This window comes from Bufo bufo, chromosome 10 (genome assembly GCF_905171765.1).
Source record: "Bufo bufo chromosome 10, aBufBuf1.1, whole genome shotgun sequence".
Lineage (NCBI taxonomy): Eukaryota > Metazoa > Chordata > Amphibia > Anura > Bufonidae > Bufo > Bufo bufo.
The window spans coordinates 100,083,639-100,227,817 of record NC_053398.1 but is presented as its reverse complement, the minus strand read 5'-3'; the positions used below and the strand labels follow the sequence as shown (position 1 = coordinate 100,227,817).

Sequence of the window (144,179 nt, the reverse complement as noted above, 5' to 3'; positions counted from 1 at the left end):
CTGTAAAGTTGATACCTTTCCCGTAATGTCATCTAGTACTCTTCTCTGAAAGGGGGGAGATGTATACGTCCACCACTATGTAGTCCCTTCCCCGTATAGCAGCGCCCAGACAGGTCCGTCTGCACGGCATAAGGTTGAAAGGGGATTGATTTAGATACCAGGACAGAGACTCCCCTAGCATAGTTACTATATACAGCATGAAATGATGATCCTACCCGTGGACGCTTCAATGCCAGCAGCTTTTGGCCTCTCAGGTGGGTCTCCTGCAACAAGACCATATCTGGGGAGAATTTCTTCAAGTAATTGAATACAAGAGATCTTTTAACTTTATCATTAAGCCCCCTGACGTTCCAGTAGATAAAAGCCCCATGACATCCAGGCCATTCACTCCCACATTCATACCACAAGACAGGATACCAACACATAGAACAAATAGCAAACAGGTGAAATAAGTCCCGTAAAGAACTCCCCCCCTCCCTGCCCAGACCACCCAACCTATCTGAGCCCAGTACCCAAACTAAGACTAATAGCTTTCCAGCAAGATAAGGGCTCAGGAACAGTTAACGGTTCCCAACTTTAATGCGTTGGTCATAACGAAGCAGGGATAATGAAGAAGTTCAGTGCAACTTCAGCCCCCACAAATATAGCGGACATCCGTGGAACATGAAGAGGTCCAGTGACCTGGGGATGCCTCCTAGACTCAGCCTCTCCTGCCAAGCCAGTCCGAAGCTTCCTCCGGAGTGAAAAAGAATCTAGAAGTCTCGCCGTCTTGAACCCAAAGGCATGCAGGGTACAACATTGTGTAACAGATGCCCATCTCACGCATGCGGGCCCTCACCGCCGTAAACTGCCGTCGTTGCTACTGGACCTCCGAGGAGAAATCTGGGTAGAATGAGATCCTGGAATTCTCAAACTTGATCTCCTGAATCTGCCGCGCTGCCATCAGGATAGCATCGCGATCTCGGTAGTTCAGGACTTTCAATATGAATGAACGTGGCGGCGACCCCGGTGGCAGGGGTTTAGTAGGTATCCTGTGAGCTCGCTCCACCACAAAAGAGGAGGAAAGACTGATGGGATCCAAACACTTTTTGATGAATTGTTCCGCAAAAATCTCAGGCACTGGGCCCTCAGCCCTCTCTGGGAGGCCCATAATACGGACATTATTCCTCCTGTTACGGTTCTCAGCGTCATCGACTTTTGCCTGCAGGGATTTAACCTGCTGTTGTAAAGCCCTGACCAGATTCCCTCCAGAGTGGGCCACATCCTCCACCTCTCCCAATCTTCTCTCCACCTCTGCAGTCCTATCACAAATTTTATCAATGTCATGCCTAAGACAGGTGAGGTCAAACTGCAGGTGGTCTATTTTGACTGTAAGCGTGGACTGACACTGCGTAATTGCTGACATTATCTTGCTCAAATCCACCCTCTCCGCCTCCGAGGGTTCGCCAGCCCACTTGTCATCCGTCTGACTCATAGCGTCAGCTAGCACTTTGGACTGAGTCGGGCCACTGGAACCGACCATTTTACGTCCAATGAATAAAGAAACTGTCACTTGTCACAGAGAGAGTGCAGAGCTCCCAGTCCTGTGTCACACAGAGTAATAGGTAGTGGAGAGCAGACTCAGGATGTCCTCAGGACAGCTCCAGGCCCAAGTGATGGGGGGCAGGCAGATACAATAGTAAAAGGGGTTCTCAGTATAGCCTTATGTCAGGCAGACAGGTAATAAGAGGCCTTTGGGGGGCCCTATACTGGTACCCCAATATCAGAGGCAGTAGCAATCAAAAGCAGGGATCCCCCAGGGTAGATTGTCAGTACCTGTATTCAAGCTGCTCCTCCAGTCAGGGTGATATCTTCATGCAGAGCCGAGGAAGCAAGGAGAGGAGGCCCCAGGAAGCAGCCAGCCGGTGAGTCACAGCTCTGCAGAGCCGACATGTGCCACAGCCCAGCACCGGGACCGGTAAGGCAGCAGACGAGAGAGCCGCAGGAGAGAAGCGCTGGCAGCCAGGATGTACAGACCGGATCAATATCGCTCCTCCTGCCCAGCGTGCGCGAGCAGTGGCACCCTCCAGAGCAGCACGGCAGGCTAAAGACACCGCAGGACAGACGATAGGAAGCCGAGGAGATCAGGACCCCACTCCTCCAGAAGCAGACCGGACCACACCGCAGCCACACTCCAGCGCAGGCAGACACCACGGACCGCAAACTAGGCCGCAAGCCAGCAGGATCGTTTAGATAGAGAATCCAGGTCCCCAAAACAGCTCGACCTGTATAGGTCACACACTAGACCCCTTAGCGCCGAAAGGGAGTGAGAAAGGTGCACGGATGCCCAGGATAAATACAGGATGGTATCGGAGCTGCCGCAGGAGACGTCCTCACTCCATGACAGTTAGGCCACGCTTTTTCTGGTGTTTTTTGAACACAGTGGCCTAGATTTACTAATCCTATATACAGTTGTGTTCAAAATAATAGCAGTTTGTTTAAAAAGTGAATAAAGCTCAAAATCCTTCTAATAGTTTCTATTTCCATACACACAAATGCATTGGGAACACTACACATTCTATTTCTTTAAAACATGAAGAAAAATATTCTTTACAAACTCAAACATTCACTATATAAACTGAAAAATGTTTGAAGATTTTGCTTTCCTTTGAATCACTTCACTAATATCTAGTTGTATAACCACTGTTTCTGAGAACTGCTGCACATCTGTGTTACATGGAGTCAACCAACTTCTGGCCCCTGTGAACAGGTATTCCAGCCCAGGATGATTGGACTACATTCCACAGTTCTTCTCTATTTCTTGGTTTTACCTCAGAAACTGCATTTTTGATGTCACCCGACAAGTTTTCTATTGGATTGAGATCCGGGGATTGGGCTGACCACTCCATAACGTCAATCTTGTTCATCTGGAACCAAGATGTTGCACGTTTACTGGTGTGTTTGGGGTCTTTGTCTTGTTGGAACACCCATTTCAAGGGCATTTCCTCTTCAACATAAGGCAGCATGACCTCTTCAAGTATTCTGATGTGTTCAAACTGATCCATGATCCCTGGTATGCGATAAACAGGCCCAACACCGTAGTATGAGAAACATCCCCATATCATGATGCTTGCGCCACCATGCTTCACTGTCTTCACAGTGTCCTGTGGCTTGAATTCAGTGTTTGGGGGTCGTCTGACAAACTGTCTCCGGCCACTGGACCCAAAAAGAACAATCTTAATTTCATCAGTCCACAAAATGTCTCTTTAGGCCGGTCAATGTGCTCTTTGGCAAATTGCAACCTCTTCAGCACATCTTTTTTTCAACAATGGGACTTTGCGGGGACTTCTTGCAGATAGCTTGGTTTCACATAGGCGTCTTCTGATTGTAACAGTACTCACAGGTAACTTTAGACCTTCTTTGATCTTCCTGGAGCTGATTGTTGGCTGAGTCCTTGCCATTTTGGCTATTCTATCCATTTGAATGGTAGTTTTTCACTTTCTTCCACGTCTTTCAGGTTTTGGTTGCCATTTTAAAGCATTTGCGATCATTTTAGCTGAGCAACCTATCATTTTCTGCACTTCTTTACCGTATTTTTCGCCCTATAAGACCCACCTAGGTTTTTGAGGAGGAAAATAAGAAAAAATATATTTTTAACCAAAAGGTGTGCTTTTGGTGGGTTTTTAACTAATGGTGGTCTGTGCATGACACTACTATGGGGGATCTGTGGATGGCACTCTTATGGGGGGGATCTAAGGGGGGCACTGTTATGGGGGGGTGATCTGTGGATGGCACTGTCATGGGGGGGTGATCTGTGGATGGCACTGTTATGGAGGGGGATCTGTGGATGACACTGTTATGGGGGGTGGATCTGTGGATGGCACTGCTATATATGTGTCACCCACAGATCCCCCACCCCATAACAGTGCCATCCACATATCCCCCACCCCATAATAGTGGCATCCACATATCCCCCACCCCATAATAGTGGCATCCACAGATGCCCTAATATACCGGAGCTAAACCTGTGGGAGTGGGGAGGGAGGAGGGGCCAGGGGCATGCAAATGCGGTGGGGCCGGTGCGGTCACTGTACTCCGGCCCCGCCGCTCACTCACTTCCTTAATGTCTAAACCTTTTATAATAATAACTTTAATTAAAGTTACGATCCCCAGTCCCATCTGTACTACTTACTAAATGTCCTGTAGCAGGCAGAGCAGGGCGGGCGGCCGGAACTCACTGATGTCACGTGCCGGCGCCGCCTACTTTATGAATGAAGTAGGCGGCGCAGGCACGTGACATCAGTGAGTTACGGCCGGCCACCCGCCCTGCTCTGCCTGCTACAGGACATTTAGTAAGTAGTACAGATGGGGCTGGGGATCGGAACTTCAATTAAAGTTATTATTATAAAAGGTTTAGGCATTAAGGAAGTGAGTGAGCGGCGGGGCCGGAGTACAGTGACCGCACCGGCCCCGCCACATTTGCATGACACCGGCCCCTCCTCCATATCCCCTCCAGCTGATACATCGCAGACTGTGATGTAAAATGGCAGCATTCGCCCCATAAGCAGCATTTTTCCCCGACTTGTGGGGGGGGGGGGGGAGTGCGTCTTATGGGGCGAAAAATACGGTATATGTTTTCCCCTCTCCAATCTACTTTTTAATCAAGGTACGCTGTTCTTCTGGACAATGTCTGGAACGGCCCATTTTCCTCAGAATTTCAGAAAGAAATGCACTGTAACCAGCATGTACAACATTTGCTGCCTTCCTTCCTTAAATAAGGGCAATAATTACCACCTGTTTTTCAAAGAATAAATTGAATGAATGAACTCTACACTGCTATTATTTTGAACATGCCCCTTTCAATTAGTGATTCAATTACACAGAATCAGCAGCATGCATGTCATGACTGTTGGGTCTGTTGAATTTCTATTACTCTACTACACCTGCTAGTAAATTATTTACCATGTAGAAATATCACTTCTACCAAAAACAGTGATTTATCAGGTTAGTGATGTCTGACTGCTATTATTTTGAACACAACTGTATGGCGTAAGCTTAGAACCGCTGTTTAGACCTACACCAGATTTATCATAGGGGCTCAGGCTGGTGCCGGTGTAAGGTACGCAGGTGGATGGCGACATCACTCCGACAACTGAGGAACACTGGAACGGCTTTACTAAAGATGATTTTGCAGTACAGCAACAAACTCTTGTACTTGTTATACAGGTCATTTTATATTCAATAGGGATCTTGTCTCTTTAAGAAACTGAGTTGATAGCAGGGAGGGTGTAACTACAGTCTCTGTGGAATTGGTTTAACTTTATACAGTCTCTCGGGGGCCACACTTACGGATCTTGCTAGTGGGTGAGGGACCCTGGTGCTCAATCTCTTTCTCTGTAAGGCGGGACCTTTCTCTTTGCTACAGCGGAGAATTTGGCCGGGCACTTCTGGGGCCTTGCCTGTCTGACACATGTGTTCCCTTGCACCCATCCATGTTGCACTCCTCCTTCAGTGCCACACAACGCTCTGCCTGCCACAGCTCCTCTGTACCTGTCTGGGCTGCACTGCATCACACCACCCCGGAGCTCTGGATCATCACACCACCCGGAGCTATGGGGTTTGTCTTCCCCTATTAACTATTGATTGACTTACTTTGAGACAGATTTTCACTCCAGAATGGCGGCAAAATTGTGGCTCAAAATGACACCTCTGAGGCCTCGTCCCTTTCCGCTACACCCCATCCCCTTATCAAGCATGTTGTAAAAAATTGAAGAGACCCTAGATACGCAAGTTTGAACCATTTTACACTACTTTTGCAGACAGGTTTTGGGTCTGGGTCTGTGTGCGCTGTCAGTTTTCTTTATGGCATTTCTCTCCTATAGAGATGTTCGCAAAACACCTGAAAACAGCAAGAGATCCAGAAATGGACAAAAAAAAAAGGACAAAAAATCTGGAGCTGCCATTTATGAATCCAAAAAATAAAATTGTGCAAAAAAAAGAAAAAATACACGTGAAAACAACCTAAGGATTCCTTCACACATAGTTTCGTAGCTGGCTTTTGTTGGCCCCAAAAAAGTAAAAAAAAAGTTAACTTAATCACTGTTTTTGCCTATATATAGTTTACCACTTTGGATTTTGAATGGCTCTTTTTGCACACCTGGTTTTTTTTTCAAAGCACAGTATGGGACCCCCCTTCTAATGACGCTTTCTCTATAGAGCTGTGTAGGAATTAAGCATTGTTTCAGAAATACACTTTTTTTGAAGGTGCAAAAAAAAAACTATGGATGCCAAAAACAATACAAATTAAATATAAATTTACAACAAAACCAATATAAATCCAGTATTTTTTAACTAGAATTAGTTCAAAATGCCGACATAAAAAATCTTTTGTAGGCAGCATATCACCACATGTAAACAGGAGATGTGCAGCTGACAATATGCAGACTGCAAGGGGGGCAAACAATCGTAATAATGATCATTCATTCCCCATTCAGGTTGCGTTGGGCTGTGTAAAAATGAATTTATAATGCAGATCAGCAATCATTCTGGCACAATTTGCCTTGTGTAAAAGGCCCTTTAGACTGCCTAGGTTTACATTGTCCACATCCATTCCATTTCTAATAATAGAGTATGGTATTTTATGAAAGAACAATAGAACATCATGGAGGAAACCCCAGTGACATCAGCCAGGGCTCTCTCCGTGATCCAATAACTGTGAAGAAGTATGGTATAGTATTGGTAGTAATATTATTGGTATAGTATTGGTAGTAATAGTAGTAGTATTTTTTTGTATAGTTCTGGTACTGTAATAGTATTATTGGTATAGTATGGTATAGTATTGTTAGCAGTAGTAGTATTGGTATAATATTGGCATAGTATGGTATAGTATTGGTAGTGGTAGTATTAGGGTCCATTCACACGTCCGCAAAATGGGTCCGCATCCGTTGCGCAATTTTGCGGAACGGGTGCAGACCCAGTCATTTTCAATGGGGCCGCAAAAGATGCGGACAGCACACCGTGTACTGTCTGCATCCGATCTTCCGTTCCGCAGCCCTGAAAAAAAATAGAACATGTCCTATTCTTGTCTGCAGACACGGACAAGAAAAGGCATTTCTATTATAGTGCCGGCCATGTGCGGTCCGCAAAACAGTTGCGGACGTTTGAATGGACCCTAATTGGTATATTTTTGGCATAGTATAGTATTGGTAGTAATACTTGTAGTAGTAGTAGTAGTTGTAGTAGTAGTAATATTGGTATATTATGGTATTGGTATAGTAGTAGTATTATTGGCATAGCATAGTATTGGTGATAGTAGTAGTAATAATGGTATATTATTTTATTGGTAGTAGTAATATTATTGGTATATTACTGGCATAGTATAGTATTGGTAGTAGTAATTGTAATAATATCGGTATATTATTTTATTGGTAGTAGTATTACTGGTATATTACCTGCGTCGTAGTAGTAGTAGTAGTAGTAGTAGTAGTAGTAGTAGTAGTAGGGGCACGAGTAGTGGAAGTAATCCAGTCTTTCTCTGTCACTGCATGGCAATTGTTGGCTTGGGAATAATGTTTGATAGGTCACACAACCCCTGAGTGTGGTGAAAATGAATGGCTAAATTAATAACATTTTAATTAAAGGAAATGTGTTAATGAAATGTTATCTGCCAGTTAAAACCAAACAGAAGCACATATAATTTTTTTCAAATCTGTTTTTATTTTCTGATTACAGATGTATTTCTTCTATTTCCTAAGCGGCCATCTTACCTGAGCTGTTCTTAACCCTTTCACCCCCGAATTATTTTTTTTTTGCGTTTTTCGTTTTGCGCCTTCCCAGAGCATAACCATTTTATTTGTCTGTTCACATAGCCGTATGAGGGCTTGATTTCTGCAGGACAAGTTGTACTTTTCAATGCCACCATTTAATATTGCATATGATGTAGTGGGAAGCGGGAAAAAATTCCAAATGGGGTGAAATTGCAAAAAAAAAAAAGCAATTCCACCACAGTTTTACGTTTTTTTTTTATTTATGACATTCGATGTACGATAAAACTGACCAGTATGAATCCGGTGATACCTTAGATGTATAGTTTTTCATCCGTTTTGATAGTGATAAAAAAAAAATTACGTTTTTTAGCAGCCATATTTTGACCCCTATAACTTTTCGATCTGAACTTTTCATTTATACCATTCTGGGGTGTGTATGACTTTTTAAACACTTTTTATTTAATTTTTTGTAGAAAATGAAGCGATCAAAAACGGCGAATCTCCCACTTGGACGCTTTTTTTCCGTTTTGCTGTTTGCCGTATGGGGAATTTATTTTAATATTTTTATACTATGGGCGTTTTCTCACATCGCGACACCCATGATGTGTATTTTTTTTTGTACTTTTTTTTTAGTTCCCATAGGGAACTATAACATGCAATCATTAGATTTCTATTCTTATAGACTCCAATGCACTAGCATTGGAGTCTATGAGAAAATTGCTTGTTTCCTATGGAGCCCTATTACAGGCAAGGGCTCCATAGGAAATACTATGCAGCAGCTTCCTGTCATTCACAAAGACAGGGGCTGGTGCACACAAGCTCCGACTCCTCCGATCGCCGCACGGGGGAGCTGGAGCACCACAGGAAACGCGCGCTTTCGGTTTTCACCGTGCTCAGATGCATCTGAGATGTTAAATGTCCGCGATCGGCATTACTGCTGGTTGCGGACATGAGCAGCGGGTGTTTGCTATAAGAAGCAGGCGGCCACACGCAGCTATGGTGCCCGCAGCGCTCAGGAGTGGGTGCCATCTTTAAAGACCCGGCCAGTGCCGTACTATTACAGCGCTGGTTGGGAAGAGGTTAACAGCATTTACAAAGCATTAAGAAAATTTCTTTACTGCAACCCCATGGTCAAAAGACACAATGGTCAGAAGGGGGCCTCATTGACTTCTATGGGTACTTTCACACTAGCGGCAATGAATTCGGACAGGCTGTTCCATCAGGTGAACAGCCTGTCGGATACGTGCTACCGCTCCGGCCCCATTGACTATAATGGGGGCGGGCCGAAGTTCCGGCGGCAGCACGGCAAACATGCCGAGAGGCGGCCGGAATAAAAGTACGACATGTCATACTTTTATTCCGGCCACCTCTCGGCATGTTTGCTGTGCTGCTGCCGAAACAGCCTGCTGGAGTTCCTGCTGCTAATGTGAAATTAGCCTTAGGGAGAGTTTTCTAGGCATGCTCAGTGACCTGTGCAGAGGTCATTGTACAAGGAAAGAATAGATAAGGTTTGACAATCACCTATTGTGAATGGAGAATCCTGTCTTATCTATACATAGAGGTGATATCATTACAGGCAGGATTAGAGTGACAGATAAGTAGATAATTGCAGTAAAGTGATCTGTACAGACCAAGAATTGGCGCCTACTATAAGGCTTAGTGACCAGTGCGGAAACTGCAGGATTTTATGTTTTTTGTTTAAATATAGATAGTAACATGAAAAATATTACATCAAAATTATCCAAAAATATGTTTAACATAAAAACGTGATTTAAACAATAGGTCATTTTATGATTACACATATCCTTTAAAGATGAAGTTTACTAAGCAGGTGTTACCATGACCACTAAGTACATACACTTTTAGCTGTAATGAGAACATTTTTGGGTTGTACTTTTCCTAACAATATGAATATTATGCAAATGTACATGCACCTGACAAGTCTGCCAAAATAGAATAACATTTCCTTAAAAAACAAAGCTATCGTACAACTCTTATAAGAGCTGGAGCGACGGAAAGGGGAAAAACAACTTTTTGCTTTTGAAAATTTCTAAATGATTTCAGGGGCTTTGATTCAGTGCTCCCCTTTATTCTGCTTTGCTTAACACATTTTTGGGCTAATAAACAATGACTGGACTATCAATGAAAAGTCAAGTCTGGTCCTTAACCTCGCGTCCACTTTCATGTGGCCGGGAAGTTAACCCCTTCTGCTTTCCATGGATTGCCGACTGACATCTTTCTTAAATAACCTCCTGACCATATTAGAAAGGATAAAGGGATTTAACTGTGCTGCGTAAAGGAATTATGGACGGCTAGTTGCGGCTGTCACCTTGATTAACGTCTGTGTGTGAAGGTGTGTACAGCCATTTAAAGTGGCCCTTCTCTCATTAGCTCTGCTCAAAGGAATTCCAAAATAATTGGCTTGTGCGATTTGAAAAAAAAAAGAAAATTGGCCATTGACTTGTAAAATTCCAGCCAGCAGGAAAGTGTGTGAAATCTGTCCTGGCCTTTGAAAGAATTTAGCAGCGGAATAAAGTACGGATATTTGGCTGATTACTTGTTGAAATGTGAGCAGGTATTAGCTGGCCGTGAAGATAAAAAAGTCATCGCAACTAAAAGCATCTGAGAATGATCGAATGCTGGGAAGAAAAGTGGGAGCCATTTATACAAAAAGAGGTGCAAAAAGTGTCTATTTATAATGCTGTGTGTTCTTCCCGAACCAGTTTTCATAATAATGACATCATCCAGCCCACCTAATGACTTCGGTATAGACAGTGAACAGGATTCGAGCCATGTACGAGCATAGTCCTAGAAAGTCAGCCAGACTGATTAGTTATGAAACTACAAGTACCACAAACCAGGGTATCTTACAAAAACCTTTGTGCTGCATGCCATACGGATTACAAATTGTTCAGGAGCTGAAACCTGACAACAAACCGAATAGCTGTGACTTTTGCACTGACTTGCAGGGCTGATTAGAAGAGGATGAATTCTCTGACAGGCTGGTGATCAGCAATGAGGCTATCTTTCACTTAGGTGGGAAGGTCAATCACCACAAGATTTGAATCTGGGGCTCAGAAAACCCACGTGCCCCCATGGAGCACATGAGGGACTCACCCAAGGTGAACGTGTCTATGGTCTCTTCTTTTTTGTAGAGTATACCATCACTGGCCTCTCCTACCTGGAAATGTTAAGGGAATGTCTTACACCACAGATAAAGGAAGATCTACCAAATGTAGTCTATCAGCAGGATGGTGATCCTTCTCATGTCCAGTTGGATGCTCACCGATACCTGAAGGAAACTCTACCGGAACGTTGGATAAGCCATGGTGGAACAAATGATTCACCAATGTTGTGCTGACCTCCATGATCACCATATCTATCTAATTCCTTGTGACTTCTTTCTGTGGGGCTACATCAAGAACTCTGTATCTGCCCCCCCCCCCCCCCTGCAGGATCTTATCAACTTGAGACAACATCAATGAAAACATGGAGTCCATATCTGCGGATATGCTGGCACAAGCTTGGACAGAACTGGACTACTGCCTAGACATCTGCCATGTCACCAATGGAGCTCACATCAAACATTTGTAGTGTTTAGATAAAACTTGGATAGAAAGTGTGTCTTTTCATGTTAACAAAAATGTTATAGGGTAGAACTGTGCACGATTCTTTTTGAGTCACCCTACACATGTAACAACTACAGATGGCTGCGGTTCAACAATTCATCATCCACCAATTAATTGAACGCAAGCCAGTGATCTGCTCCACTGGTAGCCTCAGATCAGGTGGTCTGCTGCTAGACCTTATGAACTGGGTTCTATATTAATCATGTTACAATTGGGATTCATTAAAGATCTATTCAATCCTGGATGCAAGAATTGCAACGTGGACCTCATGCCTAGGAGAGAGAGAAGCGACGCTGCACCCAGGCCATGAAAAATTAGACTCTAAATGGCTATGTTATAGCCAGATGTATGCCAATGACTTGGTTTTAGTGCAGTCAATGTAGAATTTTTGTGTGCAATATATTTTAAAAGTTTTTTGTTATATGTCTTTTTGAATTTGTACTATTCACAACTAGATAGTAAAATCAATATTATCGATAGGGGATTCACTTACAGGCAAATGGAGAAGAGAATTTACTTGTTTTCACTTATCTTTATAGGTAAGAATGACCGATTTGTAAAGTTACATATTTGCAATGACGTTAGCATCAATAAATAGCATAAATGTAATGTAAACCATATAGAAAGTCAAAGGGCAAAAGAACACAACAAAAAGAACACAATAAACTCCCTCCCTTCTCATGCAAAGAGAGTTGTGAACAATGCCCTTGCTGCCCAGTGATATGCACTGGATGCATTAACATTAAATTGCATTCAAACAATCTGGGTAAGAAAAGTGTGATAGGGAGATGAGATAGGATGGAGAGTGTCTGTGAGGGGTCATTGAATGATGGAAGCAGGACAATAGTTCATTTACATGGACTACCCGAGATTATATTAGATCTACTGAATTTTATCAAACTGTACTAAAAAAGTGTAATGAAAAAAAGTGATAGGATTGTCAGAGAATGTGTAATGGTGGGAGATAGTAGAAACGTACGCTCTCCCAGTACAAGGACTAACGGCCCCATACACATTAGTGTACATTCAAACGACCGTAAAAAACAGCTGTGTTTACTGCTGGTGGCCATTCTAGGGACATTATTACTGCTGGGGACTCACTTTATTGAACCCTGGTGGCTGTAAAGGTGGCTATAGGGCTGTATTACACCAACAGATTATCTGACCAATCTTTGGTCAGATGGCCGTTTACACACACAGATCTTTTGTTATACACCCCAACTATTGGTCTGATTGGACAGAAATTGGTCAGATAATCTGTTGGTGTAATACAGGCCATACACTTTCAAAAGCTGTTGGTCGAACCATCGTTTCCTGACCATCTCCCCCGACTTCCTCACAACTCCCTCATAGTTATTTAAATATTATCAGGATGACCCGGCTTCGCACGGGTATATTGCCACTATTTCATTTAATGTTTTTGTGTGTGGGTAAAATATATCCAGTGTTCTGCATAACAGTGACCTCCAAGGCACCTCTCCCCCTTAATAGTGACCTCCACAGCAACCCACCCCCTTAACTTTGACCTCCAAAGCAGCCCACCCCTTTAACAGTGACTTCCACAGTGCCCCACCCTGTTAAGTCACCCCACAATGCCTTGTTCCCTTAAAGTAACTGCTATAGTTCCTGGTCCCCAAACAGTGACCTGCACTGTGATCCACCCCCTTCACAGTGACCTTCACAGAGTGTGCCCCCCTTAACAATGACCTCTAGAGAACCTCACCCCCTTACCATTAACCTCCACAGTACCCCACCACCTTAACTGTGACCTCCACAGTACCCTGCCCCCTTAACACTGACCTCCACAGTGGCCCGAACCCTTTACAGTGGCCCTCCACAGAGATCTACCCCTTAATGGTGACCTCCACAGGGCTCCGACACCTTAACATTGACCTCCACAGCAGTCCGCCCACAGTGGCCCGCCCGCTTAACACTGAACTCCACAGAGCTCCTCCCCTTTAAGAGAGACCCCCACTGCTTCACGCCCCTTAATGTAAGACCTCCACAACAACCTTTTTCCTTTAACATAAAGAGTTCCACAGCACCCCGCCCCCTTAAAATGTAAAATCCATAGTATCTCGCCCCTAAACAGTGACCTCTGAAAGTGAAGAAAAATGGCTTAGTTGCTATGGAAACCTGGTGTAACTGTGTATGTCAAGACTGAAGGACCTGAGAGTTTCTATTAGATAATAAGAGTCATGTGACTGTGAATGGCAGTTAGAATGTGAGTGAAGTTGCGAGCTCCTATTAGCAATACATTTTTCTTATATCTCCAGAACGGTACGTCCAAGAGAGCCGAGACCTAGTGTAAAACCTGGACACCCAATGTACCTATGTGCCAAATTTAGTGCAGATCGGCCCTGTCGTTTGGCCAAGCATAAAGAACAGACAGACATAAATTCATTTTTATATGCACTGCTCAAAAAAATAAAGGGAACACAAAAATAACACATCCTAGATCTGAGTTAATTAAATATTCTTCTGAAATACTTTGTTCTTTACATAGTTGAATGTGCTGACAACAAAATCACAAAAATAAAAAAATGGAAATCAAATTTTTCAACCCATGGAGGTCTGGATTTGGAGTCACACTCAAAATTAAAGTGGAAAAACACACTACAGGCTGATCCAACTTTGATGTAATGTCCTTAAAACAAGTCAAAATGAGGCTCAGTAGTGTTTGTGGCCTCCACGTGCCTGTATGACCTCCCTACAACGCCTGTGCATGCTCCTGATGAGGTGGCGGACGGTCTCCTGAGGGATCTCCTCCCAGACCTGGACTAAAGCATCTGCCAACTCCTGGACAGTCTGTGGTGCAACGTGACGTTGGTGGATAGAGCGAGACATGATGTCCCAGATGTGCTCAATTGGATTCAGGTCTGGGGAACGGGCGGGCCAGTCCATAGCATCAATGCCTTTGTCTTGCAGGAACTGCTGACACACTCCAGCCACATGAGGTCTAGCATTGTCTTGCATTAGGAGGAACCCAGGGCCAACCGCACCAGCATATGGTCTCACAAGGGGTCTGAGGATCTCATCTCGGTACCTAATGGCAGTCAGGCTACCTCTGGTGAGCACATGGAGGGCTGTGCGGCCCTCCAAAGAAATGCCACCCCACACCATTACTGACCCAATGCCAAACCGGTCATGCTGGAGGATATTGCAGGCAGCAGAACGTTCTCCACGGCGTCTCCAGACTCTGTCACGTCTGTCACATGTGCTCAGTGTGAACCTGCTTTCATCTGTGAAGAGCACAGGGCGCCAGTGGCGAATTTGCCAATCTTGGTGTTCTCTGGCAAATGCCAAACGTCCTGCACGGTGTTGGGCTGTAAGCACAACCCCCACCTGTGGACGTCGGGCCCTCATAGAGTCTGTTTCTGACCGTTTGAGCAGACACATGCACATTTGTGGCCTGCTGGAGGTCATTTTGCAGGGCTCTGGCAGTGCTCCTCCTGTTCCTCCTTGCACAAAGGCGGAGGTAGCGGTCCTGCTGCTGGGTTGTTACCCTCCTACGGCCTCCTCCACATCTCCTGATGTACTGGCCTGTCTCCTTGAAGCGCCTCCATGCTGTGGACACTACGCTGACAGACACAGCAAACCTTCATGCCACAGCTCGCATTGATGTGCCATCCTGGATAAGCTGCACTACCTGAGCCACTTGCGTGGGTTGTAGACTCCGTCTCATGCTACCACTAGAGTGAAAGCACCGCCAGCATTCAAAAGTGACCAAAACATCAGCCAGGAAGCATAGGAACTGAGAAGTGGTCTGTGGTCACCACCTGCAGAACCACTCCTTTATTGGGGGTGTCTTGCTAATTGCCTATAATTTCCACCTGTTGTCTATCCCATTTGCACAACAGCATGTGAAATTGATTGTCACTCAGTGTTGCTTCCTAAGTGGACAGTTTGATTTCACAGAAGTGTGATTGACTTGGAGTTACATTGTGTTGATGCATTTCCGTATGCATTCTGGTTTTTTTTGCGGACCCATTGTCTTTAATGAGGCCACGGAACGTGATTTGCGGCCAAATATAGGACATGTTCTATCTTTGCACGGAACAGAGATACGGAAACGCAATGCATACGGAGTACATTCTGTTTTTTTTGCGGACCCATTGAAATGAATGGTTCCGTATATATGGACCATATACGGAATGCAAAAAGCGGCCCGCAAAACGGACAAAAAAAAACGGTAGTGTGAAAGAGGCCTAACACTGACCGTCCACAGCACCCTGCCTCTTAACATTGACCTCCACAGCAGCTCACCCCCTTAACTTTGACTTTCACAGCAGCCCGCCCCCTTAAATTTGACCTTCACAGGAGCACACCCCCTTAACAGTGACCTTCACAGAAGCACACCCCCTTAACAGTGACCTTCACAGAGGCTCGCCCCCTTAACAGTGACCTCCATAGAACCTCACCCCCTTAAATTTGACCTCCACAGTGCCCTCATCCCTTTAACAGTGACCTCCAAAGTACACCACCCCCTTAACAGTGACCTCCACAGCGGCCCACCCCCTTAACAGTGACCTCCATAGAACCTCACCCCCTTAAATTTGACCTCCACAGTGCCCCGCTCCCTTTACATTGACCTACAGAGTGGCCTTACCCTTTAACAGTTGCCCACAATGCTCCGCTCCCTTAAAAGTAACCTCTACAGCACCCTTCCCTTTAACAGTGATCTGAACAGTGGCCCACCCGCTTAACAGTGATCTTTACAGAGACCGCCCCCTTAACCGTGACCTCCACAGTACCCTGCCCTCTTAACACTGACCTCCACAGTGGCCCGCCCCCTTAACATTGACCTCCACAGAGACCTGCCCCCTTAACAGTGACCCCCCCCACAGTGCCCTGCACAGTGGCCTGCCCCCTTAACATCTACCTGCACAGGGCCCCTCCCCTTTAAGGGTGACCCCCTCTACTGCATCATGCCACCTTAATATAAAACCTTTACAGCACCCTGACACCTTAAAATGTGACATCCATAGCACCTCGCCCCTTAACTTGTGTGAATGGCAGTTAGAATGTAAGTGAAGCTGCGAGCTCCTATTGGCTACTACATTTTTTGGAAATATCTCAGGAGCGGTACGTCCTAAAGAGCTGAGGTCTAAAACTTTCTCGGACAGCGCATGTATTGAAGTGCCAAATTTGGTGTAAATAGGTCCAGTTGTTTGGTTGTTTGGCCGTGCATGAAGAACAGACAGACAGAAATTCATATATATATATATATATATATATATATATATATATATATATATATATTAGCAGAGGGACCCGGCTTCGCATGGGTATATTTAATCTATTTCATTTCATGTTTCCGTGGCGTCATAAAAAGATATCAACAGAATCCCAGATAACAGTGACCTCTACAGTACCTGCCCCTTTAACATTGACCTCCACAGTGGCCGCTCCTTTAACAATGACCTCCATAGTACACACCCCTTTAACATTGACCACCCCTTTACAGTGACCTCCACAGTACCTGCCCCTTTAACAGTGACCTCCACATTGTCAGTCCCTTTAATAGTGGCTGCCCCTTTAAAATTGAACTCCATAGTGGCCGCTCCTTTAACAATGACCTCCATAGTACACACCCCTTTAACATTGACCACCCCTTTACAGTGACCTCCACAGTGCCTGCCCCTTTAACAGTGACCTCCACATTGTCGGTCCCTTTAATAGTGGCTGCCCCTTTAAAATGGACCTCCACAGTGGCCGCCCCTTTAACAGTGACCTCCACAGTGCCCTCCCCTTTAACAGTGACCTCCACATTGCCCATCCCTTTAATATTGACCACCCCTTTAACAATGACCTCACAGTGCCCGCCCCTTTAACATTAACCTCCACAGTGGCCGCCCCTTTAACAGTGACTTCTTGTCACGGTGGGGAGTGGGGGAAACCCCCACACTGTACAATGTAAAAGGGGTAGCAGCTAGACCAAGCTGCCAAGAAAACAACATTGCTTATCGGTAATCGTTTTTCTCGATACCCATGACGGCACCCTGTGTGCGACTCAGGACCTCCCATTAGGACAGGAAACCTGAGAAGATAAAAATGGACACACCCCCCCCTAACACCAGTGGAAGAAATAAATTGTTTTCCGGAAAGAAGTGACAAAGGATTAAAGACCTTTATTTTTTTTTATTTTTTATCTATATTACTTCATATAGACCTGGCTAATGCCTTATATATATATATATATATATATATATATATGTATACGTATATGGGGAGGGAAATATCGGGTGCCGTCATGGGTATCGAGAAAAACGATTACAGGTAAGCAATGTTGTTTTCCCCTCACCCATGACGACACCCTGTGCGAGATAGACTATAAGTAGAACCTAGGGGGGGGCCACAGCCTGAAGGACCTTCTCCCCGAATGAGGCATCAGAATGGAGCTGCAACCTATAATGTTTGAGAAAGGTATGGGGGGGAACTCCAGGTAGCCGCCCTACAAATCTGAGCCAAAGACACATCAGCTCTTTCAGCCCACGAAGTAGACACTGCCCTAGTAGAATGGGCCCCGAAACCTGAAGGAGGGGAAAGACCCAAGGAGATATAAGCCTTAGCTATGGCCTTCTTCACCCATCTAGCAATAACCCCGCAGGATGCTTTTTTCCCCCTATTCCCACCTAAATACTGGACAAGGAGGTTTTCGTCTTTTCTCCAAGGAGCCGTAACATCTAGGTAGACTAACAAGCATCTCTTAACATCCAAGCAATGAAACCTTTCTTCCGTGCTATTGGAGAAGTTAGGAAAAAAGGAAGGTAACACAATGTCCTGGCTCCTGTGAAAATCAGAGACAACCTTGGGAAGGAAGGAAGGCAGGGGCCTGATTACTATTTGATTGTCCTGGATGACAGTATAAGGTGGATATGCAGAGAAGGCCTGCTGCGCTGCTTCTCAGGATCTCCCATCCGGAGGACAGGAAACCTGAACTGGTGTTAGGTGGGGGTGTGTCCATTTTTATCTTCTCAGGTTTCCTGTCCTGATGGGAGGTCCTGAGTCGCACACAGGGTGCCGTCATGGGTGAGGGGAAAAGGGAGCTGGTCACCTCCTATAGCATCCCTAAATCTGGCCCTGTTCTCCTAACTATATGAGCCGAACCTTAAGGTAGGAGGGCCCATACGCTGGAAACCTCAGAACCCTGAAATCCTTGAGGTTAGGAGACAGGGACAAGACACAACCAGATTCATCCAAGACACGGATGAACCAGGCAGCACTGCATCCAGACTTATGGTTCACCTCTCCGGGAAACTAGCCCTCTTCTGGAGGTATCAACATACCGGGAGACGAATAGCATACATGCAGGGACCAACACCAACAACAGCCCAGACATGTAACAACCAACAAAACGCTTCACACACCCAAAACATAAACCCACACCACACATACAACAAGTGAGGGTAAAGGTACAGGGAGGGTACATAAGGGAGGACAATTTATGTTCCATAAGGTGGCACTCAAGGACTGGGTAGAAACACCCAGGCAAGAAACAAAGCTCCAACACCAATCAAGGCTGTAGTACAACTGCACCCAGCCAGCAAGCCACAGGTATATATCAAGCCCGCAGCCACACCCAGGAAACACCGTAATCCCCACTAGCAAGAAGATTAACCCCTTGCTCACCAAACAGCGGGAAGGCAAACCTTAAAGGGGAAGTGCACATGCAAACCACAAACTACACGTTGCCACAAGCAACGAGTCTGCACGACAACCGCATCACGGTCAAACACCAATATGACCGTGACACTTCTATAGTGCCCGCCCCTTTAACAGTGACCTTGACAGTGCTCGCCCCTTTAACAGTGACCTTGACAGTGCCCACCCCTTTAACAGTGACCTTGACAGTGCCCACCCCAGTAATATTGACCACCTCTTTAAAAGTGACCTTTATAGTGGACGCCCCTTTAACAGTGACCTCCACAGTGCCTGCCCCTTTAACAGTGACCTCCACATTGCCCGTCCCTTTAATAGTGACCACCCCTTTAACAGTGACCTCCACAGTGGCCGCCCCTTTAACAGTGACCTCCACAGTGCTCGACCCTTTAACAGTGACCTACACAGTGTCTGCGCCTTTAACATTGACCTCCACAGTGCCCACCCCTTTAACAGTGACCTTGACAGTGCCCGCCCCTTTAATATTGACCACCCCTTTAACAGTGACCTTCATAGTGGCTGCCCCTTTAACAGTGACCTCCACAGTACCCGCCCCTTTAACAGTGACCTCCACAGGACCCGCCCCTTTAACATTGACCGCCCCTTTAAGTTACCTTCACAGTACCCGCCCCTTTAACAGTGACTTCCACAGTGCACGCCCCTTTAACAGTGACCTCCACAGTGCCCGCCCCTTTAATAGTGACCTCCATAGAGCCAGCCCCTTTAACAGTGACTGCCTCTTTAACAATGACCTCCACAGTGCTCACCCCTTTAACAGTGACCTCCACAGTGCCCGCTCCTTTAACAATGACCTCCATAGTACACACCCCTTTAACATTGACCACCCCTTTACAGTGACCTCCACAGTACCTGCCCCTTTAACAGTGACCTCCACAGTGCCCGCCCCTTTAACAGTGACCTCCACATTGTCGGTCCCTTTAATAGTGGCCGCCCCTTTAAAATTGACCTCCACAGGGGCCGCCCCTTTAACAGTGACCTCCATAGTGCCCGCCTCTTTAATATTGACCACCCCTTTAACAGTGACTTCCACATTACCCGCCCCTTTAACCGCCTCCGGACCGCCTAACGCAGGATCGCGTTCCGGAGGCGGCTGACTCAGGCACAATCACGCATCTACGCGTCATCTCGCGAGAGGCGAGATTTCCTGTGAACGCGCGCACACAGGCACGCGCATTCACAGGAACTGCAGGTAATCGAGTGGATCTGCAGCCTGCCAGCGGCGATCATTCGCTGGCAGGCTGTAGATCAGATTTTTTTAACCCCTTAAAGGTATATTAGACGCTGTTTTGATAACAGCGTCTAATATACCTGCTACCTGGTCCTCTGGTGGTCCCTTTTGCTTGGCTCGACCACCAGAGGACACAGGCAGCTCTGTAAAGTAGCACCAAACACCACTACACTACACCCCTCCCCGTCACTTATTAACCCCTGATCACCCCATATAGACTCCCTGATCACCCCCCTGTCATTGATCACCCCCCTGTAAAGCTCCATTCAGACGTCCATATGTGTTTTGCGGATCTGCGGATCCACGGATCCGCAAAACACATACGGATGTCTGAATGGAGCCTGACAGGGGGGTGATCACCCCATATAGACTCCCTGATCACCCCCTGTCATTGATCACCCCCCTGTAAGGCTCCATTCAGACGTCCGTATGTGTTTTGCGGATCCACGGATCCGCAAAGCACATACGGACGTCTGAATGGAGCCTTACAGGGAGGTGATCACCCCATATAGACTCCCTGATCACCCCCCTGTAAGGCTCCATTCAGACGTCAGTATGTGTTTTGCGAATCCACGGATCCGCGGATCCGCAAAACACATACGGACGTCTGAATGGAGCCTTACAGGGGGGTGATCACCCCATATAGACTCCCTGATCACCCCCCTGTCAGGCTCCATTCAGACGTCAGTATGTGTTTTGCGGATCCGCGGACCCACGGATCCGCGGACCCACGGATCTGCGGATCTGCAAAACACATACGGACATCTGAATGGAGACTTACAGGGGGCTGATCACCCCATATAGACTCCCTGATCACCCCCCTGTCATTGATCACCCCCCTGTAAGGCTCCATTCAGACGTCCGTATTCCACGGATCCGCAAAACACGGACACCGCGGATCCGCAAAACACGGACACGGGCAATGTGCTTTCCGCATTTTGCGGATCCGCACAATGACAGAACTATACTGAAAATGCCTTTTCTTGTCCGCAATTGCGGACAAGAATAGGACATGTTCTATAGGCTCTACAAAAAACGCAGTGTTCGCCCGATCAGTCCTGATCTTGTGCGCACACTTGCGTTCAGTCCGCCCCACCGCAGTGACAGAATGTATTTTTTTCTGATCACTGCAAAAACACCGTAAAATCGCTGCAGCGCTATAAAAAGATCACTTTTAAGGGGCATGGCGAGTTCATAGAAGATTTTTTTTTGTCACAAGTTAGCGGAAATTGATTTTCTTTTTTTCTTTTTTTTTTTTCTTACAAAGTCTCATATTCCACTAACTTGTGACAAAAAATAAAATCTCACATGAACTCACCATACCCCTCACGGAATCCAAATGCGTAAAATTTTTTAGACATTTATATTCCAGACTTCTTCTCACGCTTTACCCCACATGTGACCCCATTTCGGAAAGAAGACACCCCAAGGTATTCGCTGAGGGGCATATTGAGTCCATGAAAGATTGAACTTTTTGTCACAAGTTAGCGGAAAGGTAGACTTTGTGAGAAAAAAAAATAAAAAATCAATTTCCGCTAACTTGTGCCAAAAAAAAAAAAACTTCTATGAACTCGCCATGCCGCTCACGGAATACCTTGGGGACGTCTGAATAGAGCCTTACAGGGGGGTGATCAATGACAGGGGGGTGATCAGGGAGTCTATATGGGGTGATCACCCCCCTGTGAAAGAAGACACCCCAAGGTATTTCGTGATGGGCATAGTGAGTTCATGGAAGTTTTTATTTTTTGTCACAAGTTAGTGGAATATGAGACTTTGTAAGGAAAAAAAATATTTAAAAAAATCATAATTTTCCGCTAACTTGTGCCAAAAAAAAAAAAATTCTAGGAACTCGCCATGCCCCTCACGGAATACCTTGGGGTGCCTTCTTTCCAAAATGGGGTCACTTGTGGGGTATTTATACTGCCTTGGCATTTTAGGGGCCCTAATGCGTGAGAAGTAGTTTGAAATCCAAATGTGTTAAAAATGACCTGTGAAATCCTAAAGGTGCTCTTTAGAATTTGGGCCCCTTTGCCCACCTAGGCTGCAAAAAAGTGTCACACATGTGGTATCGCCGTACTCAGGAGAAGAAGGGCTATGTGTTTTGGGGTGTATTTTTACATATACCCATGCTGGGTGAGATAAATATCTCTGTCAAATGACAACTTTGTATAAAAAAAATTGGAAAAGTTGTCTTTTAGAGAGATATTTCTCTCACTCAGCATGGGTATATGTAAAAAGACACCCCAAAACACATTGCCCAACTTCTCCTGAGTACGGCGATACCACATGTGTGACACTTTTTTGCAGCCTAGGTGGGCAAAGGGGCCCAAATTCTAAAGAGCACCTTTAGGATTTCACAGGGCATTTTTTAACACATTTGGATTTCAAACTACTTCTCACGCATTAGGGCCCCTAAAATGCCAAGGCAGTATAACTACCCCACAAGTGACCCCATTTTGGAAAGAAGACACCCCAAGGTATTTCGTGATGGGCATAGTGAGTTCATGGAAGTTTTTATTTTTTGTCACAAGTTAGTGGAATATGAGACTTTGTAAGGAAAAAAAATATTTAAAAAAATCATAATTTTCCGCTAACTTGTGCCAAAAAAAAAATTATTCTAGGAACTCGCCATGCCCCTCACGGAATACCTTGGGGTGCCTTCTTTCCAAAATGGGGTCACTTGTGGGGTATTTATACTGCCTTGGCATTTTAGGGGCCCTAATGCGTGAGAAGTAGTTTGAAATCCAAATGTGTTAAAAATGACCTGTGAAATCCTAAAGGTGCTCTTTAGAATTTGGGCCCCTTTGCCCACCTAGGCTGCAAAAAAGTGTCACACATGTGGTATCGCCGTACTCAGGAGAAGAAGGGCTATGTGTTTTGGGGTGTATTTTTACATATACCCATGCTGGGTGAGATAAATATCTCTGTCAAATGACAACTTTGTATAAAAAAAATTGGAAAAGTTGTCTTTTAGAGAGATATTTCTCTCACTCAGCATGGGTATATGTAAAAAGACACCCCAAAACACATTGCCCAACTTCTCCTGAGTACGGCGATACCACATGTGTGACACTTTTTTGCAGCCTAGGTGGGCAAAGGGGCCCAAATTCTAAAGAGCACCTTTAGGATTTCACAGGGCATTTTTTAACACATTTGGATTTCAAACTACTTCTCACGCATTAGGGCCCCTAAAATGCCAAGGCAGTATAACTACCCCACAAGTGACCCCATTTTGGAAAGAAGACACCCCAAGGTATTTCGTGATGGGCATAGTGAGTTCATGGAAGTTTTTATTTTTCTGTCACAAGTTAGTGGAATATGAGACTTTGTAAGAAAAAAAAAAAAAAGCATCATTTTCTCAGAAAGTCAGAACTGCTTCAAAATGCGGAAATTCACATTTTTGTACCATAGTTTGTAAACGCTATAACTTTTACCCAAACCAATAAATATACACTTATTGCATTTTTTTTTAATCAAAGACATGTAGAACAATTTAGAGAAAAATTTATATAGAAATGTAGTTTTTTTTTAAAAAATTTACAACTGAAAGTGAAAAATGTCATTTTTTTGAATTTTTTTTGGTAAATTTCGATTAATAACAAAAAAAGTAAAAATGTCAGCAGCAATGAAATACCACCAAATGAAAGCTCTATTAGTGAGAAGAAAAGGAGGTAAAATTCATTTGGGTGGTAAGTTGCATGACCGAGCAATAAACCGTGAAAGTAGTGTAGTGCAGAAGTGTAAAAAGTGGTCTGGTCATTAAGGTGGTTTAAGCTAGGGGAGCTGAGGCGGTTAACAGTGACCTCCACAGTGTCTGCCCCTTTAACAGTGACCGCCACAATACCAACCCCTTTAGGCCTCTTTCACACGAGCGTGACAGATTAGGTCTGGATGCGTTCAGGGTGCGTTCAGTGAAACTCAAACCATTTTGCAAGCAAGTTCAGTCGGCTTTATCTGCGATTGCGTTCAGTTGTTCAGTTTTTTCCGCACGGGTGCAATGCGTTTTGATGCGTTTTTTACGCGTGTGATAAAAAACTGAAGGTATACAAACAACATCTCCTAGCAACCATCAGTGAAAAACGCATCACACCTGCACTTGCTTGCGGATGCAATGCGTTTTTTACGCACCCCAATTCACTTCTATGGGGCCAGGGCTGCGTGAAAAATGCAAAATATAAAACATGCTGCGATTTTCACGCAATGCAGAACTGATGCGTTAAAAAAAAATGGGTCAGGATTCAGTGCGGGTGCTATGCGTTCACGTCACGCATTGCACCCGCTTGGAAAACTCGCTTGTGTGACAGGGGCCTTAAAGTGACTTCCACAGTACCCGCCCCTTTAACAGTAACCTCCGCAGTGCCTGCCCCTTTAACAGTGAACTCCACAGCGCCTGTCGGTTTAAGGCTACTTTCACACTTGCGTTTGGAGCGGATCCGTCTGGTGTCTGTACAGACGGATCCGCTCCTATAATGCTAACGCTTGCATCCGTTCAGAACGGATCCGTCTGCATTAGGCCTCATGCACACGACCGTATTTTTTTGCGGTCCGCAAAACGGGGTTCCGTTTTTCCGTGATCCGTGACCGTTTTTTCGTCCGTGGGTCTTCCTTGATTTTTGGAGGATCCACGGACATGAAAAAAAAGTCATTTTGGTGTCCGCCTGGCCGTGCGGAGCCAAACGGATCCGTCCTGAATTACAATGCAAGTCAATGGGGACGGATCCGTTTGACGTTGACACAATATGGTGCAATTTCAAACGGATCCGTCCCCCATTGACTTTCAATGTAAAGTCAGGAGTTAATATACAATCGGATCTGAGTTTTCTCCAATCCGATGGTATATTTTAACTTGAAGCGTCCCCATCACCATGGGAACGCCTCTATGTTAGAATATACCGTCGGATTTGAGTTACATCGTGAAACTCAAATCCGACAGTATATTCTAACACAGAGGCGTTCCCATGGTGATGGGGACGCTTCAGGTTAGAATATACTAAAAGAACTGTGTACATGACTGCCACCTGCTGCCTGGCAGGTGCTGCCAGGCAGCAGGGGGCAGCCCCCCCCCCTGTAGTTAACACATTGGTGGCCAGTGTGGCCGGCCCCCCCCCTCCCTCCCCTGTAGTTAACTCATTGGTGGCCAGTGCGGCCGGCCCCCCCCTCCCCTGTAGTTAACTCATTGGTGGCCAGTGGGCCCCCCCCCTCCCCTGTAGTTAATTCATTGGTGGCCAGTGGCCCCCCCCTCCCCTGTAGTTAACTCATTGGTGGCCAGTGTGGCCGGCCCCCCTCCCTCCCCTGTAGTTAACTCGTTGGTGGCCAGTGGGCCCCCCCCTCCCTCCCCCTCCTAATTAAAATCTCCCCCCTATCATTGGTGGCAGCGGAGTGTACCGATCGGAGTCCCAGTTTAATCGCTGGGGTTCCGATCGGTAACCATGGCAACCAGGACGCTACTGCAGTCCCGGTTGCCATGGTTACTTAGCAATTTGTAGAACCATTATACTTACCTGCGAGCTGCGATGGTCTGCGTCCGGTCGGGAGCTCCTCCTACTGGTAAGTGACAGGTCCGGCCGGGAGCTCCTCCTACTGGTAAGTGACCTTCCACCTTCCAGGCAGCAGGGGGCAGTCATGTACACAGTTCTGTTAGTATATTCTAACCTGAAGCGTCCCCATCACCATGGGAACGCCTCTGTGTTAGAATATACTGTCGGTTCTGAGTTTTCACGAAGTGAAAACTCAGCTATGAAAAAGCTTTTATGCAGACGGATCTTCGGATCCGTCTGTATAAAAACTAACCTACGGCCACGGATCACGGACACGGATGCCAATCTTGTGTGCATCCGTGTTCTTTCACGGACCCATTGACTTGAATGGGTCCGTGAACCGTTGGCCGTGAAAAAAATAGGACAGGTCATATTTTTTTCACGGCCAGGAAACATGGATCACGGATGCGGCTGCAAAACGGTGCATTTTCCGATTTTTCCACGGACCCATTGAAAGTCAATGGGTCCGCGAAAAAAAACGGAAAACGGCACAACGGCCACGGGTGCACACAACGGTCGTGTGCATGAGGCCTAACAGTTTTTTTCAGATCTGATTTTTCACTTTGTGAAAATGCAGGTAATTTTTTGGGAATATCTCAGGAACGATCAAAAATCTTCGAAAGCTGAGACCCAGTCTAAAACCTTCCCGGACACCTGATGTACCCTACCTGAGACAATCGCCCAAAAAATAAAAAAAACTATGGCTCAGAATATGGAGACACTAAAACATATTTTTTTTTGTTTTAAAAAAGCTGTTATTGTGTAAAACTTACATAAATAAATAAACACCGTAAAAAATTAAAAATAAAAACTGTGCTAAATAAACAATTTTTTGTCACCTTACATCACAAAAAGTGTAATAGCAAGCGATCAAAAAGTCATACACACCCCAAAATAGTGCCAATCAAACCGTCATCTCATCCCGCAAAAATCATACCCTACCCAAGATAATCGTCCCAAAAACTGAAAAAACTATGGATCTCAGACTATGGAAACACTAAAACATGATTTTTTTTTTCAAAAAATGAAATCATTGTGTAAAACTTACATAAATAAAAAAAAAGTATACATATTAGGTATCGCCGCCTCCGTAATAAGTTACTCTATAAAAATATCACATGACCTAACCCCTCAGGTGAACACTGTAACAAAATAAAAAGTGGCGTAAAAAAAAAGCCATTTTTTGTCATCTTACATCACAAAAAGTGTAATAGCAAGCGATCAAAAAGTCATATGCACCCCAAAATAGATCCAATCAAACCGTCATCTCATCCCGCAAAAAATGAGACCCTACCTAAGATAATCGCTCAAAAACTGAAAAAACTATGGCTCTCAGACTATGGAGATACTAAAACATGTTTTTTTTTTGTTTCAAAAATGAACTCATTGTTTAAAACTTACATAAATAAAAAAAATTGTATACCACATGATCTAACCTGTCAGATGAATGTTGTAAATAACAAAAAAAACTGTGCCAAACAGCTATTTCTTGTTACCTTGCCTCACAAAAAGTGTAATATAGAGCAACCAAAAATCATATGTACCCTAAACTAGTACCAACAAAACTTCCACCCTATCCCATAGTTTCTAAAATGGGGTCACATTTTTGGAGTTTCTACTCTAGGGGTGCATTAGGGGGCTTCAAATGGGACATGGTATCAAAAAAAAAAAAAAAACAGTCCTGTAAAATCTGCCTTCCAAAAACCGTATGGCATTCCTTTCCTTCTGCGCCCTGCCGTGTGCCCATACAGCAGTTTACGACCACATATGGGGTGTTTCTGTAAACTACAGAATCAGGGCCATAAATATTGAGTTTTGTTTGGTTGTTAACCCTTGCTTTGTAACTGGAAAAAAATATTAAAATGAAAAATCTGCCAAAAAAGTGAAATTTTGAAATTGTATCTCTATTTTCCATTAATTCTTGTGGAACACCTAAAGGGTTAACAACGTTTGTAAAATCAGTTTTTAATACCTTGAGGGGTGTAGTTACTAGAATGGGGTCATTTTTGGGTGGTTTCTATTATGTAAGCCTCACAAAGTGACTTCAGACCTGAACTGGTCCTTAAAAAGTTGTTTTTTGAAAATTTCGGAGAATGGCCTGGATAAGTCAAAGCGTTTTAAAGTTATCACCAATTAAAGTGACACTGGTCAGATGGCCTGGTCCTTAAGGTGAAATAAGGCTGTGTCCTTAAGGAGTTAACAGTGACTTTCACAGTGACCGCCCCTTTAACAGAGACCTTCATAGAGCTCGCCCCTTTAATAACAGTGACCTCCACAGTGCCCGCCCATTTAATAACAGTGACCTCCAGTGTGCACGCCCCTTTAATAACCTTGACCTTCACTGTGCCCCCCTTTAAAAATAGTGACCTCCACAGTACCCGGCCCTTTAAGCAGTAAAGAAAAATGGCTGGGTTGTTATGGAAACCTGGAGTAAAACTGTGTTTATGGCAGTTGGGATTTGAAGAGAAAGACTTGCAGGTTTGTATTTGGGGGGGCTAATTTTTGGGGAATATCTCAGGAACGGTGAGTCCTAGAGAGCTGAGACACGGTCTAAAACCTTCCCGGACACCTGATGTACCTGTGTGCCAAATTTGGTGAAGATCGTTCCAGTCGTTTGGTCGCGTCTAAAGAACGTCCAGACAGATGTCTAGACAGACAGACAGACAGAAACTCATTTTTATATATATAAGATATATATATATATATATATATATTGTGGGGATTTGCTCTGGTAGACAGGCTAGCGGACGCAGTATAGAGGCAACGACAATGTCTTTAACTTAAACAGTTCAGTGTTTTATTCACACATAAGGAAAGTGACAACAAAAAGTCAGTTTCAAGACAACACAGGCAGCAACACATAAGTCCTTGGGTGAAACAGAAGTCCACGTGTTTTCATCCAAACAAAATAGCAGGCCTTAATCCCAGCCCAAACTCTCAGGCCCCAACCCAGAGACTGGCAAAGCTCCACTGTCAGATGGAGGATAATCCACACCCAGCGAGACTGCTGGCTGGGTTTTATATCCCTAACCAAAACCCGGCCTGGAACGTGGGGAAAAGCCACCCACCCTGCACTTTGGCTGCTCCCAGTAAGAGCCGGATCGGCTTTACAGCCACACAAAATAACCAATAGTGTCAGTCAGCACTATTGGAAATTACCGTCTCTTACCTCACCGAGGCCAGGAACCTCGGTGACACATATCTTCCGTCAATGACGGCCCCTTGTACTTTCCTAATAAATATATATATACATATATATATATATATATATATATATATATATATACATATATATATATATACACATATACACACACACACACACAGTCAGGTCCATAAATATTGGGACATCGACACAATTGTAACATTTTTGGCTCTATACACCACCACAATGGATTTGAAATGAAATGAACAATATGTGCTTTAACTGCAGACTGTCAGCTTTAATTTGAGGGTATTTACATCCAAATCAGGTGAACGGTGTAGGAATTACAATAGTTTACATTTGTGCCTCCCACTTGTTAAGGAACCAAAAGTAATGGGACAATTGGCTTCTCAGCTGTTCCATGGCCAGGTGTGTGTTATTCCCTCATTATCTGAATTACAATGAGCAGATAAAAGGTCCAGAGTTAATTTCAAGTGTGCTATTTGAATTTGTAATCTGGTGCTGTCAACTCTCAAGATGAGATCCAAAGAGCGGTCACTATCAGTGAAGCAAGCCATCATTAGGTCGAAAAAACAAAACAAACCCATCAGAGAGATAGCAAAAACATTAGGCGTGGCCAAAACAACTGGAACATTCCTAAAAAGAATGAACGCACCGATGAGCTCAGCAACACCAAAAGACCCGGAAGACCACGGAAAACAACTGTGGTGGATGACCGAAGAATTCTTTCCCTGGTGAAGAAAACACCCTTCACAACAGTTAGCCAGATCAAGAATACTCTCCAGGAGGTAGGTGTATGTGTGTCAAAGTCAACAGTCAAGAGAAGACTTCACCAGAGTGAATACAGAGGGTTCACCAAAAGATTTAAACCATTGGTGAGCCTCAAAAACAGGAAGGCCATATTAGAGTTTGCCAAACGACATCTAAAAAAGCCTTCACAGTTCTGGAACAACATCCTATGGACAGATGAGACCAAGATCAACTTCTACCAGAGTGATGGGAAGAGAAGAGTATGGAGAAGGAAAGGAACTGCTCATGATTCTAAGCATACCATCTCATCAGTGAAGCATGGTGATGGTAGTGTCATGGCGTGGGCATGTATGGCTGCCAATGGAACTGGTTCTCTTGTATTTATTGATGATGTGACTGCTGACAAAATCATCAGGATGAATTCTGAAGTGTTTCGGGCAATATTATCTGCTCATATTCAGCCAAATGCTTCAGAACTCATTGGACAGCGCTTCACAGTGCAGATGGACAATGACCCAAAGCATACTGCAAAAGCAACCAAAGAGTTTTTTAAGGGAAAGAAGTTAAATGTTATGCAATGGCGAAGTCAATCACCTGACCTGAATCCGATTGAGCATGCATTTCACTTGCTGAAGACAAAACTGAAGGGAAATGTCCCAAGAACAAGCAGGAACTGAAGACAGTTGCAGTAAAGGCCTGGCAGAGCATCACCAGGGATAAAATCCAGCATCTGGTGATGTCTATGCATTCCAGACTTCAGGCTGTAATTGACTGCAAAGGATTTGTAACCAAGTATTAAAAAATGAAAGTTTGATTTATGATTAGTATTCTGTCCCATTACTTTTGGTCCCTTAACAAGTGGGAGGCACATATGCAAACTGTTGTAATTCCAACACCGTTCACCTGATTTGGATGTAAATACCCTCAAATTAAAGCTGACAGTCTGCAGTTAAAGCACATCTTGTTTGTTTCATTTCAAATCCATTGTGTTGGTGTATAGAGCCAAAAACATTACCATTGTGTCAATGTCCCAATATTTATGGACCTGACTGTATATATGATATAGAGGACAGTGATCACTTTAGCTAGTAATAGAATGAGAGTCTATGCCGAGCACAAACCTACTCCTTAGTTTAGTTAGTTACACTAATGTAACTAACTGCTGAGGCTATGGAAAGCAAATCTAGCAAAAAATAAAATGATCCACATGTGTGAAAATGTCATGACAAAACAAAAAATAAAATGGATTAATTTAATTTGCAGTTAAATTTTTCACTTAAGTATGGGTAATTTGTGACATAAATAAAATGTAAAAAGCTTTTTGTCATTTGATTTTCATTGCCATACTGGTATTTCATGGACAAATCTAAAATAATAATAATCTTTTTTTATATAGCACCTCCATATTCTGCAGGGCTTTACAATTCAGAGGGTACATATCCTCGCCTAGTAGTTCCGCAACTGACTTCGCCATTACTGCCTAGACATGCAGAGAGTCATTCGTGTCAATTCTCGGATCATTCTGCATGAAGTTCCATGGTTTCAGCTCCGCCTACTATTAATTAAAATATATTAACATGTTGAGCCCATGCCCACTACTAATAAACATATATTTTAATACTACACAGCCTGAAAATGAAAAGGCAAACTGTGAAATGAAACGTAAATCAGCATTAGGTTGCGTTTATAATTTTCATTTGGCACTAAAAGCCAAAAAGTGTGGAAGACTGAAAACTGATTATTAATTTTGACACATTATGCAGTTCATGAAGAAATAGCAAAGGGAAAGTGAAGTTTGAGTTTTCTTTTCCCATTCAACTTTTTTTATTTTAGATTTCAGTTGACCATTAAATACCAGTATGATAATTAAAATAAAATGACAAAAAAGCATTTTTTTTATTATTTTATTTTTGTCACAAATTACCCATGTTTAAGTTAAAATTTAAATAGCAAATGAAGTGATTTAATTTTATTATTATTGTGTCAGGACATTTTCACATGTGTGGGAAAAAAAAGTCACAAAAGGTATTTGCATTTTCATTTTATTTTTGCCTGGATTTGCCTCCCATACTAAAGCCACTTCTCACTCCGCTTCTCATCTCCTCTGCATCTCAGTCGGCCTCGTATCTTCCTGTATGTGCTGTCTAAAAGACAAACTGTTTGCTGTCCATAGCAACCAATCACAGTGCAGCATTATTTTTTGCCCATATAAACCATACACAGCACAGCTTTCCTTTTTTCTATGGCACTTTTCAGTCTGACTTTCATCTCCCTGCATGTATTGTCTAACAGGCCAACTGCTTGTTATCCATAGCAAGCAACCACAGCACAGCTTTCATTTTTGCCCATAGCAATCAATCACAGCACAGCTTTCATTACACTACAGTGCCTCTGAGCCTGCCTCTCATCTCCCTGTGTGTTGTCGAAAAATAAGGTCCTTTATAAATCAACATGGTGAATAATTTAGACATCTGGTGGATCCAGAATGCCCCCAAAAATGAAAAACAACTGGAAAAGTTCAGGCAAAACAGAAAACAAAAAAATGTGACTTAAGAATGAGCAGGAAAAAGCCAGGACATCAAGGGCATTAGAAACCACGGAACAGCGTGAGGTCTGACTTAAAGTATTGCCGGAAAGAGGAGCCAGTACATTAAGGGCTTGAAAGACCTCGGAACAGCATCATGCCTGAATTTAAAAAGAGAGAGGAAGATCTGGTACATTAAGGGACATTGTTCTGCTGTAATTGGTATTTTACATTATATCATTAATAATTATATATTTTAGTAATTATATTATGAGGATTCATGCCTTGAGAGCCAATCATTTTGCCAGTTGACAACTCCCTCATACGCATACGGATTCAGCTGGACTAAACTTGTATGTTTATTCAATGGGGAGAAGGGAAAAGCCGTTGCGAGTCTGCCAGACGACACTTCTGTTGGCAGCTTATCTCCCGGGAGAACAAAAGGATCAGGCAAACATTTTAATTTAGCATAATCGTCTCTCCCCTGACATTGTCTATTGGGGAGACTCAGGAGCTCCACATACACATTAGAGGACCTGTTATTACAAAATGCAGTGCAGTCTGTAGGTAGCATGTTGTAGAGCAGGAGGAAAAGATTCAGCAAAACATGTAATTTATACATTTATATCTCTCCTCTTTCTGAATTCAGTTATACACGGGAAGGTCTTATCAGTGATTAATAGTATTCCATGTGTAAGTATGTATACATAGCTGTCAGTCACTGATAGTTGTACATTGGGAAGGTGTTATTAGTGATTAATATCATTCTCTGTGTAAGTATGTGTATATAGATAGCTGTCAGTCACTGATAACACCTTTCCCGTGAACAATGAAATCAGAAATAGCAGAGGTTCAACTCAGCCAGTTTACACCTTCCTGCCACAGCCTAAGGCCTCATGCACACGACAGTATTTTTTCACGGTCCGCAAAACGGGGGTTCCGTTGGTCCGTGACCGTTTTTTTCGTCCGTGGGTCTTCCTTGATTTTTGGAGGATCCACGGACATGAAAAAAAAAGTCGTTTTGGTGTCCGCCTGGCCGTGCGGACCCAAACGGATCCGTCCTGAATTACAATGCAAGTCAATGGGGACGGATCCGTTTGACGTTGACACAATATGGTGCAATTGCAAACGGATCCGTCCCCCATTGACTTTCAATGTAAAGACAGGAGTCCCTATTATACCATCGGATCAAAGTTTTCTCCAATCCGATGGTATATTTTAACTTAAAGCGTCCCCATCACCATGGGAACGCCTCTATGTTACTCATATCCGACAGTATATTCTAACATAGAGGCGTTCCCATGGTGATGGGGACGCTTCAAGTTAGAATATACTAAGAACTGTGTACATGACTGCCCCCTGCTGCCTGGCAGCACCCGATCTCTTACAGGGGGCTGTGATCCGCACAATTAACCCCTCAGGTACCGCACCTGAAGGGGTTAATTGTGCGTATCATAGCCCCCTGTAAGAGATCAGGGGCTGCCAGGCAGCAGACCCCCCTCGGCCCCCCCTCCCTCCCTCTATTGTATTAATTTCATTGGTGGCCAGTGTGCGGCCCCGGCCCCCCCTCCCTCCCTCTATTGTATTATTTTCATTGGTGGCACAGTGTGCGGCCCCCCTCCCTCCCTCTATTGTATTATTTTCATTGGTGGCACAGTGTGGTTGCCATGGTTACTTAGCAATATTAGAAGCATCATACTTACCTGCTGCGCTGTCTGTGACCGGCCGGGAGCTCCTCTTACTGGTAAGTGACAGGTCTGTGCGGCGCATTGCTTAATGATCTGTCACTTACCAGTAGGAGGAGCTCCCGGCTGGTCACAGACAGCGCAGCAGGTAAGTATGATGCTTCTAATATTGCTAAGTAAGGGGAGGCCGCACACTGGCCACCAATGAAAATAGGGGGGCAGTCATGTACACAGTTCGTAGTATATTCTAACTAGAAGCGTCCCCATCACTATGGGAACGCCTCTGTGTTAGAATATACTGTCGGATATGAGTTTTCACAAAGTGAAAACTCAGCTCCGAAAAAGCTTTTATGCAGACGGATCTTCGGATCCGTCTGTATGAAAGTAACCTACGGCCACAGATCACGGACGCCAATCTTGTGTGCATCCGTGTTCTTTCACGGACCCATTGACTTGAATGGGTCCGTGAAACGTTGTCCTATTTTTTTGACGGACAGGAAACACGGATCACGGATGCGGCTGCAAAATGGTGCATTTTCCGATTTTTCCACGGACCCATTGAAAGTCAATGGGTCCACGAAAAAAACCGGAAAATGGCACAACGGCCACGGATGCACACAACGGTCGTGTGCATGAGGCCTAATATTGCATACCTGGCTTTATGTGGTGACACCTTTGGAATGATTTTACTTATCCAAACTATTTGGAGACTGTGGGACACATTCTACTTCATTTTAGTGGTAAATTTGAGTTGTTTTATCTTCACTTATAAAAAAAAAATAATCCCAATTTTACAGAAAATTAGGAAAAATTTGCAATTTTCTAAAGTTTGATTTCTCTTCTTTTAAAACAGATATGTCTGTTATACATTGGTATAATTTTCTAAGTGTCAATTTTTTTTTTTTAGGACATTAGAAGTATAATAATAATTTTACAAAACCAACTTTTTAAGGAATAATTCAGTTCTGAAGTTACTTTGAGGGGCTTACATAAGAGAAAACTACACTCCACAAATTATTCAAAACTGTTTTTAGAAACTTTGTTAACCTTTAGGTGTTTTACAGTAATTGAAGTAAAATGGAGGTGAAATTTAAAAATGTAATTTTTATACAAATGTTCAATTTTAATCCATTTTTCCTGTAACACAGCAAGGGTTAACATCAAAGCAAATATCAATATTTATAAACCCGAATCTGCAGTTTACAGAAGCACCCCATATGTGGTCGTAAGCAGCTGTATGGGCACACAGCAGGGTTCAGGAGGGAAGGAGCGCCAAATGGCTTTTGGTGGGCAGATTTTACTGTAATGGTTTTCAGGCACCATGTCGCATTTGAAGAGACCCTGAGTAACCTTACAGTGGAAATTTCCAAAAAGTAACACTATTTTAGAAACTACACGGTCAACTAACGGCACACAAGCCTAAGATCACCATATGCAATGTCAAGCGTAAGCATACTGCAGCTGGACTCATGTTGCAGTCTCATGGAAAAGCTGGGTTTGGCAGATGCCTGGAGGTTGCTAGCTAACAGAATGTATAGTATCTACAATGTATCTACTGTAAAATTTGGTGGAGGAGGAATTAATTATATGGGTCTGTTACTTCAGGGTTATGGCTAGGTCCTTTAAAGTTCATGCAACAGAATACAAAGATAGTATTGACTACTGCATGCTGACCACTGTGTGGTCATAGTTTGGGGAAGACCCTTTCTGGTTACAGATGAAGGTCTAAAAAGACACAGGGCCAGATTTATCATTACTCTGACAGCTCACTCCACTTTCACATATGGCTATAGTCAGTTTTAGCCAAGTCAGATTTATGATCGGCCCTTTAAGACTGTAATAAATGTGGTTTGAGGGTAGCAGTTTATCCGTCAGTAAGCAGCTTTACAAAAGTCGCACGTCTTTACAAAAAAAGTCGCATGTTCTATTAAAAAGTCTCATAAGATAAGCATGGTCCTCACTGGAGTGAAATTGCGCATTTTTTTGCGACTTTTTTGCGACTTTTTAAATAGTCGCAATAGTAAATCTGTCTAGAGATTAATTTACATAAGAAAACACGCCCACTTTCAGAAAACTGGCGAGCATAGTGCAGAGCAGAAAAAAGTCGCAATTTTTCACTCCATTATTCTGACTTGAGCTAATGATAAATCTGGCCCACAGTTTGACAATTTGGTGCTGGGTAACCTGCTCGCCCAATCTCAGTGCCTGATTTATTTTGGCTGAATAGGCACTAAATTTCACAGACACAAGTTTTGTGGAAAACCTTTCCAGAAGAGAAGCGATTGTCGTGATTGCAAAAGAGGGCCCAACTCCATCTCAATGTTCATGGTTATGGAATGGGATGTTCGATCTGATATAGTTGTGACAGGGCCCACATAGTGTACATTTGTTATTATGGAAAGATAATACTTCATTCTGAGTGCTCCACTACCTTCTCAGTTAAACTCACTTTTGATTACAAGTAGAGATGAGCGAAGTTATGAAAAATTTGATTAGGCTGCTTTGCCCAATTTCACCAAGACATTCGATTTGTGACGAAGTGCATTCCTTTCTATGTAGCGGGCACAATGGTGGGGAACGGCAATCGCTCAGCCCCCCGTAATTGAACACCACAGATGCCGTGTTCCTAACTTATTGTGGCATGTGAGGCTACAATTTAGGCCTTTAGCAGGGTAAAAAAAATTAAAATACTTACCTTATCCATTTGCTGGAAGACGTGATAATGTCATCACGCTGGACACACGTTCTGACATCATCACTGATGACATCACCAGGTGTGGTGACATCATACGTGAACCCGCTCGAGATTTTGCATGGACTCTGCAGATGAGGTAGGTTTTTTTTTTTTTCTTTTTTACCGCCATTTCAGGAAAAAAAGATTAGTTACCACGAAGCACGAGGAAATTCAGCTTTGCGGCGAATCACATTTTTCCTGAAATTCAGATCAAAGTTGATTCGTTTGGCCTCTATTAGCTCAATACTAATTACCAGTAAACTATTTGCGTGCTTTCTTATGTTATGCAAATGCATCTACATATCTGCAAGCTGTCATACGAAATCTGGAAGAGAGAGATTAAATGCAATGAATCGGTGTTCACCAGGGAGAGGCTGCGCACAAAACATTAGGCCGGTAAAAACATTAATGTTACAAAATGAAATGGAACATTCATAGTTAAGGGATAAATCCATTAGTCGTGGCAAATTAATATTTTCCCCCGAAGACACTGGTAATAGCACCAAACCTCTCTAACAATAACTGGCGACAAACATCAAATCAGGCACACTGCAGAAATGCTTATTTTTTCCGATCGGGTGCCAGGCAGAGGGAGTATCTGCAAGTCTGGGAAGCATCCAACAAGACAGGTCATGTGTCAGGTCAACTGACCCAACCTAAAAGGGATTGTATCCACTGTACTGTACATCAGGGGCGGTTCCCACACCCAGGGCAGCAGAAGCAGCATTTTCACACAGTATTTATTGAAAAGTAGATTAGAAGGGCGGGCAGCACTTTATGGTATTTGGATCCCACCACAGCCAGGCATGTGAGGCTTCCTTTAACTAAATTGGCAAAGTAACAACATTCTAAAAGGTTTTTATGTGCCGTACCATGCTTCCTGCCATATGTCTTCCAGCTGCAGAGAAACTATAGTGCTAAGCTTAAGATACAGACAAGAACATTGCCGTACAAGAATCACTTATTTCACAAAGGGTTCTTTATGCCTTAGCCAAGGGATGCTCAACCTACCTGAGGCCCTCCAACTATTGAAAAACTACAACTCCCAGCATGTCCTAATAAATGTAATCTGTCCAGTCATGCTGGGAGTTGTAGTTTTGCAACAGCTGGAGGGACGCAGGTTGGTCATCCCTGCCTTAGCCCATTGTTAGAAAAATGGAAAATGTTCTGCTTACGAATGTTTTTCATGACCTGATTTTGCTTTATTCTGAATTTCCTCCATTTTATCACTCTGTCTCCACTTTACATGAATACCTTCAGTGCCTTTGGGAGACCATTTCTGATCAGGAACCACAGAAATAGGAGTGTTTTACTAAGGTGAGGGGCACATTGTATACTTTACATGGAAGGTTAGGGTTCATTAAAATACCGGAAGATATTTCACATTACAGAAATTTCTAGTTGTCTACCTAAAACAACAAAATCATTCGGACACACTTCTCCTATTAAAGGGGTCAAGTTTTCTAGGTTCTCGTTGAATACTCCTTCTCATAATTCAAGTGATTGTGAGGTCAGTCCATCAGGTCCACCTACTGCTTCTGATGGACATGTCAGACCTCCAACCTCTGCCTAGATCAAACCCATGACTCCTGTTGCACCATTGAGTACCAGGTACACATATGTACCTTCCATAATAAAAGTACACAGCCAATTCCAAAGTCCATGCATATAGCCTCTTATTTTCTGATGCTATATTAATGCCATGCTGCCCTCTATCTCATATCCTCTTTTAAGGTCAGACTTAAAGGGAATCTGTCACTAGCAATTTACCAATTTTTTTTCTTCATGAATCCATGTTTAACAGAGTACCTTTTTTCCATCTGTCTTGTTCTTTTGATTGTCAGTCTTGTCATTTCTTCAAAAAAATCGATTCTTATGATATGTAAATGACGCTGTAAGGAGCCCAGAGGGGCGTTCTTCTTTCTCCACGGTGCCCAGGAACGCCCCTCTGAAGTGCCGTGCCCGGCTAAATTTGAAAACTAATAACGCCTCCAAGTTCATCTAAATCGCCTCCCATAGGCGCGGCTAAGTGCTCAACACCCCCCCTCCTCAGCGCCGCGCTCTGCGGCAAACACCCCGATCCTCCTCTCGCCGGCATCCCAAATCCCGCGCAGGCGCAGTGCCGTCAGTCATCTTATCATAGCGCAGGCAATCGCCGGCACTGCGCCTGCGCGGGATTTGGGATGCCGGCGAGAGGAGGATCGGGGTGTTTGCCGCAGAGCGCGGCGCTGAGGAGGGGGGGTGTTGAGCACTTAGCCGCGCATCTGGGAGGCGTTATTAGTTTTCAAATTTAGGCGGGCACGGCACTTCAGAGGGGCGTTCCTGGGCACCGTGGAGAAAGAAGAACGCCCCTCTGGGCTCCTTACAGCGTCATTTACATATCATAAGAATCGATTTTTTGAAGAAATGACAAGACTGACAATCAAAAGAACAAGACAGATGGAAAAAAGGTACTCTGTTAAACATGGATTCATGAAAAAAAAAAATGGTAAATTGCTAGTGACAGATTCCCTTTAAGAGGAGTGTTTTTTTTTAATATATAAATTCCTTTCTCAAATCTACCAGATACCAACGGTTCTTCAGCTGAGCAGTTCCTCCTTGCTACACATTACACCTACAGGAACCTTTATGAAAAATCCATCGGCAATAATATGGAGTTGGACCCCCAATTAGGTCAGACACGGATGTTGGACACGAGGGTCTGACTTGATATCTCCGCTTTAGTTCATCTCAAATGATTCACAAGATTCAACAAGATTACTTTACGTGTGTCCTCAGTTTATCAGTCTATGATCCGTTCCTGGATTTGGGTTCAAACACTGCTCCAAGAAACCAGAACTTGTAAACCCAGCCTGAAAACCCACCAGTCCAATTGCTTTTTGAATTTATTGGACAATGATTAGAGCTAACATTCAAACAGCTAGGAGAATCAGAAATAATAAAAGTCATATTTAAAGTATTTAGAGGGGAAGTCCAGCGTATGAAAATTTTATTTTATTTTCTAAAAAAGGGGCATAATGGGTTACAAAATAAAGCAAGCAATTCTCACCTTGCTGATCTTGCACTGATCTGGAATCCCTGGTTCTTCTGGACACCCAGGAAATCACCAATCAAGCCTATCGCTGGCTGAGGGACCAGGAAGTACAGACCAGCGGTGGTGCAGAAAGCCTAGGAAAGGCAGTGGCTGTGGAACGGTAAGGGGGGCATTGCTTGTTTTATTTTTTAACCCGTTTTGCACCTTTTCTAAAAAAAAAATTTTTTATCTGCTAGACAAACCCTTTAAAGGGGTATACTGGCTACCATAAATATAACTTAGGTAAGTTTTAGACTAATTCATCATCAATAATTACCTAATATGTCAATTTCACATATTTACCGTTTAGTAGTTATTAAAGTAGTTTTTTTCCCCATTGCTACCCACTGTGTTTCCTCATAAATTATCATGGCATCGACCTGTAGTTCAGAGCCTTTGTTAGGTCGAGCATGCTCAGTGTGTTGCTATCAGTTCTGTAGCTGAATGTCTTGTGAAACAAAGGTCATGTCAGTGTGCTGCTGATTACTGAGCAGAGGGGGCGTGACCGGACTGTATATCAGGCAGCCAATCAGTAAACATCAACACTCACAGCAGGAAAGCTAGGGATTGTGGGGATTGTAGTCTTTGAAGTTTTGTGAGGGAAGATCAGGTGCCATATATTGCAGGCTCACACAGGAGCTAGACAAATGGATTGCAAGGTAAATTTAAACTCTGGTTATAGGTACAGGTATGGGTTCTGGTTGGGTCACAGCTTGCAGCCTTAATGCAGTTTTTAAAAAATGAGGTTACTTTACCAGAATACCACTTTAACACCGGTGACAAAGACTCCCCATGATGCCCTCTGTAGTCACCAATGTAGACTGCTTCTTCCAAGTAAAAGGGCCCACAGCAGAAAGTTGTCTTAAAGAAAAGAAAATAAAAAAAAAAGTCTTCAGCCTTCAGCATTGTTCATGTGCCAGTCTTCATTCATGTGACCACTGCAGCCATTCATTGACCTCAGTGGTCACATGCCGTTCATGCACACGTGACAGGTAAAGCCAGTTACAGGCAGCATGTGAACAATCACTGCATGATTTGTGGGCATAGGAGCACGGCGCTGGTGTCGCTTGATATATAAAATGTAAGTGTTTTTTCCTTTATTTTAGACAGCTCTCTGCTTAGATTTTTTTTTACTGTATAGAAAAGTGCGGCAGATTTTTCTTTCTGATACAGTTAGTCACAAAAACAAAAACTAAAACCTGCAGTATACTCTTTACTTTAAGGCCTCCTGCACACGACAGTATTTTTTAACGTCCCACAAAACGTGGTTCCGTTGTACCGCGATCCGTGTCCGTTTTTTTCCCGTGGGTCTTCCTTGATTTTTGGAGGATCCACGGACATGAAAAATGAAAAAAAAAAATCGAAGTCAAGTTTGCCTTTGAAATGATAGGAAAAAACGGACACGGATCACGGATGTGGATGACAATCTTGTGTGCATCCGTGATTTTTCACGGACCCATTGACTTGAATGGGTCCGTGAACCGTTGACCGTGAAAAAAATAGGACAGGTGCCAAACGGTGCATTTTCCGATTTTTCCACGGACCCATTGAAAGTCAATGGGACCGCAGAAAAACACGTTAAACGGGACAACGGCCACGGGTGCACACAACGGTCGTGTGCAGGAGGCCTTACACTGTGGCCCATGGCTGAATGTGCCTTCTGCCTTTATAGTGGCATACATTGGGTAACACTCCTGACATATAGGCAAATTATGTGTGTAGTTACCACAGTGAGCACGGTCCATAACCTACTGTATTTTTCACTTTCACTTTTTTCAGCCCAAAAGGCTTATACAGCAAATACTGAGCGCTTTCATTATGGAAGCGCAGGGAACAGTGACTTTAGCGCTGCTAGTGATGGCTGTACTCACCACTTCCTGGTCTTCTTCTGGGCACTCACTATGCGCTGTCCTGACTGTGTATAGCGTCAGGATGTAGAGCATGTAGGCATGCACCTGATAATGGGGAGCAGTGAGAGCAGGAACAGCGCCGGCTGGAGCAGGAGAGGTAAGTGGTGTTAATTGTTTTAATGTCTGATGAAGATTGGGGGGGGGGGGGGGGGTCTGATCAAGACTGGGAATCTGTTTGGGGGGGGGGGGGGGTCTGAAAGATTGGGTGTCTGATCTGAGGGTTGAAGTGTGAATATGGAATCTCTAAGCATTTGGAACCTATTGAGTCTGATAACATTATCCTGAGCTATGTATAAGGGCTCATACACACAACTATGTATTTTTTAGTCCACCAAAAATATGGATGACATCAGTGTGCATTCTGTATTTCGGGGAACGGAACAGCTGGCCCCTAATAGAACAGTACTATCCTTAACGAAAATACGGACATACGGAAATGGAATGCACACAGAGTAACTTCAGTTTTTATTACGGACCCATTGAAATGAATGGTTCCGCTTATGGTCCGCAAAAAAAAATGGAACGAAAATAGGAAATAGACTTACCGGTAATTCGGAGATTCCCTTATGACAGCACAACAGGAGGTTGTTCCTGTTTGACCTTCTTGGGACAGGAAACAGAGGTTAAAAGGTCCCTCCCACCAGTGTTTTTCCAGATTAGTACACCAGGATGGATGCAACCGATTTATTAAAATCATAAGAAAATCTCATATGCAATATTTACATAGTAGTTAGTAGGGGAGGGAATGTACGAGTGCGGTCATGAGGGAATCTCTGGAAACCAAATTACCGATAAGTCTAATTCCTATTTTCCAGCTCATCCCTCATGACAGCAGAACAGGAGACGTTCTAAATTATAATTTAGGGGGGGGGGGGGGGGGGGGGACCAAGTATAAGGACAACATATCTCAGATATTTCTCATTAGATAAAAATACCATTTCATAGAATCAGGAATAAACCTGAGACAAAAACTTTTTGATTCTGCCAGAAAAATAAATCTTGATGACAGAATTTGTGAACCCAGTTGTAACTCTGAGATGTCTCTATCTGCATCCTTGATCAACAGACCTACCTCTGTTTATAGACTTAAATACTTAGAGCAGGGATGGCCAACTTGCGGCTCTCCAGCTGCTGCAAAACTACAACTCCCACCATGCCATGCTGTAGGCTAATAGATGTAGGCAGTGTGGGCATGCTGGGAGTTGTAGTTTTGTAACAGCTGGAGAGCCTCAGGATGGCCATCCCTGACAGGAAGAATAAATAGTCTTATTAGACATTGGCCATAAAAAGGATGCCCTTTACCTCTAAGCCTAGTCTATATGGTAAGTACCATTGCGTAAAAGCTACTCGCTCTAAAACCAGATAAAATATTGCAACATCATATATAACCACTACACAGAGTAAAAATCTACTGTAGACCCCTATTGCAATTTATTCCCAAGAGCTTAAATTTTTATAATACGATAAAAAAAACGACTAACTCCGTAATGTCTACAAGGTATATGTAAGAAACCGAGCCAAGCTGACAGCACTGGCACACGCCAGGCATGGACATCAACGATGAGGTAACCAAACCGTACCATTACCTTTATACCGGTCCAGGACAAGCTCGGACCCCGTACCAGGAGGTGTTGGTATGAACTCAAGGGAGAAGAAAGGAGAAAAAACCCTCCCGACGAAACCAAGCCAACCGAGAACCCACCTGCCCGCATAGCTTCAAGGTCAGAGCCAGTCTTAAGGGTTTCACAAGATCTTTACATGGCACTAGCCAGGAGACACAGGGACTGAGGAGTGGCAAGAGGTTACAGGACCTGTGCAGCGTACATAGCCGCAGCCTATCTGTGTGAGCATGGCTGTAAGTGTGAATGTGGACAGAGGAATGCACAGTCTATATTGCCGTTTTGTAGCTCCCTGGGTTGGCGTGCAGTGAGGGAAGTCTCTTTCCCGGTGGCGACAGAGGTGCCCTTGAGGTTATGGGTATTAGGTGCAATGAAGGCAGGGTCCCTAATGTTCACGACATCAGCACCCTTAGGTGCAAATAGATAGAATAACATAGAGAAGAGTTTAGTTGTGCATAAGTTGACATTTACTGAAAATCACTTGTCTTGTGTAGCTATACCAATTTATTGCCATAGAAAGGATAGCTGTAATCTATACAAGAAGACTTCCCAGCCTGGATGGTGCTGCCTCCCATTATAACAGCTCTGGGTAGGATCTTACTGAATTTCAGTGCTCTGGTCACACTTCTGTTCCTTTAACTTCAGGCTGACCCGTACTATCTCTAGGTGTAGAGTATACTATACCCTATAATTCACATGGTCAGTACACACGTCTTGCACTCCTTGAGTTGCTTACAATTTCCATTAATATTGTCCACATTGTCCATGGAGGAAAGTGGCTCCAAATACAGCTTTGCGCTAAACTGTAGATCGTGGATAAGCACTGTAGGTTACTCCCATTCACCGAGTCCATAGATGGAACTATGCCTCATCTCCACTAGGCTTTCCCTAATCTTTCTGTCACACTGGGTCTTCACCTTAGGACCCCTTTGGTTTGCGCATTAGTTTTAACTTAACTTCCTGCCTCCTACCTTGTTACTTTTATGTGTCAGGGCACCATTACCACCAAAAGGTGACTGGGGTGTTTACCGGTAAGGTTATCAGGTGACATTCGCTCACATCATAGAACCCCTATAAGCTTTTATATTTGCAGTCTTGTGTACCGGTTAAGCGGCCGGCCACTGCCCAGAGGCGGCAACTCAGTATAAATTTTCCTAGATAAAAGAATCAGGTCAGACATAATGAAGCCAGGTTGCTAGATCTGAAATATTTAAGTCTGCGACCTTATCAATTCAATGCAGCCTGAATTTATTTTCTTCACAGCCAGTCCTCATTAAAGAAACAGGTGATGCCACTATCACCTGAGTTCTCATTTAGAGTCACACACAGCTTCTTAAAAGTCATTAGAACTGAGGCAATCCAACTGGTTAAACACATGCATGGTTTACTTACCTTGGAGTATGTGCTGCCAAAGCAAGCACCAATATTATCATGCACCTTCTGCCAACAGTTGCATACGGAGCGTTGGTAAGGAGAGGAGATGAGGCCCCATTCCAGCTGCTGACTGTTTCAGGCGCACTGAGGCACGATCCTGCTGAACTCCATTAAGGATAAGCGGATCTAAGCTCCATGAACCCATAGCCATCCATAGTGAGGTAACCACCAGCTGCATTACCCACTTCATCAGGGTTAGGAGCAAGCCAGGGGAGCTCCACATAAGAGGTACTGGCACGACCACTTATAAAGGTAGGAAGGATGAGGATGAACCCACCGATTGAACCCAGGCCATCAGAGAACCCACCTATAGGCTCAGACACCGCAGGTGGGTTCCAGACTGCTAAGGTACCTCTACCCAGAGAGGTGTTAGCAAGGTTATTCGAGAACTGGAAGGAGAGGCCAGTTATCCACATAGGTAGTCTCTATGGACAAGGTAGATGTTTCTAGAGAGCTTTGAGGGATCTTGTCCATAGTGTCCTTCCTAAGGATAAGTGGTCCCATCATATCTTACCTTTATTGTTAGCACGTTTTCTCTTCTTTTATCACTATCACCTTAATAAATTTACTTATTTTATTATTCTGAAAGTGGTGTGTGTAGTCTCTCTTTAAGGGCGCATTCACACGAACGTGGTTTGGATCCGCATCAGAGCCACTTTTTTTGCGGCTCGGATGTGGACCCATTCACTTCAATGGGGCCGCAAAAGAATGCTACAGCACTCTGTTTGCTGTCCGCATCCATTCCTTGGCCCCCGCAAAAATTATAGATCATGTCCTATTCTTGTCCGTTTTGCAGACAAGAATAGGCATTTCTATAATGGGCCGCTCGTTCCGTAAATTGCAGAAGGCACACGGGCGGCATCCATGTTTTGCAGATCGCAAAACACGACACATTCATGTGCATGAGCCCTAAAGAGTATCTGAACCTGAAATTGTGTATTTGTTAGCAATACAGGGGCTTGATCAGAGGTCTGATAAAGATTTGGGGATGGGGGGGGGATGAAGCTGAACTGAGGTCTGAAAAAAATAAATTTTCTTTTAAATCCTAGGTACGTCCTAGAAAGCGAAAAATACAGTATAGCAGACTCACATTTGTGTAAAAGGCAGCAGTAGATCCCTACAGGGCCATGCTGGATTTGTCTACACCTATTCTGTTTCAAGCAAACGGTATGTAAAGACAATACATGTAAGGCTAGGTCTACACGACGACATGTGTCGTGCGATAAATGTTGTCGTGTAGACTAGGGGTGCACCGAAATGAAAATTCTGGTCCGAAACCGAAAATTCTGGATGCCCTTGACCGAAAACCGAAACCGAAACTGTCTTTTTGCCCAAATACTTTTAAAATACTTTTTTTAAAAATGATTTTATTAATAATTCTTTTTCATGAATTTAATAAATCATATTATATATGGAGAGGGGGATCTGTGGGTGGCGCTGTTATGGAGAGGGGGATCTGTGGGTGGCGCTGTTATGGAGAGGGGGATCTGTGGGTGGCGCTGTTATGGAGAGGGGGATCTGTGGGTGGCGCTGTTATGGAGAGGGGGATCTGTGGGTGGCACTGTTATGGAGAGGGGGATCTGTGGGTGGCTCTGTTATGGAGAGGGGGATCTGTGGGTGGCGCTGTTATGGAGAGGGGGATCTGTGGGTGGCGCTGTTATGGAGAGGGGGATCTGTGGGTGGCGCTGTTAGGGGGGGGGGGATCTGTGGGTGGCGCTGTTATGGAGAGGGGGATCTGTGGGTGGCGCTGTTATGGAGGGGGGGGGGGGGGATCTGTGGGTGGCGCTGTTATGGAGAGGGGGATCTGTGGGTGGCGCTGTTATGGAGAGGGGGATCTGTGGGTGGCGCTGTTATGGAGGGGGGGATATGTGCACTGTTATGGGCATAACAGTGCACAGATCCCTTTCCCCATAACAGTGCACAGATCCCCCCTCCCCATAGCAGTGCCATAGACCGATCCCCCTACCCATAACAGCCCCGGCCCTGCTGCTCACAGCAGACTAATCACTCTCACTGCATCTTTATTTTACCTTACAATCGTGACGCTCCAGTAACAACTGTGCAGGCAGAGCGGAGGGCGGCGTAACGTCACTTACTCACGTGACGCACCTGCTCCGCCCACTTTATGAATGAAGGAGGCGGAGCAGGCGCGTCACGTGAGTAAGTGACGTTACGCCGCCCTCCGCTCTGCCTGCAGAGTTGTTACTGGAGCGTCACGATTGTAAGGTAAAATAAAGATGCAGTGACTTAAAGTAAACCGCCCGCCCGCAGATGGTGAGCTACTTTGTGGGTGACAAATCCCACACCCCATATTTTCGGCCGATATGTAACAATATTGGCCGAAATGGATTAGGTACATTTTCGGCCGATATTTTCGGCTGCCGGAATTTCGGTGCACCCCTAGCCTAACCCTTCCCTACAATCTTACATTACATTTGTGCTAGACCAGTAGGGGGCAGTACATTGTGCTTTATTACAAGCTGCTTATTTATTGAAAACAAAATCCACCAGTGAAGATGGAATCAAGGTCAAAATTACAAAAAAAACAAAAACACATGTATAAAAATAAAAGTCACTGATTTGGGGTAAACGTCCTCTTTAAACGTGTCTGGATTTGGTTTGTGCTGAGCACAAATCTTCTTATCATATTGCATTTGCCCCAGTCCCTTTTTGGTAGTGAGAAGCCCTTCAATAAGGGATTTATTGTACATAATAAATATATAAAAGAAGCCATTCCCACCGATGTCCAGTTTTGGTCAGAGAAAACCTATAGGACTAGTTTGTTTCAGAGCTCATAGATCTGTCTTGTAGCTCAGACAGACGGAGTCTTTGGTTGGTGAAACTGCTGGATAAGTTGAGGTCGCTTGACTCGAGGTTTCCGTCTCTTTGGCTTGCTCTTGGCCTTGTTGATTTGTACCACAAAGAAAGCCAGTACTACCATAGCACCAAGAAACGCAAAGACGGGAATGGTCTGGCCCACATCCTGGTTATAGCGTCCGGGCATAATTCCTGTTGGGAGAAAAAGGGCAAATGATTCTCATGGTAAAATGAAATATAGAGATCTTCTTTCCTGACATAACCTCCTAATAACGGCAGCTTCGTATCATGTATTATGGCTTTGTCCAGTTGCTGACAGTGGGTTGCCTGCTTAAAAAACAAGGACACTCACTCTTCACGGCTGCTATTTTTCCCTGGCTAATTGACAGAATAATAATAGATAAAAAAAATTAAAACAAAAGGAAGGATCCTCCTCTCTGTTCACACAGAGCATTTGGTATTTTTTGTGCAGAATCCGCATCAAGTTTTTATGGATGAATTTTTTTCCTGATGCGATTTTGTTGTCGATTTTCATTCCTGACCATTTCACCTAGAATTTTGGACGTGGAATCCAGGTTAGGATGGAAGGGACACTTTGCCCCCCCCCCCGCGGTGCAGTTTTTTAAATCACAAGTGAGAAAGAAAAAGCTGTTTGAATTCGCATTAATTCCCATTGGATAAGATCTGCATGTGTTTTGGTGCGGAATCTACTGTGAACATTCCCTATTAAACTATAGATTTGCAAATACTGGATTTAAAGATGTTTTTCCCTTCATCACTGTGTAATACAATATTCAGTACTAACGGTCCCTCAAAGGTTATCTGATAATTTCAAATTGATGGCCTATCCTCAGGATACGCGAGATCAGTGGGGGTCCGACACCTGGCATCCCCAACGATCAGCTGTTTGAAGAGACGCTCAGGCCTCTTCCTAGGGCAGTGCCATCACCGTACATCGGTCACATGGCCTATGTGCAGCTCAGTCCCATTCAAGTGACTGGTCCCGAGCTGCAATGCCAAGCACAGCCACGATACAATGTACGACGTACCTTGGTAAGCTGTGAAGAGACCGCAGCACTCACCTGAGCTCTCAGAGGTCTTTACAAACAGCTGATCAGTGTGGTTGCCCGGTGTCGGACCCCTGCCAATCTGATATTGATGACCTAGCCTGAGGACAGGCCATCAATATCAAAAATCTGAATAACCCCTTCAAGGTACAATGGTCTCAGGTGACAATACTTTCCACACTGGGCCATTGTAATTTGAAATCAGATTCGACAAACAATGCAGAGAAGTGACATGAGTGACTGGTTGGCACAATGTGACATGAGTTGCTGGTTGGCACAGCATGGACATTACACGGATGAACCTCCTGCATGAATAAGGTGCATGCACCGACTGCCTAGTAGCACCTCTCTACAGGACTACATGTTCTGTGCTGCTCTTTACCTGCCCCAGGTGCTAGGTGACTTCAGCCATCTTGTATTTTTCTGGTACACTGTGCACCTATTACTTACCTGTATTCGTTCCTCCTTCATTGTGTGGTGACATTTTGGAGGCTTCAGAACAAGTTACTAATAGTTTTCCATACAGATATGGTGTCCGGTTACAATAGTTTCAAATCACAGAGGTCCTTCTAGAACCAATGCATATTGTAATTTGACAGACCAGTGAACATCGTGTTTTAGGCCAGTTTCACACTAGGGCTTAGTATCCGGCTGGCTGTTCTGGCAGGGAGCAGGCTGCCGGATCCCTCTGAAATCCGGCATTGCCAGAAACTTAAACATCGCTGTCCAGCCCCATTAACAAATATGCCAAGAATCGCCAGAAAGAAAACCGCTGTGCGCTGGGTTGCAGCCGGATCTCCGCCGGCTATCTTCTTCACTCCCACAGACTTTGAGTAAAGAAGCAGTGTGACTGGCAACTGCTGCTCCATTCAAACAGGGGAACCCGTTCTTGTGACCAATGGCGATTCCAGCATGGGACCCCAGCGATCACTTATCCCTGAGTTTCTATTCTGAAACAACTCATACTGGGTAGCAGTGTAGTAGTTACAGACAGACCGATTTCACCAGTCTGTCACTTATCTGCTAATATCAGTTAACCAGCGGCAGCTGGACAACCCCTTTAAGGAGAATCTTCATCTTTTGTCATCAAGGCAGTATCTTTATAGTGGCCATAACTGCTTTTCTGACAGAGAGCTTCAGGTCCTCTTCATACAAATGAGTTTAATATATAACCACTAGACATTATGCCCATTACAATAACAGGCGCTAGAATTGGCCGATGCGCAGAGCAATCATCACACTGCGTTCCATGGACGGCGCTTGGGGTGTGGTCGGTGGGGACGGCGCTTGGGATCGGCACTGACTGGTGGTGCTGAGACTGCTGGCAGCAACTGGTGGCCAATACTGATGGCAGCAGCAGCTGCTCTATCTGTGTCTGACAAGACTGCAATGGCGGGGGTTCTGTTTTATTTAATGGTGGTGCTCAAACCGACACAGCACACCATAATAACGGCGCGCTGCTGTGGGCGGTCCAAGCGGCGTGTGGGGCGTCCTGTGTTTATTGTCCGCCGCAATTGTGGGCGGTAACGGCGGCATGCAGTACAGAGCTGTTGCTAAGGGTGGTTCAGGAGGCCTGAGGTGCGATGTCTATTTATTGGCCACCGGCACGCTAATGTGGGCGGTCCGGGTGGCCAGCGCAATTGTGGGCGGCGTGTGGGGCGGCTTTGATGTTACCGAGCTGTTGCTGTGGGCAGTTCAGGAGGCCTGAGATGTGCAGTGTTTCTAATGGCCGGCGGCGCCGCAATTTTCGGCACACACGCACGGTCACGGAGGGATTTTATAATCTAGGATAGGCAGTAAGCTCCCTCTAGTGGCCACTGCAGGCAGCAAGTGAATAAAATGAGATGCAATTACACTGCACCACTGTTACAAGGGACACATATATATACAACGTTCACATGAGCACCAAAACATCCTCCATCAGCTGATCGCAGGGGTGCCAGGAGTCGGACCCCCGCTGATCTGAAACTGATCAACTATCCCTTTCAATATCTGTACTTGGAATATACACTAACCTCCAGGCATATCCCAGGCTCCACTTTCACCAGGTGACAATGGTCTCACTTGTGGACGATTTTGACGAATGTTAGGTAGAGCCACTTTATCCAGATCTATTGATAGCAGTTTCTGATGTTTCCACAGGTTGCTGGAGAAGATTAAACAGTATAAATACAAATGTATGTCACGACCAGCAACAAAAAACAAAACAAAAGAATTACTCTGGATGCACAGAATGTACAGGTTGTTGTTAGATACAATCTACGTGAAAGGTTAATTAACACCCTGTGTAATGGTTCAGAGCCGCACTGTGCTTTGATGGTCAAAACAGGTGGGCATCGGGCTGCCTTTCCTGCCATCGGGTCCCTGACACAGCAGCGCGGGGACCCAATGGCTGCTCCGATCCCCACAGGGACATCACACGTGTTGTGGTCAGCACTGACCGCGGCACATCATGGGTTAATGCACCGCCATCTGTGTTTTCACCGATGCTGGCGCATACAACAGGGGTCCGGCTATCAGTGACTGCCTGACCCCTGCTGCGGATCAGGCGGGCGCAGCTCCTGCTCCCGCCCGATCAGCGCGCTGTACGTGTATGGCGCTGGGCGTCAATGGGTTAAATTAAATTTATCATGATGGACAGGAAATACACTTTTAAAATAATTTGAAATAAACTTCCATCTTTATAGTCCACCTTACAGGGGGTTTTCCAGGCAGGATTACCACAGTTTTTGATAGATATGCAGTTGCTTACCTCATGTACATCTCCCCCATGCTTTTTATTTGGACTCTCGTGACAGATTCTCCCCATGTAAACAAGTAACTCTGGTTTGTCTGCATCCTGTATGGACGCTCATAATTTATAGCTAGTTTTATAGACATTCTCCGCCTCCTGTTGCTGCTTAGACACGGCCATGACTAGGGATGAGCGAATAGACTTCGGATGGAACATCCGAAGTCGATTCACATAAAACTTCGTTCTAATACTGTACAGAGCAGGAGCTCCGTAGAGTATTAGATTGTATTGGTTCCGAGACTTTGCGCAATAACTTCATAAATTTACAGTACAAGTCTCGCGAGACTTTGTGAAGTAATAACTTTGGCTTATCAGAGCCAATACAATCTAATACTGTACGGAGCTCCTGCTCCGTACAGTATTAGAACAAATTTTCATGCAAATTGGCTTCGGATGTTTCATCCGAAGTCGATTCGCTCATCCCTAGACATAACATCACAGGATATTTACATGCAGTGATCCCCTCCACAGTATGGGGAGGGGCAACTGCTAATGCCACTACTCATCCCTATACAGATTCATTGTTTGTTGGCAGCAGAGGCTATTTAGACAGAATGATCTGCTGCCAGCCAGTGATGATTTAGGTGTCCACATGAACAATCCCTATTATGCGATATCCTATTCGCTCGTTCATCGAGTAATCGGCGGCACCTTTACACCGGCAGATTACTGCTAACGAGCGTTCCTACAAATGCTTGTTAGTGATGATCTGCACGATGCTCGGTCAGTGGAAAGGGGCCTTTAGGTTGCTGGTTCGAATTAGGGGTGGGCGATATGGCCTAAAATCTATATTGCGATATAAGTTTAAGCATGTGCATATATCGCAATATATTCTATTCTATTTACTAACGATTAGCCTCCTTAGGGGCTAGAACCCTTTTCCTAATCACCCTAATAGAGCTCTATTAGGGTGAATAGGACTTCACACTCTCCCTGCTGCCCTGTGCATAGTGCACACAGCAGCAGGGAGCTGACTATGGCAGCCAGGGCTTGAATAGCGTCCTGGCTGCCATGGTAACCGATCAGAGCCCCGCAATTACACTGTTGGGGCTCCGATCAGAAGCTGCCACCCTGGGGCCACTGCCACCAATGATTTAATTGTGTGGAGGGGGGGCCCGCAATTAATATAATACTTAGAAGAGGTGGAGTAGAAGGGAGGGGCTGAGAGGTTAATTGCGGCGGATCACGGCGCGCAGTAATAGAGGCCAGGTATGGGATATGGCCGGCACATGCAGGCTACGTTTGTATTCAGGCATATTAACTATATTCATTGGTGGCGCAGTGGCCACAGTCCCTCCCCTCCTCCTCTCTGTTCTCATTGGTGGCGCAGTGGCCACAGTTCCTCCCCTCCTCCTCCTCTCATTGGTGGCGCAGTAGCCACAGTCCCTCCTACTCTGTACTCATTGGTGGCGGAGTGGCCACAGTCCCTCCTCTCCTCCTCCTAGTCTGTTCTCATTGGTGGTCAGCGGCAGCCGCACACAGTGGGGAGGGAGGGACTCCCTCCTTCACTGTGCCGGCTCAGGACAACATGGTACGTGCCGAGAGCGGCGCATGCCATGTTCTACTGCGATATGTCGATAAACGAAATCTCTATCATTGGCCAAATTTATAGAGTTTATATTGCATATCGTCTATATCGCCCACCCCTAGTTCCAATAGGTAATCTTAACATAATTACTCAAGCAGAAAAATTTTGCAGGTTACACACCTAGGAGCAGTTTCATTGAGGGGCAGTGGTTTGGCCCAGGATAAATGAGGACAAGCTGGCAATGGTCGAGGTTTGGGGTCTCCCAAATGAGCTTCTAACACTTTGGAATAGCGATGAAGATGATTTCCTGAAAAGAGAACAAAGGCTTTAATGAACTATAATGTAAAGCAAACATTATATTAAGATTTCTGCAGGCTTCAGGGCTGAATTCTAAGAGAATCCCTCGTAGAACCAATGTCTGCACAGAACTTGCTTGGGTGCATAGCATTTTGGGGAGTGCCCGGCAATCCTATTTAGAAAAACAGTAACTTATTGCATGATAGATACACAGCTAAGTTGGTAGGGGATCATCCAGTGGCCATTTTTTTTAATAGCAAACTAAAAATCTAAATGAAACTCTGGGTTACAACAGTCTGCAATTACATCTAAAAGTGCAAAGGAGGTGAATATCCTTAAAAGGGGTTTTATGAGAATTGCTTTTTATCTAATGCCCGCAGCCTGCCTCTGGAAAACAGAAAAGTCACCCTTACCTGCTTCTCTGCCACGTCGGTGCTAAATGCCAATAACTGCTGCTTTTCATCTGGTGCTAAATGCCAATAACTGGCTTCCACGGTGACGTGGCCAAAAGTGGCAAATCACGTGACGATGCCCATACAGTGTTAGATATAAATACTGTGGGGGTGGAAAAATGGACAATGTGGAGGGAGAGCGTTAGACCGAAGCGGCGGGGAACAGGTAAGAATGAATCTGTTTAGGAAGGCTGGCTGCGGGCATTAGATAAAAATGTATTCTTCCCAGAAAACCTGTTTAAAAGCACCCACAAGCAAACAATGGATCCACTCCAACCAGGGAAACACACACTCTACTTACCTTCCATTCTCTCTGGCGGTGGGATCCCTTCACCAGTTGGAGGCTTCTGTCTATTTTCAGAGTGGCTGAGACTTGCCGGCAACACTCCATAGGAAGTGTATTGGAGTAAGGAGTCAAGAAGCCAGAAGCAATCTGCACATTTTAGAGGAAAGGTTTACTATGCTTTACTATGAACAATTGTACAAAGGTAAATTAATGTAATAAATGCAGAAGCTAAAGAACACAAGAACGTATTTTTATTTAGAAGAAGAAGAAGAAAAAAAAAAAAAAAAAAAAAAAAAAAAACACACTAGTGCCCCCACATGCTGAGGAATTTTCTGCAACATAAAGACATCTCCCATGTCATCCTATGGGGTGAAAAGTGGCAATACCCACGTTGTGTTCCGCTGTGGAATATTAATTCTGCAGCTGACCAGAACGCAAACAATGTTTTGCTGCAGATTTCCTGTAGCTGAAAATCTCCATTCATTTCAATGGAGGTGTAATCTGCACAGAAATCCGCAAAATCCTTCACAAAGAAACACCCATCCTATTCCCAGGGTTGTGGAGACTGTACGCCAACTCCTCCATTTCATCGAGTCCTTCATAAATGCCAAATAATTAGTAATAACAAATTTTCAGTAGTAAAATGGCAACATGAAGCTTTTTCTCATCATTATACAAGTAATCAGGTGACTTAGGTAGAACATAAATCAGATTTATTAGAATACAATTTCTGAACAAATAACAAAATGAACAAATAACTTAAATTCCTGTAAGTAACTATGCACTAACTGGAAAACTTTGTTATGCTCTTAAAGATAACCTTTCATGGGTCCAGACTTTCTAAACTAAGTATCAGGGTATGTAGGGCATACAGCGGGGATCTAATAGCGCTTACTATTTTTTCCGGGCACCACACCGTTCGCCCGCTGTGGCCCTTGTTAAATTCTCCCGCCCTGTATGCTAATTTTACCATCGGTACAGGGAGGAGGAGACTTTCCTGTTTCTCAATGGGCGTTTCCTTCTCCGTGGCTGTAGCGCTGTCCAATCACAGCGGAGAGAGTCACAGCTAGGGAGAAGGTGAGTTGTTTTTTTTTCTCCCTGGCCGTGACACTCTGCTGCAATTGGACAGCGCTACAGCCAGGGAGAAGGAGACGCCCATTGAGAAACAGGGCAGTCTCCTCCTCCCTTTACCGATGCAAAAATTAGCATACAGGGCCGGAGGAATTTAACGGGGGCCAAAGCGGGCAAACGGAGCGGCGCCCAGAAAAAATAGTAAGCGCTATTAGATCCCCGCTGTATGCCCTACATACCCTGATACTTAGTTTATAAAGTCTGGACCCATGAAAGGTCCTCTTTAAAGGCTATGTACACCTTTTGGGGCAATATTTAAAGTTATTGAATTGTACTAATTAGGAGCTCAAAATAATTTTTTCAATTAATTTTTTTGTACATAGCTGAGATGCTCTAGTACAGGGCTGGCCAACCTGCGGCTCTCCAGCTGTTGCAAAACTACAACTCCCAGCATGCCTAGACTGCTTACAGCTATCAGCCTACAGCAGGGCATGGTGGGAATTGTAGTTTTACAACAGCTGGAGAGCCGCAGGTTGGCCAGCCCTGCTCTAGTAGCAAGATCTTAATTTTTTCTCTGCTAACTCAGAAAGGGAGCTGACTGGCTCCTTATTCTGCTCTCAGACCTAAAGAGACTTTTACCAGGGCCGAAAATCATACAGATTATCACTAATGTGCATTCATAGTAACGCTAGTTAGCGATGATTGGGGCAGTGTAAATGTGCCGTCGATTACCTGATGAACGGGCGAAACGTTCGTTCATCAGGTAATCTAATAATCTGTGCGCATGCAAATATGATCATTTACTGCCAGCAGATTGTGCTGTGTAAACACGAGACAGTGTGGGGAAGAGCGATGGCATAGTGATCGCTCCTCCCCATACTCTGGAGGAGACCGCTGCATGTAAATTGGCTTGGTGTTTAAACAGTTAAAGAATCCCACCTTTCTGCCGATGACTGTCATCCAAGCAATTGGAGTCTCCATATAGCACAATTCTGCCCCCTCCTTCAGCCGGCGTCTGGTAGAGTCCTAGCAGAGGAACATTTTCAACCATAGAGGTTTCTTGCTTTAACACTTCAAGTCCTGAACAAAAAGGGAGCAAAAGAAGTCGGAATTGAAAAACACAGGACTGATGAATCTACCAAGCGTGGCACAGCTACACCTAATATATCTGTATAGTGGGAGAGGGGCGATACGAGACTCACAAGGGTTATTCATTTCAGACAATGTAGTAACTAGGGTTGAGCGAAAAGAACAGGGATCAGCGGAACTCCAGCTGTTCTGAAATTACAACTCCCAGAATCCTCCTTTCACTTCTATGGGATTTACAAGAACAATAAGTTTGCATGCTGGGAGTTGTTGTTTCACAGCAGCTGGAGTGCCAAAGGTTGCTGATCCCTGGAATATAAGTATCTGAAGTGGAATTCGATAAGCCACAAAGCCGAATTTCCTCATGCTTCGTGGTAACAAAGCAATTCCCCCTGAAATGGGGGGGGAGGGGGGGAGGAATTTATACTCACCTCATCCATTTGTATGCAAAGAGGCCATCTTGATTGAATACACCGTGTGAAATTTTGCGCGGGGTGTATCATCATCACGTCACCGCACCAGATTTCGTGCGGTGTCTTCAATCAAGATGGCTGTGGTGGCCTTTAAGTTATCAAGTGGATAATGAGATTTTTGTAAAACTTACCAGTAAAATCTCTTTCTCGCTCTTCATTGGGGGACACAGGAACCGTGGGTAAAGCTATGTCCTCTAGGAGGCGTTGACACTAGTAAAAGCTGTTAGCTCCTCCCCCAGCAGCTATACCCCCTCCAGCGTGGAGAGAGAGCTTCAGTTTGTGTACAGCAGTAGGAGAAGTAAACCAACGAGAACATGGAACACCAACCATGCCAAAAGACCCAACAGGGTTCTAACTTCTAACCAGCAACTGCCACAACTGTGGTCGAACAACAATACTGGGTGGGTGCTGTGTCCCCTAATGAAGAGCGAGAAAGATTTTACTGGTAAGTTTTACAAAAATCTAATTTTGTCGCCCATATTCATTGGGGGACACAGGAACCGTGGGACGTCCAAAAGCAGTCCACAGGGGGGGAAAAAAAACAGACCCATGGAAGCAAGCGTCCCTGCTGTGGCATCTAAAAAACTGCCGCCTGCAAGACCATGCGGCCCAAGGCAGCGTCCGCCGATGCATAAGTATTCACCTGGTAAAATTTTGTGAATGTGTGTAAGGAGGACCAAGTAGCCGCCTTCCACAACTGAGCAGCCGAAGCATGATTCCTCAGAGCCCACGATGCGCCCACCGCTCTGGTGGGGTGAACTGTGACACCTAAGGGCGGAACACTGCCCCAGGCACAGTATGCCTCCGCAATTGCAGCCCGAATCCAACGTGCGATTTCCACCTTAGGGGCCGCCAATCCCTTGCGAGGACCCTCCAGAATGACAAAAAGGGAGTCCGTATGGCGGAAGGGACCGGAGGCTGCTAAATAAATCTTCAGAGCTCTGACAACATCCAAATGGTGCAACTCCCTTTCCTTAGGGGGTGAAGGAGAGGGACACAGTGAGGGAAGGACAATTTCCTCGTTGATATGGAAGTCAGTGACCACCTTCGGAAGAAAGGAAGGAACGGGACGGATAACCGCTTTATCATTATGAAGAACCAGGAAGGGTTCTCTGCAAGAGAGCGCCACCAACTCGGACACCCGTCTGATGGAAGTGATAGCTACAAGGAAAACTACCTTCCAGGACAGGAGTCGGAGAGAAATTTCCCACAAGAGCTCAAAGGGGGGAGCCTGGAGAGCTGAGAGGACTAAATTCAGATCCCAAGGCGGTAAAGGAGGACAGTACGGAGGAACCGTATGTGCCACTCCCTGAAGAAAGGTTCTTACAGGCCCCAGGGGGGCCAGAGGGCGCTGGAAAAGGATAGAAAGCGCCGACACCTGACCCTTCAAAGAACTATGGGCTAGACCAAGGTCCAACCCCGATTGAAGAAAGGACAGGACCGTGGGGAGAGAAAAACAAAGTGGTGGAATGTTCCGGCTTTCACAGAAACCCAGGAAGGACCTCCAGGTCCTGTAATAGATCCTGGACGATGCAGGCTTCCTGGCCTGAATAATAGTTTGGATGACATCTGCCGAGAAACCTCTTCGCGTCAGAATGGCGGTTTTCAATGGCCACGCAGTCAAATGAAGAGACCTTAAATGCTGATGGAAGACTGGACCCTGCGAAAGAAGGTAGTCTGAGTGGCAGTGACCAAGGGACGTCTCCTAGAAGGACAACAAGGTCGGCGTACCACGCGCGACGGGGCCAATCCAGGGCGACTAGGATCGTCTGAATGCCCTCTATCCTGATTTTCTGTAGAACCCTGGGTAGGAGGGGGAAGGGGAAACACAAAGGAGGAAGAAACCCTGCCAAGGGGAGATCAGGGTGTCAACGCCGCAAGCTTCCGGATCTCTTGCTCGGGAGAGTAAGGTGGGAAGTTTCCGATTGAGTCTTAAGGCCATCAAGTCCACGTCAGGGCGACCCCAACGTAGACAGATCGCCTCGAAAACCTCCGGGTGGAGGGACCACTCGCCCAGATCTATTGTCGTCCTGCTGAGAAAGTCCGCAGTCCAGTTCTCCACACCCGGGATGTATTGAAATTGCCGGTACGTGGGCCTCCACCCACCGTAAGATTTTGGCAGATTCCTGCATCACCACGAAGCTGCGTGTTCCCCCCGGTGGTTGATGTACGCCACCGCCGTGGTGTTGTTCGACTGGACTCTGACCGGGTGACCCCTTAGGAGATGTGTCCTTAGGGATAGAAGAATCGCCCTGAGCTCCAGGACATTGATCGGAAGCTTGGACTCCGACCGAGACCATGTGCCTTGGACTGTCCTGGGAGGGAACACTCCTCCCCAACCTTGCAGACCGGCGTCGGTGGTCACAACCGTCCAGGATATTGGAAAGAAGGACCCTCCCAGAACTGGAACTGAGCCACCAACAGAAGGACGACCTCACTTGAGGAGAGAGGCAGATGGGATAATCCAGACTCTCGGACGATTTGTCCCAGGAGGACAGAATCGCTCTCTGGAACATGCAAGAGTGGAACTGGGCAAAGGGAATCGCCTCGAAACAGGCGACCATCTTCCCTAACGTCCTCATGCAGAGGCGAATGGACAGAAGCCTGCAGTCGAGAAGAACCCTTAACGAGCGGTGTAAGGCCAGTCGCTTGTCTGGAGGAAGGTGAACTTGTGCCTTTTCCGTATCCAGAAGCATACCCAGAAAGACCACAAAAAGGTTCGAGTAGAACCCCTTGAACCTCTCTGCTGGGGGAACAGGAGAGATGACTCCGCGGTCCAGGAGGGACTGAATGGCCTGGTAGAAGGCAGCCGCCCGCTCGGGGTCCCGTGGAGGACGGGATTGAAAAAACCTGTCTGGGGGGGAAAGACGAGAACTCAATTGCGTATCCTGAGGATACAATCTCGAGGGCCAAGCGTCGGAGACGTGGGTCCGCCAGATGTCCTGGAAGAGGAGGAGGCTGTCCCCCATCCTGTTGGGTAGGGGTGCACCTTCAGGCTGAGGATTGCTTAGTCGCAGAAGGTCGAGCGGCCTGAGATGCCAGGGTGGCTGAGCCGATCTTGGGAAGTAAAACTGTGAAGGGGAAGGGGAAAAACGCCCATCTTCTCGCAAAAGGCAAGAAAGGCCTTCCAGGTACGATAGTATATCCGGGAGGAAGCTGGTTTCCTGGCTTTGATCATGGTCCTCACGACAGAGTCCGAGAAGCCCCTCTTCTTCAAGATGGTGGTCTCAACAGCCACGCCGTTAAACGAAGTGGTTGTAAATTCTGGTGGAAGAGAGGTCCTTGAGACAGCAGGTCCTCCCTGAGAGGAAGAGGCCACGGAACGTCCGCCAGCATCCGAGAACCAGGAGCGGCCAGGCCAATCGGGGGCGATGAGGATGGTCGGGATTCCTTCTGCTGCGACCCTGCGAAGAACCTTTGGGAGTAGAGGCAGTGGTGGGAAAATATAGAGGAGTGCGAAGTCTTGCCACGGAGACACCAGAGCGTCCACACCGTAACGCCTCCGGATCCCGAGCTCGGGCTAGGAACCTTGTTGTTGAGCCTGGACGCCATCAAGTCCACGTCCGGGCGGCCCCAACAGCGACAGACGTCCTCGAATACGTCCGGATGCAGAGACCACTCTCCCGGATCCACCCTGTTGCGGCTGAGAGAGTCCGCCGTCCAGTTTTCGACCCCTGGGATGTACACTGCAGACAATATTGGAACGTGAGCCTCCGCCCACTGGAGGATCCTCTTCACCTCCTGCATCACCGGCCGGCTGCGGGTTCCGCCCAGATGATTGATGTAGGCCACGGCTGTGGCATTGTCCGACTGGATCCTTACCGGGAGACCCGTTAGGAGGGGGGTCCAATGAGACAGAGAGAGGAAAATTGCTCTGAGCTCCAATACGTTGATCGGAAGGCGGGCTTCCACTTCTGACCACACCCCCTGAACCGTCCGAGCCCGGAGAACGCCACCCCAACCCAGGAGACTGGCATCGGTGGTGACGACTGTCCAGGAGATTGGGAGGAAGGGTTTCCCCGAAGTCAGATTCTGAGGGGACAGCCACCACGGGAGGTCCAAGCGAACCCGAGGAGGAAGGCGGATCCAAGAGTCCATACCCCTCGATGTCCTGTCCCAGAAAGACAGGATCGCCTGCTGCAGAGGCAGAGTGTGAAACTGGGCAAAGGGGACTGCCTCGAAGGAGGCCACCATAAGCCCCAGAACCTGTATGCACTCCCGGATGGAGAGACACGGGGAATGCAGAAGGCGAGACACCGGCTCCCGTATCAGTGAGAACTTGCAATCCGGGAGGAATACCCGGGCTGCAGTAGTGTCCATAATCAAACCCCATGATCGGCGCCAAGATCTTTGTGAATACCCGCGGGGCTGTCGCCAGCCCAAAGGGAAGAGTGACGAACTGATAATGACGGTCGCCAATGGCGAAGCGCAGGAACCTGTGGTGACATTCTGCGATAGGGACATGCAGATAGGCGTCCCGGATGTCCACCAACGCGAGGAACTCCCCTGGAAGAAGAGAAGCAATAACGGAGCGGAGGGATTCCATCCGGAACCTCCGCACCCGCAGGGACTTGTTTAACAGCTTCAGGTCTAGGACCGGACGCACTGATCCCTCCTTCTTTGGCACTACAAAGAGATTTTAGTAGAAACCTGCCCCCTGTTCCTCCAGAGGAACTGGGACAACTACTCCCCTGACCAGAAGGGAAGAAACCGCTTGTAAAAGGGCCGAGGCTCGGGCCGGAAAGAAACGTTCCGGAGGTCTGGAAACGAATTCTATCTTGTAACCGGAAGTTACAATTTCCAGGGCCCAGGCGTCTTGAACGCGAGCTCTCCAGACATGCTGAAAGGAGAGCAGACGGCCCACCACCGCAAGCGGTGGGGGCGCCCCTTCAGGCAGAGGACTGCTTGGGAACCGCGGGGCGGGCAGAACTCCCCTGGAACTGTGCCCACGGGCGCCAGGAAGGTTGAGGCTTAAAGGAAGGCTTCTTGCGGGAGTCCTGAGAGCCTCCGGAGGAGGGGGCTGTCGCAGACCTGGAGGAGGAAAAGCGCCGAAAGGACTGGTTTCTAGAGCCAGAGGGGCGAGCTCTGAAGGCACGCTTGGATCTAGATTGGGGCAGGTGTGTACTCTTGCCCCCCGTAGTGTCAGAGATAATCTCATCCAGCTTAGCCCCGAAGAGCCTGGAGCCCGCAAAGGGGAGGTTAGTGAGGGAGCGCTTGGAGGAAGAGTCGGCGTCCCAGACCTTCAACCAGACCTCCCTGCGCTGCGTGACCGAGAAGGCCGAAATCCGCGCAAAGAGTGCTGACATTCAATGAGGCCTCTCAGAGGAATGTTGTCGCCTGGGACATCTGGAGGATGAAGTTCAGGGTGTCCGCAGAGGCGTCCTGCTCCGCGAGGTCCTGATGATGGCGCTGCAACCACACCGAAAGCGCCCTGGCTACCCAGGCCGAGGCAAAGGCGGGCCGCAGACCTGTGCCCGCCAGAGAGAAGATGGCTTTGGAAAGAGTCCAAACGCCTGTCAACGGAGTCCTGAAGGGAGGACCCGTCCAGGACTGGTATTGCCGTATTCTTAGCCAATCTGGCCACCGGCGGGTCGACCTTAGGAGGAGAAGACCACTGCTGCACGTTATCTGCCGGGAAAGGATAAAGAGTATCCATGCGCCTTGTAGCAGAAAAACGGTGATTAGGGCGTTCCCAAGCCTTAGAAAGGACCTTGGCGAACTCGCCATGAATGGAGAATGTGACTGCCTCCGGTTTTCTGGAGTGGAAGAGGGGGAATTCCTGGCTACTAGTAGAAGGAGGTTCCCCCTGGTTGTCAAAGGTGTCACGTACCGCCGTGACCAAGTCTGCCACCATGGTGGAGAGCTTAGGTGAGGGATCCGGCTCCGTGTCCTCATCCGAGCCGGACCTTTCCCCTTCAGACCTGTAATCCCTGCAAGAGGGAGAGGCTGAACACGCCTCCAGGCGAGGGGGGAAAAGCAAAGTCATGGAGCGTCCTCTGTGGGGGGCACCGGGGGGTGGAGCGGTGCTAACCACAGGGACCGCAGGCGGTGGATCAGTGGCCGCCATGCGTTCCATAAAGGCCATGGCCGCATGCGAGACTTGGGCCAAGTCAGCGGCCGTCCTAGCTATGGCAGAGGCCCAGGAGGGCTCCGCAGGCTCTGAAGGGGCGGAGGAGGGACTGGGCTGGTTTGGTGGAGGGAGAGGATGAGGTGGATGATCCCGTCCCGAGGCAAGGCAAGAGAGTTACAGGAGCCTGTAACCAACAGTGGCAAGCAGCAGACCTTACAGGATCACAGTGGGACCTGAGGCGTCGCTTTAGATTTTTGGGAGGCCCCAGGTTTAGGCATGATGGTGGCAATCCCGGAGTCAGGGTCTCCTACCGTTTTGCAGAACACTGCCTGTCCTACTGTGACCTGTGAGGAGCTGGAGTAGCAGTCAAGCGTGGAGAGGCGCTGAGCAAAGCGGAAGCGCCGGAGCTGACGCGATAGGCTCCGCCCCCCCAGTCACATCACCGATCGTGCGAAAAATTTGCACACGGGAACTCTGAAAAAAGGCAGACCCCGGCTCCGAAAATGCCGCCCACCGCCAGAATGCAGGGGACAAGAAGGAATCCCTCCTCCCTCTCAACCAGCCGGCCCTCCCAGATCCACAGGTAAGCCCTAAAGAACCCTGTCACAGTGTGAGCACGGGGGGAGGGGCAGCTTGCAGGAGAGCCGGTGTACTTATCTGAGTCCTGCAGTCTTCACCCTCTGTACCGGACCAGCAGGGGGTCACCTCTTCAGTCATCTGGCTCAAGGAGTGGCAGTGCACTGGATAGAGGGCAGGACTAGGTGACCCCGGATCTGTTAGGCCACCGGAGCTGCAGGTCGAGCCCGGTTCCACCTATCTTCTGGGGGGAAAGGGATGTAGTCGGGGACGGCCATTCGACCCTGGCGCTCGCTCCACTGAGAGACCAGGAACGCACCATGCGACCCTGCGTCCTCCGTTTAGAAAAAAACAAACAGGAGAAGAGAAAAACTACAGGGACAACCCTGCATGAGCAGGAGTGTCACCTCCTTATCCGACACTAAGCTAAAACTGAGGTCCTCCTGTTGGAGCATGGGGGTATAGCCAGCGGAGGAGGAGCTGTTTTTTCTTATTTGCATAGTGTCTCCTCCTAGTAATGGCCTAAGCTATACCCATGGTCTGTGTCCCCCAATGGAATGGGCGAGAAATATTTTTTTCCCCACTGGATTAACCCCTGGAAGCCCTCAATGTTCATCTCAGATGCTGCAATCAGCGATGAACACAGCATTCAATGGGGTTCAATGACGGGGGAAAGAGCACAATTGCTGTTCCCCCATCTTTGCACCCGCTAAATACAAAGAAATGAGCTTTGTGACAAAGTAATTCATCACAAGGCAAATTCCTTTGTGAAAGTAGGCGAAGCAGCCGGACCAAAGTTTTGATAAATTCGTTCATCACTAGTAGCAACCCCACTGTAACAGACTCCCAATATAATAGTTGCTTGTGAAGGGTTGGAAAGAGTTGATCTAAACTTGACTTTATTGTGCTACTCCAAATGTACCAAAGACGCAGGATTTTCAATGACATGCTACTGCATAGGTTTAGCAGAATACAAATCTAAAAGCATGCAGCATATACAAGTCTAGGGAGACTGAATACATAGGGAATAGAAATTAAATAGGAATGTAAAAGGAAAAATGACATCACAGCAGAAAAACAGGTTGTACCTTGGTCCTTTAATGTTTGTGACAGAACAGCGCCATCTTCTGGAAACCTGGCAATACTGCAGCCAGAAGCATAATACACTGTAATGAGAGAGAGAAAATAACAGCTACATTCTGGAAGGAACAGAACCTGTACTCATTTCATACTTTACGTAGACTCACTGTCATGATTAGCCATAGTAAAATCTCCTTCATATATGCCGTCACTGAAAGCCATATTCCAAACTGACAGAAGATCATTTAAGGCTGGTATATTGGCACCTCCGGTGTCTGGCATCCACCACTGCCTGCAGGAAGAAAAAAGGCCATGAAAATACATGTCAGTCAGCTGGATTTATCATAAGTTTACTAAACTTTGTGGGCCTTGATTTACATGCTTACAGACGCACATACAGGACGCTGTCCCCATGCGCACACATTGAATGAAACTTCTAAACTAATTAAAGCAGTTGTCCCACGAAAGATATTCCATATTTTTCAAACCAGTATGTGGATCTGAATACATGTAATTAAAGGGGTTGTCCGAGTTAGTTTTTTGTTCTTTGTATGTTTCTAACTAGGCAAATGTAACGACTTTACAATTCACTTACTTTATCTCCAGTTGCTGCTTTCTCAGATTTCACTGAGGGTCACATGACCTGTGATGTCAGCTTCTCTCCCTGTTCTGATAAGGTTAGGTGCACAAGCCTGAGAGAGTAGATAGGAGTCTGTACACAAGATGTCACTGCACTGCAGTCTGCTCTCTCCCGGGATTCTTAACCCTTTCAGCTGCACAGACTCCGGGCTGAAGGCTTTACCGAGTAGCTGCAGGCAGTGAGGAGACAAATGCTGGGCACAGGAGCTGACAGAGGAGTTCTGCAGAGCATTGCACAAGAACAGGTTGGGAGAAGATCCTGTGTGTATCTACAGTGTCATTGTACAGCTGGGACTTGTAGTCCCACACGTACAACAAGCTGCTGAGTATCCCAGCAGGCAAACATGTCACTCAGGGCAGACTTATTCACTCCCTTTGCAGACCAGGGGGAGGGGCACTAATATTCATGAGCAAACCTCAGAGATTGTTGTTATTGCAGGTAAACAAAGGGCCAGAAGAGATCCAGGGAAATGAGGAAAGATTATTTTTTTGCCTAAAACTTGCTTAGCTCAGTTATATAATATATTGCTGTTCATCAGATTTACAGTGCTATATATTTTTTTTCATAACTCAGACAACCCCTTTAAACATTTAGCATAGTCACCGAGCTATTCACTAAAATCTCTGTATAGCGCCACCTGCTGTTTGCTCTAAATTCTTTGTCCTGCTCACTGAGATGGAAGCACAGGCTCAGTTCTATCCTTCAACTGCCATCAGCTGCAGCAGAAAGGACACGCATTTGAGTGCGCTGATGGTGGGGGAACTGGGAGCAGTAGGGAAATAAAAAAAAAATTGTGATCTGGACTACATGTGTATTACTGTAATTGATAGTCCAAAATCAGGGTGACAGATTCCCTTTAAAGAGGACCTGTCCCCTCTCCTGACATGTCTGTATCAGTAACTACTTGAATTCTCCATGCAATAATAATTCTGGAGCATCAATTCTTATGACTCTGATGTGCCATTCCTGTATTATTCCTGCTAGAAGTTTACAAATAAATGGTCAGCAGTCTGCAGTAAAGGTACTGCTGGGTGTTACCAGTAGCGGGTGTGTCTGACTTTGTCCAATCAGTGCTGCCAGTGGCAGATCGTGCAGGGACCCCGCCCCCCAACTGGTAACACCCAGCTGTACCTTTACTGCAGACTGCTAGCAATTCATTCAGAAACTTCTAGTAGAAAACTAGCAAAGGAATGGTACAACATAGAGCCATAATAGAAATTCCTGAATTATTATTACATAGGGGATTCAAGTAGGTAATAAAATAGACAATGACCAATGCCTTTTAGAATTTCTATGAAGCCAATTATGGAAAAACACATTAAGTTAACATTTACATGGCTGTACGGCACAGTACCTGGTGTTCTCATCATAGAATTTGACTTTTCTCATAACCGAGGTGTTGTACCAGTCGCTGAAGACAATCAATGACAGCCCATGGGCCACATCCCTGCGGAGCTTAGTGATTTCCTCAGGGAAAAATTCTTCTTCACTATCCACCATAAGCAGAGTTCCTGGAGAACAAATCGTGACGATCCACAAATCTATTTATTCTTGACAACATCAGTGAATCGTCTGAATGTTCTTACATCTTTGTCGCCAATTGCTCTTACCGTACTGGCTGGCATCAAAGCATGTGAAGGGTGAGCCCAATACTTCTACAAAGTAGCCCATACTTCTCAGGTGCTGGTACATATCTCTGAAGTTGGTGTGAATATGGTCACCATTCCTGTAAGACATTTACACAAAGACCTAATAAATAAATGAAGATGGGATTTAAATGTGATGATTCAGCAATAAAAATGCATCTGCGAAGAACACGTCACACGAGTGGCACTCTATTTCTGTGCCAGCAGCACCTCTCACACATGGGGGCATTTTTTATAATACTGACGCCATCTCATCACAGTCGTATAACCCCTTTAAATCAGTCATACTGAATTAAAACTTGTGTAAGAAAACAGTCCGAGTGGCACTGCATTAACTTCCTCTGCCCTATGAACAGGCGGTGTCACATGTGCATGTCGGGTGCTAACTTTAGCCACCTGGCGGTGCTCTGCCCTCAGCAGACTTGTAACTGATCAAACAATGATAATATATAGGCGGCACTCACCATTCGGTGCAATCTTCCTTTATTTCCTCCAGAGCTGAATACATCAAAGCTGGGTACATCAAAGCTGGATACATAAATGGCTCAGGACGGACAAATATACGGTTCAGCTTTAGGATATCCTAACACTGCACAGTATGTTTGTCCGTCCTGAGCCATTTATGTATTCATCTTTGATGTACCCAGCTTCGATGTATTCAGCTCTGGAGGTAATAAAGGAAGATTGCACCGAATGGTGAGTGCCACCCAGGGTGGATAAAAATCAATGATTTAAAAAAAATATCTGATTTTTTTGATTTAACCACCTCAGCACCCAGTGCTTAAACACCCTGAAAGACCAGGCCACTTTTTACACTTCTGACCTACACTACTTTCACAGTTTATTGCTCGGTCATGCAACTTACCACCCAAATGAATTTTACCTCCTTTTCTTCTCACTAATAGAGCTTTCATTTGGTGGCATTTCATTGCTGCTGACATTTTTACTTTTTTTGTTATTAATCGAAATTTAACGATTTTTTTGCAAAAAAAAAAAAAAGACATTTTTCACTTTCAGTTGTAAAATTTTGCAAAAAAAACGAGATCCATATAGAAATTTTGCTCTAAATTTATAGTTCTACATGTCTTTGATAAAAAAAAAAAAATGTTTGGGTAAAAAAAAAATGGTTTGGGTAAAAGTTATAGCGTTTACAAACTATGGTACAAAAACGTGAATTTCCGCTTTTTGAAGCAGCTCTGACTTTCTGAGCACCTGTCATGTTTCCTGAGGTTCTACAATGGCCAGACAGTACAAACACCCCACAAATGACCCCATTTCGGAAAGTACACACCCTAAGGTATTCGCTGATGGGCATAGTAAGTTCATAGAACTTTTTATTTTTTGTCACAAGTTAGCGGAAAATGATGATTTTTTTTTTTTTTTCTTTTCTTCATACAAAGTCTCATATTCCACTAACTTGTGACAAAAAATAAAAACTTCCATGAACTCACTATGCCCATCAGCGAATACCTTGGGGTCTCTTCTTTCCAAAATGGGGTCACTTGTGGGGTAGTTATACTGCCCTGGCATTCTAGGGGCCCTAATGTGTGGTAAGGAGTTTAAAATCAAATTCTGTAAAAAATGACCTGTGAAATCCGAAAGGTGCTCTTTGGAATGTGGGCCCCTTTGCCCACCTAGGCTGCAAAAAAGTGTCACACATCTGGTATTGCCGTACTCGGGAGAAGGTGGGGAATGTGTTTTGGGGTGTCATTTTACATATACCCATGCTGGGTGAGAGAAATATCTTGGTCAAATGCCAACTTTGTATAAAAAAAAATGGGAAAAGTTGTCTTTTGCCAAGATATTTCTCTCACCCAGCATGGGAATATGTAAAATGACACCCCAAAACACATTCCCCAACTTCTCCTGAGTACGGAGATACCACATGTGTGACACTTTTTTGCAGCCTAGGTGGGCAAAGGGGCCCATATTCCAAAGAGCACCTTTCGGATTTCACTGGTCATTTTTTACAGAATTTGATTTCAAACTCCTTACCACACATTTGGGCCCCTAGAATGCCAGGGCAGTATAACTACCCCACAAGTGACCCCATTTTGGAAAGAAGAGACCCCAAGGTATTTGCTGATGGGCATAGTGAGTTCATAGAACTTTTTATTTTTTGTCACAAGTTAGTGGAATATGAGACTTTGTAAGAAAAAAAAAAAAAAATCAGCATTTTCCACTAACTTGTGACAAAAAATAAAAAATTCTAGGAACTCGCCATGCCCCTCACGGAATACCTTGGGGTGTCTTCTTTCCAAAATGGGGTCACTTGTGGGGTAGTTATACTGCCCTGGCATTTTCCAGGGGCCCTAATGTGTGGTAAGTAGGTAAATGACCTGTGAAATCCGAAAGGTGCTCTTTGGAATATGGGCCCCTTTGCCCACCTAGGCTGCAAAAAAGTGTCACACATCTGGTATCTCCGTACTCAGGAGAAGTTGGGGAATGTGTTTTGGGGTGTCATTTTACATATACCCATGCTGGGTGAGAGAAATATCTTGGCAAAAGACAACTTTTCCCATTTTTTTTATACAAAGTTGGCATTTGACCAAGATATTTCTCTCGCCCAGCATGGGTATATGTAAAATGACACCCCAAAACACATTCCCCAACTTCTCCTGAGTACGGCGATACCAGATGTGTGACTTTTTTGCAGCCTAGATGCGCAAAGGTGCCCAAATTCCTTTTAGGAGGGCATTTTTAGACATTTGGATACCAGACTTCTTCTCACGCTTTGGGGCCCCTAGAATGCCAGGGCAGTATAAATACCCCACATGTGACCCCATTTTGGAAAGAAGACACCCCAAGGTATTCAATGAGGGGCATGGCGAGTTCACAGAAATTTTTTTTTTTTGGCACAAGTTAGCGGAAATTGATATTTTTTATTTTTTTCTCACAAAGTCTCCCTTTCCGCTAACTTGGGACAAAAATTTCAATCTTTCATGGACTCAATATGCCCCTCACGGAATACCTGGGGGTGTCTTCTTTCCGAAATGGGGTCACATGTGGGGTATTTATACTGCCCTGGCATTCTAGGGGCCCTAAAGCGTGAGAAGAAGTCTGGAATATAAATGTCTAAAAAATGTTACGCATTTGGATTCCGTGAGGGGTATGGTGAGTTCATGTGAGATTTTATTTTTTGACACAAGTTAGTGGAATATGAGACTTTGTAAGAAAAAAATAATAATTTCCGCTAACTTGGGCCAAAAAAATGTCTGAATGGAGCCTTACAGAGGGTGATCAATGACAGGGAAGGTGATCAATGACAGGGGGGGTGAACAGAGAGTCTATATGGGGTGATCACCCCCCTGTCATTGATCACCCCCCTGTAAGGCTCCATTCAGATGTCCGTATGTTTTGCGGATCCGATCGATATATCCGTGGATCCGTAAAAATAATACGGACATCTGAATGCAGCATGACAGAGGGGGGGTGATCAATGACAGGGGGGGGGGGGGGGGGTGATCAATGACAGGGGGGTGATCAGGGAGTCTATATGGGGTGATCACCCCCCCTGGAAGGCTCCAGGGAGACGCCTGTATGTGTTTTGCGGATCCGATCCATCTATCAGTGGATCCGTAAAAATCATGCGGACATCTGAATGGAGCTTTACAGGGGGGTGATCAATGACAGGGGTGTAATCAATGACAGGGGGGTGATCAGGGAGTCTATATGGGGTGATAACCACAGTCATTGATCACGCCCCTGTAAGGCTTCATTCAGACGTCCGTATGCGTTTTGCGGATCCGATCCATCTATCAGTGGATCCGTAAAAATCATGCGGACATCTGAATGGAGCTTTACAGGGGGTTGATCAATGACAGGGGTGTAATCAATGACAGGGGGGTGATCAGGGAGTCTATATGGGGTGATCAGGGGCTAATAAGGGGTTAATAAGTGACGGGGGGGGGGGGGGGGGGTGTAGTGTAGTGTAGTGTAGTGGTGCTTGGTGCTACTTTACTGAGCTACCGTGTCCTCTGGTGGTCGATCCAAACAAAGGGGACCACCAGAGGACCAGGTAGCAGGTATATTAGACGCTGTAATCAAAACAGCGTCTAATATACCTGTTAGGGGTTAAAAAAAAACACATCTCCAGCCTGCCAGCGAACGATCACCGCTGGCAGGCTGGAGATCAACTCTCTTACCTTCCGTTCCTGTGAGCGCGCGCGCCTGTGTGCGCGCGTTCACAGGAAATCTCGCGTCTCGCGAGATGACGCGTATATGCGTGACTGTGCGCAGCGCTGCCACCTCCGGAACGCGATCCTGCGTTAGGCGGTCCGGAGGTGGTTAAATCAGATTTTTTAATATAAAATGCTTTTTGAGGAAAATATATTACCATCCAAAGGTTATTTCATTACTAAATAAAGATTACTTTTTTAATTATGTAGAATAAGGCTGTATATGTTAAATTTTTTGTTAAATTCCATTAATCCATTCACAATGTCATGCTCTTCCAGAGGTTTTTGTAAGATTACTGGGTAGTTTCTCTGCCTACAAGATATTATCACAGATGCTTGGTTTAATTTTGCAGTTCTCAAAACTGAATTTATAACATGAAAAGAGTTGAGAATATTATATATATATATATATATATATATAATATATTGTCAATATCCAGTATCAGGGTCAAAACTTAAGTGCTGAGGAAGAGGAGTTCGCTATGACATGGGTATCCAGCAATCATCCATCTGTAATGCCAACTATAATGAACTTCAAAGCCAAGGGGGAACCATTCAAGAAATATATGTTTGCTGAAGATATTTTAAAGAAAGTCACACCAGTGAACTGGTGGAAGTCACTTAAGCACTTGGATTTAGAGACTGTTCAAGTAATGATTTCACTTTTAACAGCAGTAGCTTCTTCTGCGGGCGTTGAAAGAATATTCTCTTCCTTTGGACTTGTTCATTCTAAATTGAGAAATCGTTTGGGTCCCGATAAAGCAGGAAAGCTTGTTTTTCATTTTCCAGCTTATGAACAAAGATGAAGATGAAGATGACGATGACGAGTGAGCTACAGAGGACATTATTAAGGCTACTTTCACACTAGCGTTCAGAGAGGATCCGTCTGGTGTCTGCACAGACGGATCCACTCCTATAATGCAGACGTTTGGATCCGTTCAGAACGGATCCGTCTGCATTATAGTTTAGAAAAAATTCTAAGTCTGAAAGTTGTTCAGATGGATCCGTCCAGACTTTACATTGAAAGTCAATGGGGGACTGATCCGTTTGAAAATTGAGCCATACTGTGTCAACTTCAAACAGATCCGTCCCCATTGACTTACATTGTAAGTCTGGATGGATCCGTTTGCCTCCGCACGGGCAGGCGGACACCCGAATGCTGCAAGCTGCGTTCAGGTGTCCGCCTGCTGAGCGGAGCAGAGGCTGAACGCTGCCAGACTGATGCATTCTGAGCGGATCCGCGTCCACTCAGAATGCATTGGTAGCTGGACGGATGCGTTCGGGGCCGCTTGTGAGACCCTTCAAACGGAGCTCACAAGCGGAGCCCCGAACGCTAGTGTGAAAGTAGCCTAAGTTTTTCTTGTGTAGGCTGGGCTGACAGTCTAAGTTTCTTAAAATATATATATTTTCTTTAGCCAAATTAGTTAACAAACATGGATGTTTAAGCAAATAACATGCTGTAATATTATTGTTTTAGTTGAATAAATCCTATTTAAATTGTTATTATTAAGGTAATGATTATTTTTCTCCTTCCTAAGTACAACAGAAAAATTGTCCAAATATGAATCTTTATGTAAAAAACTATGATTTAAATCAAGCCTTACTGACTAGTAATTTAAATCGGTTTGATTTAAATCAAATCCACCCTGGTGCCACCTATATATTCTTATCGTTTGATCAGTTACAAGTCTGCTGAATTAATTGCTAACAATAGCAGTTTCCAATAAGAAATCCTTGTGTACCGCAAAAAGCGAAAAAAAATAATTTGGAGGTAGACTAGCACATGGTGCTTGTGATAAAGCCATAAAAACTAATTTTTTTTTAAATCCAGCGCTCCAAAAGATTACAATTTAAAGGGCGAGTACGTTTTTTTATTTTATACCGTTAGCTGCTGTCCAGACTGCAGATTTGAGAACTGAACTACTGTACAACGCATACCATTCTGTAAGTGGGGGCAGTGTAATTTATTGCTTAATGGCTTTGATATTTAGCCATTATGAAACATAGAAAAAAACCTTTTTATGTCTTTTTATTTGGTGTGGGTCGCAGAATTTATAATAAACATACAAAAGGAAGCAGTGTGAACTCACCAGTCTAAGGGGTCATTCTTCATCCTTAGGTTATCTCTTGGGAAGTAGCCTGGTGGGTAACGGAGGTTATGATACTGATCCCAAAGAACCCTCTTACTACGGGGCGGAGTGGGAATGATCTTGACCTTGATTGGCAGTTTAACCGTAGAGAACTGTTCAGCTCCATTCTTCTAAAGTTAACGAAGGGGAAAAAAACTGTAATTACAGGCAGTGGTAAGAAGGCTGTCAGCCGTCAGATTTCTACTCTTATAGCCTCTGCGGACCCCAACTCAGGCCTGTATTACAGCAATAGATTATCTGACAGGTTTTCTGACCAATCATTGGTCAGATGGCAGGTTACACACACAGATCTTTTGTTATACACCCCAACTATTGGTCTGATTGGACAGAATCTGTTGGTGTAATACAGCCCTTACACACCACTACCTGATTAAGTACAAAAGAGTTCAGCTTTTGTTTCTCCCACCCTCTCTAAGCTTGTAACTAACCAATATGGCCAGATCTTGTGTCTCCAGCCCTTTCAAAATCCATGTCCGCTCCATTACTGACCCCAACATTAAAGGGGGTCTGCCATCATCAGTTTTAATAAAGCAAGGCCATGGTCAAATAGGCTTTGCTCATCTAAAGCCAACCATGTATATGGTTTAAATATTCCATACTTCCTCTGCCCTTAGTGCAAGGAATATCTCCTGCTTCAGCCTCCCAGACACTCTTCTTGAAGGCTGATTGACGGGGTCAAGCATTAGAGATGCCCTCTTGCTTCACCCTACCCCCGATTAGACATTGGAGCATGCACAGTAGAGCCTAGACTCTCTGCCAGGACAAAAACAAGTCAACTACGTATACGCCGATGTCTGATCACCTAGTACTTGTGAAATAAGATACGGTCAGAAAACATAACATAGCTAATGTCTGATCTACAATGCTGCGAGTTCCAGCCCAACCGCTCGTCTACAGTCCCGTACTCAAATAATGCTGTGACTACAGGACAGTAGACCCACAGTTCCACTGGAAGTCACAGCATCACTATAATGTATGGCTCAAAAGGACCATGGGTGGTCCAGGAAATGTGGCCTTCACACAGGCCGCATATGGCCATGTGAAAGCAGCCTCACTCGCTACACGAGCAGGATCTCTCTAATGGATGAATGAGGAGTTGCCAAGAGGTTCTGTAAAAGGCAATTGCCTAAATGTGGGTGACGCAGGAAAGAGGCCAAGTGTGGGGATGGGAAGAATGTTATGCTCAGCTCTCAAGACATAATGAGATGGTGTATGATCAGTATACAAGGAGAAGCGCTAGACTTAGCCATGACAATCAGCGCTCTGTAGGTCACTATTACTATGACCGGGGGACCAGGGATGAGAGTATGAGCCATGATGAGGACAAGGAATGAGAGGGGAGCTATATCCTATTGAGTAAGGATAAAAATTACAGGTTTGCCACTTTGGGGACAAGGAATAAAAGGGAAGCCATGGGACCAAGATTTATAGAGGTACCATGCTGGGGATCAATAATTAAAGAGGTGCCATGCTGTGGACTAGAATGATGGGGCCCATCTTGAACTGGGAAAAGTAGGGGTCATGATGAGCCCCGAGAATGAGGGGGGAGCCATGTAAGGTTATGTGTGTAGGATGGGACAGTACCAAGGCTGTTTTATTAGTCCTAGTAAGCGGCTGGTTGTGTGCGATATACTGATGCAATGCCAAGCATGATTTTGGGCTCTTATCATTTGTTTTTATTGGGGGGAGAAGGAGGGGGGGGTGGGCATTCTGCACATTGTCGACTCCATTAGACACTTTAGCCACCCCCATATATGAAAACATTTTGTGTGAAAACTTGGGTATTCAGCTCAAAGAGGTTTCACTGTATTACGGAATTCAATGTACAACAGTATGCAGTCAGCTGTCACGCTCCCTCAGTGGCTCTCTTTAAAAGGTAATAATATTGATTTCTGACTTGAAAACGGAAAAAAATATTTTTTATATATGTATATAATCTTTTGACTTAGGTGCCCAAGTGATTTTGGTTGGATGAGTTTTTGCCCTCCTGGAGGTGAACTGATAAGATAATTGCTGAAAGCAATGCCCACAAAAGGTTGGAGAGGATGCATGTGTAGGCTGGAAAGTGCACAGCACGTGTATGATGGTGATGATGATGGTGATGAGTTAAAGGGAGTCTGTCACCAGATTGTGACCTTATAGACCGCTTACATAGCGCTCTAGCATAGCAGTCTGATTCTAATGGTACCTTTGGTGTTTGCTTGTGAAGTTCCCCCAAGGAAAAAACAGACTTTTATTCATATGTAAATTAGGGCTCGCAAGTGCCCAGGGCGGCGCTCACCTCGTTGGTGCCCAGACTGTCCTGCCTCTTTTCGTCATATCCCCGCCCCAGCCTCTTCCTCTGCCCGCCCCTCCTTTGCGTCCTTCTCTGCAGCGAGATCCCGCGCCTGCACTATCCATTGCTTGGCCGGGGCATGCGCACTGCGATGCCCATTGTGGGCACGGCATCGCAGTAGCTACTGCGCATGCACTGGCCAACGGCGAGAAAGAGCGGCGAGGAGGCGGACCAGAGACACCCACAATGGGCATCGCAGTGCGCATGCCCCGGCCAAGCAATGGATAGCACAGGCGTGGGATCTCGCTGCAGAGAAGGAGGACGCAAAGGAAGAGCAGGGCGGGCAGAGGAAGAGGCTGGGGTGGGGATATGACGAAAAGAGGCAGAACAGTCTGGACACCAACGAGGTGAACGCTGCCCTGGGCACTTGTGAGCCCTAATTTACATATGAATAAAAGTCAGTTTTTGCCTTGGGGGAACTTCACAAGCAAACACCAAAGGTACCATTAGAATCATAGACTGCTATGCTAGAGCGCTATGTAAGCGGTCTATAAGGTCACAATCTGGTGACAGACTCCTTTTAAAAGATGGGACAGCCCAGGAGCCACTTTCAATTAGTTTACATATAAAACAAAACTTTTTGAGGCCTCGGTCAAGGGAGCAAAAAGGTATATTCCAAATGCAATGTGTGTCACCTACAGGGCACTGCGGGTACTTTAATGGGTGCAAGATTAGTAGACTTTACCATACCCAGCAATGCTGTGCACAGAATTTACTAAGAGCCCCTCTCTCTCCCTCTACCCCAAGCAAAAACACACACAGTAGGGACAAACACTGGAGAAGCCCACTAGCTGTCTAGTACATTGGTCCCTATAATAAGGGAACCAAAAAAAAGGCATACAAGAGACTTCGACTGAAATATTACAGTATCGTAGAAAGTTTAAGATGTACACACCTCGTTTTCTTCTGGAGATGCCACGGTAATCATTACATGACCCTGGGCAATGCCTTCCCATGAAGCCGCTTTCTTTGCTACAGAGATGGAGATTGCTAGATAGCCAGACCACGGCCACAGCACAGACGAGTATGAGAAGGCAACTTCAATGTTATCACCATTGTGTGGGAGATATGGCTGCCAGTCAGGCTGCAAAAGTTCAAAGTCAAAGTCTGAAAAGTGCAGCAAATTTCTATTCCAATCTAAAAAAAAAAACTCATTCCAATCTCATTTAAAGGGAATCTGTCACCATGTTTATGCTGTCAACATAAATTAGAAACAGATGCCAATGTCTCACAGCAGGCTGCAGCTGGATCTCAATCGGATCCCATGATAGTTAAAGGGAACCTGTCATCAACTTTGTGCTGCCCATACTAAAAGGCAGTATAAAGTACAGACAGGTGAGATGATTTCAGCGGTCTGTCATTTATAAGGTAAAAGTAAGTGGTTGCCGAGAACCGACATCACAATCTTTGCAGACTGGGCCTGGAAAAGAGTCCCGGCCACCTGAGAAGAGTCCTGGTTATTCATGACTTCCTGCCCACCTGCTGATGACTGACCGTCTTCTACCTAGTTTTCTCCCTTTCTCTCTAGGAGAGAACTGCCAATCATCAGCAGACGGGTGAGAGAGCAGGAGATTAGGAATAACCAGGACTCTTCTCAGGTAGATTTGACTCTTTTCGAGGCCCAGGCTGCAACGATTATGATGCTGGTTCTCAGCAACCACTTACTTTTAGCTCATGAGTGACACACCGCTGACATCAGCATTTCATGCTGCCCGCAGTGAGGTCAGCATAAAGTTGACAGGTTCCCTTTAAGGGGGCTGGATGGCATTCTGGCAGTGCCAGATCCTGCAGGCTATTCCCGGTCAGAACAGCCTGCCGGACCTGTACGTGCTAGTGTAAAACTGGACTAACTCACCTTGTCCACTATCCTTCCAGTGACTCCCATGCCATTGAGAATAGTGATGTTTACAATGGTTGGCATCCCTCCGTAGTAAATAGGCTGGGAACAGTATGGCCACATGTAGGGACATTCCGTTAGGTCAACATACCCGGGACTTAAACTACAGAAAAAGAAGAAACGCATATATAATATGCACAAACGCTTAAGCACAGAAATACTGGGTTACTCAGATTTAGATTAGTCGACATATCTCAGAGCTAAAGATACCTGGCTTGTGGCTTGTAACTGTTAAGGATCTGGTAGGCTCGAAGAAGATCTAATTTGCCATGTCCTTGTTCAAACATATTGACCCCTGGAAGTCTGCGCGCTGAAGCAATGAGAGCCTGTTTCATGCTGGCTGGATTGACCATCTCCTTCTTTTGAACAGTACTAGAGGGAATACATCATTATTGGTAACAGCCATCCATCTCCTCGTCACCTTGAATAAGAGCGGTCACATTTCTTAGGATGCAGCAGACAATTTCTGTGCCATGTACCAGGAGTCTGACTACACGGTATGGAGAAGTGTACAGGACACGGCTCTTATTCACTGAATTCACGTGTTTCATTCAGTCCTATCGCCACAGGTCTATAACAGGCATGGCCAACCGACAGCTCTCCAGCTGTTGCAAAACTACCACTCCCACCATGCCCTGCTATAGGCCAATAGCTGTAGGCAGGCTGGGCATGCTGGGAGTTGTAGTTTTGCAACAGCTGGAGAGCCTCAGGTTGGACATCCCTGGTCTATAAGATCAAGGCCCTGTCCACGCAGTCTGCCTTTACAAACACTTGTAAAAAGACTGGCTTTTTCTAAAGAGCTCACTGAATTCCAGTGTGGTCCTGTAATAGGATGCCGGAAACCGGACTGACTCCATTATAGTGAATGGCATCCGGTGGGTCCCAGCAATTCCGTTATTCTGCTCCTTTGCCGGAATGCCTGCCACGGGTGTGGACTTGCCCTTGCAGAGGTATCTCACGCTATAGACTGCCCATTAAGAGTCAGAAATGTAAGCTTTTCATGAAACCCCATTATTAATCTGATCTGCTCATTCTGTTCTATAAGAGATACTGTGCCAACGTGACAGGTTTGGTTAAAGCCCACCACTAACTGATCATCAGGAGTCTGATTACTTGTAATAAGCAGAAACAGCTTATCATTGGAAATGTGATACGCAGCAAAATAAAAAAAATTGTTATTTTGCACACACAAAGTAGAAGGTCTTCTGTGAATCACACTGCAGGAGGCCATAAGCCATGACGTGGTCCATTTTTCAGCACTGAACTGTGCAATGTGCTGCTGCTGTATGGACCCAGAATATACGGCCACAAGAAGACTGGCAATGATTCTAGCTCATTGAAGTGAAGTTTATAAAACTAAAAGTACATTTACGGTAAATTAACGTAAAGAATTTAGTTACCTAACAAGCAGAGTCACTGCTCCAGCCACGACAGGAGAAGCAACGCTTGTGCCAGATAGGGAGCGACAACCACCTTTCATTCCAGATCCTCTCACCCCAGAACCATAGGTTACAATGTCAGGCTTCATCCTGCCATACCCTCCTGGAAGTTCCTGCAATGTACAAGGTCAAGGTAGATATTTTCTTTTTGTTTTCCTTTTTTGTTTTAAATGTGTCGCCTACACCAGACAAGTGCCAGCAGCTGCACACTGACCGAATGCCCCCTCAAACACATGTTCATGGGAGCCGTCAGCCTTGTATAGACTCCTAGGACTGCCATAGCAAAGTTCCTATTGAGCCCTGCCTTTGCAGACTATGGTATAAATCAGGGATGCTCAACCTGTGGCCCTCCAGCTGTTGCAAAGCTACAACTTCCAGCATGCCTGAACAGCCTACAGCTGAGTTGTCATTTTGCAACAGCTGGAGGACCGCAGGTTGGGCATGCCTGGTATAAATGCCATAACAATTCCTGGGGGAACAAAAAAATAATAATAATTAAAAAAAATTACAAGTAAAAAGACCTTCCCAAAAAAAAAAAAAAAAAAAAAGGAAATTTTAATCACACCCCTTTCCCAATTTTACTAATAAAAATAAACAACCAAAAGACCATTGGTATCACCGCATCCAAAAATGTGCAAATTATCAAAGTATAAGTGTTTATTCTGTATCGTGCATGGTGTAACGAAAAAAAAATCTAAAATGGACAAATTGCTGTTTTTTGGTTGCTTTTGCACCCAAAAAAAATGGAATAAAAAGTCTTATATACCCCAAAATGGTACCAATAAAAACTACAGCTTACCCGCAAAACAAAGAGGCCCCACGCAGCTAAGTAGATGGAATTACAAAACAGTTATGGGTGTCAGAATATACCAACGCAAAAACTTTTTTTTTTTTTTTTTTTAAGTATTAAGAATAAAAGCCATATAAAATTGGCCCCACTGTAATTGTACTGTTAATGCCATAAATACAAAACCTATAAAACAATGTTGGAATTGTATTTTTAAAATTCTGATTCCCCCCATTGTCTCACCTTATGCCCCCAATGTCTGATAGGTGTGGGTCCCAGTTAGAATGGAGCCTGAAAAGTGAAGGAGGGTGCACTGCGCATGCACAGCTGCTCTTCATTCATTCCTATGGAGGCACCAAAAATAGCCAAGTGCTGGCTTGGTTATTTCAGTCAGCCTCATAGAAGTGAATGCGCACCCATAGGAATGAATAGAGGGCGGCTGCACATGTACAGTCCGCTCTCCTTCACTTTGCGGGCTACGTTCTAAAGATAGGTGCAGGTCTCACCTATGGGACCCGCACCCATCAGTGATTTGGGGGGTCATTTATCAAACTGGGGTAAAGTAGAACTGGCTTAGTTGCCCATAGTAACCAGATTCTACCTTTCATTATCCAAAGGAGTTGTCAAAAATGAAAGGTGGAGTCTGATTGGTTGCTATGGGCAATTAAGCAAGTTCTACTTTACACCAGTTTGATAAATGAACCCCTACATTTCTGAGGTGAGACAAACCTTTTAATAATTTGTTTCCAGCTTCTCAGTATATCGTATGTAATAATAAATGGTGCCATTAGGAAGTACAACTTGCCCTGCAAAAAACATACAGCTAAGGCCTGCAAAAAACAGATCCGTAAAAAAATGGAACGGAACAGCGCATAATAGAACAGTACTATCCTTGTCCGTAATGCGGACAATAATAGGACATGTTCTATTTTTTGAGGAACGGAAATATGGACATACGGAAATGGAATGCACACGGAGTAACTTCCATTTTTTTTGCGGACCCATTGAAATGAGTGGTTCCGTATATGGTCCGCAAAAAAACGGAACAGACACGGAACGAAAATACGTTCATGTGCATGAGACCTAAGGGAAAGGAAAAGTAAAAAGGTTACTGCTTTTTGAATGCAGGGAGTAGAAACAAAAATTAATTAATAAAAATTTGCTGTGTCCCTAAGGGGTTAAAGCAACTCTCACTAAACAGATAATGTTACAATGCAAACTTTCAATATGTTCTATTCAAAAAGAAATTATGAAGATTAGTAAATTGAATTACCCATGTGGTCATCCCTCTTGAAGAAAATCTAGCTATATTGTCCTCAAAATCAATGCCACCAACTCCTATGACGTCCATCTGGTCTGCTGGGTTGTTCAGAGTCCTAAGCAAGACGACAACAAAAAATTAAGTTGGATTTGGTCTGTCACACAACAACATCTGGTTAGGAGCTCATGCACTCAACTGTGGTTGTGGTCTGATCTGCATTTGCGGATAATATTATATACACACACAGCGTATTTTTCGCTTTATAAGACGCACTTTTTCCTCCAAAAAAGTGGGGGGAAATGGCCGTGCGTCTTCTAAAGCGAATACTAATGTGAAAATGGCTGTGTGTCTTATAAAGCGAATACTAGTATGAATTAGGTGCCGGGAGTTGGGAGCGAAGCGCTGAAAGCGCTTGTAGTACTCACCCTCCCCGGTCTTCCTCGCTGAGGCAGGCGCTTCACTGTCCTGACCCCGTACAGAGTCAGGATGTAGTGCGCGCACTATGACCTGACGCTGCACGCAGTCAGGTGACACAGCAGCGCAGGCCGGGAGGACAGTGGAGCCCAACTTCTGCCGGAGGTGAAGAGGAGCCACGGAGCAGGATAGGTAAGAGGAGGTTTTAATCTAATCTGAGGTCTGATGGGGGTCTGACATAGAGGCCTGATCTGATGTCCTGATATTTATGGGGGCCTGATCTGATGTCCTGATATTTATGGGGGCCTGATGAAAAATATTTTTCTCTTATTTACCTCCTCTTAAACCTGGGGTGCGTCTCATCATCAGGTGCATCTTATAAAGCGAAAAATATGGGTATATTCTTGTTTGTTTTGTGGACAAGAATAGAAAGTTCTAATAGAGGGCAGGACGTACATTCCGCAAAAAGCGGAACACACATGGCCAGTACCCATGTTTTGTGCATCCACAATTTGCAGACCACAAAAATGGCTACAGCCATGTGCATGAGGTCTTAGTGATTGGTTGCAAGTTACATGATTAAAGGGGTTCTTCGGGCTTTTAATATTGATGATCTGTCCTCTGTATAGGTCATCAATATCAAATTGGCGGGGATCAAACCCCCCCAGCGATCAGCTGTATGAAGGGAAGGGGCACGCAGTGCGTGCTGTCTCCCTTCTCGCTTCCCTTCATACAGCTGATCGGTGGTGGTGCCGTATGTCAGAACCCGCCAATCTGATATTGATGACCTATCCTGAAAATAGGTCATCAATATTAAAAGCCCGGAGGACCTCTTTAACAAGTGCTTCAAATTATGTCTATGGACTGATTATTGCACTATGGGAAAAATAGAAAAGTGGTGGAATATCAGAATCTGGTGTAAAATTCAACCAACATAAAAAAAATGGGAACAATCTTCCAAAAGAAATATGAGAAAAGCAGGACTTCTAGCCTATAAACTGTGGAATAGGACAGTGTAAGCAGTGACCATCGCTTCTCTTCACTGAGGCAGTGCAACAAAGTGTGACCTGATGGAAAGTGTTACAACCATTGTTCATACCCGTAGAGTGGTCCATCATTTCCGATTGCAGAAACCATGATCACATTATTGGCTGTTAACTCCCAAACCTGCAAGGTAGGAAAAGTGAAGACAGATATGAGCTTCTAATTATCATAGGTTAAAGGGGACATAAAGAAAATGAAAATACTTAAAAATATTACTTTATAATAAATATATTTCCAAATAACTTATTATGGCTCGCTTTGTCGGGGGAGCAACCTTCAGGGGAAACTAAATGGCCGCTGTCCTACCAGTACACACAGAACCTGTCCTAACCACACAGGAGGACAAGTTACTTCACAACGCTGAAGGTAAACAGCTCGTCCTCCTCTCTGCACTACTGGTCAGTGATTATTTCCTGGATACAGCTGATAAGAACTTTAGCTGAATCTCTGGGGAATTTAGTTCAGAGGAGACATGAAGTACAGAGAGGATGGACAGGACAGACGGTGGTGATATGGGGCTGTGGTAATGGAGACTGCATACAAGTGCTGCTACTCATTACCCCCACCTCCTCTCTGTACTTCATGTCTCCTCATCATTTCCTTTCCCACAGAGCAGAGAGGAGGATGAGGCAGCTCTTCAGCTCCGTGTTGTGAAGTAACTTGCCCTCGTGTGTGATTAGGACAGGTTCTGTGTGTACTGGTAGGACGGCGGACATTTTATTTCTCCTAGCAATTGCTCCGTAGTTAAAACTAGCCATTCTAACTAATGAAAGGTATTTCGGAATATATTTATTATAAAGTAATATTTAAGTATTTTCATTTTCTTAATTCCCGGAGAACCCTTTTAAAAAGAGATATATTACATGGACAAGATTCGTAACCAACCTTATCAACAAAAGGATGATCCATGAAGTCCGGCCCCCCAATGCTCAGGTTCAGTACGTCTATTTTCTTAAGGATGGCGTAATTAAAAGCATCAAGGAACCATGACGTATAGGAGACCTGAAAAGAGACAATATGGACTTTATAATCTACGCAATTAAAGTTTTTATGACAGACAAAAGTTGTCTTCTGTATGTGGTACAATCAGAGCAAGGGCAGTCTACAAAAAGGTGCTGCAGAGATAGAGCTTTGCATACTAATCAAAAGTAGTCCTCTGGTGCCTACATAGAGAGGAATATTGGTCGAGTCTGCGGATTTCGGATAACTTATGTGTAAACAGCAGATGTTCAGGGAAAGAAGGATCAGGCGTGTTTGATTTCGATGCCCGACACAATGTGAACACCCCGAATCACGCGCTTTTCTTTCTTCTTGGATCTTTTACTTTAGTTTCTTAACAAATACCTGGCCGGCCATGAAAAGCTCTGTAAACCCTAAGTACACAAGATAACAAGAATAGGGACAAATTAAGAGTGAGGATGTTTATTCTGCTGGTTCCGGCAAAGCTTCACCTTTATCCCCGTTACAGCCGAAAGCAAAACTAGAAATGATCCACGCCTGCCTTACAGATCACTCACACTGCAGATCTCATTCAGCTGGCCAAGAAACCCTGTCCACAGGAAGCATTTGAAGAGATGGAAATTTCATTTTCTGGTTGTTGTTTTTTTTTTTTAAAAGGACTAAAATGGGTTAAAAAACAAAACAAAACAAAAAAAAAAAAAAACACACATACACACTATTACTCACTTGACTGATCCCTTGCTGTTGCCACTCTGGTCGGCACACAGGTAATAGCTGCACAGCGCCCACTTAGCCAGTTACTAGCTGAGGGAGGTCACGGCTGAGCCATTTCCTGTGTGTCGGGCCAGGACCTGGAAGGGGAGTACAGCGGGTATCAGAGCAGCACTGGTTGGTGAGGTAAGTAATGCCCATCTTGTCCTCTTTAAACCCTTTGTGGGCATTTTTAAAAACACCCTTAAAGCGGATCTGTCACCTCATGCTGCCCTATCAATATATGAAAGACGCTGAACTCAGATACGTAGTTTTCAATGATTTGATTCGCTATTTTGAAGGTGTATCTGAGCTGGAAAAGAAAAAGGCTTGTGATGCCTTAACCAAAGAAAAGAAGCCGATACCTCAGTGATCCCCCACTACTACAGGTCTCCCTCCCCGGTGTACATCTATTCTGTAAAGTTTGGCAGAAACTGAAAGACACCATGAAACTTTCGGGATGCCATGCCCTCAGAATTAAAGGGTTTAACCGGTTTTGGTACATGGGAGAAAAAAGGGAATACATTGGATGTCACAATTGTACATTAAAGGGACAATTAAAAGCTTTGAACAAATAAAGGTTGAGTTTGATCTCCAAAACTGCTTTTTCTACCAGTATCTACAACTTCGACATGTCTTAACAACACCGAGTGAGGTTACTGACCTTACCATACATGCTTCTATAGGGGCAAAACAGATTAGAAGAGGCGGAGAAAACTACTGCGGTCATTTCACCAGGAACGTACCGTACCGAGAAGTGGTCTCGGGATCTGGGTCCCTTAACGGACTCACAGTGGTCAGAGGTGCCATCTATGAGACTCTGGTTATCATTATGTGAGACGCACTGAATCTCACAACTATATTTGATGCCACAGAGTCTATAGGACACCCATGTTCCTTCATAAGCTGGGTATACGTGACCCATCTAACTGCCCTAAATGTTGAATCCTGAGGCACATATAATGTAATGTACTGCCCTGGGCACTTTCTGGAGTGCCGTACTGGATGTTATGTTTGAGGTATATAAAATAAGACTCGCGGCTGAACCGTTAAGATGTATACTGGGCCTACTACAAGAGGATTCCTCAGAGGGACCTAGCATTGGCATGAGTAGATTACTATATCAGACTAAGAAATTAATAGCCAAATATTGGATTAGTAACACGGTACCAACCAAAGAGGAGTTCATAGAATGTATGAATGTGATAATAGGGTTAGAGAGAGGAGTATAATATAAAAGAGGCACTATTAAAAAGTCTGACTCTATATGGGGACCGTGGTTGATGGTACCGGGACTGCCATCCAGATGCCTTCTTTCCTATCAATTAGGGGGGAGTACTATTAGGTAAAGATAAGATGGTGACATTTTAGCTTTGTTGGACTGTGGGACCAAACCGTGGTAGGCAGCATATTATTGCAGATCGGAAAAGAGAGATGCGGTGTCGGTTCAGGGGGGATTGGGTTAGCTTATTGTAGAAGTTCTGTCATTGTCTTTTATTTCTTGTTTATGTACAAAACCAAGAAAATCCATAAAAATGATTTCTTTCAAACAAAGTAACCAGATCTCCTAAGGCAGGCAATAGCTGTGAATGGCAGCACTGACGCATCTAAGCCACTGATTGGCTAGTATGCACATCCACTTCCTGTCATATCGGCAGAGGAGCAGGAAGTGGAACACAGCTGGACGCAGGCAGACTTGGAATGGGAGCGGATCATTCATTGTCAACGGAGACAAAACTGAACGAAACAGAGTGCACCAGAATGCATTGCGTTACGTTTGCTTGCGTCCCCGTCGCGGAGATAATAAGGCTGCAAGAAGCGTTTTTCTGTCCGCTATGGGATGAGGAGCAAGACAGATCCGTCCTGACTCACCATGAAAGTCAATGGGGATGGATCTGTTTTCTCAGACACAAAAGAAAACGTCTTGGATATTTTACAGATAATACAACCGGATCCGTTCATAACGAATGCAGATGGTTGTATTATCATGATTAAAGCGTTCCATGATGGATCCAGCAAAAACATTGGTGGAAAAGTGGCCTAACCTAAGACCTCCATCAATTGGCATGGGTTCTACTGTCCCGAAAACAGAGTGATCCCAGCGGGGTAGGAACAGCTCTATACTGCAAATGAGTCCAAGAAAAGGAGAGACACAAAAATAAAAAGTACCTGATTATTGGTGAAGACCCGGTAAATGTGTAACTCAGAGTCTGGAGCCAGTCCCTGGCATTCTCGCATGCTGGCAATGACACCTGCCACAAAAGTCCCATGTCCAAGTCCTTAAAAAGCAAAAAGACGTATGAGCACCAGATGCTAGGAATGACACAATGATTAGGAAAATGACACACTGATTATTAAAGGGATTGTCAAGTTTAGAAAACCCATTTTCATGTACTCTATTAGGAATTCAGAGTTAAAGAGGACTTGTCACTAGAGATGAGCGAACTTCTGTTTTAAGTTCGGCGTCTAAAGTTCGGCTTCCGGTTAGCGGAGGATCCAGATATGGATTCCGAATTCCGTTGTGGTCCGTGGTAGCGGAATCAATAATGACCATTATTGATTCCGCTACCACGGACCACAACGGAATTCGGAATCCATATCGGGATCCTCCGCTAACCGGAAGCCGAACTTTAGACGCCGAACTTAAAACAGAAGTTCGCTCATCTCTACTTGTCACCCCTCCTGACATTCCTGTTTTAACATTGCATAACACTTGTGCGTTTATGGTAAGTAAGGCGAGCTGAATCCCTATATGTGTCCTTTGAAATATATACCCCAAATGTTTGATGTCAGAGGCCAGCCATCCTGCAACATAAATAATACGGCAAGGACATCAACGTAATATGGGCAGTTGATCAGATTAAGACATCAAAGTAACAGATTTGATATAGGAGGGGATCACGCCCCCAGAAGAAGCGAGGCGAAACTCACGTTGGGGTTTCTCAAGCCCCCTCCAGCTCTGAACTGGCATGTGTGCAATCGGTATGTGCTCATTCTTTTGTACTTCTTTAGTTTGATTGTGGTCTTTTGGACCTGTTGAAATAGGGCTGATCCCCTCTTATATCAAATCTATTACTTTGATGTCTTAATCTGATCAACTGCCCATATTACAATGATGTCATATGTTTTGATCTGTGCAGCAGGCGTGCGGAAAGCAGGAGCAACGCAGGTGTCGGGGAGCGGGTTAAGTATAACCTATCTGAGGTGCCCGGTCATTGGGGGGGGGTGGGGGGGGGGGGGGGAGGCTTTAAGGCCCAGCTTGGGAGTCTGGTCGGGAATACATGGTTCCATCAGCAGCAGAAAGTTGCATCATACCAGGCTGTGAAAGCTGCAATACCACTGCATGAAGCTTAACATCGGATTATTTTGTTCTTCCGGGAGAGAAGTCGCTGTCTGAGGAGGCCGTGAGCTGCTTTCTCTTCCCATTGAAAACACATTTTCACTCGACCGAACCAAACATGTACATGTATGGGAGAGCCAGGAGAGATAGTCTGCTGGACCGATGCACCTTTGATAACTGGGCTGAGTGCTCATTACACCATCAGCTGTTCCTCTCATATGGGTTCAGCCGAGCATGCATGTGCTTTCAAGGAAAAAAAACTTGGCAAGAAAGGAGAAAGCTGCTGAAGGACACTTCAGGTGGAGGCTTATCTTTCATCAGAAGAAAAATAATTGGGTGTTGAAATTCAACTTGCCTGAGTTGGGAGACCCCAAAACACATTGGTCTGACAGCCTTCCCAAAATTGGCAAGTTCGGCTGATGTTAATCTAATGAGTACGGGGGACTTAAGATTCCAGGGAATAGTAACCAGGCTTCTACTCACCATCATCCAAGGTTTTCTCATTGGTCCAGTTGGTTCGTTCCTTCACGTTCTTAAAGTGTGGGTGCTTCTCGCTCAGTCCAGTGTCAAACACAGCAACCTTTACATTGCTGCCTGTTCAGGGGGATTCCAAGAAAATGGAGCACCTTAGAAATGATCCAAACCTCACAGTAACATTTTCACATATCCGCATGGAGCGGTGCAATCATATCATGTATGCGCTATACCACCACATGTCCCTTTGTGCCGACAGCGATGTTGGAATATGCAAGCTTTTCATTTAAGATTGGAGCTGATGCCTTTTTTATTTTATAGGTATGATTTAGGCAAAAATGGAAAATACATTTTATGCTCCTAAGGTATAGATACCTAATAATCAAACATCAGCGTGATCACTGCATCATACAAGCATTTAGGAGACACACAGCCCCACCGCAACGCAGCTTTTACATATGGCTTCCTCCAGGGGGTATAGGGGTGTGACCAAATTATGTAAAAGACAAATGCCCAATAACAGAAGAAAGTGTGCAATAATCAGAGATAAATCCATCATACAATCTCTCACTCTTTCTTATATTAAGATCCAGTAAGAGTGGAAGCCGGAGGGCTACGGGGATTATAAGCGCCATCATCAGCGGCACTGGAGCTCATGAAACTGATCCCCTCTGGATTTACATATGAATTATATTTCTATTACATATATATCTATATATTGCTGGTCAAGCAAGTCCCTGCAGTAGGAGTTGTAGGAGCCTGTAACAGGGTACTAACGTGAGGGAGCACAACACGACCCGTCATATGAAATGCAGGGCAGTCTGCAGGAGGAGCTGAGCAGATTCAGCTAAAGAGGTCATTTATCCATTTAACCCTCTGCGACACTTGATAAGATGGCACATCGAGACGCTGGGATGGGTTGCGTTGGTGTATAGCAGTCTAAAGGTGGATTTACATTGCCCGATTGTCCGGCAGATTATCGGGAACGAACGTTCCTGTGATCACCCTTTCCTGATAATTTGCCCATCTAAATGTGCCGCCGAATCAGATTCTGTATGAGCGATCTCAATAGCAACCCCTTGTTCTCATACTGTGGGGGAGGGGATCGCTGCATGTGAATGCAGCTTTCTCCCCAATGGAATGAGCAGTTGACTCTCCTTTCCGATAATCAGCTTTCTGGTCGGCACGTGTAAACCCACCTTAAGTCATACCACAGATTCTCCACTGGATTGAGGCCAGTCCAAGATATTTAGGCTACCTTCGCACCAGCGGTAGCTACAATCTGGCAGGCAACTGGAGGATCGGCCAGACACAAAACACAGTGGTTGGTGTCCAGCAGATTCTCCGCTTGTCTGCCGGACCCCACTATACTTAATGAGACTGGCGGACATACCGTCTGCATTCCAGCAGCCTGTTCTCTGACTAAACAGCCTGCCGGAATTCACACCGCTGGTGTCAAACCACTCCAGTGTGGCTTTAGCAGCATGTTTATGGCCATTGTCCTGCTGGAAGGTGAACCTCTGTGGCTGACAAAGAGCAATTCATGAGGAAAACCTGTGTTTACTGCCATCAATACTGATGCTTTTTCCAGGCCCTCTCGACGAAAGGCATTTCACAGCGTGATGCTGCCACAACCATGCACTACTGTGGTCACGGTGCTCGTGTTGGGATTGTGCCACGCATAGTGTTTCTCTTGATGGCCAAAAAAAAGATCAGTCTCATCGGTCCAGGGAACCTTCTTCCATGTGTTCACACTTCACAGACTCTGCTAAACGTGCTCTCTTATGTTTTTCTTTAAGCAATGGCCACTTTGTGAAAGCCTCATTCATCAGGTAATAGGATCGTTCATGCAGACACCTAAATCATGGTTTGTGGGCAGCAGATTGTGCCGTCTAACAGCATCTGCTACCCACAATGACTATATGGGCACATGTAAATGCAGCTTTCTCCTTCACTGAGGAGCAGGTGATCATAGGTGATCCTTTGCTTTACCTGCTAAATTGGGCTATGTAAAGGGGCCTTTATACTCCCATCATGTGACACTGACTGCATGAAGGAAGGTCTGTGAAGTAATTCTTACCATTCCACTCTAACAATTTGGACTATTCTATTCCAGCGCTCGGTAGGAATAATGTATCATCACTCACCTGTGTACCCTAGTTGCCACAATACATCAGCTTGAAGAGTCTGAGCAACCTGCCGTGGGATCGCTCTCAGGAGACGCCTGCTAGAGTGCCTCCCTGTAGCGTGCCAGAATCCAGAGCTGAGGGACAGACTGGCCCTTCTGAGCGGACGAGATGACTGCCATTTCTGACTCCACTTTGTATCATTGCAGGAGGCTGAAGGTTCATCTAGGAAGGAGGCAGAAATTGAGCAGAAAATATACACGGGTTTAATCTGCTGTTACCTAGCATACTGTGCCTCATTAAGACTTTATATGGTCTAGAAGCCCCCTGACTGCACCAGGTCAGTGAGGATGCCTGGCCCTGGGGGGCTAAAGGGGCTTCGCAGAGGAGCCAGGCCCACCCCTGAGTGCACTGAAGTACTCCTATGCATACTGAAAACGGATTGGAAACAGAAGAGTTGTGCGACTAAGCAGGCATTACTCCCCCTTGTACACGACCATTTGCGTTTCTGCAGTCTACAAATCGCAGATATCTAAAACACTGATACCAGCCCATGTGGGTCTCGCATTTTCCCCTTCCGCATGTCCCGTACTATGTTACAAATTCCTATTCTTTACGCAAAAGAATCAGGCATGTTCTATTTTGCAGATGGCACACAATGAGCTGTCCACAAATTTTGCAGCACCATTGAAATGAACGGGTCAGCGTGTGATCTGCAAAAAATGCATACATCTCGCTAGAATATGCCATCAATGTCAGGAGTGGGAGAGGCTCGTTAGCAATCATTTTGCAGTGTAATACTGCCACCGATTGCATGATGAACGGGCAATCCAGATCATCGTTCATCAGGCACAATGAAAGATCAGGATTTGCCCGCGGCAGATCGCGCTGTCTAATATCGATCTGCCGCCAGCAAGCCACTGTACAGCATGGGGACAAGCAATGGCAATCTCTCCTCCCCATGCTACAGAGGACATGTAATAGCAGCGTTCTCCTCGCTGGAGGCACTTCCCTCCCGACAATCATCTGCATGATCGGGGCGTCTAATACAAAACCTGTGTCCACATCTCATCAGACACCATCCACACCCCACACACATAACGGAAGTACCGAATCACTGCTTTCTCAGGTGCATCCTCCAATGTGGTGTACGTGATAAAGTGCCCAGATGAGGGCACCTATATTGGGGAAAGCAAGCAGAAGCTACGACAATACATCTGTATGGGGATAAAGGACTGCAGTAATGAGGGGATGATGGCTGCATGTCAATGTAGTCTAACAAACTGGCAACGATCGGGAATAATGGCTCGTTCCCATTAACTGCCCTGTACATCAGTCCATATACAGAGCCTATAAGCTGCTGACACATCCGACAGGCTTATTTATGCTAAAAACCAGTTACCAGTTGACTTCTGGTCTGCACATAAAATACCAGTGGGTCCCAGTAAAACTGGTGGTTTCAGACAACGCTGCTCTCACAGCGAGCAGTGCAATCTGCAGCAGAAGCTGAGCAGACTGATCTAGAGTTTTATGGGAAAAGATTCTGTAGAACTTGAAATTTCCACATTGGGACCCATGTAAAAGGGCCTTTATTTGTATAGGCACCATTACACTGATTGGCATCTGATTGTTACACTGTTTGTCATTAGAAGACAATGGCCACAATCAGTCCGGTATTAAAGCCCTGTTTGCAGGGTACACATAAAGCCAGGCTGTTGTATACCTGACCCTACAGAGCCACACACAACGGGAGATTTCTTTCACAAATAATCACACCTCTCACTATGCAAACACCAAATACCTGAAGTCAAACCATAACCAAGCATATAAACCACAGGCGCCTAAAGACAATAAAACCAGGTCTGTCATAGGGTGCTACGGGCAATAAATAGCAAGAATCGATCCTTAAATATCAGCTAAACAATGAAACTACATTTTCCAAGAAAGAGCAAAGGGCACATGGGTCCAAAGGCCCAAAATAAAACACCGGGGATGGATTCCCAGCAAGGGAGGGACCGCGACCAGTGTGCAGAAGGATCCGATATGGAATTGCTGTGCAGAGAGGAGAAGAAACTGATCGCTTTTCCTATTAGAAAATACAAGACCTTCACTATCCGCTCGCCCTTCCTTGCTCTGTAATTTCTGCACAACGTCCATAACTAAAAAAAAACACCTGCGAAATCGGGGCCCAACCGAGTCACACCCAATGCGGAGCCTGACCGAAGAGAATATTTTTGAGTCAAGCCCTACACGAAACACGCGAGCACGCCTCGATTCTGGTGTAAATTGGGCCAAAGTGTTTTGAATCTAGTTTTTATAAGGAGCCGTCCTTTAGCAGAACAGCGCCAATCACAAAAACAGGGGCCCTGTGTTGCTCCCCTTAAAAAAGGACCAGTGGTTACATGTGCATTACTGCTCTATTCAATTCTATGGGACTTACAGATTGCGCGCAATGCACTCTGCTATACCCATCAGTCCCACAGAGTCTGAATGGAGCGGCAGGACAGATTCTCAACAGCATACATTCAAACCAAGTTCCCCTCTGGCTAACACAGCGCTTCACTATTATGCTGCTAACGCCACCCATTTCAATACAATTCTACCAGAAAACTGGCTTTATTGCATTAACCCAGTCAGTGAAATGCTGCATCCAGAAGGGCAACTGCAGGGAATAGCAAAATCTTCATCAGAACAAAGAATGTTACTGGTAATATTAGCACCGGAAGGGGGCGCTGAATTTGGGCTTTAAAGGCTATGGACACCTTTGGGGGCAATTTTTATTGTATTCTACTCATTTTGGACTAAAAATAGTTCTTTCAGTTGGGCCGAATGCACACGGCCGTGAGCGGTCCGTGGTATCCCGGCCTGGCATCCGGCTGACAGCAGGAGCGCGCAGCGTCATTGGTTGCTATGACGCCGTGCACTTCATGCCGCCGCTGCACTACAGTAATTCACTCGTATGATCTATACCAGTGTATTACTGTAGTGCAGCGGCGGCATAAAGCGCACGGCGTCATAGCAACCAATGACGCCGTGCGCTCCTGCTGTCAGCAGAATGCCAGGCCGGGATACCACGGACCGCTCACATCTGTGTTCCACGGCCGTGTGCATTTGGCCTTGGTCTTTATTAAAATTCAACAGTTTTCTCTGTACAGCTTTCCGCTTCTGCCACTTTCTGTTTAGGGCTCCTTCACACAAGTGAGTTTTCCGCCCGGACGCGACGCATGTAGCTAACGCAGAGCATTCTGACTGAACCATGACCCATTGAATTCAATGGGTCTGTGTACATCAGGGTTGTTTTTTTATTACGCATCATCTCTGTGTTCAGGAAAAGAAAAAAAATTGCAGCATGTTCTATATTGTGCGTTTTTCACGCAGCTCTGGCTCCAAAGAAGTGAATGGGGCGTGATTGAGAAACAGAAGGCATCCGGATGTAATGTGTTTTTCACTGATGGTTGCTGGGAGATGTCGATTTATATTCTTCAGTTTTTCTTCACACGTGTGAAAACGCATGCACCCAGATAAAATCCGGACACAAAAAATGCAAACACTGAACACAATCACAAAAAAAAAAAAAAAAAAAAAACACTGGATTGAACTTGTGTGCAAATCCATTGTTTTTTTCTGAACAGATCCTGACACAATACGTATCGCTTGTGTGAAAGAGGCTTTACACAGTTCTGCTCTGATGCCCCCATGTGTGGCCCTTGTCTCTGAACTCCTGGCAGCTCATACATACTTAAGCCATGTTCATACCAAACTGCTAAGAATTTAGATATAATGGGTGTTTGAGGCGTCAGGAGTTCAGAGGTCAGGGCTACACATGGGGCCAGACAGAAAACCGAAGGTGGCAGTCTGCAAATAGAAGCTGAAAGCTGTACAGAGAAAACTGCAGAAAAGACCAAATGGGAAAAAATAAAAAAAATAAAAAAAAATGTATAGAACGTAATAATAAAAAAGGTGTCCATAGAATTTAATTCAGTGCAACCGTAAAGCAATATTCAGAATACCAAAAAACTCACCATCTGCAAACTTAAGCGTACGGAAAACGCGTTTCTGTGGGGTGACTCGCTTGATGTTGGGGTGGTCTTCTAATGTCAGCACCCCATCACGCTGATCACTCTTGATCTCAATCAGTTCAAAGTCGCTAGGGTAATCACTGGCAGGGTTATTCCTCGGTACAATCCTCCAGTCCTCGATCCCTCGGCTCCTCAGTGCACTGGTGATAAACTTGCTTCTTGCATTGGCTGTGAAGTATCCCTTGAATGCTACAATGTATTCTGCATAAAAATAAAATTGGCTTTGTGAATCTAGCAAATAATCTTGACCCTGTGTCTGGCTCCAGGGGGACAGGGCAGGCCCGCTCCGTATTACAGGCAGGAGGTGGAAAGACATGAACAAAACACTTGGACCTGCCCTGAGAGAATGTAATGCCCACCTCCATTACTTACAGGAGAGAACAGCAGCACCTTCTCACACCAAAACTACCAGAGCAGGGATCAGCAACCTCCGGCACTCCAGCTGAAACTACAACTCCCAACATGCACACTGGCTTAGCTGCTCGCAGAACGAAGTGAATGGAGCACGCTGGGAGTCGTAGTTCCACCACAGCTGGGGTGCCGGAGGTTGCTGATCCCTGTACTAGAGCCTCACATTATAGAGGCAGCTCAGTTGTGGTCACAAAATCATAGAGAAGACCACCCCCACCTATTCAGAGCAGAGAGTCTCTAGCTCGGACATCCTGAGCTGCCGCCATACATACTGCAACATACAAACTATATGCAGATGATCAGATTCAAACCCAGGACACCGACACTATAAGGCAACAACCACGGAGCCAACCTGCTGCCCAATATCCCTTCCGGATCCATTCCCAAGGTCAGGATTTTACATTGGTTTAGATGCAGATTCCAAACGAAGGCCTGTTTCACACTTGCGTTTTGGTTTCCAGGTTTAAGATCTGGTGGAGGATCTCAAAACCGGACCAAAATGGTTCTGTTTGGTGTTAACACATCCAGATGCATCCGTTCGTTCCGTTTGGACGGGGTGGTGGTACATCGAAACGGAACAAACAAGATCCGGCACTATATAGAAGAAAACGGATCCAGCATCATTGACTTTGCTGCCGGATCCAAACCTGTTTCGCATCGGTTTTGTGTCCGGTAACAAAATGCAACAAAATGGAACGGATGCATACTTAAACGGCCCAGTTTTGAGATAATCTGCCGGATCTCAAAACCGGAACGCCACAATTCAAGTGTGAAACGGCCCTAAAATACACAATCTGCGTGCAAATATAACTGGATATTCAAAACCCTTTCACATGCTACGGAAATACACTGCTCAAAAAAATAAAGGGAACACAAAAATAACACATCCTAGATCTGAATTAATTAAATATTCTTCTGAAATACTTTGTTCTTTACATAGTTGAATGTGCTGACAACAAAATCAAACAAAAATAAAAAAAATGGAAATAAAATTTTTTTAACCCATGGAGGTCTGGATTTGGAGTCACACTCAAAATTAAAGTGGAAAAACACACTACAGGCTGATCCAACTTTGATGTAATGTCCTTAAAACAAGTCAAAATGAGGCTCAGTAGTGTGTGTGGCCTCGTATGCCTGTATGACCTCCCTACAACGCCTGTGCATGCTCCTGATGAGGTGGCGGACGGTCTCCTGAGGGATCTCCTCCCAGACCTGGACTAAAGCATCTGCCAACTCCTGGACAGTCTGTGGTGCAACGTGACGTTGGTGGATAGAGCGAGACATGATGTCCCAGATGTGCTCAATTGGATTCAGGTCTGGGGAACGGGCGGGCCAGTCCATAGCATCAATGCCTTCGTCTTGCAGGGACTGCTGACACACTCCAGCCACATGAGGTCTAGCATTGTCTTGCATTAGGAGGAACCCAGGGCCAACCGCACCAGCATATGGTCTCACAAGGGGTCTGAGGATCTCATCTCGGTACCTAATGGCAGTCCGGCTACCTCTGGCGGGCACATGGAGGGCTGTGCGGCCCTCCAAAGAAATGCCACCCCACACCATTACTGACCCAATGCCAAAACGGTCATGCTGGCATTGCTGGAGGATGTTGCAGGCAGCAGAACGTTCTCCACGGCGTCTCCAGACTCTGTCACATGTGCTCAGTGTGAACCTGCTTTCATCTGTGAAGAGCACAGGGCGCCAGTGGCGAATTTGCCAATATTGGTGTTCTCTGGCAAATGCCAAACGTCCTGCACGGTGTTGGGCTGTAAGCACAACCCCCACCTGTGGACGTCGGGCCCTCATATCACCCTCATGGAGTCTGTTTCTGACCGTTTGAGCAGACACATGCACATTTGTGGCCTGCTGGAGGTCATTTTGCAGGGCTCTGGCAGTGCTCGTCCTGTTCCTCCTTGCACAAAGGCGGAGGTAGCGGTCCTGCTGCTGGGTTATTGCCCTCCTACGGCCTCCTCCACGTCTCCTGATGTACTGGCCTGTCTCCTGGTAGTGCCTCCATGCTCTGGACACTACGCTGACAGACACAGCAAACCTTCCTCCCACAGCTCGCATTGATGTGCCATCCTGGATAAGCTGCACTACCTGAGCCACTTGTGTGGGTTGTAGACTCCTTCTCATGCTACCACTAGAGTGAAAGCACCGCCAGCATTCAAAAGTGACCAAAACATCAGCCAGGAAGCATAGGAACTGAGAAGTGGTCTGTGATCACCACCTGCAGAACCACTCCTTTATTGGGGTGTCTTGCTAATTGCCTATAATTTCCACCTGTTGTCTATCCCATTTGCACAACAGCATGTGAAATTGATTGTCACTCAGTGTTGCTTCCTAAGTGGACAGTTTGATTTCACAGAAGTGTGATTGACTTGGAGTTACATTGTGTTGTTTAAGTGTTACCTTTATTTTTTTGAGCAGTGTATATAATGAATAGTCATGGGATTAGCCCCAATATACTGCATTTGCAGCAGAAATCTAAATGAAAACCTCAGATCCAGTAGGAAAAAAGAACAAGTCAGATTTGAAACAAACAAATTCTATGTCTAAGAAAGGGGGTCCACATGTCCAACATGCTCATCTAGCTGCGTATTCATGGTGGATCTCTCCCGCACTGCACTGAAAATCCACAGCGTCGGGGCGAGAATCGTACAAATCTCTTCCTCCTACTGTGCACCGCTGCAGATTCTAAGGTGCAAATCCACAGGTAAAATCCATATGTATCATCACGTATGATGTGAACTTACCCTAGAGGGAGCTGCAATCACTGGACCGTGGACTACGCTTTATACATTCTAGTCTACCTTTTTCTCGATCAACAAGATTGGGAAATACAAAAGGTTCAGCACAGCGGATATTTCCCTTTTCTTAACCCAATAACTTTTCTTCAAAATAAAAGCAGTGAACTGATCAAAAGATCTACAATCCGTGTGTAGCAGAGATGAGTGAATCGATCCATCTGCAACGGGGACGCTTCCCCCTAGAGCAGGCATGCTCAACCTGCGGCCCTCCAGCTGTTGTAAAACTACAACTCCCCTGATGCACTGCTCTAGGCTGATAGCTGTAGGCTGTTCGGGCATGCTGGGAGTTGTAGTTTTGCAACAGCTGGAGGGCCGCAGGTTGAGCATGCCTGCCCTAGAGCTTCATTGACAGGGCGGAACAATCTCACTACCGCGTCGCTGCTCCAAGTAGTGACACAAGAGCAGGTTCTCTTCTTCCGCTACTGGAGCAGCGACTTGCATGTGCTGCTATCTAGAAGTGTAGCGGTGCATGCACAAGCGCTGTTCTAGTAGCGGAACAGAGCCTCTGCGCTTGTGTCACTACTAGGCTCCAGGTTGTCAGGGCTGAGATGTCTAGCTCTGTCAATCAAGCGCCAGGAGAGGCGTCCTCCACTTCGGGGACAACACGTCACAGGTGCAGGACTCTGCTTAGTGAGATGAATCTATTCTTACAAAAAAATTTGCTCAAACTTTTAGGTGCATTGGCTCTCCGGCTCAGCCCAGTCCTAAAGATAGTAAAAACTCTACGGCTAGGCTCACATCTGCAGGGAGATTCCAGTCTTCTGTTCCGGCTTATGCTGGGCACCACAGTGCCCGATGGATACCAATGACTACAATTGGATCCGTTGGGTTTCCGACAAGGAAACTGGCATTCAGCCACAAAAAATACTGCAGCATGCAGCGGTATTTTCTGCCTTTTTTGCTACAATCTGACACTGAGGTGCCTAATGGAACCTCTGCCGCAGATGGGAACCTAAGGGGTTTGAGTAATTGCTAGAAGAAACACGGCAAGCAACTGAACTCACCATGTTCCACCACCGATGAAGAAAACTCCACACTAAGTGTAAGATGGGAGCAGCCATTACAGGGTTCGGGTTCACGGGACGAGTTTCCCGGCTGGGAGCTCTGGTGCTTCTTCAGACACAGTAATATCACAACCAGCTTCAGCCAGAACTTTGCAAACCTCATGTTCATAAAATGCGGCATGAAATTTCTATGGCGACGTCACGGCCCGTGTTGGCGGAGGCAAGATCAGCACACAGAGCTGGCACTGGCAATGTCCAGCCGGGTAACTACAAACAGTTCTAGGGGTTCAGAAAAGTCGGCATGTCAGAGGCCAGTAGGCTGGGTGCACTGCTCATTTCTTTCTGCGTTTCTTCTCCATGGCGGCCCAGCCTCCTTGCTCACTCAGCGTGGGAAGAAGAGAGTTCAAAATCCATAACGGAAGAACAAGATGACCACTTCGAATGAGCTGCTGCAAGACCTGAATACCTGGGGGGGGAAACACATTAAAATTAAAAGCAAAGTTAATAGATCATGCAGCTGTATTTTAAAGAGGGTTTCCACCAAAGTGTTTACTAGGTCGATATCAGTGATGGGTGGGGGACCACCGGAGTACTGCCGCTCATTGCAAAGGGTTGTATGGAGGTCCTGCTGACCTGTCATGACACAACATGGTGGGAAAACCTAACTAAATTCATTATTAAGACTCCATTTACAAGTGGAAAGTATTCAGAAAAAAGGTGGAGTAGATGGGGGAAGTAGCGTGCTGTGGAATTTCCTTTGCTCTTTCCGAGACAGATAAAAATCAGATTAAGTCACTTGAAAAAAGTCCACAAGACTATAAATGACAAGTCTCACACAGAGGATAGCCAACAAGGGCCGGCCGCACAACAGACCCGTACCTGTCCCAGTAACACTTTATAATACATCTCTGCCTATAGTCATTTAGGGGGTGACCATAGTGGTCAGACCGATCAGATACTGAGAGGTGAAAGGTCCTATTTGAAGGGGTTCAAGTTACAAAAAAAAAAAAGTTGTAACCACTGAATGAATCCTTCCAAAATCAGTGATCTTTCACACATCAGTCTTCAGGCACACAAACGCATTTTCTTTCCATATCCATTCAGTTTTTTGGTTTTTTTTTGCGGCCCGTATACGGAACCACTCATTTCAATGGGTCCACAAAAAAAAAAAACTGAAGTTACTCCGTGTGCATTCCGTTTCCCTATGTCCGTATTCCCGTTCCGCAAAAAAATAGAACATGTCCTATTATTGTCCGCATTACGGATAAGGATGGTACTGTTCTATTAGGGGCCAGCTGTTCCGTTACGCAAAATACAGAATGGACATGGATGTCACCCGTATTTTTTGCGGACTGCAAAATACATATGGTCGTTCACATGAGGCCTAAGTCAGTGATTCCGAGTAGGGGTGAGCCAACTTCTGTTCTCAAGTTTGGCGTACAAGGTTCGGGTTATTAAATAATACCCTTATGGATTCCGCCATGTGGTCCGTGGTAGCGGAATCCATAACAGAATTCTTAGATAACCCGAATCTTGTACGCCAAACTTGAGAACAGAAGTTCGCTCATCCCCAATTCTGAGCCAAAACCAGGTGCGGCTCTAAACACAGAACAGGAGCAGATCTTTCCCTTATACCTTATGTCTGTGGAGGCCCCAATCCTGGTTCTGACTCACAGTCACTGACGTATAAATGAGGCATATACCGTATCTCCCAAATGTGAGTGAAGTGAGCCAGTCATCCTCCATCTGAATGTGACTGCCAGGAGACCCTCGTCATCAGACACTTACGCCATATGCTCTGGATATACACTAAATGCTCATGTTGAGAATCCCTCCAAGATGAATCTTATTACCCTGTATCCTAGATATACGCCGTGACTAACGCCCCGAGACTCTGTGGTCGCATCACATTTAATGACTACAGACTTCAGGACTATTCAGACCATTCCAGGAGACTTTGATTTGGTTCAATAGCCAAAAAAAAATAAAAAATTCTACACACAACATAAATTAATTTTAAAAAGTTGAAGGGGCTGTCTGACTTCGGCAGATGACATTTACCATTAGATGCAGTTAATACAAGGCACCCGGTCGTGGCTGCACACAGCAATCAGCTGAGAACCCATGGTGGTCGGGACCCTAGGAAAGTGTATAGGAACGTGTGCACAGCAGCTCCAGTCCCGGCCTCCTTGTATCTGCGCTGCAGCGGGGGCCATAACCCCTGGATACAAGCCGTGTATTATGTGCTGGAAAAATGAATCCAGCCAGCAAAGCAGACAATATGGACAATCACAGTACATTAGTAAGTGCCTTGTATTCACATTATCTACATGATAAATGATATCGCCCATAATATGGGTAACTTCCATGTACCCCACATTTTCCTCACTCCCATCAGTATAAATAATTTACGGGTCAGTGTGCTATACACCAAAAAATGCAGATAGCACATGGATGAAAAATGCATGAGGACTTACAGGGGTTGTCTCATCATGGACAATGGGAGCATATCGTTAAGATATGCCCCCATTGTCTTATAGGTGCGGGTCCCACCGCTGGGACCCGCACCTATATCGAGAACGAAGCCCCCGCAAGGTGGTGTGGCTGGAGGACTACAGTCCGGCGCGGCTCTTCATAGAAGTGAATAGAAGCGTACCGCGCATGTGCGGCCCCCGCTCCCATTCACTTCTATGGGGCTGACTATTTTTGCCGGCCCCATAGAAAATTAACGGAGGGAGGCTGCGCATGCACAGTGCACCCTCCTTCACTTGTGGGGCTCCGCTCTTGATGTAGGTGCAGGTCCCAGCAGTGGGACCCACCACTATAAGACAATGGTGGCATCTCCGAGGGATATGCCCCCATTGTCCATGATGAGACATACCCCTTTAAGCATAGTCCACATTAAGGCCTGGACTATTCAGAGACTTTTTGATTGACGTTCTCTATGAAGCTACAGCTGCCATACAAAGACACACTGTATGCAAGCTGCTGGACTGCACACCTGATGGTTAAAGGGGTACTCTAGTTGTGTTATACTCTGTCCACGGGATAGAGGATAACCATTAAATCTGTGGAGGTCCTACTGCTGGTCAGGAGTACAGGGACCCCGTACTCCATGGAGCGCGGTCACACATGCACGCAGCGGCTCTATTCATTTCTATGGGGCAGACGGAAATAGCCGAGACAGCGTTCGGCTATTTTTGGCAGCCCCATAGAAATGAATGGAGGGCGGCTGCACGGTGCACCCTCCGTTCATTTCCCTGCTCCGTTCTCGTTGTAGGTGCGGGACCTCCACCTATCAAACAATGGGGGCATATTGTCTGAGATGGGACAAACCCTTTAAAGTTAATCGGCAGTGCTGCACAAGTCTCTGTGTAGCCCAGGCCTAAAAAAAATAAAAACCTCCCGCACTGTCCTGGACAAAGTCACACAGCAAGTGATAGCGCAGGCCTCATTCACATCCGCTTCGGGCGTCACGGACAAACCCATGCCGTGCTATTCCGGCTGGTAAAATCTGCTCCAGACCCCATTACAGCCCCCGAGGCCCCAGGTGAGGAAGCGCTGGCCCTATAGGAGGCGCAGATTCTGTCAGTATAAGGACCTGACCCCATTACAGCCCCCGAGGCCCCAGGTGAGGAAGCGCTGGCCCTATAGGAGGCGCAGATTGTGTCAGTATAAGGACCTGACCCCATTACAGCCCCCGAGGCCCCAGGTGAGGAAGCGCTGGCCCTATAGGAGGCGCAGATTCTGTCAGTATAAGGACCTGACCCCATTACAGCCCCCGAGGCCCCAGGTGAGGAAGCGCTGGCCCTATAGGAGGCGCAGATTGTGTCAGTATAAGGACCTGACCCCATTACAGCCCCCGAGGCCCCAGGTGAGGAAGCGCTGGCCCTATAGGAGGCGCAGATTCTGTCAGTATAAGGACCTGACCCCATTACAGCCCCCGAGGCCCCAGGTGAGGAAGCGCTGGCCCTATAGGAGGCGCAGATTGTGTCAGTATAAGGACCTGACCCCATTACAGCCCCCGAGGCCCCAGGTGAGGAAGCGCTGGCCCTATAGGAGGCGCAGATTGTGTCAGTATAAGGACCTGACCCCATTACAGTCCACAGGTCGCCATGTGACGGACTGCGGTCCTATCTCTGGACATCATGACAGTATGTACCAGCTGAGGGGAGACGTCAGACACCAGGAGGGACCCCACAGGGGCCACCGGTTACACTGCAGACACAGACACTTTATCCGTTTTGGATCCTTCTATAATATTGTTTCTCTCGCCACTGACTACAACATGGAGACCACTGACCGCGGCACCGCCAGGCGGTAATACAGGGCAGCTATCTCCCCTCCTGAGGGCACCACAAGTGCCAGCATGCCCTCCCGCCCACACTCAGCGAGTAACTGACTTCTATAAGAACTAAGCTCAGAGCAAGGGAAGCATGGAGGGACAGCCGCGCAGGCCTCCCGGTAACCGCAGCGCTAATCCCCCCGCCGTCACCGGCAGCAGCACTCACACGGCTTCCGAACTGCAGCTACACCGGGCTACGGGCAACTTCCTTCACTCCCGGTCACACATCGCCGCCATCTTCAGTGTTTTTTTTTTTTTTTTTCCTTCCTTTTGGCTGTGACAAATTACGTCACCGGAGGCAGCCGACAGAGGCGTGGCTTCTTCTTTTTTTGTTCCTTTTTCCTTTGGTTGAACAAGAAAAACTTTATTGTCTAATTCTGTAGGCGAACAGACAGTGGCGTATACAGACTAGTACAGACCTTCCAAGTCTCCCTCTTTTGAAAGGAACAGTCCCTACTTTTGTCCTATGTCCTTCCCTCTTGTTGATCTGAGCTATAGATTTGTATTATTACATTTACAATATTGATCCAGAAAGTGTTTGGTTCTTCTCTATATATTAGAGCCCGCCTTCTGTATTATTTCATTATTTAATGCAAAATAGGGTTGCCAACTTTCCCCACAAAAAATACTGGCCAAGTTAAGCCATACCCCCAAAGGTGCCCGTGGCTTAACACCGGGTGTATGTCGCTGTTGTACTGTGGCTCTCAGTTATATTAGTGCCCCCAGTATTAATAATGCTTCCATTAGCGTCCCCTAGAATTAATAGTGCCCCCAGTCAGGGGTGGGATTAAAATTTTTAACAACAGGTTCCCTACTCAACGGCAGATACGCGGCATCACGACACATGTTTACATATACATACACCATATATACACTACACACACATACATAAATACCCCATGTATACACTACACACACATACATAAATACCCCATGTATACACTACACACACATACATAAATACCCCATGTATAGACTACACACACATACATAAATACCCCATGTATACACTACACACACATACATAAATACACCATGTATACACTACACACACATACATAAATACACCATGTATACACTACACACACATACATAAATACCCCATGTATACACTACACACACATACATAAATACACCATGTATACACTACACACACATACATAAATACACCATGTATACACCACACACACATACATAAATACACCATGTATACACTACACACACATACATAAATACCCCATGTATACACTACACACACATACATAAATACCCCATGTATAGACTACACACACATACATAAATACCCCATGTATACACTACACACACATACATAAATACACCATGTATACACTACACACACATACATAAATACACCATGTATACACTACACACACATACATAAATACACCATGTATACACTACACACACATACATAAATACCCCATGTATACACTACACACATACATAAATACCCCATGTATACACCACACACACATACATAAATACACCATGTATACACTACACACACATACATAAATACCCCATGTATACACTACACACACATACATAAATACCCCATGTATACACTACACACACATACATAAATACACCATGTATACACTACACACACATACATAAATACCCCATGTATACACTACACACACATACATAAATACCCCATGTATACACTACACACACATACATAAATACCCCATGTATACACTACACACACATACATAAATACACCATGTATACACTACACACACATACATAAATACCCCATGTATACACTACACACACATACATAAATACCCCATGTATACACTACACACACATACATAAATACCCCATGTATACACTACACACACATACATAAATACCCCATGTATACACTACACACACATACATAAATACACCATGTATACACTACACACACATACATAAATACCCCATGTATACACTACACACACATACATAAATACCCCATGTATACACTACACACACATACATAAATACCCCATGTATACACTACACACACATACATAAATACACCATGTATACACTACACACACATACATAAATACCCCATGTATACACTACACACACATACATAAATACCCCATGTATACACTACACACACATACATAAATACCCCATGTATACACTACACACACATACATAAATACACCATGTATACACTACACACACATACATAAATACCCCATGTATACACTACACACACATACATAAATACCCCATGTATACACTACACACACATACATAAATACCCCATGTATACACTACACACACATACATAAATACCCCATGTATACACTACACACACATACATAAATACACCATGTATACACTACACACACATACATAAATACACCATGTATACACTACACACACATACATAAATACCCCATGTATACACTACACACACATACATAAATACCCCATGTATACACTACACACACATACATAAATACACCATGTATACACTACACACACATACATAAATACACCATGTATACACTACACACACATACATAAATACCCCATGTATACACTACACACACATACATAAATACACCATGTATACACTACACACACATACATAAATACACCATGTATACACCACACACACATACATAAATACACCATGTATACACTACACACACATACATAAATACCCCATGTATACACTACACACACATACATAAATACCCCATGTATAGACTACACACACATACATAAATACCCCATGTATACACTACACACACATACATAAATACACCATGTATACACTACACACACATACATAAATACACCATGTATACACTACACACACATACATAAATACACCATGTATACACTACACACACATACATAAATACCCCATGTATACACTACACACATACATAAATACCCCATGTATACACCACACACACATACATAAATACACCATGTATACACTACACACACATACATAAATACACCATGTATACACTACTACACACATACATAAATACCCCATGTATACACTACACACATACATAAATACACCATGTATACACTACACACACATACATAAATACCCCATGTATACACTACACACACATACATAAATACACCATGTATACACTACACACACATACATAAATACACCATGTATACACTACACACACATACATAAATACACCATGTATACACTACACACACATACATAAATACACCATGTATACACTACACACACATACATAAATACCCCATGTATACACTACACACACATACATAAATACACCATGTATACACTACACACACATACATAAATACCCCATGTATACACTACACACACATACATAAATACCCCATGTATACACTACACACACATACATAAATACACCATGTATACACTACACACACATACATAAATACACCATGTATACACCACACACATACATAAATACACCATGTATACACTACACACATACATAAATACACCATGTATACACTACACACACATACATAAATACACCATGTATACACTACACACACATACATAAATACCCCATGTATACACTACACACACATACATAAATACCCCATGTATACACTACACACACATACATAAATACACCATGTATACACCACACACACATACATAAATACACCATGTATACACCACACACATACATAAATACCCCATGTATACACTACACACATACATAAATACCCCATGTATACACTACACACATACATAAATACACCATGTATACACTACACACACATACATAAATACCCCATGTATACACTACACACACATACATAAATACACCATGTATACACTACACACACATACATAAATACCCCATGTATACACTACACACACATACATAAATACACCATGTATACACCACACACATACATAAATACACCATGTATACACTACACACATACATAAATACACCATGTATACACTACACACACATACATAAATACACCATGTATACACTACACACACATACATAAATACACCATGTATACACTACACACACATACATAAATACACCATGTATACACTACACACACATACATAAATACACCATGTATACACCACATACACATACATAAATACACCATGTATACACTACACACATACATAAATACACCATGTATACACTACACACACATACATAAATACACCATGTATACACTACACACACATACATAAATACCCCATGTATACACTACACACACATACATAAATACACCATGTATACACTACACACATACATAAATACACCATGTATACACTACACACATACATAAATACACCATGTATACACCACACACACATACATAAATACACCATGTATACACCACACACACATACATAAATACACCATGTATACACCACACAAAAAATTCTAGGTAGGGCATTGAATACATAAAAATAAATACATATATAAATATATACAATCTACTAATATAGCTCAATAGGATATTCACTACCTCATTTTGATAATAATTTTTTTCTAAAAAAGGATGAAAGAATCAAAATAAAGATCTCTGAGGGACTAATATGGCAGGTTTCCTCAAGCAAAAATTGAGCTTGGAGAATCTTACCATAGAGGCAAGTCAGGTGTTTTCAAACATACATATTCCGCTGGGCCAGACAGATATCAATATAGCCTTCAGGAACCTCAATAAGACATATAGCCAACACATACGATCTTGGTGGGAGGTAGCAAGTTTGGAAACTTACATACAACAGGGCATGGTATACAGAGGATTACGTATTCCTCTGAGACCAAACGTACATCTAGAAGATACTCAGTTTATTAAAGGTTGGGAAGACCTCCTAACAGAGTGCTCCTTGAGATTACTAAAATATTTAGCAGAATATGAAAAGGAAGTTTTTAAGAAGGTAGATCAACAACTGGAGAAAGAAATCAGAGAAAGACAGGAATTTGGCCAACACCCGGAGTTTCCTGATTTGGAACAAAAAATAAAGAAAAATATAGATACGTTGCAAAACGAAATTAAAGAAAGGAAACACGCAAAATATCTTAGAGATCGGTCAGACTTTGAGAGTAATCGCTTGTACATTTGGAGGAATAGAGGGAATAACAGAAACCCACAAAGAATATATAGGGACAATTCAGAAACGGAAACCTCAGGAACAGAGGGGTCAGGATACAGTTCCACGGGACAAGGGAATCGTTCCGAGGGAACCAAACGTAAGACCAAAAAAAGACAATACCCCCCAAGGAAATCATCCCTAGAAAGACGTGAATCTTTTCAATCATGTATAAGAGATCCAACAGGAAAACAAGGCACATTAAGTGCAAGTGGGATATCTGTACCATCTTATCTCCCTCCAAGTGTGCAATCCTTACAACCTACACAATCCTTCTCCTTTGGTACATCTCAGGGAGGGAATACGAGTCAGGCGCAAGCAGTGTTCCAACCTCAAACATCACAACCTTTAATGCAGGCATATTCATCACAAGTGAATATGGGGTTGGGAGAAAAAACAACAACTATTGCCCCCCTTTTTTTAGGCCAAACAGGGGTCCAGTTGAGGGACCGAGAGAGGTGGGGCTACAGCAAATAACTGCTGGGACATGTTTTGAGGATCAAATTGATCCAGATGATAAACAAGTCATCAATTTGTCAAAACATGTCTTAAAACCATCAGAAAAAATGCTTTTAAGTAAAGGCCTTACCTTTACTCCGGTCCCACAATGTGATAAGTTCCTATGGATCAAGGATGTGAACCTTTTTGCGCGAAAGTTAGCTTTGCATAAGGTACACAAACAAGAAGAAAGTGATTCACGGAGACTATACGACAAAGAGAGGAGATGTGTGGAGATCTTGGAGTCACTACAGAAAGAAAGTGAGGGTTACCAAATCAATCTTGAACCTCCTTTCTCAACTTTAAGACCAAAATCAAAAATGACTCCACAGTTCACACAGTTCCAAGAAATTGAGACTTTTGTACAGTTGGTCACTCAGGATATCAAATCCTTACAAATGAGGAAAGACCACCTAGTGCAGAATCTCAATGATGAGGAACAAAAAGCCCTGGATATCCTCAGGAAAAATGAAGATGTCATAATAAAGCCGAGTGATAAGGGGGGCAACATAGTCATTCAAGACAGGAGTGACTATGTTGACATGGTGCTGAGACTCTTGAAAGATAAATCAACCTATCAACCCCTGATGAGTGACCCCACAAAAGAATTTCTTAACGACCTTAAAAAACTGCTAGATGGAGCACTTCAGGAAAACCTAATAACAAAAGACGAATTTAAATATCTTTACAACAAAAACCCAACGATTTCCACCTTCTATGCTCTCCCAAAAGTGCACAAGGATAAACAACCAATTCCAGGAAGACCAATCGTGTCGGGTAACGACAATCTCACACAATCTGTTAGCGAATACATCGATCAAGTACTGAGACCTTTTGTGACCACCCTACCCTCGTATATTAGAGATACAAAAGATCTTCTTTTGAAGATTAATGACATCACTGTAACACAAGACACAATTTTAGCCAGTTTGGATGTAGAGTCACTCTACAGTAATATCCAACACTCATTAGGAATGCACGCAGTAGAGTCCTACTTAAACACGACAAGTCAGAACTTCAATAGGCATAACCAATTTGTTCTGTCCTCACTAAGGTTTGTTTTGGAGCACAACTATTTTGTTTTTCAGGGACAATTCTATCTGAAAATTAATGGTACTGCGATGGGGACGTCATGTGCCCCTACGTATGCTAATTTATTTTTAGGGTGGTGGGAAAACAATCACGTTTTTACGGAGGGAATGTCGTCATATGTCTGCCACATTATATTTTGGACTAGATATATAGACGACATTCTCATCCTATGGGATGGGGGTCACTCCTTGTTTTGTGAATTTACTCAGAAATTAAATCGCAACAGTATAGGGATGAAATATACCTATGAGATCCAGGAAAAGGAGATTGTGTTTCTTGACTTGAGAATCAAGAAGACTGAAAATGGTCACTTGGTAACAGAGGTTTTTAGAAAACCAACATCAACAAATAGTTACCTGCATTGGAATAGCTGGCATCCCACATCTCTGAAGAAAGGAATTCCTGTAGGCCAATACTTGAGGGCACGCCGGAATTGTTCAGACGAGGCCTCTTTCTCTAAGGAAAGTGAACAACTTCTTCAGAGATTTAGAAAGAGAGGGTACCCCAAAAATCCCTTGAAAAAAGCTTATAACAGAGCTAACAGAACGAAGAGAGAAGATCTCCTTAAGGAAACTACCCCGAAGAAAAATGACATCATCAGGTGTATAGGTACCTACGACGGATACAATAAAGAAATATATGGAATATTGAAGAAACACTGGCATATAATAAAATCTGACAGAGACCTAAATACGATACTTACCTCTAATCCATCAGTGACATACCGACGGGGCAAGAACCTTAAAGATCAGCTGGTTCATAGCCATTTGATGGAAAAAGGAGAAAGTCCAGGGAAATTGGTTGAAAGATACCGAGGATCCTCACCATGTGAGACTGCTCCTTTTGCAGATATGTCCCGCGCATAAAAAAGTATATAAACCCTACGGACAAGAAAGAATATGAGATCAAACAACTTATCACGTGTAAAACACAGGGGGTAGTATACTTGGCATCTTGCCCATGCCCAAAACTATACGTGGGAAAAACTGTACAGGAGTTGAGACGTCGTATTTCAGGACATATCAGTACCATCGAAACCGGAAAAGACACATCAATTGCCAGACATATTAAATACCTCCACAATAACAAAAGCTCCGTCTTAAGATTCTGGGGCATAGAGAAAATAGCCCTAGGACCAAGGGGTGGCAACTTTGATAAAAAATTATTACAAAGTGAGGCTCGTTGGATACATAGGCTGGGTACAATGAGTCCACAGGGCCTGAATGAAGGATTTTCCTTCACAGCCTTTATCTAGATATTAGGAGGTACACCCCCCAAAAAAGTAAATAATATCACTATGAAAAAAAGAAAAAAGAAGGAAATAAGAGAAATGTATAACTACCTGGTAGAATAAAGACAGTAACCCTCAGTCCATTGAATCAGATTCAATCATATTCTTCACTATAAAAATAGGGATAAAAGACGAAAATAATAGTGAACTTAAAAATAAAAAATAATAACTATAAAAGGCGAATGTATGGGGATAAAGTTCATGGGAACTATATATGCACATAAGAACTGACAATGTAAAAAGAAAGGTATAAAGAGATGAAGGACTGATAAAATAATACCATCCTAGGTTCAGATGCAGGTATAGTTATTTTATGACTATATCTGTAATACTGACATGGGAATGAAGGAAATAATAATAAAATGATAAGAATATCCAAGTCCACATACATGTGCAGTGATACTATCCTCATAACTTGAAGGTAAAAGGTAAAAGGTATGCGCATATACAACGGCAGTATAAAAATGTCGCTATATGAATTCTGAGTCTCAATATATGAGCCGTGACTTTACATTCTCGGTCTGAAAGTTAATTTCTACACCAAGGTCTAAAATCAATATACCCTACTAATATACCAGAAGGCAAGCGTAGATGTAAGTAGTTTCATGCAATATTTCAGATCGGAATGTTAAAGATTTCACGCAAGCGCAATACTATATATCGCAAGTTGAATAAAACCTAAGATCCGACGCTTGCCCTGTAATGTAATTCTTTGACCTAAAGTCAGAGTTTTCATGGAAGCGCAGGGATGATATACTGTAAAAAGCTAAAGACCTTACGCAAGCGCATATTCTTATGGTCTTTTGGATCTCAGATCGGAATATTAAAGACTCTGCGCATGCGCAATATAACATACTGCGAATAGAATAAAATCTAAGACCTGACGCATGCGCTGTAACATAACTCTTTGAGCTAAGGAGTTAAAGTTCTTGCGCAAGCGCAGGGACGGTATATTGGAAAAAGTTAAAGATCTTGCGCATGCGCATACTCGTACGGCGTGCGCAAGCGCATATTCCTATGGTCTTTTTATTTCAGATCGGAATGTTAAAGATCCTGCGCATGCGCAACATAACATACTGCGAATAGAATAAAATCTAAGATCTGACGCATGCGCTGTAACATAACTCCTTGAGCGAAAAAGTTAAATTTTGTGTGCAAGCGCAGGGACGAGATACTGGAAAAGTTAAAGACCTTGCGCATGCGCATACCCTTACAGCTTCTCGGACCGGAGCTTAGAGTTTTCACACAGGCGCAGAGCCACTATAGGAATAAAGGAAGTGACGGAACGATTGGAAAAACATCACGAAGGTACTAGATTGGGCTACTGGTCTGTCAGACAGGAATGCTTGGCAGTGTTTGGCCATAGAATATTTAATGACCCTCCCCTAATGTTTAAAAGGGTGTAGTGGTAAAGCATTCTTGTTGATAGTAGCTCCATCCCCTGAAGAAGCCACATCCAGTGGTGAAACATGTTGGGGGAGCTCTTGTGCTAGTTTTTAGATTAGGAGTAGGTAGGACCAAGTGTTACAGCACGGATTAACTGCAGACTCGATCGTGTCTGAACACCAGTGGCTGAGAATTGCACAAAAGGAAAATCACTGGACATTCCAGAGACTTAGGGTGAATGAACAAGTGCATCCTAGCATTATGCTCACCTAGGCAAACAAAGTAAAACTATTGCTGACAAAAAGGAAAAAGTGGGACAAATGGATGCTATGGGGTTGATTATATGGGTGAAGTAACCCCTATCCCAGCCACTAGTGCCCTACCACACCTAGAATTGTAAACTATTCTTTGTTCTCCCGTTATGTTATTTTTCTAATAAATAAAATGAAATAAATGTTAAGTTTTATACCGACCAGAAACGGGAGTTTACTAGTCTAGGCAACTAGGCTATTTGAATTAAATTATAAGTTGAGTATCCCGGGTCCAAAGGGTCTTTGAAAATTATTAGATAGACACTACACTCGACATATTTGCAGACATATTATATTTTGTGCTATCCAGAATACAGCACCACATACCTCTTACATCAAGTGACTTCTCCTCTGATGCAGACCTTCTCTTTCTTCATCTTCTCCTTTGAGAGCAGACGACCATGATGATTTTTCACCCATCTCTCGTCTCTGCAGTTTGGCAAAAGACATCTTAGGTTCTTACTTTTTCATCATCCTCCTACCTTCTTAACAACTCACCTGCCACCTTCAATAATAATAATGTGCACTAATTTAAAAATGCTCCCGTTCTGTGTGCCAGTACAAAAACATTCCCTCAGTGCCCCCAGTTGAGCTAATGTCCCCATAGTGCCCCTATAATGTGTGCAAGTATAAAATACCCCTATATAATGTCCCTAGTAAATGCCCACATAGTGCTCCTCTCCTCTTCCCCATAATGTGCCAGTATAAGATTCCCCCAGTGTCACCCAGAATGTGCCAGTATAAATGCCCCTTCTTAGTGCCCCCATAGTGTTCTTCCCCCAATCCAACACCATAGTGTCCCTATAATGTGCCAGTATAAGATGCCCCCATAGTGTCCCCCATGATGTGCCAGTATATGATACCCCCATAGTGTCCCCCATGATGTGCCAGTAATGCCCCTATAGTGTCCCCCATGTGCCAGCAATGCCCCCCATAGTGTCCCCCATATGCCAGCAATGCCCCCATAGTGTCCCCATGTGCCAGCAATGCCACCAGTAGATGCCCCCATGTGCCAGCAATGTCCCCAGTAGATGCCCCCTATAGTGTCCCAAGGATGTGCCAGTAGATGCCCCCATAGTGTCCCCCATGTGCCAGCAATGCCCCAGTAGATACCCCCATAGTGTCCCCCATGTGCCAGTAGATGCCCCCATAGTGTCCCCCATGATGTGCCAGTAATACCCCCAGTAGATGCCCCCCATGATGTGCCAGTAATGCTCCCATAGTGTCCCCCATGATGTTCCAGTAGATGCCCCCATAGTGTGCCAGTAATGCCCCCAAAGTTTCCCCATCATGTACCAGTAATGCCCCATAGATTCCCCCATCATGTGCCAGTAATGGCCCCATAGTATCCCCCATCACGTGCCAGTAATGCCCCCACAGTATCCCCCATCATGTGTCACTAATGCCCCCATAGTATCCCCCATCATGTGCCAGTAATACCCCCATAGTGTCCCCCATCATGTGCCAGTAATGCTCCCATAGTATCCCTTATCATGTGCCAGTAATGCCCCCCATTGGGTCCCCCATCATGTGCCAGTAATGTTCCATAGTGTTTCCCATCATGTTCCAGTAATGCTCCCATAGTGTCCCCCATGATGTGCCAGTAATACCCCCAGTAGATGCCCCCCATGATGTGCCAGTAATGCTCCCATAGTGTCCCCCATGATGTTCCAGTAGATGCCCCCATAGTGTGCCAGTAATGCCCCCAAAGTTTCCCCATCATGTACCAGTAATGCCCCATAGATTCCCCCATCATGTGCCAGTAATGGCCCCATAGTATCCCCCATCACGTGCCAGTAATGCCCCCACAGTATCCCCCATCATGTGTCACTAATGCCCCCATAGTATCCCCCATCATGTGCCAGTAATACCCCCATAGTGTCCCCCATCATGTGCCAGTAATGCTCCCATAGTATCCCTTATCATGTGCCAGTAATGCCCCCCATTGGGTCCCCCATCATGTGCCAGTAATGTTCCATAGTGTTTCCCATCATGTTCCAGTAATGCTCCCATAGTGTTCCCCATCATGTGCCAGTAATTGTCATGGCCTATGGTGTACGCTGTGACACTGTTGCCACACTTGTGGTTGCCCGCGGCAACGTGTTGCTGTTATAGCATGCAGTGGCAGTGTCTCGGCCTTCTGGGTGATTGCTATGACATGGTTGCCACGCATGCTGTTGCCGGCGGCAACGTGTAGCTTCCTATGCTTGTGTGTGCACTTCCCTTTTAAGTGGCTTCCTTCCCTTGTCTGGTGTTGGAAGGGTTAACTCCCTTCCTAGTGTTTTGTTAACACTGGGTTTATGTGTGTGTGGGAGTCTCTGCTGGATGCCTGAAGCGGAGGGGTACTCCAGCCATGGTGTATGCTGGAGCTATCCTCCTGGTCTTCATATTCCATCTGTCCAGTGAGGGCCACCCTTGTGGTCATAGATGTTCTTGTGGTGTCTCACGTTTATTGCAGCTATGGTGGTCCTGGGTTCCTGTGTGGTTTGTGGTGTGTGCTGTGTCCTTTTAATGTTGGTGTGGACACCAGCACTTGTGCACGGGTTCCAGTCAGTTTTTCTGTGGCAGGTAAGTGTGTTACTGGTTTCACTTACCTGCCATCTCCTTATAGCTGTATGTGTTCCCCTCTCCTTGCAGCTTGGCCAGTGGAGACTCCTGTTCGTCCGTGTTGTGGAGGAACAGGTAGTCTTTACCCTGCTCCTAGTCCAGGGATTTCCTGAGGGTTAGTAGGGCCCCGAGGTTCCGGAGTATGAGCCCTCCTACCTTCTGGGTTGGCTCATACAGTGAGGAGTCAGGGCCAGAATTAGGGACGCGGTAGGAGGTGACCTGCTCCCTTATTACTCTTTTTGGCCAGACTGATCCCCTTTACCCTTTGACACCGCACGGTGGGGGGTTTCCCCCACTCCCCGCCGTGCCAGTAATGCCCCCATAGTGTTTCCCATCATGTGCCAGTAACTCCCCTAGTTGATGCCCCATAGCACGCCACATAAAAGAAAAAAAAACAGTAATACTTACCTCCATGCTGGTAGCGATGCCGGCCTCTTCCGACCTGTGTCCTACACAGTACAAATCTCGGCTCAGGCGGACGCGATGATGTCATCGCTCCGCCTGCGCCAGCCTCTGATAAGCTGCAAGCCAAGTGCCTGCAGCCTATCAGAGGAGCAGGAAAGGGAGACACCTCTCCCTTGCTCTGCTGCATCTTCCCCTGACCTGCTGCCGAGCTCCGGATCGGGATTCAGCCAGCAACACGGTTCTCCGATCCGGCTGTAATTTTAACAACCGGATCTGGAGAACCGGAGCGAACCGGCTGAATCCCATGCCTGCCCCCAGTATTAATAATGCTTCCATTAGCGTCCCCCAGAATTAATACTGCCCCCAGTAATAGTAATGCCCCTATTAGTGCCCCCAGTATTAATAAAGCCCCCATTAGCCCCCCACATTATTATTATTAATGCTTCCATTAGCGTCCCCCAGAATTAATAGTGCCTTCAGTAATAGTAATGCCCTCATTAGTGCTCCCAGAATTAAGTGCCCCCCAGAGTTAAAAGCGCCCCCCAAAATTAATAATGCCCTCATTAGCGCCCCTCAGAATTAATAGTGCCCCCCCAGAATTAATAATGCCTCCATTAGTGCCCTATAACAAAACAATAACAAACACAGGTGCACTCTGCAGTATTACTAAATCCTCAAACTGATTTTAAAATTGAGAGATTAGTCAACATGTCCTACGGTGTAGAACATGTCTAAGCCCGGATACCGCGACAAGGTTTCTCAAGTAGCCCGGGACCCTACACTCTCCTACCTGAGCCGTATGGGCGATACCAGGAGCCAGTGGGCAAATTACAGGAGCATAAGGCCGACTCACAAACAACTCACCAGTTACCTCCAGCATGTGGCCATGCTTGCAATGGGAGGAGGGAGGAGTCTGTGAGTCCCACTCAAGACTTGCTGATATGGCCCAGGCCTCACAGGTGCACCTAAATGTGGCCTGTAGATGGAAAACAGGCACATTTAAATAGGGCCACAAGTGCAGGATTTGCTCCCCTATATATATGCACAACTGCATGTGGGTTTGAAGCACCTCCTGCTAATGCCAACCTGTCTTCTTAGTTTGTATATATAGATTCCTGGAGGTGTATAAACTCCTATTTAAATGTGCCTGTTTTCCATCTACAGGTCACATTTAGGTGCACCTGTGAGGCCTGGGACATATCAGCAAGTCTTGAGTGGGACTCACAGACTCCTCTCTCCTCCAATTGCAAGCATGGCCACATGCTGGAGGTAACTGGTGAGTTGTTTGTGAGTCGGCCTTATGCTCCTGTAATTTGCCCACTGGCTCCTGGTATCGCCCATACGGCTCAGGTAGGAGAGTGTAGGGTCCCGGGCTACTTGAGAAACCTTGTCGCGGTGTCCGGGCTTAGACATGTTCTACAATGTAGGACATGTTGACTAATCTCTCAATTTTAAAATCAGTTTGAGGATTTAGTAATACTGCAGAGTGCACCTGTGTTTGTTATTGTTTTGTTATATTGTTATATTAATTATTACATCCGCACTTGTTACCTTGTGTAGGATGTCTATTGTGGTACTTGTGGTTCGCCGCGGGCATCCTCCATTGTATGCATTTTGCTGGGGATTGCCATTAGCAACGGGCCACAAGTGCAGGATCTGCTCCCCTATATATATGCACAACTGCATGTGGGTTTGAAGCACCTCCTGCTAATGCCAACCTGTCTTCTTAGTTTGTACCTCCATTAGTGCCCCCAGAATTAATAGTGTCCTCATTAGTCCCCCCCAGTAGTAGTAATGCCCCAATTAGTTTGCCCCAGAATTAATGCCCCCCATTAGTTCCCTCCAGTAAGAGTAATGGACCCATAAGTTCCCCCAGTAAGAATAATGCCCCCATTAGTGCCCCCTTCTTTGCTTCTGCAAAAAAAACCTAACCTCATCCATTTGCCTGTGCTGCGATGAACACTCACTGCTGACTGGAAGCTCAGGACAGGACCTGCAAGACATCATCACCCTGGAGCGCAGTGTTCACCGCGGTGCGAGGAAATGGCAGAGGTGAATTTTTTTTCTTAACACAAGTGCGGGGGAGGGGGGGGGAATAAAGGCTGTGTTAAGCCTCATGCAGACGTCCGTGGAACACGGTCCGTGAGATACCGGACTGGCATTGCAGGAGCGCACGGCGTCATAACAACAATGACACCGTGCGCTCCTGCAATGCCAGCCCAGTATCTCACGGACCGTGTTCCACGGACGTCTGCATGAGGCTTTAATGAGCGCTCCACAATGGAATCACTCATTAGTAGCAGTAAAAAATTACCGGCAGGGGCACTAAATTACCAGCTTTGCCGGTGAGATACTGGCAAGCTTAAAGGGAGTCTTCACCTGAAATCCCCATTATAGAACACTAACATCAGGATCTCCATTACATTCCCCATATTAGAATGCTGCCTTCCATATTGCTGTCCATCGCCGATTTTCTCAGAAAAACACTTTTATTCAATATGTTAGTTAGCTTCTGAAGGTGCCCAGGGGCGGCGTTCATGCGACCGTTGCCCAGCCCCCTTGTCGCTTTCCATACAAAACCCCTCCCCTTTCACCCCTCTGGCCCGCCCTAGGTTCTTCTGATTACGTCCTCCTCTTAGTGAGAAATCCAGCACCGTTCAACAGATTCGCTGCGCCTGCGCACTTCATTCCCCATTATGGGCAGAGGCACAAGAGCGTTTAATGCGCATGTGCCAGCCCGTACATCCCGATCTAGCCGGCCTTGTGCCTCTGCCCATAATGGAAAATGAAGTGTGCAGGCGCGGCAAATCTATTGAACGGCGCTGGCGCTGGATTTCTCACTAAGTGGAGGACGTCATCAAAAGAACCTAGGGCGGGCCAGAGGGGTGAAAGGGGAGAGGTTTCGTATGAAAAGCGAGGAGGGGCCTGGGCAACGGCTGCATGAACGCCGCCCCTGGGCACCTTCAGAAGATAACTAACATATTGAATAAAAGTGTTTTTCTGAGAAAATCGGCGATGGACAACAATATGGAAGGCAGCATTCTAATATGGGGAATGTAATGGAGATCCTGATGTTAGTGCTCTATAATGGGGATTTCAGGTGAAAGACTCCCTTTAAATGCAAATTGGATATTAGAAATTTCTATATTCAGATAATTTTTGCACTATTGTGGATTGTGTAAAGGAAAACTATTGAAGGTATAGCGATGCAGGAAAAATGGGCCATAAGCGTCCCTCTTTGAGCATCCAAAAAGTTGGGCGGCGTGGCAACAATGCAAGTTTTGAGCAAGTACTGTTGAAAAAGTGGCACATTTCGACAAAGGTGGAAAACCTTAATGATCAATTTGGCCATGTGTTTAGATGGTGAGGGTAGAACATTGTGTGGTATGCTTATTAGAAGTGGCGTGAGACCACAAAAAGATGACAGAAAGTTCCGGCAGCACAAAGGAAGGAAAGATTCCCATGACTAGGCTGACAGGACTATAACGCCGGCATCCATACCGTCCGCTGCATGGGTATAAATACCTGTAAAAGGCCATGCCACGGGTAACACCAAGAATATCGTTTATGGGTGGAAATGTCTGTGTGAAAAGTGCTATTTTGGACAGATGAAAAGGGAAATTAAAACATCTTTTGAGGAAAAACATCAACTATGGGATCTCAGGTGGATGGTGCTGGAACGTGTGGACATCGCTCAGAGTGGCATGGAAAACCAAGGAGATTGTTGCAACAGGAAACTTTTTGGATAGTGAAAATGGACATTGATTTCGAGTATTTTTGTGACCATTCACAGCTAATTGACTTTATATTTTAATGTACTGTATATGTTTTATGTATAGTTAGGAAAGGATTAGTAATTAGAGGGGTTGTCCACGTTCAAAGCTGAACCCGGACATATTCCCTTCTTCACCCAGATTCATTAGCAGGGGCCAGAATATTACAGAAGAAAATGCAGCACTCAAATTTGACGCAAAATATAGATTAATTAAATTGATACGGTCAGTTATCACATTAAGTCTGAAAACGATATATATCCAGTCAGGAAATTACATTTCAAGTATACGAACGGAGCGGCACCCAGAAAAATAGTAAGTGCAGTTAGATCCCTGCACTATGCCCTACGTATCCTGATACTTAGTTTATAATGTCTGGACCCATGAAAGGTCCTCTTTAATGCTGACAATAATAGGACATGTTCTATTATTTTGAAGAACGGACATATGGAAATGGAATGCACACGGAGTAACTTCCGTTTTTTTTTTTTTTGCAGACCCATTAAAATGAATGGTTCCGCATATGGGCGACAAAAAAAATAAACTGGATGAAAACGGAAAGAAAATATGTTTGTGTGCATAAGCCCTTTGAAAAATACCATAAAGATGTCACCATCACGGGAGGCCATAGTGTGACAGAAGCTAATCTAGAAGACAAGTAGATAGCAGGGAGAGAGGTGGAAGAACAGGCATGGTGTCCAGTTGTTAGTATATTGAAGAGACCTGAAGGAAGAATAAAAACAGGTGGGAAAGAAGTGATAATGGAGCTCCTGACGTGACCAGCGCTGTGTCTCACCTATGGAGCTAGGGCTGTCAATGGAGACCTGTAGGGGAATGGGCCATTCAACGTCTGCTAGATACAAAACCCGCGCAGGCGTCCGGGACTGATGACGTCCTGTGATCAGGGTCATTTCCAGACCCACCAAGAATATGGCTGCGATGGACACGGGTGGCAAAGTGTGGGAGCAGGTAGTATGGGGTGGGGATGATCAGCGGGCTGCAATGTTAGAGGGGGTGGATTGGCCATAGACCATACAGGGAAATTTCCGGGTGGGCCGATGCCCAGCTTACCGCCTGAGCCATCCTCACGGCTGGCCAGTGGAAGTTTTTGGGGATGTATTTTGTGCTGCTGGCAGTATTTTGTGATGGACTGTGGTATTTGGCTCTGTTGGGGTGGTATAATGTGCCACAATATGGTATTGCTGGCCCTGCCTTTCATCTACAAAACGGGGCCACTTTTCGTATTTTTTTCAAGGGCCACTTTAAGTTCCCAGTCCGCCCCTGGGGGGCGGTGTAGGGGGGATGGAGGCTGGCTGATACAGCACAGTGTAGGATGCGTAGGAAACAAAAAAAGAATGGAGGGAGGGAAACGGAATATTGTAAAATGAAGTAGTGAGATATGTAGAAGAGAGAGCATGAAAATGGCTAATGTGTATATGAGGTGGAACTGGAGAACAAAAGTGAGACGAGAGAACGCATATGTATATGAGTGAGAAAAAAGAGGACAAAAGAAGGATGGGGGGTATCAATATTCAGTGATGAAAGCAGGTTCTGCCTTGGTATTAATGATGGCCGTCTCAGAGTTTGATGCGAGGGCTGGAGAGCGCCTACTGCCATCATACATAGTGTGGAGACACACAGGACCAACACCAGGTGTCATGATGTGGGGCGCCATTGGCTACCATGGAGGTTCCCATCTGGTATTCCTGTAGGGAACGTTGAACAGCCTTCAGTATGTCCAGGACATTGTCCTCCTACCTTTTTTACTCAGTTTGAAGATGTGGTGTTCAGTCTTACTGATGAAGGGAGAGTCTCCCGAAACGCGTTTAAGAAGCCTATAGAGGATTGTCACAACACTAACTACGGTGTACCATCTTAACTATACCAAAAGGAGCGCTCTGAAAAGACATTGAAAAGATCGCGATCACATGACCACCCGCGTCACACTACAGATGCGCGAACCACGCCCCCGGCGCCCAAGGCAACACGAGGTACGCCGAAGACTACACCAAATCGTGTTGGACTCCGCAAATTCTCCCAGGAACAGCTGACCGTCATTGGAGGATTTGTCACAACAGCGCCGGTTGGTGGGTAAGTGATCTCTGCAGCCAGAGACAGTGCGGGACGCCGCACTGAGGCACAGAGCATCTTTTCTTCCCACAGTACCGTACAATAATACAGCTATTTGTACTACATATATACTGTTCCTTACACCTTGAAGTCTTAGTTCAAAGAAGACCATTCCTGGTCCAATACAAGACCAGAGACTATCACCGCATATCTTCATTCGATTTATGAAAGACTATCCTACAAACAGGAGCATTATTATAAAAGGCGCATCATCCATTGCATCCAATCTTCTACCTAGTGGCTATTATCCATTTTTATTGTTTTACTTTTTATTGTTTATTTTTACTCCAAAGGACATTTTCATTGACTCTCATCTTTAGACTATTGATCCTTTTTATCTCATATTTTACTACCAGCATTTATATACTTTTTAATATATATTTTTAAATTACTCTATCATTACAACATAATTTAAATACTATAAATAAACTAAAATAGATTGACCCATATAAGAGTGTGCCTGAGGTGGAACTGGAGAACAAAAGTGAGACGAGAGAACGCATATGTATATGAGTGAGAAAAAAGAGGACAAAAGAAGGATGGGGGGTATCAATATTCAGTGATGAAAGCAGGTTCTGCCTTGGTATTAATGATGGCCGTCTCAGAGTTTGATGCGAGGGCTGGAGAGCGCCTACTGCCATCATACATAGTGTGGAGACACACAGGACCAACACCAGGTGTCATGATGTGGGGCGCCATTGGCTACCATGGAGGTTCCCATCTGGTATTCCTGTAGGGAACGTTGAACAGCCTTCAGTATCTCCAGGACATTGTCCTACTACCTTTTTTACTCAGTTTGAAGATGTGGTGTTCCAACAAGATCCTGCCTGCCCACACACTGCCCACTACACAAAGTGCTCTTTAGGGTATCCAGCGGTTCCCCGGCCAGCTCAATCGCCAGATCTCTCCCCCACTGAAAATGTCTGGGACTGGATAGCAAACTATCTGATGGCAAACTTTTTACAGACCGAGTGCCCAAACTGAAACCCAAAACCCATTTATTTATCGCAAAGTGCCAACACGGCAATTTAACCTGAATACTACAGTCCAATATAGTATATCTTCCATGTACTTTATCATTTAGCTATAATAGCCTGCCTACAGTCCGTGCGCCGTCTGTGCCGTTCATAGTGCGCCCTGCGCTGAAGAATGGCAGGAACAGTCTAAGGCATATTGGTACACCGTAGAATTTTACCAGGGTGTGGGTGCCCACAGAGAGGGCTCTGAGTGCCGCCTCTGGCACCCGTGCCATAGGTTTGCCACCACTGGGATAGGGCAACAGATCTCCCCTGCACAACAACCACCTTGGCTGAGCTACGGGTTGAAAGAGCTAGGAATGACCCCAGGGGGACATCCAGCATCTGTATGACATTACCATGCCAGCGGGGCAGCCTGTATCACAGCAAGGGGAGATGCCACCCAGCATATACTCTGTTGCAGAACCCCCAAAAAAGGGGGCACCACCTTGGTTGTGTGATCATTGACCAAGCACCACTAGCAGTTTATACTTTGCCAATCTGAGCTCAATCACATTAAGGCCCCTTGCAGACAAGCGTTCCTCCCACAGCGAGTCCACATAGTAATTGTCGATTTATGATGCTATGTAACCCTTACAGTTCTGGAATGTATTGGATAACACTGGCAGTATTATGTCAGTGTTATCCAATACATTCCAGAACTGTAAGGGTTACATAGCATCATAAATCAATATAATGCTATGTGACTCCTGGCAGCCATAGGAGGTCAGGCCAGGTGCTGCGACGCGGACTCGCTGCAGGAGGAACGCTCGTCTGCAAGGGGCCCAAGTCTTCCCAAGTATTAAAGACATATGCTACTTTTTTATTTTTGAATCCATCCCTAGTTTTTGCTTCAAAAACTGCATCAGAAAACCTGCATGTGTGGCTATGGCCCAGATGTGGTTTTGAACGCACCCTAAGGCCTCATGCACACGACCGTTGTTGTGGTCCACATCCGAGCCGCAAAAAGGTGCGGACCCATTCACATCAATGGGGCCGCAAAAGATGCGGACAGCACTCCGTGTGCTGTCCGCATCCGTTGCTCCGTTCCGTGGCCCCGCAAAAAAAATATAGCATGTCCTATTCTTGTGCGTTTTGCGGACAAGAATAAGCATTTCTACTATGGGCCGCCTGTTCCGTCCCGCAAATTGCGGAAGCACACGAGCGGCTTCTGTTTTTTACGGATCTGCGGTTTGCGGACCGCAAAAAAACGGAACGGTCGTGTGCATGAGGCCTAATTGCAACATCTGTATACAGTCACCAATTTAGCTGCTTAACAGTCTGTGGTGGAAATTCCACTAGAAATTCCAAGTTAGATATTAACCCCCTCCCGACATCCGCCATACATGTATATCGGATGTTGGGTCTGTAAAGATAGCGCCTTCTCCAGAGCGAGCGCCATAGCCACTGGGCGCCTGCTGTTTCAGACCCCCGCAGCTATTTTATTTTCAATATTAAAAGCCAAGAAAAACGATACATTTGTGATATTGATGTAATCGTACAGACCTGGAGAGTGAAGAGCACAAGTCAGTTTTACTGTATAGTGAACGCCATAAAAACAAAACTTGCGGTTTTTATTTTTTCAAATTCCACCCCATTTGGATTTTTTCCCCCGCTTCCCACTACAGTGTATGCCATATTAAATGATGGCATTATAAAGTGCAACCTGTCCCACAAAAAACAAGCCCCCCTACGGCTATGTGAATGGAAAAATTAAAAAAAAGTTTGGGCTCTGAGAAAAACAAAAACACTGAAAATTGCTGCATCAGGAAGGTTGTCGGAGAATTTGATATTGATGGCCTATCCTCATGACAGGGCATCAATATCAGATTGTAGAGGCATGACCTTTCACTTCTATGGAAATAGCCGAGCCAGCGCTCCACCACTTTCGGGGTTCCCTTCTTGATATAGGTGCGGGACCTGCACCTATCAGACAATGGGGGCATATCCTAGCCATATACCCCAATTGTCTGACATGAGAATAACCCTTTAAACACCCAAAACCCCAAGGCTGCCATGACAGCTATCTCTCCTACACAAACAGGTTTCCTTCAGTATGTATATGCAGTGGTGAGAGGGAAGACGTCTCTGGGGCCAGCAGGAGGAGGCAGCCTACAAGCTTCAATCATTAGATTTTATAGGGGAATGACTGGTTGTGCAGTTTCCTCGGTTAGGAATGGGTTAATGTTGGCAGGTTGTGCTGTTGTCCAGCCTTCTGCAGAGGAGAGGTCCTGTCGGGCGTGTAACCCACACGGGGAGGTTTCCGTCCTCCATCATATAATTACTGCTCAGCACAGCGAAGCTCCATGACGGACACCGCACTGAAGACCGAACCTCCTCCTCGCGGTGTCCTTACGGTGACATGGCTGCTAGTTGCTGCGACGCCAGGACCTGAAGCCTGGAGACGCCACTCACGTGTTCTGCGTCAGCCTATCAGCTTTAGCCGTCTGCTACTTCCGGTCTCTTGGATCACGTGACAGGCTCCCCGCGGCGGCTGCTTCTGCAGGTCAGAGCGGTGTCTCCTCGTAGATACTGTTATTAACAGGCGCGTGTCATTAGGGGGAGGTTAGGAAGGACATGGGCTTTGGAAATGGCACAGTCGGCATTTGGTTGTGATGGGTGCCTTCTTTGGCCAAAAGGCTCCAAAGATGAACAATCCCTTTAAGGTCAGACTATACTGTGTAGAAGGGTTGTACCAGGTATTGAAGTTATGATACTTTTTGGTACCCAGTTTGATACTGGGATTACCCATTTTTCGGAGATCATGGCGCGCGTACAATATATGTTCTCATCAGTGGTCGCACAGTGGAGAAGGAAGGCGGGCGTCCCTCCCTTCCCACTGTGAAGCCGCCGGCCACTGCCACCAATGACAGCGCGGAGTGCCAGGGAGGGATTGTGAAGCCGCCGGCCACTGCCACCAATGACAGCGCGGAGTGCCAGGCAGGGCCGATCCTACACGGGGTGCAGTGGGTGCCCCGCACCCCAGCGCTGTCACCCGAAAGGCGCCGAGCGAGCCGCCGGGACATTTTTTTTTTTGACTTTATTTTATTTTATAATGCCCGCTCACTCAGCTGTGCCGGCCCCCAGCTGATTCCCCCGCTGTTTTGCTGGCTGACGCCGCCCGCCGCACGGTCAGTTCATTTACAATACCTGGCTTTGGGCTGCTGGTGGGCGGTGGCTAGTATTCAAATAGGGGGGCAGAGTTTTGGACCCGCCGGAGGCAGAGAGGGAGTGCGTGCTGTGCGGCGCAGGCTGAGGTCACGTCACGTCACGTTACGCTACATCTGAGTACCCTGCGCGCCTGGCCGCCTGCTAGCTGGTGAGGTGAGGGCTCAGTTATATTACCCCTGTATAATGTCCCCCATAACAGTGTGTGTTATCCACAGGTCCCCCATAACAATGTGTCATCCACAGATCTCCCATAACAATGTGTCATCCACAGATCCCCCAAATTATTTTAAAAACCTGCTGTTTCTCTAGATGACCTTATGTTTATGGTAGTGGTAATAGAGTCTCAATGGTCTATAAAAGCAGCTACACTATTTTTACAGACCTTTGAGACTCTATTAACACTACTATTAACATAAGGTCATCTAGACTAGAAAAAGCAGGTTTTTAAAATTCTTATTTTTCCCATTTAGGTGTTAGAGCAATCTAATTAAAGTTATGTTTTAACACCTAAAGAGAAAGAAAAAATAAATAAAAACCTACGGTTTCTCTAGATGACCTTATGTTGATAGTAGTGTTAATAGAGTTTCAATGCTTTGTAAAAATAGTGTAGCTGCTTTTATAGACCCTTGAGACTCTATTACCACTACATTGTAAAGGGGAGGAGTTAGTAAGATAACCACGCCCATGTGGGGGGCGCCAGAAATATTTCTGCACCCAGGCGCCTGTGACCCTAGGATCGGCCCTGGTGCCAGGGAGGGAATGTGAAGCCGCCGGCCACTGCCACCAATGACTGTGAGGCCGCTGGCCACTGCCACCAATGAAAACGAGAGCGGGTGAGGTGTCAGAAGGAGGGTGGATAATAGTGCGCACATATGAGCGGAGGATCATGGCCAGTCAGCAGCTTAGAGGAACATTTGGGATAACTTATTAACCCCAGTGTTGCCATTGTGGGATGATGGGGTCACTTATTATTAATGTGACACACATAGTGTTATTACTTTAGTACCTCCATGTGCTTCACATTATTAGTAAAAGGGACTCCAAGTACCTCCACCATATAATGGGCAACATGGGGTTAATGTGAGGTACAAGATGGGGTTATTTACTATATGAGGTCCAAACTGATACAATCTTGTGCCCTAGGCTGTATTAGACACCCTGATGTGGCAGTGTTCCCTCCTGGCAATCACTTGCTCACTAGAGGAGGAGACCGCTGCTATTACATGCAGCGATCTCCTCAGCAATCACTAGGCCACCGCTTGTCCCCATGCTGTACAGTGGTCTGCTGGCGGCAGATGGTAATTAGACACCACAATCTGCCGCCGGCTAATCCTGCTCTTTCAGCACACTGAAAGATCTGGATTGTCCGATGAACGAGCTCGTTTGCTCATTCATCGGGCAATCGGCGTCAGCATTACACTGCAAGATGATCACTAAAGATGGTTTATAAGAAAGGTTAGCGATCATCGGGCAGAAAATCTGCCCGTCTAATACACCCTTAATAGTAAGTGACTCCATCAAGTATCTCCTCACATAATGGGCAATCAGTACTTTGCCCAAAAAATAAATACTCCCACATTAACCCTGGCAACATGGGCCACAATATAATCCCCAGGCTTTGACGCTGTACACTCCAAGATCTCAGAGTCTGCACTATAGTCATTACTCCGGCGTCCCGGTGTGAGGCACTCGCTTCCTTGAGGACCCTTTACACCAGGGATGCTCAACCTGCGGCCCTCCAGCTGTTGTAAAACTACAACTCCCACAATGCCCTGCTGATGGCTGTAGGCTGTTCAGGCATGCTGGGAGTTGTAGTTTTGCAACATGCCTGCTTTACACGGTACGAGAAAGATAACAAGTGTTCATTGGAGCGCTCGTTAGCGATTATCTGGCGGTGTAAATGCACTGCTGATTACCCGATGGACAAGCAAAACGCTTGTTCATCGGGTAATCCGATTGTTTGTGCGTACACTAAAATCGTCGCTTGCTGGCAGCAGATCTTGCGGTGTAAACACAATCTGCTGCCGGCAAGCAACGAGTCAGCATGGGGAAGAGCAATGGTGTTCGGGATCGTTTCTCCCCATACTGTGGAGGCGATCGCTGCATGTAATAGTAGTGGTCTCCTCTACCAGCGAGCAGCAGATTGTCGGGAAGGAAGCGTTCTCTTCTCATAAGCTGCTGCTCTGTTGTCCCATGTAAAGAGACCTTTAGTTGCCTACAGATCCCCTGTAGTTTCAAGCCCCTCACGGGGTCGATCTTCCATTCAGGAGACATTTTCCCTACATACAAGCGAAGGGATTGCCCATGGATGCGAACAAGAGAAGAAAACTAAAAACTGGGTGGACTCCGAGGAGGGGGATAAATCCCCACAATTTTAATTATACCCAATGAGACAACCCCTTTATTAGTTATGTCTTTAAGGGGTTAAATACACTTCACCCCCCCTCAGTTCTGCTCCATCTATATTTATTTGAGACATCAGTTCAAAATCTACAATAAAAAGGTGACATTTTTGGGAAGGTCTTCCCTCTTTTAATGTGACTGTTGGGGGGTAGATATGTAACTTGGCTGAACACAATTTCTCTCCGATTTCAGGTCGGCGTCCTCCATGGCGGCAGTGGACAGCTTTCACATCTTATACAGAGCGGTGGCCCAGACGTGTCACAACAACTTGGAGTTTTTGGCTGTGGTTGGCGCCCTGTACACAGCCAGGAAAAGCCTCTGCATCTTGTCTGATTGTTACCGTCTGCTCAGACTTCATCTTACCCCGTGTCTGCTCCGCAGGAGAGACTTTGTCCAGGAGTATGGAGAATGGGCGGTTGTGACCGGTAAGTGGAAGCTTAGGAATCAGAAAAGTGCGCTCCGACCGGAAAGATTTGTAGGATCATATAGTGTATTCCGCTGTGCTGCTCTGCTATCTACTTGCAGCTTTCTTTTTTAAACTCTCTATTTTGAAATCATCATTTTTATCTTTTTCATCATCCTATTTTTAGGTAAATATTTTGTATGTCTCTATTAGCTGATATATTTATTAATTTATTTTTATTTCTATTTATGAGGCTTTTTACAAACATTGCGGTATATTGTCAAGGAAAGGAGAGGACGGATTAAGACCTGCCTTACTCCTCCCTCCTTATACTTTGCTGCCAGTTTTTTTTTAAAGGGGTTCTGCAGTTTGTTTAAACTGATGATCTATCCTCTGGATAGATCATCAGCATCTGACCGGTGGGGGTCTGACACCCAGGACCCCCGCCGATCAGCTGTTTGAGAAGGCAGCGGTCCTCCAGCAGCGCCGCGGCCTTCTCACTGTTTACCGCTGGCCCAGTGACGTCACGACTAGTATCACTGTCCTGGGCGGGGCTAAGCTCCATTCAAGTGAAGAGTTTACCCCCGCCCAGGACAGTGATACTAGTCGTGACGTCACTGGGCCAGCGGTAAACAGTGAGAAGGCCGCGGCGCTGCTGGAGCACCGCTGCCTTCTCAAACAGCTGATCGGCGGGGGTCCTGGGTGTCGGACCCCCGCCGATCAGATGCTGATGATCTATCTAGAGGATAGATCATCAGTTTAAACAAAGTGCAGAACCCCTTTAAACTAAACCCTTCCACTATTTACTACAAGAAAATTTAGACTAGCACATTCATATACATAGTCACAGTTGCATATCCTTCAAGCGAACATGGTTGATAAAAAAAATGGCTGCACAACTTTACACATACAAACAATAGAGCGGAGAAATGGGGATCATTCTAAATTAAAGTGGTATTATACCTACTATAAATAGAAGCTCCATCTTTCCCATTTATAGTAGGTATAATACCACTTTAATTTAGAATGATCCCCATTTCTCAGCTCTATTTTTTGTATGTGTAAAGTTGTGCAGCCATTTTTTTTATCGACCCTTCCACTATTTGTCATTTATGTTGATGCCTGACGAAGGGTTGAATACAGACTCGAAACACGTTGCAAATTAACTAATAAAAGTATCTCCTATATAATTTACTTCTCTGGTCCAGATAGCACCACCCTACTATCCAGAATCCCACAATGCCCATCTTCTATAGCCTCCTCCTCCTCCTTCTAAAATGTAACATGGATAAAACAGCATTTATCATTTCCCCCCATCTCACTCAGCCCCCCCAACAGACCTTTCTATCACAGTCAATGGCTGCACACTGTCCCCGATCAACCAAGTTCCCTGCTTTGGGGTAACTTTCACTTCTGCTCTGTCCTTCAACCGCACAATATCTCTCTGATCCACACATTCCTTCATCTCCCACCTAGACTACTGTAACTTCCTCCTCTGTGGCCTCCCGTCTAGCACTCTCTCACCCCTCCAATCTATCCTCAACTCTGCCCCCCGACTAATCCCCCTCTCCCCCCGCTACTCCTCTGCCAATCCCTTCACTTGTTCCCTGTTGCCCATAAACAACACCTAGAGCTATTACAGACGGGCGTGTCCTGTGTGAGCATGATTCCCTGTTATGGACACTACTTGTTTTTCTGGAGTGCACGGCATTATACTGATTTATAATGCTGTGTGTCTCTGCATGAATTTACTGCTACAGAATTACAGTGACATAATGCTGTCAGTAGGATTCTCACAAGACCTCCTCCTCTCCTCTCCTCTTCCCACAATCGCCTCCAAGATTTCTCCAGTGCATCCCCCACACTCTGGAACTCTGTACCCCAACATATCAGACGTTCACCTGAAACCCCACCTCTTCAGACAAGCCTACAACCTACAGTAACCCTGCTACCACTATGCCGCCACGTCCTGCTTTACCCTCACCTACTGTGTCCTTCTCCCATCCCTTGTAGATTGTAAGCCCTCGAGGCCAGCGCCCTCTCTCCTTCTGTACCAGTATGTAACTGGTCTTGTTCATGCTTAGTGCAATTGTTTTATATTCTGTATGTGCACCGCTTATCATATGTACAGCACCATGGAATGAATGGCGCTTTAATAATAATACCAGTACTGTATCCTGACTGCATTCTGGAGGTAGTGCTGAGTACTGAAGTCCCCGTTCTTCTCTCCTGATCCTAAACAATGCTCAGGTGCACATACGCATTGAAACGAATGGGTCAGTATTCAGTCCGGATACTATCCTTTCACAACGCGCATCAAATCCGGACTCAAGATTCACTCATGTGAAAGAGGCCTCAGGAGGATGGTGCCCAGTTTTATAAGGGCAACACTAAGAGGCCGGCTAAAATAGCTTTCTCCTCATTCTCTCCTAGGTGCCACCAACAGCCTTGGCAAAGCATATGCAGAAGCACTCGCCAAGCGTGGTATGAATGTCCTCCTGATCTGCAGCCAGAGAGAGGCCTTACACAGCGTTTCTGAGGCCATCGCTGTCATTTACGGAGTTAATACGAACTTTATTGATGTCGATTTCAGCCGAGGCCCGGAGGTCTATCCCTCCATTAAGGGGGCACTGAGAAATTTAGATGTTGGGATTCTAGTGAATAATGCTGCAGGGTTCGATGAGCGTCCAGAAGGTGTCGTTGCGATGCCAGAGGATACAGTTTGGGAGATCATTCACGTCAACATGGCTGCAGCTGTAATGATGGCTCACCTAGTGCTCCCGGGAATGGTGGAGAGGAAGAGAGGTGCCATCGTCAATGTGATATCTGGGTCTGATGGCAAAAGTGACCCCCAAACCGCTGCCTCCAAGGTGAAGTATTGAGATATGAGCATTTCGGTCGTATACAAGGGGGCCGGGAGCATTTATAAGACTTTTTTTTTTTTTGTATTAAATTTTTTTTTAAAGAGTCATATTAAGTAGAATTTGTAAAGAAAACTACCTTATGTAAGTAACAGTCATCACTTTATTTAATTTAATTTATTAATTCATTTTATGCACTTATATAGCACTACTATATTCCACAGCACTTTACAGACATTAGTATCTGTATGGTCTTTATAACAAATGGTATGATGGCATAATGGGGCCTAGCAAGTCACTTCAAACCAACTTAAACGGACTTAACTCCCATGATCATAGTGTTTTTTGTTTTTTTGTTTTTTTAATTTTGGGCGTTTTTTTTATTTATTTTTTTTTTTATTTTATTTCAGCAGTACTATGCCTTTGATAATTATGGTACATACAAAATATTGTCCTTCTGTAGATAGGTAGACCACTGTCAGTTTACTCTTGCTGTGAGGGGGGAATGTTATCTGTAAGGTAATTCTCATTATAATAGTAGATGTAGAATTAGGATAACAGTGTGACGGCTCTATTGTTTTTTGATAGTCCCGGATAAAGATGCCTACAGAAAAGCATTGCTCTTATCAGCGTCATGTGTGATGTTGCGTCACTCATCCCCTTCCTGCTCTGGTCGAAGTGAAGGCTGTTTTGTGCTAAAAGTCCAAAGAGGAAGTTACAGAGTTAGGACAGGAAGTAGAATACGTGGAGTGACTTCAAGAAATTGTATCCAGGAAATCATCCACCCTTTTTGTTAAACTAAATTACATAGAATATTGTAATGCAGACTGTTAAAGGGGTTGTCTCACTTCAACAAAAGGCATTTATTATGTAGAGGAGGTTAAAGGGGTCATCACATGAATAATGTAAGAAATTACACCATATAGTACATGACAATACCCTTCTAACAAAGCTAGAACCAGCCCTGTACCTCACATGGATCCAGAGATCTCCCATTCATTGCTCTGCTGGATTTATATCAAGCTGACAGCTCAGGGGGCGTGTCTTTTTTTTTATTTTTATTTTTTACTGCAGCTCAGGAGGCGTGTCCATTCTCCACCGATCAAAGCTCAGGGGGCGTGTCCATGCTCTCCCTATCACAGCTCAGGAGGCAGTTGAAAGATGAAACTGAGCATGTGCGGCCATCTCCATGAGCAGGTCAAAGAAATAAGAACATAGGTGGTTCTATAAAGATACATTTTATCGAATAACTCAGTAGCTATACAAAATGTTTTATTGCATGCAATTACAAAAGTATTCAGGTCCAGGTGCCGGTTTGAAAACTGTAGAATATTTTTCGCGGGACAACCCCTTTAATACAAAGCACTAGCCTATGTGCTCTACCACGGTCCTGGCCACCTTAGAGGCTGACCAGCAGTGTATAATGTGATGAATCCAGCCAGCAAAGGAGGCAATTTGGACAATCACAATACATTAGTAAGTGCCTTGTATTAACTTTCTCTACATGATAAATGGCACTTGTTGAGGTGAGAGAAACCCTTTAAAATGTGTTCTAAGTAATATCTTACTGATCCTCTGGCGCTGCTGTGCCACCACATCCTGGGTCCCTGGTGGTCTCTAAACTGTGGCCTCCAGTGATGACATTCCAAAATGGTCATGTGACTGTGGCAGGCAGTTCCTTCCTGCAGTGGTGACATGACGTGTCATTGCTGGGGGTCAAGGTATAGAGACCAGTGGGGGACTGGTAAGGTGAGTATTACTCGTTCCTTCGCAGCACTATAAGCTTTTGTTTACATTTCTTAAGGGACTGGACAACCCCTTTAAAAGGGTTATCTCTCAGAGATATTGTTTATAGTAAAATCCAACCCATAGCATTTTTTGTATTTATATTTATTTAAAAAAAAAAAAGCTTTTATTCTCGGAGATTTCAGGGATAATGCTACTATTGCGCTACCCGTTTCAATTCAACAGCCTTTCCGTGTCCACCTCAGTAAATGTCCTCAGTATTATCTCTCGCTTTGCTCCTTTGGTTATGCAGAGGGATTCCTGGTGTGGCAAGGTGGCTGCTTCTGAAGCTGCAGCATCTTCTCTGCTTCTCAGATGATAGGAGTTAGACAGCATTACTATATATGCCACTTCAGAAGCAGCCACCTCGCCACACTGAGCAGGTGCGTCCACCTCGCCACACTGAGCAGGTGCGTCCACCTCGCCACACTGAGCAGGTGCGTCCACCTCGCCACACTGAGCAGGTGCGTCCACCTCGCCACACTGAGCAGGTGCGTCCACCTCGCCACACTGAGCAGGTGCGTCCACCTCGCCACACTGAGTAGGTGCGTCCACCTCGCCACACTGAGCAGGTGCGTCCACCTCGCCACACTGAGCAGGTGCGTCCACCTCGCCACACTGAGCAGGTGCGTCCACCTCGCCACACTGAGCAGGTGCGTCCACCTCGCCACACTGAGCAGGTGCGTCCACCTCGCCACACTGAGCAGGTGCGTCCACCTCGCCACACTGAGCAGGTGCGTCCACCTCGCCACACTGAGCAGGTGCGTCCACCTCGCCACACTGAGCAGGTGCGTCCACCTCGCCACACTGAGCAGGTGCGTCCACCTCGCCACACTGAGCAGGTGCGTCCACCTCGCCACACTGAGCAGGTGCGTCCACCTCGCCACACTGAGCAGGTGCGTCCACCTCGCCACACTGAGCAGGTGCGTCCACCTCGCCACACTGAGCAGGTGCGTCCACCTCGCCACACTGAGCAGGTGCGTCCACCTCGCCACACTGAGCAGGTGCGTCCACCTCGCCACACTGAGCAGGTGCGTCCACCTCGCCACACTGAGCAGGTGCGTCCACCTTGGCACATTTAAAGAGGACCTTTCACCAGTTTGTGCTTTAGAAAGGCGATACCTCACACTGTAGCCCATGTTCAGTACATGTGATATCGCACATTTTTTTCTTGATCCGCTCCTCCGTTGCGCCGATGTGCCCCTCGTTCTGTATGCTAATTAATAGCATCGGAACAACGGGGAGGAGACATCAGCTTTTCTCCATAGGCGTTTCTTCTCTCTGGCTGTGGAGCTGTCCAATCACAGCGGAGCGCGTCACAGCCAGGCAGAAGGTGAGCTGTTTTTTCTCCCTGGCTGTGACGCGCTCCGCTGTGATTGGACAGCGCCACAGCCAGAGAGAAGAGACGCCTACGGAGAAAAGCTGATGTCTCCTCCCCGTTGTTCCGAAGCTATTAATTAGCATACAGAACGAGGGGCACATCGGCTCAACGGAGGAGAGGATCAAGAAATTTTTTTACAAACTGTTGAAAGGTCCTCTTTAGGCCTTATGCACACGACCGTTTCTTTTGTCCGCTTCCGAGCCGCAGTTTTTGCGGCTTGGATGTGGACCCATTCACTTCAATGGGGCCCCAAAAGATGCGGACAGCACTCCGTGTGCTGTCCGCATCCGTTGCTCCGTTCCGTGGTCCGCAAAAAAAATATAACGTCCTATTCTTGTCTGCTTTGCGGACAAAAGTAGGCATTTCTACAATGGGCCTTCCATTCCGCAAATTGCAGAAGGCACACGGCCGGCCTCCGTGTTTTGCGGATCCGCAATTTGCGGACTGCAAAAAACGGAACAATCGTGTGCATGAGGCCTTAATGTGGTGGATACAGAAAGACTGTTCCATAGAAACGGCAGGTGTAAATGTGTGATACACCTTTCAAGCATAGGGCTTCACAGTAGACCTTTTACCTTATTCTGGTGCACACATCTGTTTCATGAAGTTGGAGCAAGGTCAGGCTGGTTTCACACACAGCTTTTTGCTGAAAAATGTATGTGCACCTTTTATTGGCTAAAAACACTGCAGCCAGATTTGACATTAAAGTGTATGATGAAATACAAAATGCACTACATACAATGCTTTTTATTATTTACCATTTTTTTGCTTTATTATATATTTTTTTTAATGCTATATATGTTCTGGGTAAGGCTACTTTCACACTTGCGTTCGGAGCGGATCCGTCTGGTGTCTGCACAGACGGATCTGCTCCTATAATGCAAACGCTTGCATCCGTTCAGAACGGATCCGTCTGCATAACCAGATCAGATTTTTCACTTCGTGAAAACTCAGATCCGACAGTATATTCTAACACAGAGGCGTTGACATGGTGATGGGGACGCTTCAAGTTAGAATATACTAAAAGAACTGTGTACATGACTGCCCCCTGCTGCCTGTTAGGTGCTGCCACGCAGCAGGGGGCAGACCCCCCCCACCTCCCCTGTATTTAACTCATTGGTGGCCAGTGCGGCCCCCCCTCCCTCCCTCACTGGCCACCAATGAGTTAAATACAAGGGAGGGAGGGGGGGCAGGCCGCACTGGCCACCAATGAGTTAAATACAGGGGGGGGGTGGCCGCACTGGCCACCAATGAGTTAAATACGGGGGGGGGGGGGGGTCTGCCCCCTGCTGCCTGGCAGCACCTGCCAGGCAGCAGGGGGCAGTCATGTACACAGTTCTCAGTATATTCTAACTTGAAGCATCCCAATCACCAGGGGAACGCCTCTGTGTTAGAATATACTGTCGGATCTGAGTTTCACGATCTAACTCAAATCCGATGGTATATTCTAACATAGAGGCGTTCCCATGGTGATGGGGACGCTTCAAGTTAAAATATACCATCGGACTGGAGAAAACTCCGATCCGATGGTATATTAATAGGGACTCCTGACTTTACATAGAAAGTCAATAGGGGACGGATCCGTTTGCAATTGCACCATATTGTGTCAACGTCAAACGGATCCGTCCCCATTGACTTGCATTATAAGTCTGGACGGATCCGTTTGGCTCCGCACGGCCAGGTGGACACCCGAACGCTGCAAGCTGCAAGCCGCTGAGCGGAACGGTGCCAAACTGATGCATTCTGAGCGGATTCGCATCCACTCAGAATGCATTGGGGCTGTACGGATCCGTTCGGGGCCGCTTGTGAGAGCCTTCAAACGGAACTTGCAAGCGGAACCCTGAACGCAAGTGTGAAAGTAGCCTAAGGCTTTTTGTAGGCATTTAGTCAATTTGAAAAACACCTGAAAAAATTTAAGAAAATAGAAAATGCCCCAAAAAGCTGATAAAACATTATAAAACACTGGAAATTGATGGCACTTCTTGCAAACACTGAAAGAAAGTGTGTGTGTGAAGAAAGCCTTGGCACTCGAGACCGCTACTGCAAATTTTTTAGATTTTTAATGTTGTGCTTTTCTCCATCCAGGCCTATCTAGAAACCTTCAGCAGAAAACTAGATTCTGAGGTGTCGGCCAGTGGAATATTTGTGCAGTGCTTAACGCCTTTACATGTAGGAGGCACACAACACACATCTCATTATGGAACCTCTCACATGTTTGCTCCGTCTCCTGATGTTTATGCTCGCCATGCTGTGAGAACATTGGGGTTCTCCACCAGGACCACAGGATACTGGGCTCATTCATTGCAGGTACTGTTTGATTATATAGAGCTGGTGTCCTCCTATTTTCTTTTGCTTACATTTGTATTAAAGGGATTTATCAGAGATATTTACCAATCTAAGACAATCCCTGATTTTAAATAAAAAAAATATATATTATTTTCTCCAGCACCATTCTCTGCTGAGCAGAACTGGATCTCTTGCCGCGGTGACATGCTAGGATGTGGCACGTAAGCGCCACAGTGATATACTGTGTATATGTCACAGTGATGTGGCGAGATATGACATGTGACCGCTGCAGCCAATCATTGTCCTCAGCGGTAGACAGCTGAAGACAGTGATTGGCTGCAATGGTCACATGCCCCCATCAACAGGATGGTGATGCCAAGAGAGCGGCAGAGCTGGGGGTGGAGAAATGTAGCCGGAACCCAGTAACGGGGAGCAGATAAGTATGATTACCACTGAGGGTGAGGTCTGGAAAAAAGACATTTGAGATGTCTACATTGTGTTTTACACTACAGTAAGGAATGGACATTTCTCTCAGTACAGTTGTTCTCTCTTTCACACAGGTCCTCGCTTGTCGATGGATTCCCGGCTGGTTATGTAGCTCAATAGGAAGATTTGCCCAACAGTGATAAATGGATGTGATGTTATGACCAAGATGATAGTCTTCACACTCGCTGTTGTGTCTCTGCTGTGGTGCCACCACTTGAATATGTTTCAAGTACCTGTCATCTGAACTTAAGACTTAAAGGGTTATTCCACCTAAACATTTATGGCATATCCACAGGACATGCCGTAAATGTCCAATAGATGCAAGTCTCTGTGTTTGTGCTTCTCTCTCCATTCACTTATATGGGGCTACCGAAAATAGTGTGTTTGGCTGATTTCCCATAGAAGTCCCATAGAGGTGAATAGAGAAAGCTGCTGCAGCCAGTTACTGGCCTCAGCTGTCTTGTGCTGTTCACCACTGAGGCCAGCAGCTGGCTGCAGCGGTATATGGGCTGTCACCACTGCAGCCCAGGAAAGTGGATGGAGTAGCCGTGCTGGATCAGAAGGTAAGGTATTTTTTTGTTATTTTAACAGGCTTCCGCCACTTTACTAGAATAAAATAGGAACTCGGGGAAGACCTCTTTAAGCCTGTATATTGTATAGAAACAAGTGTCTCTGAAAAGGCAGAAATGACACTCCTTAATGGTCACTATACTTTCACTATGCAGACTTTGCATAACTCAATAATATAAACAAATGTAAGAAAGATTGTTCACTGAGCGATGAGACAAGTTGTCAGCTCACGGAGGGAATAGGTTACTTGCTGCTCATAGAAGTCTATGGAGGAGGAGTGAGCTGCTCGAGGGAGACATGCACATACAATGCTGCTAGCTCTAGTAAGTTTTCTGTCTCGCCCCAGTGCTGGATTCACAGCTTCACTGCTCATCCATTCTGCTGCTTCTGAAGGTGTGCTACAGAGAGACTGGGGAACAGGCTCTTGTGTGTGCAGTGTATGGCAGACATCATAGCAGCTAGACTCCAGCCACTATCTCAGCAAGAACTGACTATTAAAGATGTAGTCTGCAGGAGGTTAACGATAAATGCAGAATACAAGTCATATAATGAAAAGATACAGCGTAGTTCCTCATATGCACACAAATGATGAGCTTATTCTAAAAAGTCACCTGAACCGACAAATACACTTAAAGGGGTTGTCCCCTCAGAGCTGAACTCAGACACACCCCGATCAGCACTCCTTTACCATGAATGAGTGGAGCATCAGAGCTTTTTACGCTCCGATGCTCCCCCTTGCCCTGCACTAAATCACGCAGGACAAGGGAAATTTCTTGAGATCCAGTGACATACCGGGTAAGCTAAGTGAAGGCTTCTGGCTAGCAGCGAGTCCGGTGACGTCACCGGTACTAATGTGCGGTCATTAGCGCTGCCCTAGCCTGTTTTAAAAGGTTAGGGCAGCGCTAAAGCCCGGCCATTAGAGTCAGTGACGTTTAGGGAAATACTGCTAGGCGGAAGCCTCCACCTAGCAGTGTCCAATTGTAAACAAACAGCCCTTGCCCTGCAGATCGGGTTGTGTCCAGGTATAGCTTTGAACACAAGATTTTATAGTGACCTCCTGCACCATCCAGAAGTTTACTAGGGAAGCAGCTGAGCAGGACAAATGTTGCCTCTGCAGCGCCTGCTCAGTGTTGTATTTTTGTTGGCATCCATTTTACATGGCCATGTACCCCTTTTACAGTGGAAAGGTGAGAGTAAGTATTGTTTTTTTTTCTGTAGTCCTTTGCAGCTTTTTTTTTTTTATATATATATAAATGCACCTCCTTGGAAACCCCTTTAAATGACCTGTTAGTGATTGCACTCAGCGCCTCCGGGCCATTTGACACTTTTATCAAAAGGCCTGATTAGATTTTTACTCTTGGCGAGCAGGTCGGTAACCCCTTGATTCTGTAGGAACTCCCCAGGGAGAAAAATAAACCTCCCAGGCTGTGAGCGCTGCGCTGCGATTGGACAGCGCTACAGCCTAGGAGAAACAGGGCAGACTCCATACAGCGCGGGAGAAGGTAACGGGGCCACAGCGGGCGAACGGAGCGGCGCCCAGGGATAATAGTAAGTGCAGTGAGATCCCTGGGCGCCGCTCTACATGTCCAGATAGTTATCTTACAATATTTGGAGCCATGAAAGGTCCTCTTTAATTTGATAGCCTACTGTCCACGGATGGCTGGGAGGTATTAGTGAAATAAACATGCCTGCTCAGTTGTCATCAGCTGTCTAATATGAATGAATTAAACATTTTGCCTGTAATGTGTTTAGCCAGATATGGGACAACTGCTGTTTCCACAGGTCACTAAGTAGCAGTGGCTGCACATTAGTCACATTTCTTTGTTTTCTTCCACCTACAGATTGTGTATTTTGTTCTTTGTATGTATATTTTTACAAATAAACTTAAATAATACAGCTTTTAAAGTGAATTTCTCTTCCTTGTGATTTTAGTAAATGTGGGATAATTGGTATATACCTGCACACAGCCGTGCCCGCCGGGCTCTTTTCGGAACTCGCAAAGAGGTTAATGGAGAGCATGCCGCACATGCACATGCACTCTTTTTTGCTGTGAGGGCCCCGTTTGGGTCCCAGAGATACATCACCCATCTTACATTTGGGCCATATCCTAGTGATATGCCACCAGCGTGTGAGATGGGCCAATCCCTTTAAGTTTGTGCCATCTGGATATTGGACCCGATCCGATCTCTGAGACCCTGTCACACACTGCAGTGAATGGAGAAAGAGGGAGGTGCTCATGCCGCTCTACAGAGCACTAGTGAGACCTCATTTGGAGTATTGTGCTCAGTAATGGAGACCATATCTCCAGAAGGATATTGATACTTTAGAGAGAGTTCAGAGAAGAGCTAGGTGGGCCAAATGGTTCTCATCTGCCGACACAATCTATGTTTCTATGAGAACAGGCCTTGCGTGCATGGTTCTCTCCATTCACTGCTATGGGACTGAGAGGTAAAAGTTCTGCGTAATAAACAAAACACAAGAGTGCAGATAGCTGCGTAACAGTGTGTCAGAGGATACCCCCAATCCTCACGTCCACTCCTTTTACTGGACACAGCAACGACTTCAGTTAAAGTGCATTTGCTTATCTGGGAAGTTGTATATCGGTCAGAGAACACGTATGGGGAAAATCTGACTGAATGAACACTCGGCTATTAGGTCCTATTCACACATAATGTTTACTCAAGAAAAAACTATGCATGAGGCAAGTGTAGCAAGACATTTTTCAGAATCATGGCGTAAAATACGCCAAAAAGAATGGCGTTTTGATTTGCGCCAAATATATCAACTGTTTTCTACAGAATTTTAACCACAAGGAATGCATGACTCCAGAAATGAGTTAGAAATGTTAATGTAGGGGGCCGTGGCTAACTGCCGACATGGCCGGACGTGTCTGAGAGCTGCTCCGGCTCCATGCAATAATCCTGCCGTTGGTAACCCAGATATTTTGCCCAAAACCTGAGCCCAAGAACCCCAAGAGACCGAACATCCTGGTCATGGGTCCCATTAAAGCGCAACAATCGGCGGATCGCCTAAAGGAGTTCGCTCGCCAGGAGGCGCAACATGGCGCCGCCGCTACCTCCTCTCCTCGTGCGCCACAAACCAGAGGACAATCTGGGCAAATCCCAACGACGGAGACAGAAGTGGAACCAGAGCTAACCCTGCAAGCCTCCTACAGCCAGTTGATGGCGGCTATCATGGGATGCCAGTCGTCTCTCACAGGCAAGATAGATGAGGTCAGAGTAGACCTAAGCCTCCTGCGCCATGATGTTCAACAACTGTGGGAGCGGGTCCGGCTCACAGAAGAAAGAGTGTCCGAGCTGGACGACCCATGGCAGCTAGAGTATCTGCTGTGGAGGTAGCGGTTGAGATGTGTCGTCAGAAATGTGACGACCTAGAAAATCGCTCGAGGAGAAACAACATCCGCATACTTGGTATGCCTGAGAGGACCGAGGGATCCGATCCTGCTACATTTTTAGAGGGATGGTTCAAATCAACGTTCCCGGACGCGTCCTTCACGGCGGCTTTCGCAGTAGAGAGAGCTCACCGTGTTCCAGCTCGGATGCCCCCACCTGGGGCCCCTTCAAGACCGCTTCTCGCCCGAATGCTCAATTGGCGGGATCGCGACCTCATTCTTTCTAAAGCGAGAGTAAAGCAAACCATTACCCTCGGATCTGCCAACATATCCTTGTACCCGGATTTCTCAGCGGAGCTACAGAAGAAGAGAGCCACGTTTACATCTATCAAGAAACGCTTGCGGGATCTCGATTTGCAGTATTCCATGGCCTACCCTGCCCGTCTGAGGGTCCTAGATGGAGGGAAATCACATTTTTTCAACAACCCCAGAGAGACCGAGGACTGGCTCTTGGTGAGACCTAGGAATGCGCCCCAGAGATGAGGTGATATTTCTTCAAGGGAAGTTATATTTTATTGTCCGGGGTCGGACACATACATCCTCTGTTATTTCTATTATGAGCTGTAAAGGTTTTATTTGACTTCCATGTGAACGTTATACCTGCCAACAAGCGGGTGTGAGAGACCCGTGGACATAACTGAAACATATCTCAGGTACTGTTCAAGCAGCAATAGGTTACTGGCCCTGCTGATCATTAATCTAGGGCAGTGTTTCCCAACCAGTGTGCCTCCAGCTGTTGCAAAACTACAACTCCCAGCATGCAACTCCCAGCATTCCCAACCGGACACTGGTTGGGAAACACTGATCTAGGGAACCAGCTTTCTCACCTGCACCAGTTTGATCCACCTTTACACTGTGCAGGTTCCCCACTTTCATGGTCACTGAAGTTCCGTGTTCCAAGCATGTTTATTACCCAGAATGCTGGGCATTGCTGTTGAGTTATCTGTTTAACTGTGTGTATGTCAATTGGTGCATCATTTATTGCTGTGGTATACATTGCTGTGGTAGTTTTAAAGCATGTGATCAGGGGCGGACATACCGCCTGTGCAGCCGGTTCAGCTGCACAGGGGCCCAGCGTGGGAGGGGGCCCTCCACAGGACACACAGACAGCTGATTATTTTAATGGTGAAGCAGAGAGCCGCCCGCTCCCAGCTTCACCATTCATAACTCCATCCAGCATGTAGAAGGGGGCCCCCCTGGCAAACTGCGGCTCACTGTCTTGAGTCTGAGGACGTGCTGTGCCCGTCCTGAGCTGTATCTGTGATCGCCCTGCCTCCTGTGCTGAGCCACTTCACTGTGTCCGTAGCTCCGCCCCGTCTAGTGATGGCGGTAGCTCCGCCCCCGTCTAGTGATGGCGGTAGCTCCGCCCCCGTCTAGTGATGGCGGTAGCTCCGCCCCCGTCTAGTGATGGCGGTAGCTCCGCCCCATCTAGTGATGGTGGTAGCTCCGCCCCATCTAGTGATGGTGGTAGCTCCGCCCCCGTCTAGTGATGGCGGTAGCTCCGTCCCCATGAAGTGATGGTGGTAGCCCCCATCGGTAGCTTCACCCACATCTGGTCCTCTCATAGCTTTTCAGCACCTCAGAGTTGGTGCTTAATGTGTGAGGCCTGCAGCAAACCAGCAACTCAGGAGAAAGTAAGTGAGGACTGGAGGTGGCCCCTGTGCCCACTGTCCCTGCCAGACACTGAACTTGACACTTGGTATGTTATTTTTTTTACTCCACCTATCACCCCTGTCCCCCTCTGGCCCTCCTGTGACTGGCCTTGGCCCACACTCATGTATTTTGCGGTCCGTGGATCGGCAAGATATGGATGTGGTCCATGTGCGATCTGCATATTTTTGCAGACCCATGGACTTAAATGGGTCTGCAGTCCGCATTTTGTAGCGAAGTATAGGACGTGTCACATTTTCTGTTTTGTGCAGAACGGACATACGGATATGGAAAGCACATAGAAGTCATTTGCTTTCTGCATCCTTATGTCTGTTCCCCAAAGGATAGAAAGTGTGACATGTCCTATACTGGTCCCCATATCTGGTATAACTACTGTGAGGGGCACATATCTGGTATAACTACTGTGAGGGGCACATATCTGGCATAGCTGCTGTGAGGGGCACATACCTGGTATAACTACTGTGAGGGGCACATATCTGGCATAGCTACTGTGAGGGGCACATATCTGGCATAGCTACTGTGAGGGGCACATATCTGGTATAACTACTGTGAGGGGCACATATCTGGCATAGCTGCTGTGAGGGGCACATACCTGGTATAACTACTGTGAGGGGCACATATCTGGCATAGCTACTGTGAGGGGCACATATCTGGTATAACTACTGTGAGGGGCACATATCTGGCATAGCTACTGTGAGGGGCACATATCTGGTATAGCTACTGTGAGGGGCACATATCTGGTATAGCTACTGTGAGGGGCACATATCTGGTATAACTACTGTGAGGGGCACATATCTGGCATAGCTACTGTGAGGGGCACATATCTGGCATAGCTACTGTGAGGGGCACATATCTGGGCATAACTACTGTGAGGGGCACATATCTGGTATAACTACTGTGAAGGGGCACATATCTGGTATAACTACTGTGAGGGGCACATATCTGGCATAGCTACTGTGAGGGGCACATATCTGGCATAGCTACTGTGAGGGGCACATATCTGGTATAACTACTGTGAGGGGCACATATCTGGTATAACTACTGTGAAGGGGCACATATCTGGTATAACTACTGTGAGGGGCACATATCTGGTATAGCTACTGTGAGGGGCACATATCTGGCATAGCTACTGTGAGGGGCACATATCTGGCATAGCTACTGTGAAGGGGCACATATCTGGTATAACTACTGTGAGGGGCACATATCTGGTATAACTACTGTGAGGGGCACATATCTGGTATAACTACTGTGAGGGGCACATATCAGGCATAACTACTGTGAGGGGCACATATCTGGTATAACTACTGTGAGGGGCACATATCTGGTATAACTACTGTGAGGGGCACATATCTGGCATAGCTACTGTGAGGGGAACATATCTGGCATAACTACTGTGAGGGGCACATATCTGGTATAACTACTGTGAGGGGCACATATCTGGTATAACTACTGTGAGGGGCACATATCTGGCATAGCTACTGTGAGGGGCACATATCTGGCATAACTACTGTGAGGGGCACATATCTGGCATAGCTACTGTGAGGGGCACATATCTGGCATAGCTACTGTGAGGGGCACATATCTGGCATAACTACTGTGAGGGGCACATATCTGGCATAGATACTGTGAAGGGCACATATCTGGCATAGCTACTGTGAGGGGCACATATCTGGCATAGCTACTGTGAGGGGCAC

The 144,179-nt window shown here is 45.4% G+C and overlaps 2 protein-coding genes and 2 long non-coding RNA genes across 4 annotated transcripts; 1 reads left to right on the top strand and 3 right to left on the bottom strand.

Moving 5' to 3' along the window:
- Positions 1 to 47,166: 47,166 nt before the first annotated feature.
- On the bottom strand, positions 47,167 to 102,711 carry MBTPS1 (membrane bound transcription factor peptidase, site 1). Its single transcript, XM_040409536.1, has 23 exons — positions 102,568 to 102,711; positions 98,057 to 98,522; positions 93,778 to 94,035; positions 89,777 to 89,980; positions 87,639 to 87,749; positions 85,985 to 86,094; positions 82,991 to 83,107; positions 82,161 to 82,228; positions 80,660 to 80,762; positions 78,561 to 78,712; positions 77,371 to 77,532; positions 77,119 to 77,263; positions 76,159 to 76,347; positions 72,869 to 73,038; positions 66,565 to 66,680; positions 66,309 to 66,465; positions 64,482 to 64,606; positions 64,323 to 64,400; positions 55,969 to 56,109; positions 53,974 to 54,105; positions 53,104 to 53,230; positions 50,617 to 50,747; positions 47,167 to 47,726 (listed from the first exon to the last, which is right to left on the bottom strand). The coding sequence occupies exons 2-23, from the start codon at positions 98,235 to 98,237 to the stop codon at positions 47,530 to 47,532; spliced, it is 3,174 nt and encodes a 1,057-aa protein (XP_040265470.1). The 5' UTR covers positions 98,238 to 98,522; positions 102,568 to 102,711; the 3' UTR covers positions 47,167 to 47,529.
- A 16,206-nt stretch (positions 102,712 to 118,917) lies between these two features.
- Positions 118,918 to 138,881, bottom strand: LOC120980708. The gene is made up of 3 exons (XR_005774565.1): positions 138,560 to 138,881; positions 121,876 to 121,878; positions 118,918 to 118,930 (listed from the first exon to the last, which is right to left on the bottom strand). It is a non-coding gene; the product is annotated as an uncharacterized LOC120980708 (long non-coding RNA).
- On the top strand, positions 124,330 to 138,168 carry HSDL1 (hydroxysteroid dehydrogenase like 1). The gene is made up of 5 exons (XM_040409960.1): positions 124,330 to 124,562; positions 127,823 to 128,055; positions 130,467 to 130,903; positions 136,146 to 136,367; positions 136,907 to 138,168. Exons 2-5 carry the CDS (start codon positions 127,836 to 127,838, stop codon positions 136,970 to 136,972), a joined length of 945 nt encoding a protein of 314 aa, XP_040265894.1. The 5' UTR covers positions 124,330 to 124,562; positions 127,823 to 127,835; the 3' UTR covers positions 136,973 to 138,168.
- Positions 128,808 to 138,557, bottom strand: LOC120980707. Its single transcript, XR_005774564.1, has 3 exons — positions 138,439 to 138,557; positions 129,634 to 129,640; positions 128,808 to 128,819 (listed from the first exon to the last, which is right to left on the bottom strand). It is a non-coding gene; the product is annotated as an uncharacterized LOC120980707 (long non-coding RNA).
- Positions 138,882 to 144,179: the final 5,298 nt, after the last annotated feature.

Bases quoted from the DNA above. Each gene is read 5' to 3' on its own strand.
- MBTPS1 (XM_040409536.1), bottom strand. From the start codon at position 98,237: ATGCCGCATTTTATGAACATGAGGTTTGCAAAGTTCTGGCTGAAGCTG. The intron at 64,607-66,308 runs GTACTGTGCCGT...TTCTTCCTGCAG, and splicing joins TTCTATGATGAGAACACCAG to GCAGTGGTGGATGCCAGACA. The intron at 50,748-53,103 runs GTGTGTAACCTG...AATCTTCTCCAG, and splicing joins CTCAATGAAACTGCTCCTAG to CAACCTGTGGAAACATCAGA.
- HSDL1 (XM_040409960.1), top strand. From the start codon at position 127,836: ATGGCGGCAGTGGACAGCTTTCACATCTTATACAGAGCGGTGGCCCAG. The intron at 130,904-136,145 runs GTGAAGTATTGA...TTCTCCATCCAG, and splicing joins CCCAAACCGCTGCCTCCAAG to GCCTATCTAGAAACCTTCAG. The intron at 136,368-136,906 runs GTACTGTTTGAT...TCTTTCACACAG, and splicing joins ACTGGGCTCATTCATTGCAG to GTCCTCGCTTGTCGATGGAT.